Source organism: Hemitrygon akajei, chromosome 11, assembly GCF_048418815.1.
Source record: "Hemitrygon akajei chromosome 11, sHemAka1.3, whole genome shotgun sequence".
In the NCBI taxonomy this organism is placed as follows: domain Eukaryota; kingdom Metazoa; phylum Chordata; class Chondrichthyes; order Myliobatiformes; family Dasyatidae; genus Hemitrygon; species Hemitrygon akajei.
In genome coordinates, this window is record NC_133134.1 from 118,521,158 (window position 1) to 118,665,336 (window position 144,179).

Below are 144,179 nucleotides of genomic sequence, written 5' to 3' on the forward strand. Positions count from 1 at the left end.
ATAAAGTGAAACCATTGGTTGTGAGAACACCAGAAGTAGAATGAGTGTGGTTATCCCCTTTTGTTCAAGAGCCTGATGGCTGAGGGGTGGTAACTGGTGGTGTGAGTCCTGAGTCACCTGTGCCTTCTACTTGAAGCAGCAGTGAGAAGAGAGCATGGCCTGCATGGTGAGGATCGCGATGATGGATGCTGCTTTTATGAAATCAGGTGAGGGGGAAGATGGGTGCGAGGAGAAGGGGTGGGGGGTGATGATGTGAAAAGCAGGAAGGTTATAGGTAGAAGAAGTAAAGGAGTGAAGAACATGGAGTCTTACAGAAGTGGATTGTGGATCATGAGAGACAGAGGAGGAGAGGAACCAGAAGGTAACAATATTCCATATGGGTAGCAACATATGAGCAACTCCTCATATTCTGACCGTGTAGCCACAAACCTGATGGTATGGACATCGATTTATCTAACTTCCAGTAATTCCCTTCCCCATTCCTCATTCAGATTACCCTCTCACTCCTATTCTCTTTCTCCACCCTCATGACCTGCTCACCACCTCTCTGTGGTGCCCCTCCTCCTTCCCTTTATCACATGGCCGTCAGTCCTCTCCTATCAGATTCCTTCTTCTCGTCCCTTTAGCTCTTCCACCTATTGCCTGCCAGCTTCTCACATCCGAGTATCAGAAGGACTGTGAGGAAGAATTGTGCTGTGAATGTTGTGCACTGCACCCTGGGGTCAGAGCTGAGAAGTGTGCAGAACATATATTCTCTACGAGAAGGGAGAAAGGGAACTAAATGCACTTCTTGAATGTTAATGTGGGAGGGAGAAGGATTAATATAGATTTTGTGTCATTTAATTCTGTACGATTTTATATTATGTGATTCACACTCAGTTTATCTGAATCATTCTCTGCCCTTATCTAATTCAGACCTATATACAAATCAAATTACACATTTAAAAACACAGAACTATTTATAGCAGGTCCATTACAGAAAGGTATTTAGTTTCTTGCTTAATGCTGATTGTTCCTCATTAGATGCTGACTGAGGTATTGTGGATTTCTAGCTCTGTTTCTGATTTCTGACATTGCTGCTTAATGCTAAGTGTGCAGGCCACTCCATGGTCAATCCTACAATTCCCAAATGGTTTACCTTCCTGATGAAGGGTATCAGGCTGAAACTGCTTCCCTGTAACTGATCAATTATCTCCTCACTCTCCTGAATAAACCAAAGTGCATCCAGCTGCAGCTCCTTGAGGATTGTGTCAGGGATCTGGAGCAGCAGCTGGATGACCTTCGGCTTTTTCAGGAGAGTGAGGAGATAGTTGATCAGAGTTACAGGGATGTAGTCATCCCTAAGTTGCAGGAGCTGGGTGCCTGTCAGGAGATATGGAAATGTGAATAGGCAGTTAGTGCAGAGCATCCCTGTGGCCACTTCACAATAACCGTTTTGGATACTGTTGTGGGAACAAGCAGGAGATTTTGTGGACGTGAATAGGACATGTGAATGGAATGTTGCATCCAGGTACCAGAGTCAGGGATGTCTCAGGTTGTGTCCACAGTATTTTGGAGGGGGGGGGGAGGACCACATCCAGATGTCTTGGTACATATTGGTACCAATAACATAGGAAGGAGAAGCAAAGGGGTCCTGAAAAGAGAATTTAGAGAGCTAGGTAGAAAGCTGAGAAGCAGGAGCTCCAGGGTAGTAATTTCTGGATTGCTGCCTGTGCCACGTGCCAGTGAGGGTAGAAACAGGAGGATATGGCAGATGAACGCATAGCTGAGCAGCTGGTAAAAAGGACAGGGCTTCAGGTTCCTGGACCATTGGGATCTCCTCCAGGGTAGGTATGATCTGTTCAGAAGAGACCAGTTGTAACTGAACCTGGGGTGGGGGGGGTGGGGAACCAATATTCTCGCAGGCAGGTTTGTAGAGCAGTTGGGGAGTGTTTAAGCTAATCTGGCAGGGGTTTGGGAATCTGAGTGAAGGGACTTAAGATAGGATAGATGGTAAAAGAGCAAAGATAGCATGCAATCAGACTGTCAGAAAGGGGAGGCAGATGATGGAACCAAATTGCAGCCAGGGTGAGAATGAGTGCATTAGGAATGCGGAATCAAAAAGGGAGTACTCCAAGTGTTATATCTCAATGCATGGAGCATAAGAAATAAGGTGGGTGATCTTGTGCACTTTTACAGATTGTCTGGTATCATGTTGTGGCCATCACTGAATCATGACTGAAGGGTGGTTGTAGTTGGGAGCTGAATATCCACGGTTACATGTTGTATTGGAGGGATAGGAAGGTAGGCAGAGGGGGTGGCATGGCTCTGCTGGTAAATAATGGCATCAAATCATTAGAAAGATGTGACATAGGATTGAAAGATGTTGAATCCTTGTGGGTTGAGTTAAGAAACTGCAAGGGTAACAAGACCCTGATGGTAGTTATACACAGGCCGCCCAACAAGAGCTGGGATATGGACTACAGATTACAATGGGAGACAGAAAAGTCATGTCAAAAAGGCAATGTTATGATAGCCACAGGAGACTTTAACATGCAGGTCGATTGGGAAAATTAGGCTGGCAATGGATCTCAATACAGTGATTGTTGAATACCTATGCAATGGGTTTTTAGAGCAGTTTGTCGTTGAGCCTATTGGGGATCAGTTATACTGCATTGGGTGTCATGTAATAAACAGGAGGTGATTAGGGAGCTTAAAAGAACCATTAGGAGGCAGTAATCATAATATGATTGAGTTCAACTTGAAATTTGATGGGGAGAAAGTGAAATCTGCTGTAGCAGTATTTCAGTGGAATAAATGAAATTACAGTGATATGAGAGAGGAGTTGGCCAAAGTAAATTGGAAGGAGATGCTGGCAGAGATGACAGTAGAGCAGCAATGGTGTGAGTTTCTGGGAAAAATGAGGAAACTTCAAGATAGATGTATTCCAAAAATGAAGAAATACTCAAATGGCAAAATAGTACAACCGTGACTGACAAGAGAAGTCAAAGCTAATGTAAAAGCAAAAGAGAGGGCATTCGACAAAGCAATTATTAGTGGGAAGATAGAGGATTGGGAAGCTTTTAAAGCTTTTAACAACCTACAGAGAGCAACTAAAAGAATCATTAGGAAGGAAAAGGCATTGTGATGGACCCCATGCACCCTTCATACAAACTCTTCTCCCTCCTGCCATCTGGCAAACGGTACTGAAGCATAAGTACCAATGGTACCAACATATATATATATATATATATATATATGTATATATACACACACACACACACACACACACACACACACACACACACACACACACACACACACACACACACACACACACACACACACACACACACACACACACACACACACCACTCCTTTTGCAATTTTTGCTCATTTCTTTCTTAATTCCTTGCTTAAATATTGTTTACATTTACATTTACGTCATTTACTATTATATTGTAATTTGCCCTTTACTGTGCCTATTGTCTTGTTTATTAATTATTGTACTGCCTTGCACTGTTTTGTGCACTTTATGTAGTCCCGTGAAGGTCTGAAGTCTTAATGTATTTTTGTGTTGTTTCGTGTTGCACCATGGTCCTGGAGGAATATTGTTTCATTTTTACTGTGTACTGTACCAGCAGTTATGGTTGAAATGACAATAAAAGCGACTTGACTTGACTTGACTTGGTTTGAAATACAATGTTGGAAAATGCATGCTCATGCACTTTGGTAGGAGAAATAAATGTGCAGACTAGTTTCTGAATGAGGGGAAAACCCAAAAATCTGAGATGCAAAGAGACTTGGGAATCCTTGTGCAGAACACCCTAAAGTAGGGTGTTGGTGATTTGGTGGTGAGGAAGGCAAGTGGCATATTAGCATTCATTTGAAGAGGGCTAGAATACACGAGCAGGGATGTGATGCTGAGGCACTGGTGAGGCCTCATCTTGAGTATTGCGACCAGTTTTGGGCTTCTCATCTCAGAAAAGATCTGTTGGCATTGGAGAGGATTCAGACAAGGTTCACAAGGATGATCCCAAGAATGAAAGGGTTATCATACGAGGAACGTTTGATAGCTCTGGGTCTGTACTTGCTGAAATTTAGAAGGATGAAGGGGAACTCAGTGAAACCTTTCAAATGTTGAAAGACTTAGACAGAGTAGTTGTGGAAAGGATATTTCTCATTCTGGGGGAGTCTAGGACAAGAGGGCACAGCCTCAGGGCAGAGGGGCGTCCATTTAAAACAGAGATGCGGAGAAATTTCTTCAGCCAGAGGGTGGTGAATTTGTGGAATTTGTTACCACAGGCAGCTGTGGAGGCAAGGTCATTGGGTGCATTTAAGGCAGAGCTTGATAAGTTTTTAATTGTACACAGCATCAAAGGTTATGGGGAGAAGACTGGGAGTGAGGCAAAGGAGGGAAAAAAAGGATCAGCCATGATTGAATGGTGGAGCAGACTTGATGAGCAAAATGGCCTAATTCTGTTCCTTTGACTTATGGTCTTATGCGAACATCAAATATTTATTCACTTCCATAGATGATGCCTGACCTGCCGAGTTGCTTTTGCATTTGTCTGCGTTGCTTGGGATTTCTAGCATCTGCAGAATCTCCTGTGTATATTCCCAAATAGTTAAAGCTGCTGTGGACAGAAATTTCAGCAAAAAATTATTCAGTAAATGCTCTTGGTATCAAGTACCAAGATACAGTGAAAAGCTTGTTTTGCATACTGTTCAAACAGATCAAAATCTTTACAAAAGTGCATTGATGTAGGACAAGATAAAACAATAACAGAATGCAGAATAAAGTGTAACAGTGACAGAGAAAGTGCAATGCAGGTAAGAAATAAAATGCAAGAGCCTACCAAGGTATATTGTGAAGTCAAGAGTCCACCTTTTTGTACAAGAGGTCTGTTCGAGTGCTGTCCTTGAGCCTGGTGGTACATGCTTTCAGGCTTTTGTATCTTTTGACCAATGGAAGAAGAGAAAAGGGAGCAAGTCCAGGGTAGGTGGGGACTTAGGTAGGTAGTTCCTGTCCGGGGAACGTGCTAAGACGGTAGCGCGATATTGATATGCAGCAGCCTCTCCGGACTCTGGATTGGGGATTACCAAACATTATGTGGTTTTTCTTGTGTAGTCAGTTTTGTGCTCTTTCGTGATATCATTCCGGAGAACGTTGTCTCATTTTTTAACTGCATTGTATTTGTGGTTTATAAATGACAATAAACTGAATCTGAATCTGAGTATGGAGGCTGCATTACCGAGGCAGTGGGAAGTAAAGACAGCATCCATAGAGGTTCTCGTGATGTGCTGAGCTGTGTCTACAACTCTCTGCAGTTACTTACGGTCATGGGAAGAGCAGTTGCTGTACTAGGCTGTGATGTACCTGTATAGGATGCTTTCTATTGTGCTTCAATGAAAACTGCAGAAGGTCAAAGGATACATGCCAAATTTCTTCAGAGTCATGAGGAAGTAGATGTGTTGTGAACTTTCTTGCCCTGAATTAAGAGGAAAAACTGTCAGAAAGAATGCAGAAATTGGACTGCCCTCTGCACAATTCACAGCCTATTTTTAGACCAGAATTATACACACATGGTGCAAACAATCACCAGGTATAGGTGGGAGTCTCCAGTCAACTGCATAAGAAAGAAAACTGATATTATCCAGTATAATATTAAGGGAAATGTAGGTAGAGTGAATAAGAATAGATTATTTCCCTCCTGCAGGGAGAGCAAAACGGGAACCATAGAATTAAGAGATTTCTTTTGATTGGTGTGGGTGTATTGAGGATTTTTTAATTCACCCATAGGAGGGTACAGATCTTCAACTCTCTGACTGAAAAAGAGGTGATGACAGAAATGTCACTGTATTTAGAAATTAATTAGATGTTTCCTTTGCCAACTAGGAGTTTACTGACCTTCCTTCAACTGAGAGTAAAGGATCTGTTTGGGGAGACGTGAGTTTGGCATCTGGATGACATGACCTATCCATTGGAGTTGGTAGTGCTTTATCATGGTGGAAATGTGGTTCATGTTTGGCTCCTCTGTATGCTGGTGTTACTGATCCTCAAAATCTTTTGCAAGGATCTATGGTGGTATTGTTCCAGGGATTTCAGGTGCCTACTGTATGTGGTTCTTGACAAGGTATTTTCACTCACTCAAAAACACTTTATTTTTCACACCATTCTCTGTAAACTCTGTTGTGTGTGAGACTGGTATTCAGTAAGACCCTCTAGCACTGCTCTCCCTCTTTGATCTCTGCTACTCTCTGAGTCTTTGACCAAGTGTACCACCTGTTTAGTGATTAATGTACATTAATTTCTTTACACACTTACCCTCTTAAACTTGCACCTTCTAATTAAGTAAACTGCCCATTCTCCCTACCTTCTATCTCACTGTACTTCACTGGCCAGTTATTTGCCCATTCTGTAAGATATTGTGCCCCAAATTGTAATTCTTTACTGTTCTCAAAATTGACTACCCTACATGCCCAATTTCAGATAATACACAAATTTAGAAATTATGTTTTTATGCCTAAGTCCAAACCATTGATGCAAATTGTGAACCAATCGTCACAGCCCTGAGTCTTGTCGGATACTCAGTACCCACCCTCTACTTTGAATAATGACCCTTTACTTCCACTCTCTTCCTGAAACTAACTTGCAATATTTTCTATTTCTTGTTCATGACTGTATCATTTGACATTATTCTAGGGCCTTTTAGCCAAAGCCTTTTATGAATCTAAATAAATTGCATCCATTACCTTTATAAATAAAATCATTAAGATTGAACAAACAACATTTTTCTTTTGAAATGCTTGCTATTTATCGTATCTTTATTCTCAATATTTGTCTATTTACTCCAGTAATAAAGGTTTCATTACTTTACTTAGCACTGACTCTGAGCTGAAATTAGTTGCCATGGGAGACAGTACTTTCAATTACGTACTTTTAAACATTCATCATCTCTTCTACAGAGATTTGAAATATTTGAAAATTGTCAATAAAGTAGTTGTTTGAAATATGCACTCAGTGGTCACTAGGTACACCTGCTTGTTAATACAAATACCTGATCAACCAATCATGTGGCAGCAACTCAATGTATAAACGCATGCAGATGTTGTCAAGAGGTTCAGTTGTTATTCAGTCCAAACATCAGAATGGGAAAAAAAAATGTTATCTAAGTTACTTTGAACGTGGAATCATTGTTGGTGCCAGATGGTGTGGTTTAAGTATTTCAAAAATTGCTGATCCCTGGGATTTTCATGCACAACTGTCTCCAGAATTTACAGCGAGTGGTGCAAGAAACAGAAAAAACATCCGGTGAACAGCAGTTCCATGTGTGAAAATGCCTTGTTAATGAGAGCAGTTAGAGGAGAATGGCCAAACTGTTTCAAGCTGAAAGGAAGGCAACAATAACTCAAATGACACCGGACAGCAAATTTTTTAGAAAGTGTTGCTTCCTCTCAATTTTATTTGTTTCTGATGGACCTCTTGTAGCTGAAGACAAATATAATTTCAGACTACTTGGTATCATGTAAGTATTAGGAGAAACAAGAAATAGAATTTTAATAAATACAATATGTTTAATTGCCTAACAGTGCTGGCACTTTGCAGTAGATCAACTAAGCTAAAAATGTTTTCTTGATGATTTTTGTTTGTATTCAGTGTCTGAGGTTTCCGGCTTAAGTGTCTAACAATAATCAGCCAGCATTAATGGATTCCAGTTGCCCTGATACAGTTTCTCCATGACCGCAATGTTCTGGTGAAACCTTTCACTGTGCTCATCACTAACAGCACCAAGATTTGCAGGGAAGAACCCTCAATGGGAATACAGAAACTGAATCTTTAGTCACATGCTGCTCTTCATGGCTTTGTATGATTGAAACATGATGTCAACCATTTACATGAAATTTGGTGCTTTGTAGTTGCCATGAAATATTTTAACAACGTCCTTGAATGCCTTCCTTGCAATTTTCTCCGGTCGCAAGAGAAGAACTTTCGAATTGCCTGTCATTGATGACCTGTTTGATTTATGAACCAATAAAAATGCTTTCCTTAATCTTGGCATCAGTAATTCCGAGAAACATCTGTCTCAAATATTGAAACTGTTCACGGAAATTACTGTGCCTAGTGGGAGCCGATTCCATCATTGCAAGCTTGAACCTAATAATCTTGTTTTTGTCTTTGACAAACCCAAGTCTCTGACCAGGTCATTTAACTCAGCTTGTGTTATCAGTGGAGTTTCACTTAACCTAAAGGGTTCAAAATCCGTATCAATACTAGTGTCAGTTTCCAATCCTGTCTTGTTCACCTGCCTCCTCTAGTCTTCATTTCTCAGGTGGCTTCAGTTCTGGAAGACTATTGTCATGCAGCACAGGTCTCATGACTGAAGGGAGATTGGGATATTCAATGGATTTCTTGTTTTTAGCAGAAACCAGATACACTGGTCAGACTGAAGTAGCAGTCTGTCACATGACCCTTCTGCTCTTGCCATATCATCGGGGCAGCAAATAGCATTGACTTCTGAGTTGATCTGTCTCACTCTTGTACTTCTCATCACCATCTGAAATTCCGCCAACAATAGTTGTGTTATTGGCAAATTTATAAATGCTGTTTGAGCTATGCCTAAGAACACAATTGTGTGTATAGAGAGCAGAGCAGTGGGCTAAGCATGCATCCTATGACGCACTAGCGTTACTATTGTCTGGGTGGTCCAGGGGTGAGTGGAGAGGCAGTGAGATTGCATTGGCTGTAGACTGATTTGGTAAATGACAAATTGGAGTGTCCATTCTTAGGCAGGAGTAGATTCTAGCCATGACCAACTTTTCAAAGCACATCTTCACAGTAGATGTGAGAACAATTGGGCAGTAATTGTTGAGGCAGCTCATCCTGCTCTTTATGGGTATTGGTATCAATGTGGCCCTTTTGGAGCAAGTGGGAAGCACTGACTGCAGGACGGAGAGGTTGAAGATGTCCTTGATCACTCCTGTCGCTTGGTTGGCAAAGGTTTTCAGTGCCCTATCAGGTACACCATTGGGGCCTGACTCTTTGTAAAGGTTCTCCCTCTGGAAAGATGTTCAGACAATGGCCTCTGAGACAGAGATCACAGGGTTACGAGATGCTGCAGGGATTCGCACTTGCGTAGTTTTATACTCCCTTTCAAATCGTACGTAAAAGGCTTTGAGTTCATCTGGGAATGAAGCATCACACCCATTCATGATGTTAGGCTTTGCCTCATAGGAAGTAATGGCCTACAAGCCCTGCCAGAGCTGACATGCATCTGATTTGGCCTCTAACTTCAATCGGAATTGTTTTTGTCACTCTTAAAATTGTCTTCTATTTATTGTACCTGGAGTTCTTGTGCAATTCTGGATCACTGGTTTTGAATGCCTCAGATCTAGCCCTCAGCAGACTGTGAAGCTCTTGGTTCATCCACGTTTTTGGTTTGGGTATGTCGTGTATGTTTTTGAAGGCACACACTCATCCACAGTAAATGAGGTCAACAACTTTGGCATATTCGTTCATATTTGAAGGTGAATCCCCGAGCATTGTCAAGCCCACCAATTCAAAGTGTCTTTCACCTCACTTGACCATACTTTTGTGGTCCTCACCATTAGTGCTGCAGTCTTCAGAGTCTGCCTGTACGTCAGAAGTAGAAGTACAACCAGGTGATTGGACTATCCAAAGTGCAGACGTAGGATGATACTTGATAGCGGTGTAATAGTGGTCAAGTGCGTTGGCTCCTTTAGTTCCACAGATGACATGTCGGTAGTAGTTGCTCAGAGCTCTTCAAGCGGGCCTGGTTGAATTCCCAGCAATGATGGGAAGGCAACAGGCTGCGCTGTTTTGAGACAGTTGATTATGGTGTTCAGCTCCTCCGCTGCCTGCTTGACATTGGCCAGGGGTGGAACATACTCTGCTACCAGGATGACTTCCTTAGCAGATAAAATGGACTACACATGACTGCTAGATGTTCCAGGTTGAGATAAAGCTGCCACATCTGTGCACCGCAATGAGTTCATCTTGAAACACAGTCTGCCTCTTCTGCCTTCATAACACCCGGCTGTTCTGTCTTTACAGTGCAAGGTGAAGCACTCGGGCTGCAGCGCTGCATCCAAAATGACAGGGTTGAGCCATGTTTCTGTGCAGCAAAGCACACAGCAGTCCCTGATGTCTTTCTGATATTGCAATCTCACTCTGAGGTCTTTATTTTAATTACCAGAGACTCTACATTCGACAGCAGGATTGTAGGGAGGGGAAGTCTAAGGCCTTTGTGTTTCAATCATAATTCCACACCAGTATGCTGTCCACACTTCCTGCTTCTTAAAGGGATACTGGACTCGCGATTCAAGTCTGCAGTCCCACAGTTCCCAGATTTTGATGATCAGCAGATTTTTTAAACATCTTATAAGAATGCTGCTTACTGAAGTACACATGGCTGTGACTGTAGATTTCAGCTGTAATAGTCCAAAATGTAAATATTTGATGATTCCCTTCGGAGCTGAATGCAAAGAGACTCTACTACCAGGCAGAACCTTGGTGAAATCAGAATACTTTTTGTACACACTTCTGCAAGTCCTTAGCCAGTTGAGGAGAAGAATGGGAATATGGGTAAGGTACCATTTAGACTATAAGACAATAAGACATAGGAGCAGAATTATGCCATTTGGCCCATCAAGCCTGCTCTGACATTCCATCATGGCTGATTTATTATCCCTCTCAGCCCCATTCTCCTGCCTTCTCCCCATACCCTTTGACACCATTACTTTTATAAATGTACCATAGAAAGTATTCTAAGTATTCTGTCTGGATCTAGCACGGCTTGGCAACTGTTTTGCCTGAGACTGCAAAAAATCTTAGAAAGGTAATGACTCAGGAAGGCTGCATCCATCATTGAGGTCCCCCATCAGCCAAGACATGACCTCTTCCCGTTTTTACCATTGAGGAGGAGGTACAAGAGACTGAAAACCCACACTCAACATTTTAGGAACAGCTTCTACCCTCCACCATCAGATTTCTGAATGAACAATGAACCCATGAATTCTACCTCACTATTTATTTTCTCATTTTGCCCTCTTTCTGCACTACTTATTTAATTTGCTCTTGGACTTTGTACTTCATAATCACTGTTCTGATGGTGCAAACCAACAAATGTCACAACATACGCCAATGATATTGAACCTGATTCTGATTCTGAAGCTGCAGAGAGCTGTGGATACTGCTCAGACTAGTACAAACACCAGCCTTCCTTCTCTGAGCTCTGTCTTCATTTATTCCTGCTTCAGTAAAGCAGCCAGCGTAACAAAATACCCCATCAACCCCAAACATTCTCTCATATCTCCTCTTCCATCGAGCAGAAGGTACAAAAGCCTCAAAGTAGGTACCAACAGGCTCAAGGACAGCTTCCATACTTTTGTTATAAGAACACTGGACATTCTCCTAGTATGATAAGATGGTCTATTGACCTTACAATCTACCTTGTTATGGTGTTGCACCTCATGTCACCCTGCATCTCACTTTTTCTGTAACTCTAACACTTTATTCTGGATTCTGTTGCTAGTTTCCCTTGCACCACCTTAATCCACCACTGTAATGAATTGATCTGTATGGATGACATTTAAAACAAAGCTTTTCCCTGTACTTTGGTACAAGTGACAATAACAAACCAGTATATAAATTACAATGAGATAGGCCTCCTCCCTCCCATTATCAAATTGAAGACATATCTTTGATGAGATCGGAATCCCTCTGGAAGGTCCTCCCGAATGCTGAGCACATACGGCATGAAATGCCTGCGTTTCCTGAAGCCACTCACATGCGGGACATATGAGACGCATAGCCATGACAGAAACCTGCAGGAGGTTAAACAAATGAAGATCTTCTTTAAGTTGGTGAGAAGGTGGCCAGTGGGGCAGTGAAGAGAGCATGCAAGGTGTTTGCCTTCATTGGCCAGGTTACAGAGTATAAGAGCATGAAGGCCTTAGTGCACATTTAGTAAAAAGCTGGTTTGGTAACATGTGAACTACTCTGTTCATTTCTGCTGACCACACTATGGCAATACGCTAGAGAGGGCTCGGTGGTGGAACACGTCAGCAGCTTCCGCTTCCTGGGCATCAATATCTCAGAGGATCGACATTGATGCCTTCAGAAAGAAGACATGCCAGCAGCTCTATTTCATTCGGAGTTTGAGGAGATTTGATACATCACCAAAGGTATTTGCAAATTACTTCAGATATACAGTGGGGAGCATTCTGACAGGTTGCATTGCCATCTGGTTTGGAGCTTCCAAAGCACGTGATTAAAGTGGCTGTGGAGAGTTGTGGACAGGCACAAGCATCCCTTGTAAAAGGCAAATTCAAAAGATGATGTCTCAAGAAGGTGGCATTTGTCATTAAAGCCCCTCATCATCAGGGACATGTCCTCTTCTTATTACTACCATTGGGAAAGAGGTATAGGAGCCAGAAGACCCACACTCAATGATTCAAGAACAGCTTCCTTGTCTCCACCAGTAAATTTCAGAGTGGTCCATGAACCCATGAACACCACCTCATTGCTGGTGTTTTTCACTATTTATAGATTTTGTAACGGTGACCTTCCCTTCCTGAGCAAGTGAGAAGGGTTCTGGGGAAACACAGACATGGCAGAGCATTGGGACCAGATGATGTGAATGCCAGTGTCCTGAAGGAGTGTGCTGAGCAGCTGTGTGGAGCTCTCCAGCACGTTTTCAATCTGAGTCTCAGCCAGTGTGGTCCCAGTACCCAAGAAGGGCCAACTAAAAGTCTTGAATGACTGCCATCCAGTGGCCCTGACCTCACACATCATGAAGACCCTAGAGAGGCTGGTCCTAGCTCACCTCTAACTCCTGGTCAGAGCTGCCCTCAATCCTCTGCTGTTTGTTTACCAAGAGAACATTGGAGTTGACGATGCTGTCATCTACCTGCTGAACAGAGCCTACTCCCATTTGGATAAGCAGTGCAACAGTGAGGATCCTGTTTTTGATTTCTCAAGTGCCTTAAGTACCATACAGCCCTCATTGCTGCGGAGAAACTTCCATTCAATGCAGGTTGGCACTTCCATTGTGTCCTGGATAATGGACGACCTGACTGACAGACCACAGTTTGTACAGCTTTCAGAGCTGTGTGTCAAACATGGCTTTTAAAACTGTAAACAGTAGACCTGTGGATGTTCCCTAAACACATTTCACCAACAAGGATCCACCCTAATTCCAGCTTCTGTGCAAAGAGTACCTTACCAGAACTGTTGATATGCTTCCTGACCTTATGTGCTGTGAGGTTATCTCTCCCACGCAGAATTAGGATTTCTATTTTATCATTTAGAGATGGGATCTGTTTGGCAAGATACTTGACGTGTGTGTGAAAGAGAGCAACCTCATGAGTCAATATCTCTTCATGATTGTCTGGCATGTCATTACACTCCATTAGTGTTGGAAGTGTAAGTGTAAGAGTAATGTCACCATTCCATGCTTCAATCTGATAACCTGCTGCTCTTCAACCTGACCTCTCCATTATACCAGCACAAGTCTCCATGATGTAGCATGATGAATCGCCACAGATGTCAAAAGGGCCAAAGAGCTCTGACAAGGCTAAGTACCTGTTGCTCTGGTCATAGAGCATGCCATACATCTTGAAAGTAATCTCTCATTGTCCTTTAGGATTCTCTTTAACTGAGCATATCTTGGAACAGGATTTAGTGGTTAGACTGCTGTTACAAACTTCTGTGCATAAGGAGTATACAGACAACAAAGTTCCATCCTCTTCCTCTTTGCCATGCTGTGAAATATGATTTAAAACCTTGGAGGCCCACAGAGGAGGACCAGGATGTAGAGCTGCAACATGACTTGTCATTGCATTCATCTCACTTTAATGTGGCTTTGCAGCTACGTGTAAGATGTGATGAAGAACAGCATCTGAACCCAATCTTTTGCTCTTTCAGGTAAGCCTTTAATTCTCCAATCGTTTTTAATGCTGTGGCACTTTCACACCGCGTGGTTTATTATGGATGGAGCAATGTTTTGCTGGGTCAACTCTAAGTACAGTTTCATTCTGAGCTGTAGGTTAGGAGACATTGGTCATATGGACTGACACTGGAGTCCTAATGCTTGTGTGCATACAGGAATGAGGTAGATCAGCTGGTGGGGTGGTGTCACAAAAACAACATCAGTATGACCAAGAAATTGATTGTGGACCTCAGGAAGGGGAAGTCAGGAGAACAGTGGAAAGGGGAAGCAGCTTCAAGTTCTTGGGTGTCAACATCTCTGAAGATCTATCCTAATCTCAAAATAGTGATGCAATTAAAAAGAAGGCATGACAGTAGTTATGTTTCATTAGGAGTTTGAGGAGACTTGGATAATTTACCTGATAATTCACATTAGAGGTTTTGAACTTCTAATTATCAGCACTCCCTGTTTAAGCTCTGAAAAGTTGACAGTGCATGAACTGTAGCTGAAGAAACCAGTGCACACAATATTGTAAAATACTTCCAGTATTCTGTGCAGGAGAACTCATTATAAATCAATCAGACTGACTGATGGAAATGGCTCCAATAATCATATGAGTAGAGTTCATTCAGGGATTATTGATGTGCATCTACAAGATATATTATAGGACTGAGTTTTTTTTAAATGGTGCGTACTTTATCATCTGGTTGACTGCTTGACGTGGGGAACCTCTGGCACCACCTAAAGACAAAACCATGTTCTCAATTTAATGTATGATTTTTTTTATATAAAAATATATTTTATTCGTAAATACAAAAGTTATCTTCAAGAATAAACCACGCAATGCCATTTCATTCTTACATTCATAAACAATGTGTCAAGTACTGTTGTTTTATATTTTACCATTAATTTAGTAAAATATAACAGTGCGTGCTATGATCCGCACATGTTATCAGGAATCATTTTGAGAGTCTATTCGCATTATGATTTTTAACCAATCATAACTGCAGAAACAAAGAGCTAATTATTGACCAAAGACAAATAAGCCAGGTGTCCAGGTGCCAGTCCTCATTAGGGGATTAGAGGAGGAGAGGCACAGTAACTTTAAATTCTTTGGTGTTATCATATCAGCAGATTTGTCCTGGGACCACCATGTATATGACATTACAAAGAAAGCATGGCAGTGCCTTAGGATCCACACCACCAGGTTTAGGAACAGTTATTACCCTTCAACCATCGGGCTCCTGAACCACCGTGGACAATTGATTCCACAACCTATTGACTAACTCATGTTCATAGTATTATTTAGATAGTTATCTATTAATCAACTTATTTATTTATTATGTTGTTCTTGCACGGTTTATCTTCTTTTGCATATTGGTTGTTTGTCAGTCTTTGCAATTTTTTCATTGATTCTTTGTTCTACTGTGAATACCTACAAGAAAATGTATCTCAGGTAGTATATGGTGGCATATATGAGCTTAGATAATACATTTCCTTTAAACTTTGAATTGGAATTGGAATTAAAGATTAGCTTTATTTGTCACATGTACATTGAAATATTGAAGATAACGGTGAAATGCTTCATTTTGTGCCAACATCCGATGCAGACCAAGTATCATGCTCGGAGCAGCCAGCTCGTGTTGCCACACTTACAGCAACAACAGAACTCACTAAACTTAACTATACATCTTCGGACTGTGGGAGAAAGCCAGAGAACCCAAAGGAAACACACATGGGTATAGGGAAAATGTACAAATTTCTTATTGACAGCAGCAGAAATTGTACCTTGATTGATGAACACCGGCTTTGTAAAGTGATTGCGCTAAGTGATACGTTACCATATTGGAATTGGTTTATTATTGTCATATGAACTGAAATACAGTGAAAAGTTTTTCTGTATGAAGTTCATACAGATCAGAATCAGAATCAGAAATTTGTTGTTTTTCAGCAGGACAACATTGCAATATAAAATAATAAAAAATAAATAAATTGTAATAAGAATTATATATAAAAATTAAATTAAGTAAGTAGTACCATGATTCAAGACATTTACAAAGATAGGCGTGAAAAAGGGCCCAAAGGATCAGTGGGGACCCGAGTCACCCCAGCCACAATCTATTCCACCTGCTACCATCCAGGAAATGGTACCACAGCATAAAAGCCAGGACCAACAGGCTCCGGGACAGCTTCTTCCACCAGGCCATCAGACTGATGAACTCATGCTGATATAATAGTATTTCTATGTTACATTGACTGTTGTATTTATTATAAATCATTATAAATTACTATGATTGCACATTTAGATGGAGACATAACGCTAAGAATTTTACTCCTCATGTATGTGAAGGATGTAAGAAATAAAGTCAATTCAATTCAATACAAAAAAGAGGGGAAATATAGAACTCCTGTGGATTTAAATGCAGGTAGCAGATCATCTCAATAGGGAACTCCTGGGGAAAATCCAGTACCTGCAGTGGCTAAAATGATGCCAAAGCACTCTCAGAAATCTACTCCAGGTAAAGTCCTCAGGCATCTTTTCTAAACCCTTACCATCTTTATGGCATCCTTCCTGTCACATTTCACTGTATTTGTCAGGGTCCAGGAATGAGTGCCCACTCACCATCTACTTCCACTGGAAAATATTGTCCAACCTCCTTAGTGAGGTTTCAGAAGGAGAACTGCACAGGAAGGGAAGCCACCTCATGCACTCCAATATAGAATTCCTATTAGAACTGTTACAGTGAATCAGGACAGACTGGGATTAGCTCTACTTCAGGTGGAATGAAAAATGAGTAATAAATGATCATGTCCACAGTTTACTTCCCACAAACATCAACTTTCATTGACATCATTGTAGGAAAAGGACAGTCATGTCACTGAATTCTGCTAGTTAAGTGCCACAACTGGGTTATCTCCTCACCTTGAGTTATCCTTCATCAGTAATCACTAGACTGTCACCGAGAGGACTCTCCTCACAGGGCTGAGGCTGTACAGCTTGAACTTTTCCCCATTGACTGAGGCTTCAGGAAGAGAGTGTGACTGGGGAGCACTGTAAGGACGTTAGAAACAGAACCAGGGATCAGACCCTCGTGCCATGCGCTGTCATTAAATTAAGTAGCAGATAACCTTGCACCTCAGCAACACTTCCCTACTTGATCCAAAAATCTATCAATTCTCTGCAATTCAATCCTCTAATATATTTTCTCCTGTCTCAGTACATAAAGGATGCCTGTAACCTTGACTTAGCCTATTCCATTTATCTATGAAGGCTTTTAGAACAAGGCTCAAGGATCAACTTTATTCATTATATATGTGTTAGAAATTTGCTGTGTTGTTTCCATGATATACAACATTCAGCAATTATAAAGAATAAAAATTATATGAAATATAAAGCTAGAGTTTAAAGTACAGGTCTGGAATAAAATTTGCATAAATACATCTATTACATGTATTTATAATGTAAACAACATCATAAAAACTGATTTAAAGTGTTTATGGTGCAGTACAGAGTCAGGGGTAATAAATAGAGGGGGTTGAGGCGCTAACTGGAATGTTTGATGGGATTATCTGCCTGGTGGAAGAATCTTTAGGCGTGGTTTTTGTCTAAATAGCCCTATAGCACCTCCCAAAAGGGAGCTTTTGGAAAAGGCAGTTTGCAGGGATGGTAGTGTGGCAATGATTTATCCTGCCTGCATCTTGGTCCTGGACACCTACGTGTCCTGCAGTGATGGGAGACTGCAGCCAATGACTTTTCCTGCTGACCTAAGGCCAGCATTACTGAGTATCACCATCAACAAACAAGAAACAGCCTACCCCAAATGACTTTAATATTAATGTCAGTCTTGTTGGAAAAAAAGATCTCGGCCCAATTATCTTCAACATGTCCCCTGTAGCACCTGGGGCCCCTAATACAGTCGACCACTGCTATACCACCATTAGGAATGCTGAAGTGAGATGTTAAAGATGTCAGTAAACACTCCAGCCAGCTGATTAGTACAGATCTTCAGTACTCAACTAGGAAAACCATCTGGGCCAGATGCTTTCCATAAGTTCACCCTGTCTCAGAGACAGAAATCACAGCATCATCAGGGGACTGTGGGAGTTTATAAAGGTATCTCCATGTTCTGTTGGACAAAGCAAGCATAACAGGTATTGAGCTCACCTGGGAGTGAAACCTTGTTGTCACATACTGTAGGTTGCTTAGTTTTGCTTTGCAGAGGTCCTGCCACAGCTGTTCAGCATCCTCTGCGATTCCAGTTTGGTCCAGAATAACCACTTTGCATGTGAGATGTCTTCAAGTTTAAATTCAAGTTTATTGTCATCTGACAGTACGTAGATACTGTACAACCAAATGAAACAATGTTCCTCCTGACTATGGTGCACCCACAAAACATATCACACACAGCACATAAAACAAAATATTAACACAGATAAGTTGATACATTGCCCATTCAGAAATCTGATGGTGGAGGGGAAGTTGCGGTTCTAAGATGTTGAGTGTGTGTCTTTGGGCTCCTGTGCCACCTCTGATGGCAGCAACGAAAAGAGGGCATGTTCTGTGTGATGGGAGGCCATAATGATGGATGCCATCTTTTTGAAACATTGCCTTTTGACGATGTCCACAATGCTGGGGAGGCTAGAGCAAAGGGCATATTGTGATAAATGCTTAGGGAGATTGCTCAGGCAAGACAGCAGATGGATTCATCTCATCAATAGGAAATGGTTCAGTGGCAACAGCAGGGACCATCCTGTGCTGAGCAACACAAGACACACAGCCCCAGAATAAGTCGAACAGCAACTCGAAACTGGAGAAGCAGGAGTGCATAGCCCACATGCAAATTTAGTCTTGCTGTATTATGAGTTATAGATTGTTTGCAGACATTTCATGCCAAAGCCTCATTAAGATTCCAGAGCACATGAAACATTTATTATATCAGCACCTGCCTAAATTTCTCATCTTCTGTGCCAGGACTGGGCCATTGTGTTCAGAATTCATTATAAATGAATGTCTGGGAAGTCCCAAGTCTGGACAAGCTCCATGTGAAAGACTGGTTGGTAAATATATTAGTCCCAACAAAATGAAAGGCAGAAAGCAATTTTATCAAACCGTTGACAGGAATCAGCGATATTCCCCAGAGGGGAATCTTTGCCATATGTGAATGCAAATGGATATGCAGGATAAAATCTACAAATCTGTGGGTATAACAAAGCTTGTAGCCTGGTAAACAGTTAACAGAACACCAGGACTACAAAAGATATGGATAGCCTGATATCCCACTGACCTGATCACCCCAACAATATGGTCCTACAGATTTACACTACCCGAATAGAACAAAAGATGGAGATGTCCAGGAAAGATAAGGAAAAGAGAATGTCCAGGGTGGGTGGAGCAAAACCAAAGACCCCACCTAACCCTCTTTCCCATTTACAAAAATCCTGAAAGCATCCCACAGACCTACCTTGTTGACCCTCAGTACCTTTAGACCTTATGGTATGATCCAGTCAACAATAGACCCAGTAAGGTTCCTGCCCAACTATATTTCTGCAACAGCTCTTAGCCAGGCCTGGAGCCTATCATCAAATTAATAGCTTTTATCCTACTGTTATCAAACTCTTGAATAAACCCCTCATTGATGAGATGGACTCTTGGCCTAACAATCTACCTTGTTATGATATTATCTTTTATCGTTTACCTGCACTGCACTTTTCAGTAGATTTTACACTTTATTCTGCATTGTTATTGATTTTTACCTTTTTATAGCTATATGCACTGTGTAATTATTTGATCTGTATAAATAGCACTGTGGTGAACTACATATACCTGTCTGGACTGCTGACTGCTCCTGTGGCTCCTCCCACAGACCCCTGTATAAAGGTGATGGAGGTCTGAGCCCGGCCTCTCAGTCTCCAGGATGTAGTATGGTGGTCACTCACTGCTCGTTCCTTCTTCCAGTCAATAAAAGCCAATACCTCGCTTTTACGTCTCAGAGTGAGTTATTGATGGTGCATCAAGCACGCAAGACATTTTTTCCACAATATTTGTGTGAAGCCACAGTAACACCATTCAGAACCCCAGTGAGTTTGTGTCAATGTGGGCAGCCACTCAACAAGGATGGAATGTGTAGGCTGTCCGTAAGCATAGCAGGTGTGGGTTTGTTCTCAACTACAGAGATCCAGAAGCCTGCCTTTACGGATCTGACATTGGGCTGGATTTTACTTACAGGTCCCAGCCGTGGTCCCTGCACATCAATGCTTATGTGGCTGGTTTCAGATTTCGACTCAGGTTCAGATTTATCAATCACATGTACATCAAAACATACAGTGAAATGGATTATTTGCATTAGCAGCCAACACATCCACAGCTGTGCTGGGGGTTACAAGCAAGTGTCACCAACATAGTATGCCCACCATGCTCGGCAGAACAAGACAGAACACGACGAGTGACAAAACAACAGGAAAACAAGCTTCATTCCTCCTCTGACCCACCCACCCATGCACACACATACTGTCCTCCAACCCCAGGTTGGTCGCCGGCCTCTAGTGGACTCAGACCCACAGACTTACCTTGTTGACCCTCGGTACCTTTATACCTTGTGGTATGATCCAGTCAGCAATGGGCCCCAGTAAGGTTCCTGCCCAACTATATCTCGGCAAAAGTTCTTAGCCAGACCTGGAGCCTATCATCAAGTTAATAGTCTTTAAAGGTTTCTTTAATAAGTATTAACATGGAAATTAATACTTCAAAAATATTTAAAGTTAACTATAATTTATATGTATATTTGCAAATCTCTAAAAATGCTGGATTAAAGTAATTCCCTTCTTTGATCTGTGATGCTTTGCCCTACAAATCTGTATTGAGTTCAGCAGCTTGCCAGGCTCTACACACACACTCTCATCTTCTGTAGCAAATGGAAGCAATTACCGAATCTCTGCAGGCTAAATCTGTCAGTGATTCCTGAACCTTTGTGCCTCACAGTGCCTGAGTAGAACTGCAAGGCCTATTGGTTTCAATTGCTACGTGCCAAGTATTCTTACTGGAAATAACAACATCTGCATGTAGAAATGTTATCCATTGTAAACCTTTGGGAAAGGCAATGATTAAAAGTTTAAATTTTCACCCAGAACCTTCAATTTAAACTACTGGCAAATTTTACACTGTTATACTCCTGACCTTTTCAATTATTAATCTCACCGTCAGCTGTAGAGTACTGCTCTCACAGTCCCTTTCAACATCCATAGAACATAAAACCTTATAACACAGTACACGCCTTTTGGCCTACAAGGTTATGCCGACCTTATAATCTACTCCAAGATCAATCTCTTTTCTCTTACATTACCCTCCATTTTTCTATAATCTATGTCAGTGGTCCCCAACCACCGGGCCGCAAAGCATGTGCTACTGGGCCGCGAGGAAACAATATGAGTCAGCTGCAACTTACCTCATTCCATGTCACGCCCACTGTTGAACTTGAATGCACACGAGGCCATTACTCACTCGAAGTCATTACCCACGCGAAGTCATTACTCACGCGAAGTCATTACCCACGCGAGGTCATTACCCACGCGAAGTCATTACTCACGCGAAGTCATTACCCACACGAGGTCATCAGTCGCCTAAACGCAGTGATACCCTCGCGCCAGGGATCACTGGTTCGCCTCGGGTAACCGGTCGCCTCGCTTGGCCGGCGGGAAGTGCCGTTGCTACTGACCTGGAGCGTGGACAGATGGGTGCCGCCTCTAAACAAGCTTAGCACACTGAATGTTCATGGGGAACCCGGTGCTAAAATATTCGCAGACGACCTAATTCAGGCTCAGGGTTTCGTAAGTAACAGAGTAGCTACCTCGCTGCAATCTACTGAAAATCATCCCTCAAGCCAAACTTTTGTCGGCTGATAGATCCTACCTACCTACAAGGGGGACGGGCACACGTGCCCTGTCACACTCCTCCTCGCTCTCCAGACTGTGACCACTGCAGTCCCAGTACGGGGACCTCCAGCCCTCACCTTGTACTCTCACTGGTGTGTTGCAATCATTTTATATGTTCATACAAGGAGAATATGTGCTGTGTGTTTAATATCCAAACGTTATTTAAAATGTTATGATGCTATTGACTTATAAGTGAGTTATAATTGACTTCTCAATGTTTATGCGAGGAAAATATGCGTTGTGTTTAATATTAAATTTGTTAGATAAACCCTTTTAGAAATGAAATTGAGTGTATTAGCCATTTATAAGTGACTTATAATTGACTTATCACCTATATTCCCATCGTGATTAACACCCACACCGCGCCCACCCGCCCCCACCGCATCGGCTGGTCCGCAAGAATATTGTCAATATTAAACCGGTCCGCGGTGTAAAAAAGTTTGGTGACCCCCTGATCTATGTGCCTATCTTAAATGCCCCGAATGGATCTTCCTCTACTACCGCCCCTAGCAGAGTGTTCCATGCATTCAACGCCCTCTGTGTAAAGAATTTATCTGTGGCACTGCACTCCCCCCCATACTTTTCTCCAATCCCCTTGTATTAGCCATCTCCACTCTGGGAAAAAGTCTCTGTCTATGCCTCTTATTATCTTCTAACCTCTATCAGGTCACCTCTCATTCTGCCTGTGGAACACCACTAAACCCTGATCTCCAGGCAGAATACTCTCCATCTACTACCATTCTTTGCCTTTTGGACAGGAATGTCCAATTGGACAGGAATGGACAGGAGGAGGAGTATAGGAAACTGATACAGGACTTTGTGATATGGTGCAACTCAAACTACCTGCGTCTCAATATCACCAAGACCAAGGAGATGGTGGTGGACTTTAGGAGATCTAGGCCTCATATGGAGCCAGTGATCATTAATGGAGAATGTGTGGAGCAGGTTAAGACCTACAAGTATCTGGGAGTACAGTTAGACGAGAAGCTAGACTGGACTGCCAACACAGATGCCTTGTGCAGGAAGGCACAGAGTCGACTGTACTTCCTAAGAAGGTTGGCGTCATTCAATGTCTGTAGTGAGATGCTGAAGATGTTCTATAGGTCAGTTGTGGAGAGCGTCCTCTTCTTTGTGGTGGCGTGTTGGGGAGGAAGCATTAAGAAGAGGGACGCCTCACGTCTTAATAAGCTGGTAAGGAAGGTGGGCTCTGTCGTGGGCAAAGTACTGGAGAGTTTAACATCGGTAGCTGAGCGAAGGGTGCTGAGTAGGCTACGGTCAATTATGGATAACTCTGAACATCCTCTACATAGCACCATCCAGAGACAGAGAAGCAGTTTCAGCGACAGGTTACTATCGATGCAATGCTCCTCAGACAGGATGAAGAGGTCAATACTCCCCAATGCCATTAGGCTTTACAATTCTACCGCCAGGACTTAGAACTTTTTAAAAGCTATTATTAATGCTTTTTGAGATAGTGATTTAGATGCATATCATATTTTTTTTACTGAGTTAAGTATTGTATGTAATTAGTTTTGCTACAACAAGTGTATGGGACATTGGAAAAAAGTTGAATTTCCCCATCGGGATGAATAAAGTATCTATCTATCTATCTATCTATCTATCTATCTATCTATCTATCTATCTATCTATCTATCTATCTTTTATGGGCAAGCCAATTTTCCATCTCCACAGTCAGGTTTCCCTGGACCCCATGCTTCCTAACTTTTTAAATAAGTCTGCCATGGGAAACTTTATTCAATGCCTTATTTAAACCCATATGCACCATATCCACTACTCCACCCTCATCAATGTGCTTTGTCATATCCTCAAAGAATTCAGTCAGAATTCTTTGAGGCATGACCTGCCCCTCACAAAGCCATGCTGACTACCCCTAATCAGACTATGCTTCTCCAAATACTCATAAATCTTTCCTCTAAGAAACGTCTCCAATAATTTGCCCACCACCAAAGTAAGACTCACATGTCTATAATTCACAGGGTTATCTCCATTCCAAAGGAATAACATTTGGCACCCTCCAGTCATTTGGTACTACTGCTGTGGCCAAAGATAATGCAAAGTTCATTGCCAAAGGCACTGAAGGATCCTATAGAACCTTTTACTACAAAAGACCACTTCAATGTTTCCCTCCATTTTCTATCCTCAGAAATGTGCCTCCAACGTGAAATAATAGTTCAGAGGTTTCTCAGAAATCTCAGATCACATGCTTTGTTAAAGTACAACAGTCTGCCACTACACACTGGCAAAAAAATAAATCTTGCTTTGTTTTTGCTCAGTCCTTTCAAACACACTTCTACCAATGTCTGCACCTTGTGGGCTTGCACTGAGCAGCTCTAATTATAGGAGAATGTGAACAACTACAGTATGACCCTGCTTATTAAAAGGTTCGAAGTTCAAAGTAAGTTTATTAACAAAGTATGTATATATCACCATACTCTAACCTGAGATTCATTTTCTTGCAGGCATTCACAGTAGAACAAAGAAATACAATTGAGTCAATGAGAAACTACACACAAAAACAAGCAATGTGCAAAAGAAGACAAACTGTGCAATTAAAAAATCATAGATAAATAAGAAAATGAATAATACTGAGAAAATGAGTTGTAAAGTCCTTGAAAATGATTCCATGTGTTGTGCAATCGTTCCAGAGTTGAAGTGAGTGAAGTTATCCGTAATGATTTGGAAGCCTGATGGTTGAACTGTTCTTGGTGGTGTGGGTCCTAAGTCTCCTATTTCTCCTTCCCAGTGGAAGCGGCAAAAAGAGAGCACAGCCCCTATATGTTGACGGTCCTTGATGATGGATGCTGCTTTCTTGTGACGGCATTCCTTACAAAGGAGCTCAGTGGTGGGGAGGGCATTGCTAGTGATGGAACAGGCTATATCCAGTACTTTCTGTAGGCTTTTCCATCCTTGACCATTGGTATTCCACACCAGACCATGCAAGCATCAATGCTCAAGAAAAGAAACTCCTACAAAAACCACCCAGACAGCAAAGGAGGATATTAGTGCATTCTGAGCTGATGTAAGGCATGAAATATTATCAATGTCCTCAAAAAGCTATTTCATTCTTTCCCAAACTATTTTCTTGGGGAACAAAGGTTGTTTGTGTATGTGAAATCAACTCTAATTTGAGCAATTCAAATCAATCATTAACCTACTTATAAACAGCTAAGAACGCCGTCATTAGTGACAGATGAAAGAGCTTGTCTCCACACAAGGCTACTGTAGTTTGAATAGACAGGGATTCAAACCGGAGAGTGAATGGGAGCCGATGAGAGCAGTACTTATCTCCTTCTTGGTTCTAAACAATTCCATGTCATCAGCAGCTAAATAGGACCATGAAATACAATTTGTACCAAATATTTAATGCAATAATGTGGCACTTCAGTACTTTAAAGAGAAATTAACTTGAGGTAATTTCCATTAACTTGGAATATGATTTATTACCCCTGGATTGTATGGTGTGTGTGATCTGAGAGAGATCTGTACTGCGTAAAGACATAAAATTACTATAAATTACAAAAATACATAGTACAAAGAAAGGAATAAAAGGACAGTGTTCAGAGGTTCGTGGATCATTCAGAAATTTGATGATGGACGGGAAGTAGCTGTTCTGAATCAATGAGTGTGAGTCTTCAGCCTCCTGTATCTATTCCCTGATGGTAGTAATGAGAAGAGGACATGATCAAAACAGTGAGTGATCTTAGTGACTGATGCTGCCTTCCTGGAGCAACGCCTCTTGAAGATGTCCTCGATGGTGGGGAAGCTTGTGCTGGTGATGGAACTGGCTGAGTTTCCAACTTCCTGGAGTCCCTTGCAATCCTGTGCATCGGAGCCTCCATATTAGACCATGAAGTGGCCCATCAGACTATCCTTCATAGAACATCTGTAAAAATTTGTAAGCAACACACACACGCACACACACACACACACACACTCACACAGAGTCAACATTCACTGATGTGGCTTTGATCAGGGAATTGGGACGAGCTGGGTGGGCAGCATGGTTGGCATGAACTGTCTGAGCTAAAAAGCCTGTATCCATTCTCTATTGCTCTGTGACATTACAACATCCAGAGTGGTGTTGTCACTCCTTGGGCTTGCTGATAGGAATTAGTTACACCCCTGCGGTGACCTTGCAGAAACTCTCTCAGTGTGACCACTCAGAAGGTGAGATGAGAGTGTCAACACCTGTCTCTCAAAGGATCATGAATCTGAGGGAACCATTGAATGAGTTGTCAGTTTAGATTTGCAACAACATCTACACCACCATCTCCATCAGCACAGGTGCACACAAGGCTGGGTGCATAGTCCCCTGCTCTACTTACACTTATGTCTGTGTGGCTAAGCACAGCTCCACTGCCATATTCAAGTTTGCTGTTGACACCACTGTGACAGGCCAAACCAAAGGCAGTGATAAATCAGCATATAGGAGGGAGATTAAAAATCTGGCTGAGTGGTGCCAGAACAACAATCTCTTATTCAACCTCAGCAAGACCAGGGAGCTGATTATTGACTTCAGGAGGAGGAAACCAGAGGTCTGTGAGCCAGTCGTCATTGGAAAACCAGAGGTGGAGAGGGTCAGCAACATTAAGTTCCAAAGTGTTATTATTTTGGAGGATCTGTCTTGGGCCGAGTTCGCAACTGCAATTATGAAGAAAGCATGGCAGTGTCTCTACTTCCTTGGGAGTTTGCAAAGACATCTAAAACTTTGACAAATGTCTATAGACATGTAGTGGAGAGTATATTGACTGGTTGCATCATAGCCTGGTATAGAAACACCAATGCCCTTGAATGGAAAATCCTACAAAATGTAGTGGATTCAGCTCAGTCCATCATGAGCGGAGCCCTTCCCACCTTCGATCACAACTACACAAAATAAAGGAACAATTGTTTTATTTTTGAAAAACTATACATAAAATGTCTAAAAAAACAACACATTGTGCAAAAGAAGACGAAGAGCTTTGTGTGTAACTAGCAATAAAATGCTTTAGGATTTCCTGAGGTCCTGAAATGCTGATCCTCTGTGAATGGAAGAAACAAGAAAATCCCAAAATTGTATAGAATGATCATGCTTTATTCCCCTTAAGAAGTAGTAATTCTCAACCTGCACGTTTCATAAACTGCTATTTGCTGGGCTCACAAGATTAATGAGATTTCTGAGGGAAATGGATCAGTGCTGTTTAATGCATCTTACCATGGTGACCTGAGGGGAAACCAATTACTGGTGTGGTTTTGACTTTGATGCGATCCTACTCTTGCCTGATTGGTTGAGGAAGGTGACTGTCATGCTGAGTCAGGGAGAAGATGAGGTAATTAGTTTGAGAATAATGGCAGTGATAGGGCCGGGGGTCGTCCAGGGAATTTGATTGATTGTGATCAGGCTGGAAATAGGCCAGGATCATCAGTGGCTGTGAATGGACCTTGAGTTTAGGATTGGCCATTATCAGGCAGAGCAAGGGCTAGGGATGAGCCAGGGTCTGCAGATGTTGGAAATCCAAAGCAACACACACAAAATGCTGGAGGAACTCAGTAGGTCAGGCAGCATCTAGGGATGGAAAAGAACAGTCTATGTTTCAAGCTCTTCAAGTCAAGTCAAGTCAAGACACTTTTATTGTCATTTCGACCATAACTGCTGGTACAGTACACAGTAAAAATGAGATAATGTTTATCAGGACCATGGTGTTACATAACACAGTACAAAAACTAGACTGAACTACATAAAAAACAACACAGAAAAAAACTACACTAGACTACAGACCTACCCAGGACTGCATAAAGAGCACAAAACAATGCACGCATTACAATAAGTAATAAACAAGACAATAGGGCAGTTAGCTGGTGTCAGTCCAGGCTCTGTGTATTGAGGAGTCTGATAGCTTGGGGGAAGAAACTGTTACATAGTCTGGTCGTGAAAGCCTGAATGTTTTGGTGCCTCTTCCCGGACAGCAGGAGGGAGAAGAGATTGTATGAGGGGTACATGGGGTCCTTCATAATGCTGTCTCCTTTGCAGATGCAGCGTGTAGAGTAAATGTCCGTAATGGCGGGAAGAGAGACCCCGATGATCTTCTCAGCTGACCTCACTATCCACTGCAGGGTCTTGCAATCCGAGATGGTGCAATTTCCGAACCAGGCAGTGATGCAGCTGCTCAGGATGCTCTCAATACAACCCCAGTAGAATGTGATGAGGATGGGGCGTGGGATATGGACTTTCCTCAGCCTTCACAGAAAGTAGAGATGCTGCTGGGTTTCCTTGTTATGGAGCTGTTGTTGAAGGACCAGGTGAGATTCTCCGCCAGGAAAATACCAAGAAATTTGGTGTTCTTAATAATCTCTACTGAGGAGCCGTCGGTGTTCAGTGGGGAGTGGTCGCTCCGTGCTCTCCTGAAGTCAACTACCATCTCTTTTGTTTTGTTCACATTCAGAGACAGGTTGTTGGCTCTGCACCAGTCTGTTAGCCGCTGCACCTCCTCTCTGTATGCTGACTTGTCGTTCTTGCTGATGAGACCCACTACGGTCGTGTCATCGGCGAACTTGATGATGTGGTTCGAGCTGTGTGTTGCAGCACAGTCATGGGTCAGCAGAGTGAACAGCAGTGGACTGAGCACACAGCCCTGGGGAGCCCCCGTGCTCAGTGTGATGGTGTTGGAGATGCTGCCTCTGATCTGGACTGACTGAGGTCTCCAGAAGGTCTCCCTTCATCATGTGATGGATATTCACTGTCCTAAGTCTCTTCTCATGTTTTGCTAATCTCAGCTTTCAAAACACAGCAGCTGCCACTTGTAAGATCAAGCAGATGTAAGTAAACTTCCAACTAATTTTGCCTTTTTTACTTTCTAGTTGTAAATGGGAGTCAGTCTTCAGTTACTAAAATGTAAATTGAAAGCAATAAACATCTTGAAATTAAAAACACAGCTTTGCAAACAAATTAATCAAATCAAATTAGATCTAGTTTAATTATAAATCAAACCATACATAGATACAGCTGAATTAAACTATGTTCCTCTGGGGCCAAGGTGCAAAACATTCAGAAAAGCAAACAAACATTCGAAGTAGCGAGTACCATAATTCAAGATAGCAAGCAAAGAAAATATTCACACAAAGAAGACATATATATAGTCCAAGACCCTGAGCAATAATGTTCGGCAATCAATAGTATAGTGTCTCAGCAGTGTGCAGACATATGCAATCCAGCCTGTCATTCCACTTCTCGAACATGGGAGGGCAGCACTGATGGGAGAGGCCAGGCTCCAGTCTAGTGCAGACACCACATTGAAAATGCTTCCACATCTGTTCACCTGGTGTGCAACTGTAGGCAAGCCTAAGGCTTGAGGCCTGGTCCTTGCTACAGCCAAGACGATACTGCTCCATGTCATCTGTTCCTCCACCAGACAAGGGTATCATGCCTGCAGCAACTGACATTATTACTGTCCAATAGAGTCTCGTGATTGGAAGTGAAATGTCCAAGACAATCTTCCACTGTTATACTGCACCGACTCTGATGCTTCTGAGTTCCCTCACAGGAAACCCCGTCTCTACAAATGAGAGATACCACCTAGTGGAGTGGTCATCATGGGAGCGGTCGTCATTGGAGAAGTTTGAGGCAGAGTAGGATGGCTTTGGCTCAAGAGGGCTTCAGCAAGAACAGACAGAGTCTAGGTAAGTTGATTGCTTATTTCTTATTCAACTCTAGAGAGAATAGGGGGTATGTCTACAGAGCCAATGTTCGGTTCAGGGTGTCAGATGTGGTATTTCAAGGAGATTCCTAGCCTCCCCGATGGCCACATCTGTGCCAGTTACATTGGGATGCAGCTCCTTAGAGATTGCGTTAGGGAACTTGAGCTGTAGGTCGATGACCTACGGCTTGTTAGGGAAAGTGAGGCAGTCACTACAGGAGCTACCGGGAGGTAGTCACCCCAAGGCTACAGGAGACAGATAAATGGGTGAATGTCAGGAGAGCGAAAAGGGAACGTCAGATAGTAGAGAGCACCCCTGTGGCTGTCCCCTCAACTATACGTACTCCATTTTGAGTACTGTTTGGGGGGGGGGGGTGTTTGATGTACCTGGAGGAAGCAACAGCGGCCGTGCCTCTGGCACTGAGTCTGGTCCTGTGGTTCAGAAGGGTAGGGAACTGAAGAAGAGGGCAGCAGTTATAGGGGACTCTATAGTCAGGGGGACAGATAGACAATTCTGTGGATGCAAAAAGGACACATGGATGGTGGTTTGCCTCCAAAGTGCCGGGGTCTGAGATGTTTCTGGATACGTCCACAATATCCTGAAAAGGGAAGGTGAGCAGCCAAAGTCATGGTACATACTGATACCAGCAACATGGGAAGAAAAAGGCAGGAGGTCCTGAAAAAAGAATATAGGGAGTTAGGAAGGAGGCTGAGAAGCAGGACCTCATGGGTAGTAATCTCGGGATTACTGCCTGTGCCACGCGACTGTGAGGAGAGGAATAGAACGAGGTGGTAGATAAATGCATGGCTGAAGATTTGGAGTGGGGACAGAGATTCAGATTTCTGGATAAATGGGATCTCTTCTGGAGCAGTTGGGACCTGTACAAAAGGGATGGGTTGCACTCCGAGGGGTTCAATATTCTTGTGGGCAGATTGACCAGAGCTGTTGGGAGTGGTTTAAATTAATATGGCGGGGGTGAGAACCAGGATCATAGAGCTGAGGATGAGCCAGCAGGTTAACAAGTAGATAATGGGTGTAACATGAAAGTAAGGAAGGACAAGCCAATGATTGGTTACAAATGCATACAGAGCAAAGAGTTAAGTTGTACCACAGAGGCAAAATTCAAAAAGGCGAAGAATACAGGACTGGAGGTACCGTATTTAAATGTGTGTAGAAATTGGAATAAGGTGGACGAAGTTGTGGTGCAATTAGAGTTTGGTTGGTATTACGTTGTGGGCAACACTGAGACATAATGAAAGAAGGCCATAGTTGGAAGCTTAACAACAAAGGATATTCTTTGTATCAAAAGGACAGATGGGAAGACATAGGCAGAAATACATCTTTAAAAAGAGGTTACAAAGGGTCAGAGAATGTTGAATCTTTGTGGGCGGAGTTAAGAAATTGCAAGGGTAAAAATAAATTATGGGAATCGTATATAGCCTTCCAAATAGCAGCCAACATCTGGCGTTGAGATTGCAAAGGGAGCTGGAATAGGGTAATGACACAATTGTCATGGAGGACTTCAATATGCAAAGGGATTGGGAAAATCAGGTTGGTGTCCGATTGTAAGAGTGGGAATCTGTTGAATGCCTACAAGATGGCTTTTTAGAGCAGCTTGTGCTTGAGCCTACTCAGGGAAAGACTATCTTAGATTGGATGTTGTGTAATAACCCAGATATTATGAGGGAACTTAATGTAAAGGAACCCTTAGGAGGCTAAACACACTGATGAAAGAAGAGCAGTAGATTTAGTGTATATGGATTTCAGCAAGGCATTTGATAAGGTATCCCATGCAAGGCTTATTGAGAAAGTAAGGAGGCATGGAATCCAAGGGGACATTGCTCTGTGGATCCAGAACTGGCTCGCCCACAGAAGGCAAAGAGTGGTTGCAGATGGGTCATATTCTGCATGGAGGCCGGTGACCAGTGGTGTGCCTCAGGGATCTGTTCTGGGACCCTTACTCTTCGTGATTTTTATAAATGACCTGGATGAGGATGTGGAGGGATGGATTAGTAAGTTTGCTGATGACAGAAAGGTTGGAGGTGTTGTGGATAGTGTGGAGGGCTGTCAGAGGTTACAGCGGGACATTGATAAGATGCAAAACTGGGCTGAGAAGTGGCAGATGGAGTTCAACCCAGATAAGTGTGAGGTGGTTCATTTTGGTAGGTCAAATATGATGGCAGAATATAGTATTAACAGTAAGACTCTTGGCAGTGTGGAGGATCAGAGGGATCTTGGGGTCCGAGTCCATAGGACGCTCAAAGCAGCTATGCAGGTTGACGCTGTGGTTAAGAAGGCATATGGTATATTGGCCTTCATTAATTTCGGAGCCAAGAGGAAATGTTGCAGCTATATAGGATCCTGGTCAGACCCCACTTGGAGTACTGTGCTCAGTTGTGGTCGCCTCATTACAGGAAGGATGTGAAAGCCATAGAAAGGGTGCGGAGGAGATTTACAAGGATGTTGCCTGGATTGGGGAGCATGCCTTATCAAAACAGGTTGAGTGAACTGGACCTTTTCTCCTAGGAGTGATGGAGGATGAGAGGTGACCTGAAAGAGGTGTGTAAGATGTTGAGAGTCATTGATCGTGTGGATAATCAGAGGCTTTTTCCCAAGGATGAAATGCTGCCACAAGAGGACACAGGTTTAAGGTGCTGGGGAGTAGGTACAGAGGTGATATCAGGGGTAAGTTTTTTTACTCAGAGAGTGGTGTGTACGTGGAATGGGCTGCTGGCAATGGTGGTAGAGGTGGATATGATAGGGTCTTTTAGGAGACTTTTGGATAGGTATATGGAGCTTAGAAAAATAGAGGGCTGGGGGAAGTCTAGTAATTTCTAAGGTAGGGACATATTTGGCACAACTTTGTGGGCCGAAGGGCCTGTATTGTGCTGGAGGTTTTCTATGTTTCTAGGCAGTGATCATAATATGATTGAATTCATACTGCAATTTGTGAGGGAGAAACATAACCCATATGTATCTATATCACAATGTAATAAGGGAATTGCAGAAGCATGAGAGAGGAGTTTGCCTGGTTGGATTGGAGAAGGATACTAGCAGGAATGACAGCAGAGCAGAGATGGCTGAAGTTTCTGGGAATAGTTCATAAGGTGCAGGATAGATATGTCCCACAGAGGAAGAAGTTCTCAAATGGCAGGGGTAGGTAACTGTGGCTGACAAAGGAAGTTAAGGACTGCATAAAATCCAAGGAAAGAACATATAAGGTAGTTAAAGTAAGAGGGATGTTGGATGATTGGGAAGCTTTCATAATTCCAACACAAGACAACTAAAAAAGTTATGAGAAGGGAAAAGATGAAATATGAGGACAGACTAGCCAATAATATAAAACAGAATATCAAAAGCTTTTTTCAGTTATATAAAGAGTAAAAGGGAGGTGAGAGTTGATATTAGACCACTGGAAATGATGCTGGTAAGGTAGTAATGGGGGACAAAGAAATCGCAGATGAACTTATTGGGTATTTGCATCTGTCTTCACTGTGAAAGACACTAGCAGTGTACCAGATATATGTGAGTGTCAGGGAGCAGGAGTGAGTGCCATTCCTATTACAAAGGAAAAAGTGCTAGGCAAACTCAAAGGTCTTAAGGTGGATAAGTCACCTGGGCCAGATGGACTACATCCCAGAGTCCTGAGAGAGGTTGCTAAAGAGATAATGGATGCATAGGTCATGATCTTTCAAGAATCACTTGATTCTGATATGGTCCCAGAGGACTGGAATATGGTTAATGTTACTCCACCCTTTAAGAAGGGAGGAAGTGAAAAGAAAGGAAATTATAGGCCTTTCCCTAACCACCTTAGTGGTTGGGAAAGTATTGGAGTCTATTATTAAGGATGTGATTTTGAGGTACTTGGAAACTAATGAGAAAATACGTCAAAGTCAGCATGGTTTCTGTAAAGGGAAATCTTGCCTGAAAAATCTGTTAAAATTCTTTAAGGAAGTAACAAGTAGGATGGACAAAGGAGAGGCAGTGGATGTCAATAACTTGGATTTTCAGAAGGCACTTGATAGGTGCTACACATGAGACTGCTTAACAAGATAAAATCTTATGGCATTACAGAAAAGATACTGGCATGGATAGCAGAATGTCTGACAGGTAGGAGGCAATGAGTGGGAATAAGAGGGACCTTTTCTGGTTGGCTGCCAGTGACAGTGTTCCTCAGGGGTCAGTACTGGGACCACTGCTTTTCACATTGCTTCTCAATGACTTGGATAATGGAATTGGTGGCTTTGTGGCAAAATTTGTGGATGATACGAAGATAGATGGATGGGTAGGTGGTACTAAGGAGCAATGCCATTGCAGCAGGACTTAGAAAAATTGGAAGAATTGGTAAAAATGTGGCAGTGTTGGGAAATGTATGATAATGCATTTTGTTAAAAGGAATTATAGTGCAGACTATTATCTAAATATGGAGAAGGTTCAAACATCAGAGGTGCAGAGGAACTTAGGAATCATTGTGCAGGACTCCCAGAATGTTAATTTATAGGTTGAGTCTGTGGTAAAGAAGGCAAATGCAATGTTGGCATTTATTTCAAGGGGAGTAGAATTTAAAGCAAGGAGATAATGCTGAGCCTTTATAAGACACTAGTCAGGCCACACTTGGAGTATTGTCAACAGTTTTGGGCTCTATATCTCAGAAAGGATGTGTTGTCATTGGAGAGAGTCAAGAGGAGGTTCACAGGGACAATTCTGGGAATGAAGAGATTAACATATGAGGAGAGTTTGGCAGCTTTGGGCCTGCACTTGAAACCTACTCAATGTTGAAAGAACTAGGTAAGGTGGATGTGGAGAGGATGTTTCTTATAGTGGGGGTATCCAGAACTAAAGGGCACAGCCTCAAAACTGAAAGGTGACCATTTAGAACAGAGGTAAGGAGGATTTTTTTTTTAGCTAGGGAGTAGTGAATCTGTGGAATGCTCTGCCACAGACTGCAGTGGAGGCCAAGTTGTGGATATACTTAAGGCAGAAGTTGATTGTTTTCTGGTTGGTCAGGGCATCAGAGAATAAGATGTGAAGGCAGATGTATGGGATTTGGGATTAGCCATGGTGGAATGGCAGAGAAGTCTCAATGGGCCAAATGGCCTAATTCTGCTCCTATGCCTTATGGTCTTGACTAACTCCTTCGAAACCCCAGCTGGCCCCTCAACAGCTCAGCTGGCTCTTTCAAGTTCTCTTCATAGCACAGATGCTCTGTCTATGAGAAGTAAGATGTCGCTCACTATACTTGCTTTATTACTGTTCAAGAGTAGAGTATAAGACAATAGGTTATTTAAGACGGCTCTATTCAAGTTGACTCTAAGTTGCTTAGTTTAAAGAAGCTTGCAGACCAGATTGATAATATCACTCAGAATATCAATAACTGATGTGTTTATAGTTGGAAGGTTTTATGTACTCAAGGAATTGTGAACTATGAATATTAGCAAGGTTTGAGTTTCAAAGATGCTTTTAGACCTTTTGTGTTAAAAGGGTATCTGAGGAAATATCATATGTGTGCAGTCACTCAAGTGGTGGAAAAAAGGAATAATTGTAGAGAGCAGTTCAGGCTTATTAGGAATGTGGTAAAGGACAACAAAAAGCATAGATGAAACACAGGGTGAATTAGAATCCATTCCTTTAGTTTTGCTTTCTGTGACAGACGAATTGTTCATCTGCAATTTGTTGGTATGTCTTTAGTTTATAAGAATTTGCTTTGTGTTTTGGAAATGGTTTGTGATCTGCAAATGTTAAGATAGAAAACCTCTGTGAGATTTACGTAAATGTTTTTTTAAGATTGTTGTTTGGATTTATTACTGAAAATAAGTGAATTGTATTTTATCATCACCAACCTTATTAGCTCTGGGGATCTCCCATCCACTGCCACAAACCTCATAGTTCCCACACCCCACACTTCCCGTTTCTACCTCCTACCCAAGATTCACAAACCTGCCTGTCCAGGTAGACCTATTGTCTCAGCTTGCTCCTGCCCCACTGAACTCATTTCTGCATACCTTGACATTGTCTTATCCCCCCTTGTTCAATCTCGTCCCACCTATGTTCATGACACTTCTCATGCTTTGAATTTTTTCAATGATTTTAAGTTCCCTGGCCCCCTCTATCTTATTTTCACCATGGACATCCAGTCCCTATATACCTCCATCCCCCACCGAGATGGTCTCGAAGCTCTTCAGTTTTTTTTGGATTCCAGACCTAACCAAATCCCCTCTACCACCACTCTCCTCTGTCTAGCGGAATTAGTTCTTACTCTCAATAATTTCTCCTTTGGCTCCTCCCACTTCCTCCAAACCAAGGGTGTAGCCATGGGCACCTGTATGGGTCCCAGTTATGCCTGCCTTTTTGTTGGCTTTGTGGAACAGTCCATGTTCCAAGTCCATACGGGTATCCATCCCCCTCTTTTCCTTCGCTACATCGACAACTGCATTGGCGCTGCTTCTTGCACGCGTGCTGAGCTCGTCGACTTCATTAACTTTGCCTCCAACTTTCACCCTGCCCTCAAATTTACCTGGTCCATTTCCGACACCTCCCTCCCCTTTCTTGATCTTTCTGTCTCCATCTCTGGAGACAGCCTATCTACTGATACCTACTATAAGCCTACAGACTCTCACAGCTACCTGGACTATTCCTCTTCCCACCCTGTCTCTTGCAAAAAGGCTATCCCCTTCTCACAATTCCTCCATCTCCACCGCATCTGCTCTCAGGATGAGGCTTTTCTTTCCAGGATGAAGGAGATGTCTTCCTTTTTTAAGCAAAGGGGTTTCCCTTCGTCCACCATCAACTCTGCTCTCAAACGCATCTCTCCCATTTCCCGCACATCTGCCCTCACCCCATCCACCTGCCACCCCACTCGGGATAGGGTTCCCTTTGTCCTTACCTACCACCCCACCAGCCTCCAGGTCCAACATATAATTCTCCGTAACTTCCGCCACCTCCAATGGGATCCCACTACCAAACACATTTTTCCCTCCCCCCCCTTTCTGCTTTTCGCAGGGATCGCTCCCTACGCGACTCCCTTGTCCACTCGTCCTCCCCATCCCTTCCCACTGATCTCCCTCCTGGCACTAATCCTTGTAAATGGAACAAGTGCTACACCTGCCCTTACACTTCCTCCCTCACCACCATTCAGGGCCCCAGACAGTCCTTCCAGGTGAGGCAACACTTCACCTGTGAGTCAGCTGGTGTGGTATACTGTGTTCGGTGCTCCCAGTGTGGCCTTTTATATATTGGCAAAACCCGACGCAGACTGGGAGACCGTTTCGTGGAACACCTACGCTCGGTCCGCCAGAAAAAGCAGGATCTCCCAGTGGCCACACATTTTAATTCCACGTCCCATTCCCATTCTGATATGTCTATCCATGGCCTCCTCTACTGTCAAAATGAATCCAAACTCAGGTTGTAGGAACAACACCTTATATACTGGCTGGGTAGCCTCCAACCTGATGGCATGAACATTGACTTCTCTAACTTCCGTTAATGCCCCTTCTCCCCTTCTTACCCCATCCCTGACATATTTAGCTGTTTGCCTGTTCTCCATCTCCCTCTGCTGCTCCCTCCCCCCTTTCTTTCTCCTGAGGCCTCCCGTCCCATGATCCTTTCCCTTCTCCAGCTTTGTATCACTTTCGCCAATCACCTTTCCAGCTCTTAGCTTCATCCCACCCCCTCCGGTCTACTCCTATCATTTCGCATTTCCCCCTCCCCCCTCTACTTTCAAATCTCTTACTATCTTTCCTTTCGGTTAGTCCTGACGAAGGGTCTCGGCCAGAAACGTCGACATCGCTTCTCCCTATAGATGCTGCCTAGCCTGCTGTGTTCTACCAGCATTTTGTGTGTGGAATTGTATTTTAAACTACTTTGTTTGCTCACGGTATCTTTTCCTTGGTAGGGCATCACTCTAATAGTAGACATTGGCAACTAAACTCACCAAAGAGAATCAACAGGGAAGGAAACTAGGTTTTGAAGATGGGGTAATGACTGTGTAATCTCTCTTTAGTGAGAGTACATGTGGCTACTTACCATATATCCAATAGGGTATAAAGTCTTTGTTTGAATTTAGAATATTGTGGTCAGCAACAGAACACTATGTCAACTCAGACTGGGATTGGCCATCATGCTGCAGAGCAAAGACTAGGGATAAGGCGGAGTCTGTGATCAGCCATTGACAAGCAGAGCAAAGGTTGTTGATGAGCCAGGTTCTGTGATTGGTCATCATCAGGCAAAACATGGTTAGAAATAAACCAAGGCCTGTGATTGGACATTATTAGATAGAGCATAGGCTAAGGGTGAACAAGGGTCTATGATTGGCCAATGTCAGGTGTGTGTAATAATTGTGAGTTATCATCTAACTAATTCCATTAAATCTTTTTTATTTGAGCTTTTGAAATAAGCTGTATATTTTTTACTTGGCAGTTTTTTTCCCTATGCATTAGTTTTAACACAAAAAAAATCAGGTATTAAATTGGCCACTAGAATCTAGCTTCTTGATCTCAAATTATTACATTACCTGAACTTCAGATCTGATCATTTCATTTTAGTTTTTGAATTATCAGAGCAACAGGACAAGAAGCTTTTGGCCCTGTTTAATCAAATTCATATGCTACTCAATCCATGTACTCAAGTGAACAGTTATAAATAAATCATGCAAATCCAATTTGTGCTTTGCACTGCTCAAAGACCGTAGTGGAGTAGACTGTAAGAAAGTCCTGGTAAATAGACATCCAAACAGGTCTTATTGGTGATGGCTGCATTCTAATTCATTAGGGCAACCCAACTTCATCTGTGGAGACAAGACATCAATTTATTAATTCTGAATTTGTGGCAATAATTAACTGAGCGAATATAATCTGTAATTATAATATTACTCAATTAGCCTAGGGATTATACAACATAAAGCACTGGCACAGGAATCTCCTGGAGGCTGGAAAATAATCACTTCAGAGAAGATAGGTTATCTAATGCTCATTTGTAAGATATTGTTGTTTAAAAGTGGGCTGCATTAGGGATTATTCAGGAATTCTGGAATAATGTGAATACAGCAGATATTAAGTCAAATGAGAACTAGTCTTTGATGCATAAAACCCATACACAATTTAACTTCCAACTGATAATCTGAATAAGATCCTCTTGGATTCTCCTGGACTTCCTCACCTGAAGGTTTGCTGTGTGAATAAAGACTTTTATATTTCCAGTTCCAGCTTCCATGTTGGTCAAGTTTGGTCAGTTCCAAAAGCCTGATGACTGAAATTAGCACAAACATCAAACAAGCTATTAATTATAGTTTTTAGTTGTTTGAGAACACATTTATGCCTTCTGAGGCACAGAAGAAAAGTGTAACTGCTGGAGTCGCTATCTCACATCTCTGAAAAGGAGCATTGCTGCAAGAAAGTAGCATCCTTCATCAAGGACCCTGACCATCCAGGCCATACTCCCTTCTCGCTGCTGCTTTTGGGAAGGAGGTAGAGTGGCTTTAGGTCCCACACCACCAGAATCAACAGTTATTACCTATCAACCATCAGTCTCCTGAACCAGCGTGGACAGCTTCACTCATCTCAACTCTGAACTAATTCCACAACCTATGGACTCACTTTCAAGGAATCTACAACTCGTTCTCATTATTATTTATTTACTTATTTATTATTATTTTAAAAATTATTATTATTATTTATCAGCTCAAGCTGGTAAAACCTGAGGTGCAGGCATAGCCAAGAATGCTCATTTCTCAATTGCTAGCAACTTTTAGACTGCTCTAGTGGTGTTTAGAATTATGGATTTCTGAAGATTTACATAGATATTGCTGAGTAGCACTAATTGTTTAATGCTATTATGTAGTGACTTTGGGATAACTATTATTATTGGGACAATGTACACCCTGTTCATGTTCCAAAGTTTTTCAATTTTGTCTTTTAATTCCGCTTATTTCAAGTATTTTTCACTTATTAGGAAACACAAAGCACACTGCAGATGCTGTGGTCAAATCAACAGGTACAAACAAGCTGGATGAACTCAGCAGGTCGGGCAGCATCCGTTGAAATGAGCAGTCAACGTTTCGGGCTGAGAACCTTCATCAAGACTTGCAGTCAACGGATGCTGTCCGGCCTGCTGAGTTCATCCAGCTTGTTTGTATGTGTTGATTTTTCACTTATTGATTTCTGTAAGTTATGTATGTTTGGAATGGCGATATCTATTAAGTTAGTTGTTCTTCCTTGTTCTGTATTATTATATCTGGATTGTCCTATCTGTAATAATGAATTGGTCATAATATATAGTTTGTAGGGCTCTGACTCTAAAACTGGATCAGGCTTGTATTTATAGTAAGGCACGATTTAGTTTATGAGTTTGTATTTTAAAGCAAGATTTTGGTGAATGATGTTTGCCACTTAAATGTGTAAGTAATCAGATTGTGTTAAACTGCTACAGGATCATGTAATGTGTTGGATTGTTTCAGATTTTCCTTGGCATTTCATCTATGTTGGTCTTTTGTTATGTATTTCTTTGATAATTTTCTGTGATAACCACCTGACCCTGTATCGCCACAAGGAACTCCTCTGTTTCTGGGAAGAGGTCTCTAACTCTGAGCCAGGCGTTCGACGCTTCTTTGTCGACATCTAGTCTATTCAGATCATGGGGATGTCTTCCATGGAAGGTCATGCTCTTCCATTAGTTAACTCTTTCTTCAATGGTGATAATTTCTTAGTTTTTCTGGGCCGTGCTCTCATTTAAGTTTATTGGTGTATACTTCTTATTAGAATTGCATATGCTTGCAAGGAGCGCTGATTCCTTTTTTTTTTGATGAAAATATATCCTCGGAAATTTTATCTGGCTGTTGTGTAGATTTTTAATGTCTGCTATTGCTCTTCCCCCTTCTGTCCTAGGTAGTGTTAATCTAATCACATTTGAGTGTGTATAATGTTATCTAAAAGTTGTAATTTCAGTTCTTATTTTTCTTTGTAAATTTTCCAGATTCGTTTCAGACCAGGAATACATTAATATTGATATAGTGAAACTGTTAGTTGCCTTTGTTATATTTTTACTGTTGAACTCAACTCATCATGCAGCATTCACACAGATCAGATTACTCAGTTGGTTGGGCCAGAGGCTGTCTTCCCCTAGATAAGCACGTGCTGGCTGAACCTAAGGATACAATTGTGGGGGTATCGTTCGGGATTGGTTCCATTGGATGCTGTGTGATTGTCCTAAGCATTGAACCAGTGGATTGTGTGTTTAAGTCTATGCTGGTATGAATGCTGCCAGGGTAGAGTGGTGGTGTGCCTCCATGGGGTTACTGGTAACTAAAGCGTGTGTGTTGAGTGGGGCAGATATTTATACCCCGGATGAATTGTTAATTAGATTTTTGAGTACTGTTAAAGCTGTTGGCAAAATTGAGACTGAGACTGTGCATACAACAACTTTTGCCCAGGTGTTTCACCAGTCACAGCTTTATGGGAGAGTGGCAAAGGGAAGCCACCATTGGGGGAAAAAAAACTCATGAAATCTCAGCTAGAGTTTGCTAGAAGACATGTAGGAGACTCTGAAGTCAGCTGGAAGAAGGTTCTATGGTCTGATGAAACCAAAATTGAGCTTTTTGACCATCAGACTAAACGCAATGTGTGGTATAAGCCAAACATAGCACATCATCAAAAACACACCATCCCTACCATGAAGCATGGTGGTGGCTACAACATGCTTTGGGGATGTTTCATTACAGGAGGTCCTGGAAGGCTTGTGAAGGTAGAGGGTAAAATGAATGCAGTAAAATACAGGCAAATCCTGGAGGAAAAGCTGAATCTGAAGAAAACTGTGACTTGGGAGAAGATTTGCTTTCCAGCAAGACAATGACTCCAAATAAAAAGCTAAAGCTACAAAGGAACGGCTTAAAAACAACAAAGCTAATGTCCTGGAGTGGCCAAGTCGGAGTCCAAACATCTATCCAAATGAGAGTTTGTGGCTGGACTTGAAAAGGGCTGTTCACTCACGAACACCATGCAATCTGAGAGAGCTTGAGCAGGTTTAGAATGGAGAAAAAAACTGCAGTGTCCAGATATGCAAAGCTGATGGAGATCTATCCACACAGACTCAAGGCTGTCATTGCTGCCAAAGGTGCATCTATTGAATACTGACTTGAACGGGGTGAATACTTTTGCAATCAATTATTTTGTGGTTTTTATATTATAACTGATTTAAAACATTTGGAGAGATCTGTTTTCATTTTGACTCAAACGAGTCTTTTTCTGTTGATCACTGTCAAAATAAGCCAAATTTATTCCACTGTGATTCAAACATGAAAACTTCCAAGGGGGGGTGAATACTTTTTATAGGCATTGTATATTAAGAACTTCTATTAACCATACACGTGGGACAGAGTGAAATGCCGTTTGGTCATCAATATAGCTACATGAAAGATTTCTGCTTTTCCGCCGGGCTTGATTTAGAAGTACCGAATCTATTATCATTTGTTCTTTACATCCTTTCATACCCCGATGCACCCTTTCTGCTCTTCTGTAAGTATATTGTGGTTATTTAAGTGAGTGGTGATTAGTTGTGAGATGGATGATGTTACAATTTTATATATAGTTTGTAAACAAGTCATAGCATGATATTTTGATGGATCATTTGTGATTTCCCCTTTTGATAAGAGGTATGTTTTAACTTCTGTCAAAAATTCAGGCACTTTTACAGGATTTTTAAGAAAATTGTTAATATGCATTAGTAGGTATGGATGAAGGTAAGTGAATTTTTATATCAATAAATATTTTTATTATTATTAGTTTTATTATTTGCACAGTTTGTCTTCTGTTGCACATTGGTTGTTTGCCTTCATTAGTTTGTAGTTTTCAATTGATTCTATTGTATTCCTTTGTCTACTATGAATGCCTGAAAGAAAATTAGTCTCAGGGAGATTTACAGTATACGTACTTCGATAATACATTTGCTTTGAACTTTGATCAATGAGCCAGGTTCAATCCTGACTTCTGGAATGGTCTTTGAAGATATTTACATGATCTCTCCATTTCCTCCCACATCCCAAACAGTGTGTACATTGGTAAACTACTCAGTCATAGTAACTTAGATTATAAGACCATAAGATACAGAAGCAGAAGTAGGCCATTCAGCCCATTGAATCTGCTCTGCCTTTCAATCATGGGCTGATCCAATTCTTCCAGTCATTTCCATTCCCCTGCCTTCTCCCCATACCTTTTGATACCCTGGCTAATCAAGAACCTATCTATCTCTGCCTTAAATACACCTGATGACTTGGCCTCCACAGCTGCTCGTGGCAACAAATTCCACAGATTTACCACCCTCTGACTGAAGTAATTTCTCTGCATCTCAGTTCTAAATGGACATCCGTCAATCCTGAAGACGTGCCCTCTTGTCTTAGACTCCCCTACCATGGGAAATAGCTTTGCCATATCTAATCTGTTCAGGCCTTTTAACATTCAGAATGTTTCTATGAGATCCCCCCTCATTCTCCTGAACTCCCAGGAATACAGCCCAAGAGCTGCCCAGACCTTCCTCATATGGTAACCCTTTCATTCCTGGAATCATTCTCGTGAACCTTCTCTGAAGCCTCTCCAATGTCAGTATATCCTTTCTAAAATGAGGAGCCCAAAACTGCACACAGTTTTAAGTTCTCCTTCTCAAACTTACCCTGAGTGTATGGCTGAGTGGACTAATCTGGGAAAACTTGAGGGGAATGTTGGCAGATTAAAATGGAATTAGAGTGGCATATGTTTTAGCGGGTACTTGATAGTCGACAAGAACTCGATGTGCCTAGGGTTCTATTTATGAGCTGTATGACCTATGTCTCTAATATTGTTCATGTTCTTTTGAAACAAGCTCCCTTATTACTATGACTTTCTTCTGGTGAACACTCAATGAACTGTAAGTACAAATGTTCTTCAGATACAAAGAAAATTATTTATGAGTCTCATTAGGACAATGTACTTATGCCTGATGATAAAGGAAGTCACCAAATAACTACCTGGTTAATGGCAGGATTCTTAGCCGTATGAGTCCATAGATACCTCAAAGCTGCCAAGTAAGTTGATAGGGCAGCTAAGACATATACAGTATGGTGTGTTGGACCTCATTGGTTGGGAGATTGAGCTTAAGAGCCATGAGGTAATGTGGTAGCTCTATAACTCTGTTAGATCACACTTGGAATTTTGTTTATTATTATAGGAATTATGTGAAACCTTTAGAGAGGATGCAGAGGAATTTTACCAAGATGTTGCCTGGATTAGAGCGTATATCTTTTAAAGAATGGTTGTGCAAACCAGGACTTTTCTCTTTGGAGCAAAGGAGGATGAAAGATGACCTGACAGAGGTGTATAAGATTATGAGAGCATAGATAGAATGGACAGCCAGTGTCTTTTTCCCAGGGTGGCAGTAGCCAATATCAGAAAACATCAGTTTAAGCTGACTGAAGGAAATTTTATGGGAGATGTCAGAGGTCATTCTTTTTAAAACAGAGAGATTGGTGGATACCTGGATATTGGTCAGTTATTTACAAATTCTGAAGTATTATTGGCCTTCAACATGGAGATTCTATTGGCTATTAGTAACTGTATTTTTGTAGTGTGATTGGGGATTGATTATGCAAATAAGGAATTTGTGTATACACATGATCTGGGTGGTGAGTGTCCCTGATGATCAATGCTGCTTTCTTGTGACAGAGCTTCCTGCAGATATGCTCAATGGTGGGCGGGCTTTACCTGTGATGGGCTGGGCCATATCCATTACTTTTTGTAGGCTTTTCCATTCAAATGGACTGGTGTTTTCATACCAGGCCACAATACATCCAGTCACTATACTGTCCCTTACACTTCTATAGATGTTTGTCAAAGTTTTAGATGGCATGCCGAATCTTTACAAACTTCTAAGAAAGTAGAGGTACTGCTGTGCTTTTCTCATAATTGCACACATGCTAGACCCAGGACAGATCCTCTGAAATGTTAACACCAAGAAACGTAAAGTTGCTGACCCTCTCCACCTCTGATCCCCTGATGAGGACTGGCTGATGGACCTCTAGTTTCCTCCTCCTGAAGTCAATAATCATCTCCTTGGTCTTGCCGACATTGAGTGAGAGGGTATTGTTGTGGCATCACTTGCTCACTCGGCCAGATTTTCTGTCTCCCTCCTGTATGTTGATTCGTCACCACATTCGATTCAACCAATGACAGTAGTGTCATCAGCAAACTTAAATATGACATCGGAGCTGTACTTAGACTCACATTTTTAAGAATAAAGCGTGTAGAGCAAGGGGCTAATTGGCGCCTATCCAAGTTGCTTCTCAAGCAGGAGTTGATATGTTCTATCACTATCTTCTCAAAGCACCTTCATTACAGTGGATGGAAGTGCTCCTGGACAATACGCATTGAGGCAGGCTATCACATTCTTCTTAGGCAATGTCAGCTGCTGAAATGAGAGGTTAAAGTTATCTGTGAATGCTCCAGCCAGTTGATCATCACAGGTCTTTAGTATTTGATCAGCTGCCCCATCCGGGCAGAAAAATGCTTTCTGTGAGTTTACCTCCTGGAAGGATGCTCTCACATCGGCCTTTGAGACTGAAATCACAGGGTCATTGGGGGCTGTGGGAGTTCATGGAGGTGCTTCCACATTTTGATGGTCAAAGTGAGCATAAAAAGCATTGAACTCATCTGACAGCGAAGCCTTGTTGTCACCTATGTCACTCGGTTTCACTTTCACTTTCAAGCCCTGTCACAGCTATCGAGCATTCTTCAGTGATTAAAGTTTGCTCTGGAATTGGCGTTTCATGCGTGAGATGGCTTTCTGGAGGTCGTACCTAGACTTCACGTATTCTACTTTGTCGCCGGACCAGAATGCCATTCATCTAACTCTCAGCAGGTTACGGGATTCATTGTTCATCCAGGGCTTCTGGTTGGGGAAGACTGAAAGATTTTTGGGGACATGCTCATCTACGACTGTTTTTCTAAAGTCCATGACAACCATGGTGCATTTATTCATATCCACTGTGTCCTTGAACAAAACCCAGTCCACCGACTTGAAGCAATCTCATAGCTGCCCCTCTGCGTCCAGTGACCACATCTTTGTTGTCCTTGCCTTCTGACCCTTGCTCTTCAGCCTCTGCCTATACGCAGGAGGACAGCCAAGTGATCCGTTTTCCTGAAATGCCGTTTTGGCATGGAAGGGTAGGCATTCCTAATCGTGTGTTGAGTGTGTTGGGACCCCCCTGGTGCTGCAGGTAATATGTTGATGATAATTGGGAAGAGATTTCTTTAAGGAAGACTGACTGAAGTCCCCAACAATGATTTGTTTCTTGTCTGCTGATGATGGCACTCAATACTTCGAGTGCCTGTTTAACATTTGCCTTTGGCAGTTTGTAAACAGCAGTCAGGATCATGGAATAGAACTCTCTTGATAAGCAGAGCAGTCAGCACTTAATCATCAGGTGTTCCAGGTTGGGGGAACAAGAGAATGACAAGATCATTACATCAGAGCAGCACAATGTGTTTTTCATAAAACATAGCCCCTCCTCCACCTTTTGCCTTTTCTTAATCAGCAGACAGTCTGTACTCTGTATCAAGAAGATCTTGAGTCTTACCAAGTATCTGGCTTCTCCAGATGTCTCTATGAAGCAGAGAACCCAGCAATCCTTCATTTCCCTCTGATTCAGCAATCTTGCCTCAATATTGTTCTGCAGAAACTGTACTGTATATTTACTAACAAGATACTGGATCAAGGAAGTTTCATGCCTTGACATTTTAGTCTGGCTTGGTGTCCTTCCTTCCTCCCTCTCCACAGCCATGGAGATGTATTTTAGTCCACTTAAAAGTGCTGTACCTTTCAGAATGTCTGCGTTAAGAGAACAGGAGAGAAGGAAAATTATCCACATTCAGAGGAGGGAGGACAAAAAAATCCACAATAAAATGCCAGATCAAGAATGTGATTGAACAAAAAAAAAATCCGACCAGTTTAAAGTAATCAGCATGGTATATAACACTAATACCACTGGAGGTCCCTACAGTTCTATCAGAACAGTAAACAATATTGCCATTTGGAGATCTCTCCTGCCATTATGGAAGGCATGGTGTGTCTGGATGCCATAAAGTGCAACGTAAACAGCTGCCCCTATAGTCTAATAAATGTATGCTGGAAGGTCCCAGGGCATTGCACCACAAACATAGTCAGAAAGGTGTAATTTCTGATTTTGATGAAGGGCTACTTTATGCTGAAGGACTTTGACCACCTTTTGTTACTTACAGATTTGATCACTGTACTTTTTTTCTCTTCATTCTCCCCAAAGTCAAGAAGTTGCAATAACAGTGAAGAAGAAATACAGGAGGCATTCTCAAGGTGGAGGGGAAACATCTCGTATTACATCTGGGTAGCTCCAACCTGATGGCTTGAACATCAATTCCTCTAACTTACAGTAATTTATCTCCCTCCCCCCCTTTTTATAATTCTCCATTTTGGCTCCCCTCTTGCCCCTTCTCTTCTCCTCACCTGTCCAACACCTCCCTTTGGGGCTCCTCCTTTCCTTTCTCCTTTGGTCCTCTCCAATCAGATTCCTCCTTATTCAGCTCTTCACTTTCTCATTCTATCAACTAAAGCTTCTCACTTAATTCTCATTTTCAATGTGCCAACTTCCTGCTTACCTGGTCTCACCAATCACCTGCCAGCCTGTACTCCTTTCCCTCCCCCTTCTTTCTTATTCTGGAGTCTTCCTTTCCTGACCTGACGAAGGCTCTCAGACTGACGTGTCATCTGCTTCTTCACCTCCATAGATGCTGCCTGATCTGTTGACTTCCTCCAGCATTTTGTATGTGTTACTCTGGATTTTCAGCAACTGCAGATTCTCTTCTGCTTAAAATAAAGGTGGTGTTTATGTTGGTGAAGTTCTGATGAAGCATGAAATGTTAGAAGACATATGACCATAAGACATAGGAGCAGAATTAGGCCATTTTGTCCATCGAGTCTGCTCCACCGTTTAATCATGGCTGCTCCCTTTTTGTTCCCTCTTTGTGGTGTCTGAGAGTACAAATACACTACCACAGGCTCCCCAACATCTAATCTTCCAAATATGTGCTCAATGAGCTCCAGTAAGCTAGTGAAACATAATTTTCCTTTAATGTTGACTCTACTGAAGGATCAAGGATCTACAATTAACTTTATTCACCATATACACTCAGTAGCCATTTTATTAGGTATATCTGCTTGTTAATACAAATATCTAATCAACCAATCATGTGGCAGCAACTCAATGCATAAAAACATGCAGATATGGTTAAGAGTTTCAGTTGTTTTTCAGACTAAACATCAGAATAGAAAATCAAATATAATCTAAGTGACTTTGACCACTGAATGCTTGTTGGTGCCAGATGGGGTGGTTTGAGTATCTCAGAAACTGTTGAGCTTCTGAGACTTTCACACAGTAGGTTACAGAGAATGGTGTAAGAGACAAAAACACCCAGTGAGTGGCAGTTCAGAGGATGAAAATGCCTCGTTCATGAGAGAGTTCAGTGGAGAAGAGCCAGACTGGTTTAAGCTGACAAGGAGGTGACAGTAACCCAAATAAATATGCGTTACAACAGTGGTGCACAGGAGAGAATTCCTGAAAGCATAACACATTGAGCCTTGAAGTGAATGGCCTTCGGCAGCTAAAAGCCATAAACATATTCTGAATGGCCACTTTATTAGGTACAAGAGGTACCTAATTTACATATATTAGGAACTTGATGTGGTGTGTTGGTCCGGGTGCAACATCCAACAAAAAAAAACAACTTTAATTAATTATAAAGAACAAATAATTATATAAAAATTAAAAACAAATACTGTTGGGCTTAAATGAGTTTAGAATATAGGAATAAAATGTGTATAAATAACAATGACCACCATGTATTCACAATGGAAACATCTGTAACACGTTGTAAGGTTTCACTGCTAATGTAATGGCCTCTCTGTAATGTTTCACTGCTAAGGCAATGGTTTCTCTGTAGCAGCAATGTTTGGATTATGACTGGAGATAACGGGGCTTTGGAATGTGTGCTATTCAATGAGAGGTATGTTGTTCTTTCTTGTGGGTCAGGGAGAAGGGATTTTGCAGTCTCTTATTGGCAGGAGAGGAAGAGAGAGGAGGTGAGGGGTGAAAGTTTGGTAGACCGCCAGATGGAGTGGACTAGGAGCAAAGGTCTGAAAGTGAACGACGCTTGGAGGAGGTCGATGGGGGATCGAATGGACGAATCTCTGAGCTCCAATGTGCACATTAGACTCTTTCATTAAAATGGGTCCTTTTTATTTTCTTTACTAACCCTATAGTCGGATTAAGATTTATAAAGTTGTCGTATAATTGGTGTACCGTGTGATATTTTGCGGTTCAGATTTGTAATCGGGCAACACATCACACAACAACCACACAAATGAGATTTCTCAGTTTGGTTGGGCCAGAGGCTGTCTTCCTCTAGACAAACACCTGCTGGCCGAGCCTGAGGGTTACAATTGTGTGGTGTTGTTCGTGATTAATTCCATTGGATGCTGTGTGATTGCCCTGATCATTGAACCGGTAGGTTGTGTGTTTAAGTCTGTGCTGGTATGGATGCTGCTGGGGTGGAGTGGTGGTGTGCCTCTGTGAGGTTACTGGTAATTAATGCATGTGTGTTGAGTGGGGTGGATATTCGTACCCCAGACGAATTGTTAATTCAATTTTTGAGTACTGTTGAAGTTGTTGGCAAAGTTGAGGTTGTAGCGTGGAGGTTTGATAAAATGGCAGGCTCAGACCTTGTTTTAGTTCAGACTAGCGCTGATGTAACAGCGGTGGAACTGCCCGCTTCTATCGGTGCCTCTGGTGAGGCAGGACCATGGCCTGTCCATACCGTCAGGGAGGAGGAGAAGGTAGCAGAGTGGGCTGAGTCAGAAGTCAAACTTCCCGTAACTGCGGGCGGAGTTCAAAGACAGGGTTCTATCATTTCTGAGGAGTGAGGGGACGGAGTGGTCAGATTTGAAATATCTGATTAGTCCTTGTCCCCCAGTGAAGTGTGAGAGTTCTGATTTACCATCAGCCCTTACCTCTCTGGTGAATAAGTGGCCCAGTGCACAGGCAGAGCATCCCCGCCGGAAGCTAAGAATATTCTCCAGAATAACACCCACCCCTGAGGGGGAAGAAGAGTATGAGACTTGGGGGGAGCAGACCTCTCAGTTGTTAGATGAGTGGCAGTGCTCTGATGATGTAAGGCAACAGAGATTGGTTGAAAGTTTGAGTGGGTGGGCTGCTGATGCGGTGAGAGCTGTGAAAACATGCCAACCCTTATTGCCGATTATCTGGGCACAGGGAGCCCACTGGACCTCATGGCGGGATTTCAGAACCTGCATCAGGAGAAGGGGGAGAAGCTTTTGGCTACATTTTTCGGCTAGAGAAGCAGCGAACTTGTTTGTGGCGCCGGTGGGGGTGGGGTGGGGGGGGGGGGGGTGGGAGTCATTCAGGCAGCTGAGGTGCGTAAGTTAAAGATGGACCAGATAGCCAAGGGCACCTAGTCCTGGGACCTGATCACTTGGGGTCCCCAACAGACTCATAAGCCAAGCCCATCTCCCTCCTTTGTTGAACCGATCAGAGAGGTATGGGAGGAGGATAATGTGTCAGAGGTGTGGGAGGGCTGCGTCAGCAGGATACAGTCCTCGGTAGTAGCCCCTTGTGGTGAAGAGACCGGGGCCAGTCCAGCCCAGGGGATGGTAAAGGAGATTGTGACAGAGCTGAGAACTGAGGTGTCCCGGTGTTAACAGCGGATGTGGACTCCCCGTATGATAGGACTGGTAGAGAGGGGGACTGCCTTAGGGGATGGACAATGCAGAGGGCTGTGGATGGCCGGGGTTCCCCAGGAAAGGGGCTGTGGCCGGTATCGTCTGCTATAACTGTGGTGAAGAGGGACACTTCCAGCGGGAATGTGAGCAGTGGAAAGCCCCTCGGAGAGTGAGCACCCGGGTATCTAAGCAGGGAGAGGTGTTGGGAAACATGAGGGAGTGGCCTGGTGTCTCTGGGGAAACACCTTCCCAGCAATATATCAAGGAACCCCAGAAAGCAAAAGACCCTATTCCTGAAGGCTTAGTGGGACCATGCCCCAAATTTCCTGGAGTGCCTGAAGGTGAGGCCCTCTTTGTGGATGCTCTGGAAGTCCACGAGTGGGAATTGGGATTTCCTGCTGGGTTACTGGTGAGGCCCTGGCTGCAGGAGCCCTCCGTTGTACAGGCGAGCAGGATGGCAGTGATTATCAGGAACACTACGAAGAGGGGAGATCTCCTTCAAGCGGCGAATACCCCTGGTGCATCTGTTCCTGGTGACGGTAAATTCTAGTGTCCCTGTAAGACATGCCAAGGAGAAACTTTTGGGAAAAGGGAAAAGTTGACAGCTGAGTCATTCAATTGGGGCCTCCCCAGTGCCCGCATGTTAGAAGAGGAGGTTGGTAGAGAAGATGTTGAAGCTGGAAGGTATCTTTTCCACTGATGTGTGTTGTTCCAAGAGCACTCGTCACACTATTCGGGTGACCGAGGACACCCCACTTAGAGAGAGGTCGCGGAGACTGGTCCCTGGAGACTGGAAGATGTTCAGCAGCATTTGTGTGAGTTAAAGGAAGCTGAGACCACACAGAGTCCCAAAGCCCCTATGTGTCCCCAAGAGTAGCGGCAAGAAAGAAGAACGGGAAGGTATGAATGCATGTGGATTATAAAACACTGAACAGGCACACCGTCCCCGACCAGTATACAGTCCTGAGGATTGTAGATGTGCTGGCCTGTCTGACTGATGTGAAGATTTGAGTGAGGATGACAAAGAGAAGATGGCATTTATATGTCTCCTGGGATTCTTCCAGTTCAAAAGGATGCCTCAAGGCATATCGGGAGCCCCTGCAACCTTCCAGTGAGTCATGGAGAAGACGGTGGGGGATATGAGCTTGCTTGAGGTATTGGTGCAAGCATTGGTGTATCTGGATGACCTCATAGTGTTTGGGAACATGAAGCGAGGCTACTGAAGGTGCTCAGCCCCCTGAATGCTGAAGGGTTAAACCTCTCCCAGACAAATGCCAGTTCTGCAAAATGTCTGTTAACTGTGTTGGGCACATAGTCTCATAGGATGGACTAGCTACAGATCCGGCTAAGATAGAGACTTTGACTTGGCCAAGACCCAAGACTGTGAGCGATCTGCACTCTTTCCTCAGTTTCTGTGGTTACTATTGGAGGCTCATGAAGGGCTACGCAAAAGTGAGTCACCCATTGAATCAGCTTCTGTGCGGTTACCCTCCCTTGGGGAAGAAAGGGAGGAGGAATAAAGGACAGGAGGGTGGAGAGTATCTTAGCCTGTCAGAGCCCTTTGGACCGAGGTGGGATGTAAAATGTGAGGAGGCCTTTCAGTCGCTGAAGGAGCTGCTGACCCAGGTGCCGGTGCTGGTATAGGTACTGCACACGGACGCCAGCCAAGAGGGCTTGGAGGTGTCCTGTGTCAGGATCAGGGTACCGAGTTGAGACTCGTTGTGTTTGTCGGCCAGAGCCTGTTGCCCTCCGAGGAAAACTCCCACACACAAGTTGGAATTTCTGGCATCGAAATGGGTGGTAGTGGTTAAGCTGAATGACTACCTCTGCGGTTCAAATTTGAGACGAGGATGAACAACAACCCCTTAACTTGTATCCTGACTTCGGCGAAACTGGATGCCACAGGCCATCGGTGGTTGGTAGCGTGGACTGCCTATGATTTCAGTCTGAAGTACTGGCCGGGAAGCAGGAAAATTGATGTTAATGCTTTGTTCCGACAGGTGCATGAGCGACTGGACAGGGACGAGGAGTGGGAGAGAGTTCCTGCCCCAGGAGTGAAGACCATGTGTCAGTTTGCCATCACCTTGAATGCAGAGGAAAAGGAGGGGCAGGATCAAACAGTGGATCAAACGGGGGCTTCTGATGGTGCCATTCCACAAGTTTATTGTAACCTGACTGCTCTGAAGACAAATCAGCTGCCAGAATTGAGTTCTGGGGAAGTGGCTGATGCTCAGCAAAATGATCCGGGCATCAGTATCATTTGGTCAGCGGTAGAAAAGAGAGACGTGGCTCAGGTGGAGAAGACAAAATACAAGTCGGTGCCTCCATTACTGAGAGAATGGCCTTGGCTGGAGTTGCGGAACCTGATCTTACACCGGGTCACGTCACTCCCGGACCGACCTTGCCGTTGCCAGCTGGTTCTGCCGGAGAAGCATCGGAGGATTGCGTTGAAGTTACTTCATGATGATTCCAGACATTTGGGGGTGGAAAAGACCTATGGATTGCTCAGAGACCGGTTTTACTGGCCCCAGATGAACTCAGAGGTCGAAGAATACTGCAAGTCATGCATTCACTACATACGGCAGAAGACACCGCCAACTCGAGCAGCTCCCTTGTCCCATTTGCAGAGTATGGGGCCTCTGGACCTGGTGTGTTTGGTTTTTCTGTCCAAAGAACTCGATGCCAGAAACATGGCGAATGTCTTAGTCATCGTGGACCACTACGCCAGATATGCTCAGACTTTTCCTACCAAGGGCCAGAGGGCATTGACAGTGGCAAAAATGTTATGGGAGAAGTATTTTATTTATTGTGGCCTTCCCAGGTGGATACATAGTGACCAGGGACGGGACTTTGAGAGCAGACTCATCCATGAGATACTGGGCATGGTTGAAGCTGAGAAGCCAAGGACCGCACCCTATCACCCACAGGCTGATCCCCAGCCTAAGAGGTTTAATCAGGGCCTTGCTCAGGATTCTGGAAATCAGCAAGAAGAGCAGGTGGAGTCAACATATTGGACATCTGGTTCACAGTTACATCTGTACACAAGATGAAGCTACAGAGTACTGTATTCATCATATTATCTGGTGTCTGGGTATGAGGCAAGGTCACACATTGACCTTTGGTTTGGGACTGATGAGGGTGACTTCCCACCGAAGACTTCTCTGAAATATGTGGCTAACATGAGAAGAGAGCTGAAGAGCGCTTATGAATTAGCTGGGGTCGCGGCTGCCAAGCAGAATCGAGGAAATAAAAGGAGGCATGATCAAAAGGTGAGGTTCTCCCAACTCCTGCTGGGAGACCGGGTCCTCATAAGGAATTTGGGGCTACCTGGAAAACCTAAATGGGCAGTTAAGCCCTATGCGGTGGAGAGTCAAATGCAAATCTACCAGTTTTCCGGGTGAAACCAGAGGATGGGAATGGACCTGTCAAGATTCTCCATCGGAACCACCTGTTTCCCCTGGGACAAGAGGTGAAGGTAGACCCGGAGCCCGACTTGGAGCCTACACCTAGTAAGAGGACACTGCAGAAGCGCAGGGTGACGCAGGGCCCCCAACAGGCGAGGTTAGGCCAGTCCCCACCCCTGAGAGGGATATTGATTTGGAGGATGAGGACATAGAAACATAGAAAATAGGTGCAGGAGTAGGCCATTCAGCCCTTCGAGCCTGCACCGTCATTCAGTATGATCATGACTGATCATCCAATTCAGAACCCTGTACCTGCTTTCTCTCCATACCCCCTGATCCCTTTAGCCACAAGGGCCATATCTAACTTCCTCTTAAATATAGTCAATGAACCGGCCTCAACTGTTTCCTGTGGCAGAGAATTCCACAGATTTACCACTCTCTGTGTGAAGAAGTTTTTCCTCATCTCGGTCCTAAAAGGCTTCCCCTTTATCCTTAAACTGTGTCCCCTCGTTCTGGACTTTCCCAACATCGGAAACAATCTTCCTTCATCTAGCCTGTCCAATCCCTTTAGAATTTTATACGTTTCAATAAGATCCCCCCTCAATCTTCTAAATTCCTGTGAGTATAAGCCTAGTCGATCCAGTCTTTCTTCATATGAAAGTCCTACCATCCCAGGAATCAATCTGGTGAACCTTCTCTGTACTCCCTCTATGGCAAGAATGTCTTTCCTCAGATTAGGGGACCAAAACTGCACACAGTATTCTAGGTGTGGTCTCACCAAGACCTTGTACAACTGCAGTAGAACCTCCCTGCTCCTGTACTCAAATCCTTTTGCTATGAATGCCAACATACCATTTGCCTTTTTCACTGCCTGCTGTACCTGTATGCCCACCTTCAATGACTGGTGTACAATGACACCCAGGTCTCGTTGCATCTCCCCTTTTCCTAATCGGCCACCGTTCAGATAATAATCTGTTTTCCTGTTCTTGCAACCAAAGTGGATAACCTCACATTTATCCACATTAAATTGCATCTGCCATGAATTTGCCCACTCACCTAACCTATCCAAGTCACCCTGCATCCTCCTCACAGCTAACACCGCCATCCAGCTTCGTGTCATCCGCAAACTTGGAGATGCTGCATTTAATTCCCTCGTCTAAATCATTAATATATATTGTAAACAACTGGGGTCCCAGCACTGAGCCTTGCGGTACCCCACTAGTCACTGCCTGCCATTCTGAAAAGGTCCCGTTTACTCCCACTCTTTGCTTCCTATCTGCCAACCAATTCTCTATCCACATCAATACCATACCCCCAATACCGTGTGCTTTAAGTTTGCACACTAATCTCCTGTGTGGGACCTTGTCAAAAGCCTTTTGAAAATCTAAATATACCACATCCACTGGCTCTCCCCTATCCATTCTACTAGATACATCTTCAAAAAATTCTATAAGATTGGTCAGACATGATTTTCCTTTCACAAATCCATGCTGACTTTGTCCGATGATTTCACCTCTTTCCAAATGTGCTGTTATCACATTTTTGATAACTGACTCTAGCATTTTCCCCACCACTGATGTCAGACTAACCGGTCTATAATTCCCCCGTTTCTCTCTCCCTCCTTTTTATAAAAAAAAAGGACATGGATGTGTGGTTAGCCTTTTGCTAACTCCCCATTGACTGAGGAAGAAACTCCCATCCCTCTCCCGCTGAGTGAGGTGAAGTGAGGGGGTTGCTATCTGTGGACTGCCTGGGACCCTGTAAGGGATGAAGCGGGGCTTGGCCATGGGACGGGAGGTGGGAAATGAGTGATAGGTCAGGGGAGACCTCGACAGGAAGACCAGGAGTATCCCCAGTAGTGTCTTAACCTGAAGAGTTAGGTGAGGGGGTAGAGAGGTCTCAGAGAATTAGAACACCACTGGATAGGCTGGTCTATGTAGCACCAGGGGAACTGATTGTGACCCTTACTGTTTTGGGGAGCTATGTCACTGCCTTTTACACCTGGATTGGACTTTGTGTTTTGCAGGAAGGTTGGTGAATTATCTCAACATCATGAGGACATGACTAAATTCCATGTTGTAAGGTTTCACTGCTAATGTAATGGTTTCTGTAATGTTTCACTGCTGAGGTAATGGTTCCTCTGTAGCAGCAATATTTGGGCTATGACTAGAGACAATGGGGACTTTGGAATGTGTGCTATCCAATGGGAGGCGTGTTGTTCCTTCTTGTGGGTCTGGGAGCAGAGATTTTGTAGTCTTTTGTCAGCAAGAGATGAAGAGAGAAGACGCAAGAGAAACAGTTGGTAGACTGCCGGACGGAGTGGACTAGGAGCGAGGGTCTGAAGGTCAGCAACGTTCAGAGGTTGGTGGGGAATGAGTGGAGAAATCTGTAAGCTCCAACGTGCACATTGGACTCTTTCATTAAAATGGGCCCTTTTTTCTTTTTATTTTCTTTACTAACCCTACAGTCAGATTAGGATTTATCAAGTTCAATCGTTTAATTGCATATGGTGTACTGTCTGATATTTTGTGGTTCGGATTTGTAACCAACACCTTCCCAATAAGTACAAGATAGAGAAGTTGATGTTTCCTCTCCAATGTTGTGTTAAGAATATTGCATCATTTATTTATTGCACAACCTGAGCTTGAGCTGTCAGGAAAAGCAGTGAGATTCAGCACCCATCTACTCAGCATCACAGACCAGGTATGCTGAGTGTCAATTGTTTTGTAAGCCAAAATTCTGGACAGATACCACCTCTTATAATGGCAAAGGAAAATAAGCAGTACTCCTTCATATTCAGATAAAAATTCAGTTTACAGTGCCTGTAGAAAGTATTCACCCTTCCCCTTTTAGAAGTTTACAGGTTTTATTGTTTTACACATTGAATCACAGTGAATTTAATTTGGCTTATTTTGACACTGATCAACAGAAAAAGACTTTTTTGTCAAAGTGAAAACAGATCTCTACTTACAAAGTGATCTAAATTAAATCCAAATATAAAACACTAAATATCTGATTGCATAAGTATTCACCCTTTCATGTCAGTATTCAGTTGATGCACCTTTGGCAGCAATTACAGCCTTGAGTCTGTGTGGATAGGTCTCTATCAGCTTTGCACATCTGGACACTGCAATTTTTCCTCATTCTGCTTTACAAAACTACTCAAGCTATGTCAGATTGCATGGGATCATAAGTCAACAACCGTTTTCAAATCCAGCCACAAATTGAGATCTGGATGTTGATTTGGCCACTCCAGGATATTGTTTTTAAGCCATTCCTGTGTAGCTTTGGCTTTATGCTTGGGGGCAATGTCTTGTTGGAAAACAAATCTTTTCCCAAGTCACAGTAAGTCACAGAGCGGGCTGCATCAGGTTTTCCTCCAGGATTTCCCTGTATTTTACTGCATTCATTTTACCCTCTACCTGTACAAGCCTTCTAGCTGCACAAGCTGCCACCATGCTTCACGGTGGGGATGGTGTGTTTTTGATGATGTGTGGTGTTTGGCTTATGCCAAAAATAGCATTTAGTCTGACGGCCAAAAAGCTGACCATAGAACCTTCTTCCATCTGACTTCAGAGTCTCCCACATGCCTTCTGGCAAACTCTAGCCAAGATTTCATGTGAGTATTTTTCAACAGCGGCTTTCCCTTTGCCACACTCCCATAATGCTGAAGCTGATGAAGCACCCAGGCAACAGTCGTTGTATGCGTAGTCTCTCCGATCTCAGCCACTGAAGCTTGTAACTCCTCCAGAGCTGTCATAGGTCTCTTGGTGGCCTCCCTCACTAGTCCTGTTCTTGCATGGTCACTCAGTTTTTGAGGATGGCCTGCTCTAGGCAGGTTTTCAGCTGAGCCATATTCTTTTAATCTCTTGATGATTGACTCAATAGTATTTCAAGGGACATTCAGTGACTTGGAAATTCTCCTGACTTGTGCTTTTCAATAACCTCTTCACAGAGTTGCTTGGAGTGTATTTTTGTCTTCATGGTGTGGTTATTGCCAGGATACTGTCTCACCAGCAGCTGGACCTTCCAGATGTATTTTCACTACTATCATTTGAAACAGCTTCACTGCAGACAGTGATCTCCATTTAACTAATTATGTGGCTACTAAAACCAATTGACTGCACCAGTGATGATTTGGTGTGTCATATTAAAGGGGGTGAATACTTACGCAATTAATTATTTTGCGTTTTATGTCTGTAATTAATTTAGATCACTTTGTAGAGATTTGTCTTCAGTTTGATACAGCAGAGTATTTTTTTTCTGTTGATCAGTGTCAAAAAAAAGCCAAGTTAAATCCACTGTGACTCAATGTTGTAAAACAATTTTAAAAAATGAAAACTTCCGAAGGTGGTGATTCTTTTTATAGCTGGAGTATTTCTGTGCTACATTGATGACTGCATTGGTGCTGCTTCTAGCATCCATGCTGAGCTTGTCAAGTTCATCAACTTTACCTCCAAATTCCACCCTGCCTTCAAATTTGCCAGGTCCATCTCTGACACTTCTCTCCTCTTGCTTCATTTCTGCCTCCATCTATGGAGACAGTGTATCCACTGAAATATTATCTGTCAATGTAAGGGAGGACACAGCCTCAGAATAGAAGGACATCCTTTTAGAACAGAGATGAGGAGGAATTTCTTTTGCCTGACCATGATGAATCTGTGGAATTCATGGTCATAGACAGCTGTAGAAGCCAAGTCATTGGGTATATTTAAAGTGGAGTTGGATATGTTCTTGACTAGTAAGGGCATCATAGGTTACAGGGAGAAGGCAGAAGAATGGGGATTCAAGAGATAAAACATCAGTCATGATCAAATAGTGAGGTACACTTAATGGGCTGAGTGGCCTAATTTGGTTCCTATGTCTGATGGCCTTATGGACTTACTTATCACGTGTACATTGAAACACGAAGTGTAAAATTCATGATTTGCATTAACATCCTACACACCCATGGACGTGCTGGGGTCAGCCGTGCGTGTCGCCACACAGATCCCGGCGCTAACACAGCACGCTCGCCATGCTTGGCCAAACAACGCTGAACATACCAAATGACTAAGCAACAATAGCTAATATGCACACACGTACACAATCCTCTAACTCCAGGACAGGCCATCCTCTTTGACCTCCAGCTCCCCGCAGGATGTGGATTCCCAGATGTTTGGTCTTTGGCCAAACACAATGAAGGAACTCATGAATAACAACATAGTCCGCAGAAATGCATAATATGGTGTGCACACAGCGGCAGTCTAAACAATTTATATTATTAGGTTTTTGGTCATTTTGTGGATTTTACAGTCTAACAAGTGACGAAGCCCATATGTCCGGAAATAATTTTACGGGCATTACTGTGACTGCACACAGCTTTAAAGATCGTTCACAGTCCATAGTTGAATTTCTGAAAATTAATCTTCATATTTATTTCTACTTTATACAAAATTTATCATCATTTCATCACCTGTCAGTCTCCTCCTGTAATGCTCTATGATCTGCCTCACTGTTTATCTTCTCTTCCAAGTGTTGTAGTGTTAGGACATTTCAGAACTGATAATATTTCACTCCAGCCCAAACCATGTAAGCTGATACATTTACATCCAATATATTAATGAAGATCACCAACAAGGGACCAGCATTGATCCCTGAAGTACACCACTGGTCACTGACTTCCATCCAGAAGACCATCCTTCCATTACCACCTTCTGCCTTTGTCTCCATTGCACTTTTTGAGCCAGTTATCCAACTTGCTTTGCACAAACATTCTGAGCCAGTTTGTGGGACTTCATCTTTGAAGTATTGGTGCTGAAATGCACCAGGAGAGTTGGCTGTTCACCCTCCACCTCTGGGATGCCTTGTTGCCACTCCGAAGCATCCTCGACCCTCAAACTACAAAGGCAACAAACCATCCTGGCTGCAAAACTCAGCAGCCACAGATGTCCTTGTCCACCCCACTAAATACTAAATACTCAGTTCCTGATCACTGAGTGATTCCATGGTGCCATGGTCCCTGTTCCAGCTGCTCCCCCCTCAGGATTCATCACCATCTCCAGTACCCAGAACAAATAATCTATCCATGACTGAGAGAGTTTCTCTCTGGCCAGTTCAATTCTGGCCTTCATGCCTTATAGTTTACCAATCCCCTTTTCAAACATCTCATTAATGTTACAGTCTTACCATTTGGCTTTTGTTTCCTGTTGATGTCACACTGAGAGCTTTGACTGATTTTGACAGTCTAGTTAGATTTTTCTCAATCATTCATGCCCAAAAAGTGATGACCCTCCACTTTCCAATACATAAAGAATACAAGAGCAAGGATGTGATGCTGAGGCTTTATAAGGCACTGGTGAGGCCTCACTTTGAATATTGTGAACATTTTTGGGCCCCTCATCTTAGAAAAGATGTGCTGGCATTGGAGAGGGTCCAGAGGAAGTTCACAAGGATGATTCTAGGAATGAAAGGGTTATCATACGAGGAACATTTGATGGCTCTGGGTCTGTACTCGCCAGAATTCAGAAGGATGAGGGGAGATCTCATTGAAACCTTTTGAATGTTGAAAGGCGTAGACAGAGTAGATTTGGAAAGGATGTTTCCCGTGGTGGGAAAGTCTAGGAAAAGAGGGCACAGCCTCAGGATAAAGGGGTGCCCGTTCAAAACAGAGATGTGGAGAAATTTTAGCCAAAGGTGGTGAACTTGTGGAGTTTGTTACCACATGCAGCTGTGGAGGCCAGGTCATTGAGTGTATTTAAGGCAGAGATTGATAGGTTCTTGATTGGACACGGCAAAAAGGTTATGGGGAGAAGGCCAAGAACTGGGGTTGAGGAGGGGAGAAAAGGATCAGCCATGATTGAATGGCAGAGCAGACTTGATGGGCCAGATGGCCTAGTTCTGCTCTTATATCTTATGGTCTTGTGTTTGGCCTCCATACATCACATTTGCTTTCAGTTTGCATTTGGAAGACACTTTTTCGCCCATGTAAGTCTTGAGCATCACTGAGCTCTTCTCTAATGGTATCTTAGAAAACAGTCTGTTGTAGTCAGCTTCTAGAATAGCTGACCCTGTATCCAGCTCCATTCTCAGTTTTACACTGGACACATTTATTGTGATCCAGATGATTTGGTGATCTGCTTCAATTTTTCTATGCACTTCTAGGGATGACAGTGTACCTCTCGCAGACTCTACTTTGTCCAATTCTGTTTTATATTCAGTAACTTCATGCATTTGCTTAGTTTTGTGTTTGAGACTTTTCTCTCAGTTGTACTTTTTGTCTGCCTTGCACACTCTCTCTGTGACCTGGTCTGTGACACTCTCCGCAGACCTTTTCTTTCAACCAACAGTCATTTGCATCATGGGAGGATTTGCCACATCGATAACATCTTTGGCTTTTCGCACCATTCAGGGACACTTTGTGCATTTCACATTCTAACCTTCTTTTCTGTAGTTCTGCTGCATCCTTTGCTGCAGACTCTAATGATTTTGTGATGGTCAATGCCTGTTCTAAGGTTAGGTCTCTTTCTGACAGTAACCTCATTTGAGTGCTTTCACTATACATACCATATACAAACCGAACCCTCAATGCGTCAGAAAGTCCATCTTTAAAGTCACAGTACTGGGAAATTTGTTCAGTTCTGCAATGTATTCAGAAACACTTTCATCTTTCGACTGGTTCCTTTTGTAAAATCTAAATTTCTCAGCTACTACCAGCAGTTTAGGGCCTTTCACTGTGCCTCACAGATTCTTCAGCCTTCTCCTGCTCTTTAAGTGTCGCTGTTTCATCCCATAACTGTTGGTGTAGTTTGTAATTTTTCTCTGAATTTCAGGTTCATACTCATTCACCAATTTGTTGTGTCTGTTCACAACTACATATATATTACATAAAAGCACACACAGGGGAGATGGCTTTAACTGATGTATTCACATTGCAACGAGAGAGGGGACAACAGTGCATGCGCTGACAGCAGATCAATACGTAATGCTAAGGGTGGGGGTGTCATTGCTCTAAAAGAAATAGATCCATACATTACATCAACCTAAATTTATCGATGAAAGCTGCCAAGCAACAAGGATGACACTTTAAACCCAGCAGAAACAGGAATTTATCATCAGTTGTGCTCTTTCCCAGTTTCTTCTGAATTATAGACCAGGAAGGTCAGCACAGAGGAGGCCATTTGGCCCATCAGACCTCGGGTAGGTCTTTGGTGAAACTATTAGACGTACAACATAGAATAGTACAACACAGGAACATGCCCAGCCTGTTGTGCCAAACCAAATAAATTAGTAACATAATGGCCAACTAAACTATCTCTAATGCCTACACAACGTCCATATCTCTCAATTTTCATCATATTCATGTGCCTGTCTAAATGTCTCCTAAAAGTCCCTAATATATCTGCCACTCCACCACACTAGGCAATCTATTCCAGGCACCCAACACTCTCTATGTAAAAAAGAACAAACAAAAAGAATTACCTCTCCCATCTTCTTTAAAATTGCCCTTCCTCACCTTAAATGCATGCCACCTGGTATTAGACATTTCAATCCTGGGAAAAAGATACTATCTGCCAACTCTATCTATGCTTTTCATAATCTTATAAACCTCTTTTAGATTCTCTCCCCAGCCTCTGCTGCTCCAGATAAAACATGACAAGTTTGACCAACCTCTTGTTATAATATATGCCATCTAATTCAGGGAGCAACCTAGTAGACCTCTTCTTTGCCCTCCTCAAAGCCTCAACATCCTTCCCTTTGTGGGCAACTAGAATTGTACACAATACTCCAGATGTGGTCTAACAACCAGGGTTTGATAAATCTGCAACGTAACCTCCTGACTTTTGAACTCAATGCCTCAACTAATAAAAGCAAGCATTCCATGTGCCACCTCAACCACCCTATTAACCTATGTAGCCACATACAGAGAGCTGGACCTGGGCTGTGCTCATTAGCACTGTTAAGTACCTTGCTCTGTCTCAATCAAAGTGCACTGTTTCTTTACATTTGACCAACCGAGGTGTAACACTTCACATTTGGCTGGGTTAAGTTGTATCTGCCCTTTATCCACCAATATTTGCAAATGATTTATATCCCACTGTATTCCTTGCCAGTCATCTATGCTATCCACAATGCCACTAATCTCCATTTCATCTGGAAACTTACTAACCCACCCATCTACACTTTCATCCAGAAATTCAGTTAGATTACTCTCCTCCTTTCACTCCTTACATTTACTGCATCTCCCCTGTCCATCAACATTCTTGACCTACAGATTTCACCTGTTTCATCCCTGATACCATTCTGGAGAACATTACCTGCACTTGACCTTAGATCTCCACATCTTCCCGAAAATGTTGCCTTTGCATCTGAACGCTATGCTCTAACTGAAAATCAAACTTGGGGTTTCAGCAAAACTCACCTGTTTTGCATTCTATCCCATTTTTACTATCCTGCTTAAAGCAGCCTTCATTTTCTCAAGCTTTCGAGCATTTGAGGACAATCACAGAAGTCTCATTGTCCTGCTCACTCTAGAACATTGTACAATTTAGTTCAGGTAGGCTTTCCCACCCTGCATGCTGAAATACAAAGCCTCACCTTTTCCCTATTAAAATTATCTACCAGTGTTGGCTTACTTCCATAATCCATGTCCACGTCCTGCTGAAGTCTGCAGTTTCTGGTTGTTTATTCCACTTCCTATCTCAGGCCATCTGCAGTCACCTTAAATTCAGTTCATGATGAAAACAAATTGTTTTGAGGTCTCAACACTGAACCACAGGAATTATTACTGAACATTTGCCTCCTCTCTGTCAAATGCCTTTCATCCCCAGTCCCTGCTTCCTGCTCTTTATTCAGTTTTATATCTGTGGAAAGACTCTTGTCCTTTAATCCCTTGAGACATAATTTTGCAACCATCTGCTCCATGGTATATTGTAAAACTCCTTTTGATTATCTGCTATTATTTCCTGAATGCTTGATATTAGTCCAAAAACCTTTCTAGCTCTGAACCTGCTGTGGGGTCCACTGTTCCCTCTTTCTGGTTGAGATAGCTTCAACACATCAAGGCTTATGATGGATTTAAACCCTTGTGGTAGGGCTGGCATGTATTGTAGACAGACCCTATATATATTCAGGAACACTTAATTCTGCAGGGATTGGAATTGTTTCTCGTTTGGCTCTGGTTATGAATGTAAAATTCCCAAAATCCAGCATCCTTGGGAAAGCGATGGTGATACTGGCTGAGAAGGCATTCTTGACCATGAGATACTAGAAAATGTATTAAAATCTATTAAAGTACTGCATGGGAACAGATGGTTCAGCTCACAATATCTGTGAGGACCATGTTACCAATCTAACTAATTGTACCTGGCTGTCCCTAGTCCAGATCCCTCCACTCCCTGCCTGTTCATGTGCCCTCACATGTTACTTTTGCATCTGTTTCCACCAACTCCCCTGGCAGCACTACCCAGGCAACCACCACTCTGTGTGAAAAGATTTGCTCCACACATCTTATTTAAATTTCCACCCTCTCACCTTAAAGCGGTGCCCTCTAATATTTGACAATTCCAGCCTGGGAGAAAGATTATGACAACTATACTTACACTCCTCATAATTTTATATACTTCTGTCTGGTTGCCCATCAGAGAGAACAATCCAATTTGTCCAATTGCTTCTCAGCCAGGCAACATCCTCTTCATACCCATTTAAAGAATACTTTACAGTAAATCAGGTGAGTGCAGAGGGAGCAGGAAGAACCCCAGTATCCCCTGCTCTGGCTTCAAACGCCTGGAGATGCAGACCCTGACCTCAGCTCTCACTACAAACCCAGCACACTGTCCAGACCCCAGCCACATTCCAGACTACAGCTTTGGGCACACATCCCACTCCCACTTTAAACCCCCCAGCTCACATAATGAGTGAGCAAAGCTTTCAGGATCTCTGCACAAGTAGAATTTGGATTATCAGAATGTCACTGTGTTGGAGTACTCTGAGCCAGATACACGGAGTTTAGGACGTTCAGAGGTACTAAGCTGTTTGGATTTAGTTGGCTGAACACTACAGGGGTTCATCCCTACACATATGGGTGCAGACTTGCACCTGGGTTTCTTTGCAATGGTTCAATGGCTGGGAGGAAGCACATCAACCTAACACAACACAAAGGCTGGGCACGGAAGTTGCAGTCATTCAATGTGAAAATTATTACCGCAGGGTCGTGAATTCCTGCTTCTACCCAGAATCAGTTCATCAAGAACAAAATAAACAAAATTGAAGCATTCTTGTGGGTATTTTTTCATCATTTAACACTGTAAACATTCTTCAAATGAAGTAGATTACAATGTGATAAAATAGCTGTCTGTGGTGTCTTAATGAGTACACTATGTTGTGATGTAAATAAATGTGTGGATGGAATGGTAAATGAAGGACATTTTTTCCAAAAAAAGGAAGTGAGGTTTCCAGGGATATATTGTGCGTGTATATTTTAATGCTAGGGGTATCATGGGTAAGGGTGATGAATTAGAGCATGGGTCACATATGGAACTATGATGCTGTAGCCATTACTGAAACTTGGTTGAGAGAGGGACACGAATTGGTAATTATCGTGTCAAGTTTTCAAAGATAGAGGAGGAGGTAAAGGAGAGGGTGGAGTTGTATTACTGATCTGGGATAATATCACAGGTGCAGTCAGAGGAGACGTGGAGGGGTTAGACACTGGGTCCATTTGGATGGAACTCATGAATACGAAGGGTGCAGTCACACTGATGGGATTGTATTACAGACCCCACAGTAGCCACCGGGACATTGAGGAGCAGATATGTAATCAGATTAGGGAAATGTGTAAAAATAATAGGGTTGTTGCCATGGGGGGTTTCAACTTCCCTGATATATATCCTGGGACCTTCTTAGTGTAAGGGGTTTAGATGGGGCAGAATTTGTTAAGTGTATCCAAGAAGGTTTCTTGAATCAGTATGTGGACAGTCCAACAAGCTGAGAGGCCATACTGGATCTTATGCTGGGGGAATGAGTTTGGCCAGGTGACTGACCTTTCAGTAGACAACAGTGACCACAACTCTATCTTTCAAGATAGCTATAGATAAAAATAGGATGAATTTAGTCAAGGAGAGAAAGGAAAAGTAAGGAAAGCTTTGGAAGTCAGGATCAAATGAAGCACATAAGGAGTATAAAGAAGCCGGAAAAGAACTAAAGAAGGGAATTAGGAAAGCCAGGGGGTCCTTGGAAAGTAGGATTAAGATGAATCTCAAGGCATTCTATACGTACATCAAAGTAAGAGGATAATTGGGGAGAGGGTGGGACCATTAAAGGATAAAGGGTGTAACATTTGCTTAGATACAGATACTTTGCTTCAGTATTTACCAAGGAAAAGGATATGGAGGACAGAGAGATAAGTGCTGAGTGCAGAAATACATTAGGGCATTTACAGGTCAAGGTGGAGAAAGTGTTGGGCCTCCTAAGGAGTATTAAAGTGGCTAAGTCCCCAGGACCTGATGAGATTTACCTCAGGTTATTGAAGGAGGTAAGAGATGAGATTGCTGGGCCCTTGAACAGTATCTTTTTGTCCTCTTTAGCCACAGGTAAGATCCCGGGGGACTGGCGAGTAGCTGATGTTATACCTCTATTTAAGAAAGAACAAAGGAATATCCTGGGACCTATAGACTGGTGAGTTTCACATCAGCTGTAAGGAAATTGCTGGAGAAAACTCTTAGGATGTATGAGCATTAGGAATGCCATGGCCTAATTAGGAAGAGCCAGGATTTTCTTGTGCATAGCAAGTCCTGTCTTACCAACTTGATTGAGTTTTTTGACAAGGTGAAGAGAGAGATTGATGAGGGAAGGGTTGTGGATGTTATCTATATGGATTTTGGTAAGGCATTTGACAAAGTCCCTCATGGGAGGCTAATCCACAAAATTAAGATGCATGGGATCTGCAGCAAATTTTGCTGTTTGGATTCAGAACTGGTTTACACATGGAGGACAGAAGGCAGTGGTTGAAGGGGCTTATTTGAGCTGGAGGTCTGTAATTAGTTAAGTTATGAAGGGATCTGTGCTGGACCCCTGCTGTTTGTGATGTATATAAATCATCTGGATGAAAATTTAAATGGGTAGGTTAGTAAATTTTTACATGGTACCAAGATTGATGGAGTTGTGGATAGTGGAGAAGACTAGCAAAGAATACAGTATGATATAAATCAGTTGAAAATATTGGTAGATAAATGGAAGATGGAGTTTAACCTAGATAACTGTGAGGTGTTGCACCTCGGTAGGGAAAATGCAAGATCCTTAACAGTTTTGCTGAACAGAGAGATCTCGAGATCCAAGCTCATTGCTCCTTGAAAATGGTTACTCAAGTCAGTAAGATGGTTAAGGAGGCATATGGCTGCTTGATTTTATTAGTTGAGGCACTGAGTTCAAAAGTCAGGAGGTTATGTTGCAACTTTTTTTTGTAATTCACATTATTATTATTATTTATTCTTATTTTACAAAGCAGCACAGCATATCATAGAGCAGATACAGTACAGCATATTTACACAGCCATCCCATGACAGGAAGACATATAAAACTAGGAAACAGAAAAAAACCTTTTAATTCAAGTTTAAATTAACACACAACCAAAATTGATCCCACGCATCTTGCACTTTTCCCTCACTGTTAATTCTGCCCAACATGTGTTCATATGATGAAATCTTAACCATTTCCTCAGTCTATTCTCTCACAGTCAGACATCTGGGTTTTTTCCAGGATTGCAATATAATTCTTGCAGCTGTGATGAGACCCACCTTTAAAATAGTAAATTTGTCATTGTTTACACTGGTCGTCCCACTATTGGAAGAATCTTGAGGCTTTGAGGTGGGTCCAGAAGAGGTTTACCAGGATGCTGCCTGGTTTAGAGGGCATGTGCTATCACAAGAGGCTGGATAATCTTGGGATGTTTTCGCTGGAGTGTCAGAGGCTGAGGAGAAATCTGATAGAGGTTTAGAAGATTATGAGAGGCATAGATAGAGTGGACAGGGAGTATGGGTTTCCCCGGGTTGAAATGTCTAACACTTGAGGGCATGCATTGAAGGTGAGAGGTTCAAAGGGATGTGAGGGGGGGGGGGGTAAGTTTTTTACTGAAAGACTCATGAATGCCTGGAATGTGCTGCTTGGTATGGTGGTAGAGGCAAATAGATCAGAAACTTTTAAGAGATGTTTAGATAGGCATATGGATATATGGAAAATAGAGGGATATGGACATGGTGTAGGTCAGAGGGATTAATGTTCGGGTGTGTCACACCGTGGTTCATCTTTCTACTGTTATGCTGCATGTATTTCATTTTGGCAGCTCTTTATGAGCAGTCTACTCTGTTTTCATGTTTGTTTGGGTTACTGTTGGAGATAAGAGAGAGGAGAAATATGTGGCATCCAATTAGGATGGTCGGATTAAGCGGAGGTTTCTCTGGTGAGGGACACTAAGATGGGGCTTGGAGAGAAGACACTGGGGAGAACCGGTCGTAGCAGATGACCTGGCGGGAGACCTAACACGAGGAAATCTGCAGATGCTGGAAATTCAAGCAACACACGCAAAATGCTGGTGGAACACAGCAGGTCAGGCAGCATCTATAAGGAGAAGCACTGTCGACGTTTCAGGCCGAGACCCTTCGTCAGGACTAACTGAAAGGAAAGATAGTAAGAGATTTGAAAGTAGTTGGGGGAGGGGGAAATGGGAAATGATAGGAGAAGACCGGAGGGGGTGGGATGAAGCTAAGAGCTGGAAAGGTGATTGGCGAAAGTGATACAGAAGCACCAGAGGGAGATGGAGAGCAGGCAGAGTGATGGGCAGAGAGAGAGAAAAAAAACAAACAACTAAATATGTCAGGGATAGGGTAAGAAGGGGAGGAGGGGCATTAACAGAAGTTAGAGAAGTCAATGTTCATGCCATCAGGTTGGAGGCTACCCAGCCGGTATATAAGGTGTTGTTCCTCCAACCTGAGTTTGGATTCATTTTGACAGTAGAGGAGGCCATGGATAGACATATCAGAATGGGAATGGGACATGGAATTAAAATGTGTGGCCACTGGGAGATCCTGCTTTTTCTGGTGGACCGAGCGTAGGTGTTCAGCAAAACGGTCTCCCAGTCTGCGTCGGGTCTCACCAATATATGAAAAGCCACACCGGGAGCACCGGATGCAGTATACCACACCAGCCGACTCACAGGTGAAGTGTCGCCTCACCTGGAAGGACTGTCTGGGGCCCTGAATGGTGGTGAGGGAGGAAGTGTAAGGGCAGGTGTAGCACTTGTTCCGCTTACAAGGATAAGTGCCAGGAGGGAGATCGGTGGGAAGGGATGGGGGGGACGAGTAGACAAGGGAGTCACGTAGGGAGCGATCCCTGCGGAAAGCAGAAAGGTGGGGGAGGGAAAGATGTGCTTGGTAGTGGGATCCCGTTGGAGGTGGCGGAAGTTATGGAGAATTATACGTTGGACCCAGAGGCTGGTGGGGTGGTAGGTGAGGACAAGGGGAACCCTATCCCGAGTGGGGTGGCAGGCAGATGTGCGGGAAATGGGAGAGATGCATTTGAGAGCAGAGTTGATAGTGGAAGAAGGGAAGCCCCTTTGTTTAAAAAAAGGAAGACATTTCCTTCGTCCTGGAATAAAAAGCCTCATTCTGAGAGCAGATGCAGTGGAGATGGAGGAATTGTGAGAAGGGGGATAGCATTTTTGCAAGAGACAGGGTGGGAAGAGGAATAGTCCAGGTAACTGTGGGAGTCTGTAGGCTTATAGTAGATATCAGTAGATAGGCCGTCTCCAGAGATGGAGACAGAAAGATCAAAAAAGGGGAGGGAGGTGTCAGAAATGGACCAGGTAAATTTGAAGGCAGGGTGAAAGTTGGAGGCAAAGTTAATGAAGTCAACGAGCTCAGCATGTGTGCAGGAGGCAGCGCCAATGCAGTTGTCGATGTAGCGAAGGAAAAGAGGGGGACGGATACCCGTATAGACTTGGAACATGGACTGTTCCACAAAGCCAACAAAAAGGCAGGCATAACTGGGACCCATACAGGTGCCCATGGCTACACCCTTGGTTTGGAGGAAGTGGGAGGAGTCAAAGGAGAAATTATTGAGAGTAAGAACTAATTCTGCTAGACGGAGGAGAGTGGTGGTAGAGGCGAATTGGTTAGGTCTGGAATCCAAAAAGAAGTGAAGAGTTTTGAGACCGTCTGGGTGGGGGATGGAGGTATATAGGGATTGGACGTCCATGGTGAAAATAAGATGGTGGGGGCCAGGGAACTTAAAATCATTGAAAAAATTCAAAGTGTGAGAAGAATCACGAACATAGGTGGGGAGGGATTGAACGGGGGGGGGATAAGACAGTGTCAAGGTATGCAGAAATGAGTTCAGTGGGGCAGGAGCAAGCTGAGACAATAGGTCTACCTGGACAGGTAGGTTTGTGGATCTTGGGTAGGAGGTAGAAACTTTCGGTGGGGCAGGAGCAAGCTGAGAATCTCTCACTATCTTTCCTTTCAGTTAGTCCTGACAAAGGGTCTTGGCCTGAAACATCGACTGTGCTTCTCCCTATAGATGCTGCTTGGCCTGCTGTGTTCCACCAGCATTTTGTGTGTGTTGGTGGGAGACCTGTTTGTTTGAGATGCATTGCGAGCGACGTTCGCAAGATGTGTGGGCTTTCACGTTGACCGAGGGCCAACGTGTGAGTGACAGAGAAGTTCAAGATGAGCTCCAACTTGTGCACATTTGACTGTTTAGTTAGAATGGGCCCTTTTCTTTATGTTAGTAACCCTTTAGTTAAGATTCATAAATATAATTCCTTTAATCATATACAATGACCTGTCTGTTATTTCATGGCATTAATTTGCAACAGGGTAGCACATGACAAAGCATCCACACAAACCAGGGTTTGGAGTGGGATCGAGCGCACTTCAGTCTCACAAGTTTGGCAGGGCCAGAGGTTGTCTTCTCTAGACTTAAGCAGCCAAGGAAATCAGGGTGTTTCTGGTGTCTTTGATATGCTTTTTAGCTGTTTCAGCACAGCATTGTGGGCCAAATGGCGTCTTCTGTGTTCTATGTTCTTTGAAAAGTGTACCTAGTGACAGAAAGATCATGGATAACTTGTGTATGTATGGGATTTTCCATTGCTGCAAATTTGTTATCGAGGCACTATCCAAAATAATATTGGAATCTGGCTCAACAATAAAAAAAACATTCTAAAGGTGTTACAAATGCGTGGGACAAGAACTATAATGGAGTTGTCTGATTAAACATTTTTACTTAATCATGTTAGTAATGGTACATACTAGGCAACTTACTGTGTGGGGGCAATGAATCGTGCTCACTGAGATGAAAACATGCCCACTCGAAAGCCTGCACTCAGAAGAGAGTGACTCCCACACGTGAAGGCCCAATTGATTCTCTGCATGATGAATCAGCCATTCACCACATTCCCACAATCAATCTGATGTGGATGTCCCTCTCCTGATAGATGGGGACCGCAAATGAAAGCAATATGTAAGGCATACTGAGCAAAATGATGCAAAGTCTAACCCGCTTGGTAGTGGTCGACTGGCTGGCACACCCTTCTGGACCACTAGAGAGGGGCAGTTTGTCCCTCTGTGCCTTCCTGATTAACTAATGTCAAGGGCAGTGGTCTGTAAATCTCCTTGATGAAACATCCTTCTCCTGATGGCTCATTTGCTGGGTCCCTGGCTTCAACAGCAGAGATTGCCTGGGTCTGCCATTATGTCACTGGTACATATGATCCAAATGTTGTTGGACAATTCATTTGTCTGTCGCTTCAGGTTCTGCTACTTGACTGTGACAATTGTGGATGATAGGTGGTGGTCGGTTTTCTTCCTGCAAAACACGCTGCAGACTTTGTCTCTGGCACCAAATGTCTGCAGCCTGGAGTACGTAACCCGTATTTGTTTTGTGTTACAAGTTCGCTCCTGGATGGCCAGCTGTAGGAGATGTGCTCTCTGTAAACAACTAAATTCTTCTTCTACCTCTGGCCCCGCTGCACCCAGCACTGGGTGAGGCTTCGGCAGGCAGTTCTCCTTAAACTTCAGCTTCCTCTGAACCACTGTGTTGACCCAAAGCATCCGATTAGAAAACCCACTGGTGTTTTTGTAATAGAGAATTCCTTTCAAAGCAGTTGATACAGAACAGCTCCGATGGCATTTTTAAAATTCAATTTCTGTCCAATAAGTTATGCCAATGGCGTCCCCTGACCACATGCATGGGTAAGTGGAACAGGTCTCCCTGGTGTACACCTCTGCTGTAAAGACATCATGCATGTCCACGCTATCCCCAGTGTCACCACGGAATACTGAGTTCATCAGCCATAATTCTGGAATCTGATGTTAGGATAATTCACTTACCAAGATGGTGGCTGACCCTGTATCCAGCTCATATTCCAGAAACTGGTTGTCCACTGTCAGTGTAACCAAGCAAGGAGGCTGGTTTCATTGGCCCATGTCATGGCCTTGGAAAGTAGTGCCCACTTCTTCACTCCAGCTGTCTCCTTGCATGGAGTTGAAAGTTGAATTCTGCTGTTTTCTCATGGCACATTTTTTAGTGAGGCGCACCTTCTGGAGGTGCCTTACTTCTGACAGATGTCAGCGTGCATGACTTTCACCACAGTGAAGGCATATTTGCGGAGGCCTATATGATCTCTGTAGAGACCACAGGCCGTGGGTCAGAATCCATTGGCAAACATTGACAATTTTGGGAGGGGACTCTTGCTCCAGTACTGACTGAATTGGTGGTAACAGGGGTAGCTGAATCTGCGTAAAGCCCTTCTTGACTGCCTCCTAGTGGAGGAAACTGTGTCTCTACTTCCTTAGAAGTTTGTGATGATGCAGCTTGACATCTAAAACTTTGACAAAATTCTATAGATGTGTGATGGAGAGTATATTGACTGGCTGCATCACAGCCTGGTATGAAAACACTAGTGCCTTTGTGATGCACCATCAATAACTCTCGGAGACGGGAGGTGAACGATAGGCTTTTATTAGCAGCGAAAGGGAGCACGGCATCTCGGAGACTGAGGGAGGAGCAGTACCTCCAATCGCCTTTATACAGGGGTCTGTGGAAGGAGCCACAGGAGCAGTCAGTAGAAGGGCGTGTCCAGACAGGTATACATAGTTTACCACACCTTGAATGAAAAATCCTATAAAAAGTAGTGGATCCACTGTGATATGTGGATCTATTTCTTTTAGAGCAATGACTTTCCTTCGAACTACACATTGATCTCTCTCTCTCTCTGCCTCTGTCTCTGTCTCTCTCTCTCTCTCCCCTCCCTCAATCCCCTCTCCCAATGTGAATGCACCAGTTAAAGCCGTCTCCCGCATGCATGTCTTTATTTAATTGATGCGTAGTTGTACAGACACAACAAATTGGCAATGAGTACAAAGTTGAATGTCAGAGAATATCACCAACTGTGCCAACAGTTATGGGAGAGTTAAACAGTATTAAGGCCATCATAGACACTAACAAGGTGGTACTGAGTAACTGCATGCATAGTACAGTTGAAAATGCAACTAGCAAAATTAAAGTGAAAATAACATGGCAATGGCTTCAGTTGGAAAAGCTGATGAATTTGATAGTGCTGATGTAAGCTGGGAATTCTATACCAAAGAGGGTGGAACTGCATGGTAACGCAAACAACATGGAGAAACAAAAGAAAGCCCCCATGCTTTTTAGCTTAATCGGTCCTAGGACATACAGTCTCTCATACAACCTAGTGACCCCTGAAAAGCCAGCAAGCAAGACATTTGACAAATTTTTTAGAGTTTTACAAAATCACTTGAGCCCTAAACTGCTGGTAATAGCTGAAAAATTTAGGACCAGTCAAAAGATGAAAGCATTACTGAATACATTTCAGAACTGCACAAACTTTCCCAGTACTGTGACTTCAGAGATGGACTTTCTGATGCATTAAGGGTCGGGTGCGTGTGTGGCATGCTTAGTCAAAGCACTCAAATGAGGCTACTGACAGAAAGAGACTTAACCTTAGAATAGGCACTGACATTTGCAATATCATCAGAGACTGTAGCAAACGATGCAGCAGAAAAGGAGGTTAGAATGTGAAGTGCACAAAATGTCCCTGAATGGCATAAAAAGCCAAAAATGTTTTCATTGTGGCAAATCCTCCCATGATGCAAATGACTGTTGGTTCAAAGAAAAAGTTTGCAGAAGGTCACATAGAGAGAGTGCGCAAGGCAGACACTAAGCAAATGAATAAAGTGACTAAATGCAAAACAGAATCAGACAACATAGAGTCTGACAAAGGAGAGCCGTCATGCCTAGAACTGTATAGTATTACTCAAGCAGATCACAAAATTATCTAGATCACAAAAGACATGTCTGTTGGAAAACTGAAAATGGAGCTGGATACAGGGAGAGCTTTGTCTATAATTTCAGAGGCTGACTATAACAAACTGTTTTCTAAGATACCATTAGAGAATACCTGAATGATGCTTAAGATCTACACAGGTGAAAAGTGTCTCACAAGGCAAACAGAAAGTGAATGTGACGTATGGAGGCCAAACACAGCAGTTAGAGCTTTATGTGTTGAAAAGTGAAGGGCCTGCATTTCTCAGACATACATTGTTGAGAATAATCCAACTTGGCTGGCATACAAACAATGCTTTCAGTGTGACATTAGCAGGCAACTGTATCCCAAATGGTAGCACTAATCAGACACTGGCACAGCTGCTTATTGCTAATGAGAACGTGTTTGAGAAGGGGATTTGTAAACTCAAAGGCATGAAGTCCAGAATTACAAACATGTAGATTGAATGAGAAAGCAACACCAAGATTCCATAAAGCACTGCCAGTGCCTACACATTACATCTTGAAGTGGATGCCGAACTTCTGAACTTGGAAGCATCTGGAATTCTCTCCAAGGTTGAGTGGAGCAATTGGGTTTTGCCCATTGTCCTGGCGATGAAGAAAGGGACGGCTGGAACCATTAGCATATATTTCAAAGTGAGCATCATTCTGGTGCTGCATACTGTCCAGTATCTCTAGCCATGAATAGAAGACGTCTTTGCATCTTTGGCAGGCAGGGAGAGGTTTTCAAAGATTGGCATGTCACAAGCCTATCCGTAAATGGAGATTGAGGAGTCAAGCAGAAAGTTCCTCACAATCAACACTCACAAGGGACTGTGCCAGTATAATTGTCTCATCTTTGGCATCGCATTAGCTCCAGCATTTTAGCAAAGAGCAATGGATCAAGTGCTCCAAGATATCATAGGAACAGAAAGTTACATTGATGACATCATTGTGATGGGCAAAAAATGATGACGAGCACCTCCAGAAGCTCAGTAAAGTGTTTACCAGGCTGAGTGAGTATGGTCTGTGCACAAAGAGAGAGAAATGTGAGTTTTTCAAGAATGAAATCTCATATTGTGCACATGTCAATGACAAACATGGCTTACGTAAGTCACAAGAGAAGATTGAAGCAGTGCTACAGGCACCTAGACCGGAAAATGTGTCACAACTCAGGCCATACTTGGACCTTGTAAACTAGAAACCACCTGTTTCTGCTACAGTGCTGCATCCATTGAATGAATTGTTGCAGACAGGAGCTAAGTGGGAGTGGTCAGAAAGATGTGAAAGAGCATTCAATGAAACAAAGAGGCTAATAACATCTGATGAACTGCTCACCTATTTTGACCCATCTTTGCCCATCAGACTGACATGCAATGCATCCCCTTATGGCATTGGAGTTGTTTTGTCACACATTATGAAAAATGGATCTGTACATCTGATTGTATTTGCTTCAAGATCACTGATGAGCTCAATACATAACTATGCACAGGTTGAGCAAGAGGCCTTACACTAGTATGGGCATTAAATAAATTCCACGACAACCTCTATGAACAAAAGTTTATGCTAATGACAGATCACCAGCCACTTGTGTCTATTTTCAGTCCTAGGAAGTGAATTCCAATGATGACTGCCACCTGGTTACAATGTTGGGCACTGTTCCCAGGAGCCCACTCTTTTGACACAGAGTTCAAAGGTACCAAATAACACAGCAACACTGATGGCTTGTCATGTCTTCCACTATTGGCAACTAAAAAAGAAAACAATTCATACTGTGACCCAACAGAGGTGTTCCACACAGCACTGGAGGACCATTTACCTATAACAAATGCTGAAGTACAAAGAGAAACAAGGAAACTTTGTCAAAAGACTAAGAAATCACCATGCAAGGATGATCACCTCATGGTAACCCTATGATTCCAAAGTCCTCAGTGAGGCGAGACCAACTGTCGGTACGTTGAAGAATGCAGATATGTGGATCTCATATTGTGGTTCTTTCTAAACTGCGCACCAGAGTGTTAGAGAATCAGAAGGACACTTGGGTACAGTCAAGGTGAAGAGTCTTGCCCAGAGCTATGAGTAGTGGCTGGAAATAGATAAACAGATTGAAGGCTTAGCCAAAACCTGTTTGAGATGCCAAAAATTCAAAATGCTCCCCTACAGGCACAGTTACACATGTGGGAATGGCTGTTGTTACCATGGCAAAGAGTACATATTAACTTTGCTGGGCCATTCATGTTTCTGATTGTTGTGAATGTTCATTCAAAGTGGCTAGAGGTTATACCGATGAAGTCAGCCACCTCAGCAAAGACTCTCTCCGCTCAGAGGACAACCTTCACCAGAACTGGCTTACCAGAACAAATTGCAAGTGACAATGGACCACGATACACGTCAGAAGAATTCCAACTGTTCATGAAGAAAAATGGCATTAGACATTTCAAGTCAGCTCCTCACCCACCCAGGAATGAATGGGTTAGCTCAAAGGTTTATCCAAACCTTCAAGAAATCTATTAAAACTATGTACTATGAGGAAATTTCTCTACAGCACAAGGTGGATAATTTCCTTTCTTTTTTTTTGTATCAGAACTCTGTTCACGTGATGACAAATCAAACACCTACAGTGCTGTTCATGAGTAGACCTCCTGAAACCAGACCTGCGGAGGGAAGTGCAGAATAAATAGTTCAACCAGTTGCCGAATGAATCAGCAAGGAGCTTCGAGATTGGACAGGAAGTCCTAGTGCGTGATTACTGAAAAGACAAGTGGGTACCTGGTAGATAGCTACAAGAATTGGATCACTAATGTACTCAATGGATGTTGGAGATCAGACTTGCAGATGTCATGTAGTCTAGATACTGAATGCTCAACTGAAGTACACACCTGAGTTGAGTGTATCCAACAAGATGGACACATAACAGCCACTGGACCTACCTGTCAGTGATAATCATATCACTGACAGCAACAGGACACCGGAAACTGAGAACGTTGTCCTTAGACAAGACAACTACCAAACTGGATACCACTCCACAGGTACGGAGCTGATATCCTGAAAGTAACAGGGCACCACCCAAAAGACTGAATCTTTAGTATAGTGAAGTTAGTTATGGACTTTCATTGTAAAAGCATGTTTATTTGGAATATGGGTTTATGAAAGGGAAATTGAATGTTTTGTACCTATACAGCTTTATGTTGCATTAATCTAAAGGGGGAGGAGGTGTAATGTATGGATCTATTTCCTTTAGAACAATGATTCCCCTTTTCACTATATATTGATTTGTTGCTTATTCATACATATTGTTCTCCTTCTCTCTCTCATGTTGCAATTTGAATACACCAGTTAAAGCCACCTCCTGGGTGTGTGCCTTATTTAATTTATATGCGACCCACTATTGAGCAAATCTCCATGAAGCGTTGTTACAGGGAAGCAGCATCCATCATCACGGCCCCATCCATCCAGGCTCTCTTCGCACTGTTAGGAGATTCAGGACTTGCACCACAAGGCTCAGGAACAGTTATTAACACTCAACCATCAGGTTCTCGAACCAAAAGGCTAACTCAACCATCAGGTTCTTGGATCAAAGTGGATAACGTTGCTCAAATTCACTTATCCCATCATTGTAATGTTCCCACAACCAAGAACTCACTTTCAAGGACTCTTCATCTCATGTTCTCAATATTTATTGTTTATTTATTTGTTACTATTGTTTCTTTTTTGTACAAACGTTTGTATTTGCAGAGTTTGTTGTCTTTTGCAGATTGGTTGAATGCCCAGGTTGATGCAGTTTTTCATTGATTCTATTATGGTTATTATTCTATAATAGATTTATTGAGTATGCCAACAAGAAAATGAATCTCAGGGTTGCACATGGTGACATATACAGCATGTACTTTGATAATAAATTTACTTTGAACTTTAAGTGTCACATGTACATCAAAACAAGAGTGAAATGTGTCATATGTGTCAACCACCAACAATCTCTGATGATGTCCTGGGGTCAGCTTACAAATGTCACCATGCTTCCAGCGCCAACACAACATAACCACAACTTAGGTCTTCCGAGTCTTGGAGGGCAGCAGAGCACCTGGAGGAAATCCACGTGGTCCCAGGGAGTATGTTCTGACTCCTTAGAGAACCCTGATCAATGACACTTTAAAGCACTACGCTGGCCACTATATTGCCCTTAAAATGTTGTTTGTGGTTAGTTTTGGCAGATAGTGATACTTCCAGTGCTACGTGTCTACTGACTCAAGAGTGGTGACTTACCACACACCATGTCTCTGACATATATGCACTGTGATAATAAAATTTACTTTATACTTTGAATTGAACTCCAAACTCCAATGGCCTGAGCTTTTATAGCATACTAAATGATACTGTCTGCCCTTTTTTCTCAAAGGATTAGTTTTATCTGTCACATGTACATCGAAACCTACAGTGAAATGTGTTGCTTTGTGTCATTAACCAATGCAGTCCAAGGATATGCTAGATGCAGCCCACAAGTGTCAGCATGGTTGTAGCATCAACATAGCATGCTCACAATTTACCAACCCTGACCCATGTGCCTTTGGATTGTGGGAGGAAACTGGAGCACCTGGAGGAAACACATCTGATCAGAGGGAGAACGTATAACCTCCTTACAGATAACAGTGGGAATTGAACCCGGGTACTGGCACAGTATAATGTTATGCTAATCACTATGGTACCACCTTACCCATTGTATCTCAATGCACTGTATAATGCTGTGATTTATATGAACAGTATACAAGACAAGCTTATCTCTTTATCTCAATATTTGTGACAATAATACACCAATATTTAAATCAAATCCAATAACTTTTCTTTCCTCTGAGATCAATCCATCCTAAGTGGAAGTTGATCTGTGCTCAACCATCTCATCCATTCTAATTAGTCATTCTTTCTATGATGTCTCCCATCCCAGTCCCTTCCTACTGAAAACTCCATTGCCAGTAATTTCTTTGAATGCTGTAATGGGTCTATTCAATTGCATAAGTTCAACAGTGATACAGGCAAACAACAAAAAACTGAACACTGCAAAATGGAGAAGTATCCCAGAGAAAGCTTTTGTGTTATAGATATCAATATCTCTCAACTAGAAGCAAAAATATTTTACCACCAAATAAACAATTCTCATCTTATGTTATCAAACCTCCCTGGTCAAGGGGTTCACATGGCTTTTGGTAATCCAAAACTGGCCATTGTAAAAGTGGATAGACAGGGAGGAGAGCCTAGTCCCGTGAGTATTAGGATTCAAATGAACACCAGACGAGATGCTGAGATATAGCTGGCTGAAGCACAGTCTTTTCTGTGTTTATTTCTCATCACGTCATCACAGGAAGAGAGAGTGCAAAGGAGATTTACAAGGATGTAGCCTGGATTGGAGGGCGTACCTTATGAAAATAAGTTGAGTGTTCTTGGCCTTTTCTCCTTGAAGCGACGGAGGGTGAGAGGTGACCTGATAGAGGTGTATAAGATGATGAGGGGCATTTATCGTGTGGGTGGCCAGAGGGTTTTTACCAGGGCTGAAATGGCTAACAAGAGGGGGCATTGTTTTAAGGTGTTTGGGGCCTCATTTATCATCATAAGCGAGTCCTGGGTCGGTGAATGAAGTCCAAAGGTTGATTAGAAATCAAAGACGTCCAGAGGTTGAGGCCCAATGGCCAGAGGCCTGAACTGCGAATATCTGTGAATTCGCTGAGGGAGTCGAAGGACAAATGTCTCGGAATCCCTGATTCCACTGGAGGCTGGAAGCTGAAGATGGCCTGGCCTTAGCTTCATGGACTGCTTATCTACATGGATAGGAAGAGAGCTTGTTTTGCTGCTGTTGCTTTGTTGCTTAGGTATTGTTCAACCAAGCATGGTAGGCGTGCAATGTTGGCGCCAGAATGTGCAGCGACACTTGTGGGCATGCTTGGGTGTGTTGATTGCTATAACAAATGACGCATTTTACTGTATATGTCAATGTACCTGTAATAAATAAATAAATCTGAATCTGAATTGGCCCAGCACTGGAACAATTTCTCTGTGATGCTAACTAACAAGGTGGCTTCATGTTACATGTCTTTATCATCCAGTGACATGTTGTGAATTATTATCCACACTATATGACTTAATAGAGATTGGCCTATCCACTTTATCATTCAGAGTCACATTTTTTAGTCAAACTAAATTAAATTAAAACATCTGAAGCCTTTTAATGGCCTGCAGGCATAAAAAATAGAAAGAAGATTATGTCAGCAGAGTAGGTAGTAGCTGCACTGGAGAAGTGCCATGTGGTTTCAAAAGCTGCTTCTGTAGCAGAATCTTTATTATGCAATTGGCCACATTGTCCTTGCTTCCATTATGTTGTAACCTAATTCTTCTATTGTAAGAAAACCACTGTATCTTTCCTGTTCTGTTATGTTGAAGTGATCTTCCATGTCATTCATCCGAGCCCACATCCTCTCAGCCAACCACCATGAGTAGACTTTCGGATGCTGCTAGATTGAATGATTCGCAAAATTTCCATTGAAGTATTGACTAAGACTGCACTTTTTCTTTGTGCATATAGACTGGCCAACTTTTAAACAATTTCATCCATGTAAGTGCCAGTAAAAGATTGTTTTATCAGGAATTTACTCTTCGTGTCACATGAGTTATTTTGCGTTCCTCTGAGTGAAAGTGGAAGTTACTGACAAATCCACTGCATCAAACAGTTGTTATCACAGTGGAAAAGATGTGATTTTGCCAGTCTTGAGGTGACCCTTTTAACTAATCTGGGTTGCGGAGGAGTAAGGGATCAGTACTAACTGCTGCATCACTGCACTGCCCTTCCTTTTCGCCATTGAAAACAGTCCCAAACAGTTCCAATTTAAATTGGAAATTTGGGAATATTGAAGATTAAATTGTTTTACTCTTTACAATGTGAATTAAAGAACAGACAAAATCACCTTCCTAGCTTAATAATCGCTAACATTGTTGAACCCTGTAAAAGCACATATCCATGTAACACAGGAGATTCTGCAGATGCTGAAAGCCCAGAGTAACTCACAGAAAATGCTAGAGGAACTCAGCAGGTCAGGCAGTGGTATCCATTGAAAGGAATAAACAGGCTACGGTTCGGGCCGAGGCCTTTCATCAGGACTGGAAATATAACAGTACTCTCCTTGTGCAGGACTCCCTAAAGGTTAACTTACAGGTTGAGTCAGTGGTAAGGTAGGGAAATGCTATTTTACATTCACTTCAAGAGGACTAGATTATGAAAGCAATGATTAATGTTGAGGCTTTATATGGCATTAGTCAGACTGCACTTGGTGTAGTGTGAGCAGTTTTAGGCCCTTATCCAAGAAAGGTTGTGTTGGCATTGAAGAGGGTCCAGAGGAGGCTCCCAAGAATGATTCCAGGAATGAAAGGGCTAACATATGAGGCGTGTTTGATGGCTCTGGGTTGGTGCTTGCTGAAGGTTAGTAGAATGAGGATAAGCTTATTGAAATCTATCAAATATTGAAAGGCCAAGATAGAGTAGATGTGGGGTATTTCCGATAGTGTGGATGTCTAGGGCCAGAGGGTACAGCCTTACAAGAGAGGGACAACCATTTAGAACAGAGATGATGAGGAGTTTCTCTCACCAGAGGGTAATAAATCTGTGGAATACATGGCCACAGGTGGCTGTGGAGGTCAAGTCATTGGGTATATTTAAAGCAGAGGTTGATAGGTTCTTGATTCGTCAGGGTGTCAAAGGTTACAGAGACAAGGCAGGAAAATGGGGTTGAGAGAGATAATACATCAGCCATGATAGAATGACAGAGCAAACTCAATGGGCCATATCACCTAATTCTGCTCCTATGGCATATTCTATCTACATCTATAATACCATGATAAATATCATCATTGAACTATTAAAAGAAATATAGATTTGATAGTTAGTTTTGGGGATCTTTTTGGAGTTATGACATTATGGATCAGTAAATATTAATTAGCGATTAACTGAAATTAAAAGCAACCTTCAGGAAATAAAACCTGCACAGAATTTAATTTCCAATTTATACTTTAAAGCTCCTGAAACCAAACATTGGATGTGAGACATTATGATTCTGCCCTACTTAAACTACCAGGGAAGACAATAAATAAATGTTTTTACTATTAGCACACAGTTTTATTATTATTATTAGATCTGTTTTAGTTATAGAATCATAGACTCATAGAACACTACCACATACAAACAGGCTCTCTGGCTCATCTATTCCTTACTGAACCATTAATCTGCCTAGTCCCATTGACATGCACCCAGACCATAACCTTTCAAACACCTCCCATTCATGTACCTATCCAAATTACTCCAACATTTTGAAGTAGATTCTGCTGGCAGCTGGTTCCATACTTTCACCACACTTTGACTGGTGAAATTTCCCCTCATGTTTCCCTTAAACATTTCACCTTTCACATTTAATCCATGACCTCTAATTGTAGACTCAGACAAACTCAGTGGAGAAAGCCTGTTTGCATTTACCCTATCTATACTCCTCATAATTCTGTATACCTCTATCAAATCTCCCCTTGATTTTCTATGTTCTATTGAATAATGTCCTAACCTATTCAACCTTTCATAGTCCTAACCTAACCCCACTCTTCAAGAAGAGAGAGAGACAGAAGGAAGGAAACTATAGGCCAGTTAGTCTGACCTCAGTGGTTGGGAAGATGTTGGGATCGATTATCGAGGATGAGGACTCAAGGTACTTGGAGGTACATGATAAAGTAGACCATAGTCAGGATGGATTCCTCAGGGAAAAATCTTGCCTGACAAATCTGCTGGAATTCTTCGAAGAAATAACAAGCAAGATAGACAAAGGAGAATCAGTTGCTGTTGTGTACTGGGATTTTCAGAAGGCCTTTGACAAGATGCTACATATGAGGCTGCTTAACAAGCTACGAGCCCATGGTATCACAGGAAAGATTCCAGCATGGATAAAGCAGTAGCTGACTGGCAGGAGGCAAAGAGTGGGAATAAAGAATGCCTTTTCTGGGTGGCTGCTGGTGACTAATGGTGCACCACAGTGGTCTGTGTTGGCCCTAAATCTTCTTGCAATATATGTCAGTGATTTGGATGGTGGAATTGATGGCTTCATTGCAAAGTTTGCAGATGATGGGTGGAGGGGCAGGTAGTTTTGAGGAAGTAGAGAGGCTACAGAGGACTTAGATTTGGAGAATGGGCAAAGAAATAGTAGATGGAATACAGTGTTGGGTAGTGTATGGTCATGCACTTTGGTAGAAGAAATGAAAGGGTTGATGATTTTTTAAATGGAGAGAAAATATGAATACCCGATACACAAAGGGTCTTGGGAGTCTTTGTGCATGATTCCCTAAAGGTTATAAATTTTTAAAAGCATTATCCTCCAATCCTCTGGTACCTCACCTGTTGCTAAGGATGTTTCAAATATCTCTGCTAGGACCCCTGCAATTTCTGCACTGGCTTTCCTCAAGGTCTGAGGGAACACCTTGTCAGGCCCTGTGGATTTAAACCTTAGTTTGCCTCAAGACAGCTAACACCTCCTCTTCTGTAATCTGTATAGGGCCCATGACCTTACTGCTGCTTTGCCTCACATCTGTAGACTCTGTTCCATGTCCTGAATAAATTCAAATGCAAAAAATCCTTTTACGATCTCCTCTATCGTCTCCAAGCATAGATTACTGCTGTGATCTTCCAGAGCACCAGTTTTGATCCTTGCTTACCTTTTGCACGTAATTTATCTGTAGAAGCCCTTGGGATTCTTCTCCACCTTGTCTGCTAGAGCAAACTCATGCCTTCTTTTAGCCCTCCTGATTTATTTCTTAAGAGTTCTCTTGCATTCCTTACACTCCTCAAGTCCCACATTTGAACCTTCCTACCTATTTCTGCTCTGCAGTCCTTCTTTTTCTCTAAAACTAAGGTTCCCTTCTTCTAGCCCTCCTGATTTGACACTTAATCTTCTGGTTCATTGTATATTCAAAAGGAGTATCTTGTTGGTGTACTCAGAAGCTTTTGAAACAAACATCAGAATATTCACACGGGTTCAACTAGCTGGGATTTGCTACCATTGCAAATATGTACTTCCGAAATTTTACCTGACTATAACTCAACCTGAGAGGAAAAAGCCTGCTTGAATTTACCTTATCTTCACGTCATGATTCTGTATACCTAATATCACGTAACATCATTTTGTATATTCAAAATGTTAAAATTACATCATTGCTGATAAGAAAATAGCATGATTTAAATAAATGAGCCCATTTATCCCCTCCTATATGTCAATTCAGTACTATCTTTGATTCGGCCAGCAGTAGTGTTGTCATCAAACTAAAGTAGTCTAGTTTGAACCTGCTGAATATTGGGTCAATTTCCAGACGTTAAGAAGGATGTTTGAACTTGGTGAGGGTGCAGTGGAGATTACGAAGGAATTAGAGGTGTGGGCCTTCTATTCTGTGCCGATAATTGACCCAGATGTAGGAAAGATAAAACTCTTACCACACACACTATTTATATTCTCTAAAAATATACCAAATGATGCTGTTGCTGAGTGAAATGGTGATTGTTTTTCTTGGAGCAGAGGTGATTAAGTGGATATTTGTACAAATGTTGAAGATTTTAAAGGATTTTGTGTGATTGAATGACACTGGGGGGACAAAAAGATTGATAATTGGAGATCTCAAATATAAGACAAATTGAACCAAAAAAATCACTTTGTAGAATTAATATGTGCAATTTGGAATGATCAGACTGATAAAGTGATGGAAAAAGATGCAAAGAATACTTTATATTTATTTGAAAAGGATCACTGTGATGGAGTGGAAATGGGCAGTCTGATCTCTCAGTTATCCAGAACAGGCACAACAGAGAAAGTTACAGTGCCTATAAGAGATATTCACCCCCCCCCCCCCCAGAAGTTTTCATGTTTTATTGTTTTACAACATTGAATTACAGTGGATTTAATTTGCTGAAGGGTCTCGGCCCGAAACGTCGACTGTACTTTTCTCCATAGATGCTGCCTGGCCTGCTGAGTTCCTCCAGCATGTTGTGTGTGTTGCTCGGAATTTCCAGCATCTGCAGATTTCTTGTGTTTGGGATTTAATTTGGCTTTTTGACATGATCTACAGAAAAATACTTTTGTTCCAAAGTGAAAACTGATCTCTACAAAGTGATCTAAATGATTTACAAATATAAAACACAAAATAATTAATTGCATGAGTACTCACACCATTCAATTCAATATTTAGTAGATGCACCTTTGGCAGCAATTACAGCCATGAGTCTGTGTGGATAGGTCTCTAACAGCTTTGCACATCTGGACACTGCAATATCGCTCCTTTCTTCTTAACAAAACTCCAAGTCCAGCCACAAATTCTCAATTGGATTGAGGTCTGGACTCTGACTTGGCCACTTCAGGGCATTAACTTTGTTGTTTTAAGCTATTCCTGCAAAGCTTTGGCTTCAGGCTTGTGGTCATTGTCTTGCTGGAAAAGAAATCTTCTCCCAAGTCGCGGTTCTCTTGCAGACTGCGTCAGTTTTTCCTCCAGGATTTCCCTGTATTTTACTGCATTCATTTTACCTTCTACCTTCATAAGCCTTCCAGGGTCTGCTGCAGTGAAACATCCCAAACCATGATGCAGCCACCACCATGCTTCACAGTAGGGAAGGTATGCTTTTGATGAAGTGTGCTGTTTGGCTTATGCCAAACATAGTGTTTATTCTGATGGCCAAAAAAAACCCTAATTTTGGCATCATCAGACCATAGAACCTTCTTCCAGCTGACTTCAGAATCTCCCACATGCCTTCTGGGAAACTCTAATGGAGATTTTATGAGAGTTTTTTTTTCAACACTGGCTTTTGCTTTGCCACCATCACATAGAGCTGTGACTGGTGAAGCACCCGGGCAACAGTTGTTCCATGTGCAGTCTTTCTCATCTCAGCCACTGAGGCTTTTAACTCCTCCAGAGTTGTCATACGTCTCTAGGTGGCCTCCCTCACTAGGCCCCTTCTTGCACAGTCGCTCAATTTTTCTGGATGGCCTGCTCTAGGCAGATTTACAGCTGTGGCATATTCTTTCCATTTCATAATGATTGATTTAACTGTTCTCCAAGGGATATGCAGTGCCTTGGAAATGTTTTTGTATCCGTCTCCTGACATGCGCTTTTCAAAATCCTTTTTGTGGAGTTGCTTGGAGTGTTCTTTTGTCTTCATGGTGTACTTTTTACCAGGATACTGACTCACCAGCAGTTGGACTTTCCAGATGCAGGTATATTTTTACTACCATCAATTGAAGTACTTTCACTGGACTCCAAAAACAAATCTCCATTTAACTAATTATGTGACTTCTAAAACCAATTGTCTGCACCATTAATAATTTGGTGCTTCATATTAAAGGGGGGGGGGGGGGGTAAATATTTATGCAATCAATTATTTGTGTTTTATATTTGTAATTAATTTAGATCACTTTGTAGAGATCTGTTTTTACTTTGACACAAAATAGTATTTTCCTGTTTGTGCCAAGAAAGCCAAATTAAATTACCGTTAATCAATGTTGTAAAACAAGAAAACATGAAAACTTCCAAGGAGGGTGAACACTTTTTATAGGCACTGTACCTCCTTCAGGTTATCAAAGTTTCACATGTGTGTCTGTAAGCAAAATAGAAGCAGAAACTATCAAAGTTTCCCTCATGGAGTTTGTCATTTGTATATAGGTACTGGAAAAAGGCCTGCAATATCATGAAGGATCCCACCCATCCTGCACATGGACTGTTTGTCCCACTCCTGCAGAAGAAACTATGCAGCATCACATCAGGATCACTGCAGTTACTTCCTCCAAGCCATCAAGCTGATCAACACCTCCACAAGTTAATCGGCCCTACTACCACTACATACACATCACCTAGCGTTACTTTACGTACATGCAATCAGTCCATGTATTTCACAGTTAGTTGTACATTGTTTTATGGGATTGCTCCTATATTTTTTTATATATTTTATTTGTTATTGTGTTCTTCATGCTTATAGGTTTTTTATTGCTGCATCGGATCTGAAGTAACAATCATTTCCTTCTCTTTTGCACTTGTGGACTGAAGAATGACAATGAACAATCTTGATTCTTGGCCCATTTCTCTGTGTTGAGAATGACGAATGATTCAGATCTAGTTGAAGTCAATTACCTCTTTGAGTTGAGCAATATGAATAAGGCACAGATACGTAAAATGGACTAGCTTATACAAAGCCTAAAGAATGGCATTTTCCCCTTTCTGCACACCTCCCTCCTACCTTCCACTAGCAGATGTGCAGAGCAAATTGTCACAGAAGGAAGGTTTGAGGATGAACAATACCTTTTGGAAAGTATCTGTGCCAGTATTTGCAGGATAGGATGTTGGAATGTTTCTCAGTAAGTGCACCGGTCACTAATGTCAGCAGGTTCTGGTGCTTCTCTCTTGGATAACTTGAACTGAGCTCTCAGACAAAAGTCACTGGAATCTGCCACCAACACATGATCAGTACAATGTGTGGCAAGAAGGACAAATCATTCTGCTCTCTGCTTTTGTGTTTTAGGGAGAATATCGGAATATTTGTAAGATTTTCACATCATCACAGCACTGTTTCAAATTGCTTCAATAAGGTTCCTTTGAGTCTACCTGGTTCATCTCAGTGAAATAACTGGTTCATTCTCACTGTTCCCTCCATAGGAATCCTGTGCTACCACATACAGCATGCATGTACAATTCACAAATTGATTACCTCTGTTAAATTATGCATTTACTTAGAGTTTACTCTGGGCATCACGTCAAAGCAAAAACTATCTTATAAACAATGACCAACATTCTTCTGACGAACCCTACCTCATCTTCAGACAGGGCACATCACAGTAATTGAGACTTAACTCTGAGTTTAACAATTTCAGGTAAACTCCCATTTCTACTACAGATGTGCTGTATCTTTGTTTTAATTCATGGTGTTTCAGTTTGTCTCTGTAAAATTTTTCTCCAACTGTCAGCATTTAAAGTAATTGTTACTTTGATAGCAGCTCCCTATCATAACCTTCTCTCTGTTCTCTCTACCCTCTCCATCCCTGCAGTTTGTCTTCCCACATTCCCAGTTCTATGAAGTGTCCATGTCCCAAATGATAACTCTGTTTCTCTTCCTGCAGATGCTGCCTGACCTGATGTATCTTTCCTGCACTCAGAATCAGGTTTATTACTGACATATCTTATGAAATTTGTTGTTTTGTGGCCACAGTACATTGCAACACACAAAAATTTGATACAAGTTACAATTAAAACTAAAATAAATATTAATGCAAAAGAGGAATAGTGTTAACAAGCAGTAGCAAATCAAGGCAACTGGACTTGCTGTGTTGTCTAGAAGACATTTCATCACTCATCTGAGAGGCTTCTTCAGTTCTTGTGGGTAGTTTTCCAGCTTATAAACTCTGTGAGTTGTTTAAAGGTACAGCAATCACATGAAGGTTGTTAAGAATTGTGGAGGTAATGAGAAGGTCATTAGTGTTTTGAAAGAGGTGTTAAAGAAGCCATCTTTGTCAAACTGGAAAACCCATCCCTGAACAGAGGAGGTGGGGTATGACACCACCACTGTTCATAAATCTGATGGTAAAGGGGAAGAAGCTATTCCTAAAATACTGTGTGTAGTCTTCAAGCTCTTATATCTCCTCCCTGATGGTAATAATGAAAAGAAGGCATCCCCTGTGTGATGTGGATCCTTAATGATAGATGCCACTCCTTAGAACCATAGAACCATAGAACATTACAGAACAGAAACAGGCCTTTTGTCCCTTCTTGGCTAAGCCGAACTTTTTCTCTGCCTAGTCCCACTGACCGTTACCCAGCCCATATCCCTCCATACTCCTCACATCCATGTAGCTGTCCAAGTTTTTCATAAATGTTAAAAGTGAGCCTGCATTCACCACTTCAACTGGCAGCTCATTCCACACTCCCACTACTCTCTGTGTGAAGAAGCTCCCTCTAATGTTCCCTTTAAACTTCTCTCTTTTCACCCTTAACCCATGTCCTCTTGTTTTTTTTTCTCCCCTAGTCTCAGTGGAAAAAGCCTGCTTGCATTCACTCTATCTATACCCATCATAATTTTATACACCTCTATCAAATCTTCCCTCATTCTTCTACACTCCAGGGAATAAAGTCCTAACCTATTCAGCCTTTCTCTGTAACTCAGTTTCTCAAGTCCTGGCAACAACCTTGTAAACCTTCTCTGCACTCTTTCAAACTTATTAATATCCAACCTGTTATTAGGTGACCAAAACTGCACGCAATACTCCAAAATTCGGCCTTATCAGTGTCTTACACAACCTCACCATAACATTCCAACTCTTGTACTCAATACTTTGATTTATAACGGCCAATGTGTCAAAAGCTCTCTTTACGACCCTATCTACCTGTGACACCACATTTAGGGAATTATGTATCTGTATTCCCAGATCCCTCTGTTCTACTGCACTCCTCAGTGTCCTACCATTTACCTTGTATGTTCTACCTTGGTTTGTCTTTCCGAAGTGCAACACCTCACACTTGTCTGCATTAAACTCCATCTGCTATTTGTTAGCCCATTTTTCCAGCTGGTCCAAATCCCTCTGCAAGTTTTGAAAACCTTCCTCACTGTCCACTGCACCTCCAATCTTTGTATCATCAGCAAATTTGCTGATCCAATTTACCACATTATCATCCAGATCATTGATATAGATGACAAATAACAATGGACCCAGCACTGATCCCTGTGGCGCACCACTAGTCACTGGCCTCCACTCAGAGAAGCAATCCTCCTCTACCACTCTCTGACTTCTCCCATTGAGCCAATGTCTAACCCAATTTACTACCTCACCATGTACACCTAGCGACTGGATCTTCCTAACTAACCTCCCATGTGGCTTCAACTTAAGAAGATGTCCTCAATGCTGGGGCAGCTAAAATGAAATACATATGCTTAGAGAGTTTGCTAATACAGGACACTAGATGGGTTATTTTAAAAATGCTGAAATTATTTTTGTTAAAGTGTGTTATATTTTCACTGCCTTTTCATGACTTCCGACTTGGGACTAACAATGACACAAACAATATCTGCTGTCCAGTTCCTTTGCTTGTGACATTTTACGCTTATGAACACTGATCTTCTTTCCAAGAGTATTTTACCACTAGGATTATGGGAAAGGCCCAGAAGAGTTTTGCTCAGCTTGGCCCAGCAACAGCAATGCCCATAATAACTCGTAACTCAACGTGCAATTACAAGTGAGTGATTAACCTTATCCAGAGTATTGAGGAGAACTGCCTGAATTGCCTTGAAATGGGATCATGGCATTCACCTAAGAATGAAGAAAGGACCTTCCTAACAGCTCACAAAGACATGAGGAACTGCAGATGCTGGAATCTGGTGCAAAATTTAAAAACAAAACTGCTGGAGGAATTCAGCAGTTCAGGCTACATCTGTAGAGGGAAGTCGGCTCTTCACCTTTTGAGTCAAGACCTTTCATCTGGTCTTCATCCAGATGAGATTGAACTTTTCACTATGTGCGTACTTTACATATTAAAACTTTGAATGCTTACTTCTGTGCCATTATTTTATGATGTTGAACATCAGTGGAAGTTTACAATCAAAATCCAAATTTTCTAGCTGGAGGACTGTTATCAAAAGTCAACTCCTCTGAAGATTTTCTAAATTTACCACTAAAACAATTGTGTTAATTGTCCTTTTACAATACTGATCATGTATTTTAATTATGGATAACCTTATTTCCCATCAAAATCTCACAGAGATTATTTACACTGATCACAAATGTTTGGGATTTTTGTGGTTTTATACATGACCATACTTGATGACTGTGATTGTAGAGTAGAACAAGATCACTGATAGTCGATCCTATAATGGATTTCTAATAGACAGGTTATTTTGGCAGATAGGATGATGGTTGTAACTCGACCCTATCGCTGTGTATAAAACATGAGTTGCATAGGTATGGTGAATACTCAGGTCTATTTACGCCCCCACCCCCAGTGAAAGAGAACCAATAACTAGAGGACATAGGTTTAAGCTGAGAGTTGACGAGAATGGGAACATCTTCACCTGACGGTGAGCAGTATATGGAATGAAGTGCTAGAGGAAGTGGCTGAGGCAGGTGTCATAACAAGATTTAAAAGATATTTGGATAGGTAAATGGATACAAACGGTCTAGATGGATGTGGGTGAAATGCAGACAGATGGAGATCGCATAGACTGGCATCTTAGTCAGTATGCATGAGTTGGGCCAAAGGGCCTGTTTCCGTGCTGTGTGACTCAATGTGCTTAAGATGCTAGAAAGGACATCACTCCCTGCATGAATTGGTCTAAGTTGAATAATGATTTGCAAAACACAACTACTGTTAACCATGAGTATAAGTTGCTGAATTAAAGAAATCGTTTATTTAGTTTATTTTAGATTTAAGTTATTATTGTCACATACAGTGATACAGTGAGCAGATTCCCTTACATACTATTCACACAGATCTGATCATTACACAGTGCATTGAGGCAGAAGAAGGTAAAACAATAACAATGCAGAATAAAGTGTAAAAACTACAGAGAAAGTGCAGTGCAGGTAAACAATTAAGTGCAAGATCATACCGAGGTAGATTGTCAGGTCAAGAAAACGTCTTATCTTACAGAAGCCTGATAACGGAAGGTTAGAAGCTGTCTTAAAGCCTTGTGGTACATGCTTTCAGCCTTTGGTATTTTCTGCCCAATAGGAAGCAAAAAAGTGAGAATTTCTGGGAAGGGAGGGGTCTCTTTGATTATGCTGGCTGTCTGATGGAGGTAATGAGAAGTATTGACAGAGGCTATAGAAGGGAGACTTGTTTCTGTGATGTCCCAAGCTGTGATCATAACTCTGCAATTTCTTGTGGTCATGCACAGCGGATATTTTCTGTGGTACATTGATTAAAAATTGGTAAAGGTTGACAAGGCCATGCCGTATTTCTTTATCCTGATGATGAAGTAGAGGTATTGGTGGGCTTCCTTGACCTTGATGTCTACATGGTTGGACCTTATGATGTTCACACCTAGGGACTTGAAACTCTCAATCCTCTCAACCTCAACACCATTGACGTTGACAGGAGCATGTGCACCACTTCACCTTCCTGAAGTCAATGACCAGCACTTTTCTTTGGATGATGTGGAGTGAAAGGTGCATTATTTTATTTGCAAACGTCTAATGCAGAAAGGCAAGTGACTTACAAGATAAGAAACAATAAAATAATTTAAGTAAGGGAGATGGGGCCTCAGGTTAAGAGTATGGTTGGAAGCTGAAGCTCAAAAGGAATTATAGTGTTGTTGATAGCGCTTGGGTCTAATAGGACCAGTAATGCTTCTATAAGCAGCTTGCTTATGTGGAGGTGAGTCCACCTTTGGGAGAGTCATTGCAATCAATGGAACAAGCAGGAAAGATCTGCATGAATTTGCAATGACGTAGCCCATAGGTGACGACTGCAGACAAGGAGCTGCTGCTCAATCCCTTTCATCACAGCGTACAGGCAAATGGACATTTCCAGTGTGATGTTTGATTTCTCATGAGCTGCTGCGGGAACCTAAAACATAGAACAGTGTAGCAAAGGTTCTGACCCTGTGACCCCACAATCAGCTGAACTAATTCTATCTGTCTACACAATGTCAATACTTCCCACTTCCTGCACAACCGTGTGCCTGTCTAGTAGCCTCTTGAATGCCTCTGTCTTATTTTCCTCTGCCACCACCCCTTTCAAAGTCAATTTATTATCGAAGGATGTATATGTCACTACATACTACCTTGAGATTCATCTTCTTGCAAGCAGCGCATTTCAGATCTTCTGATTTTAAACTGGGAGATTCAGATGCTGAAGCTGTACCAGGTTAACTGAGAGTGTTAATGTGTACCTGTCTACAGAAATGAATAAGAAAAATAATAAAATGTTGTATGTACATGTGTGCAATTTTAGATCCTGAATATCACAATATAATTTGGATTTTTTTTGCCTAGACCTTAAGACCATTGGACATAGGACCAGAAATAGGCCACTCAGTCCTCTGAGTCAGCTCTGCCATTCCATTATGGCTGATTTACCATCTCTCTCAATCTCTTCTTCTGCTTGCTCCCCGTAACTTTTGACATCCTTACTAATCAAGAACCTATCAAACTGCACTTTAAATACGCCCAATTACTTGGCTTCCACAGATGTCTGGCGGCAATGAGTTACACAGGTTTACCATCCTCTGACTAATGAAGTTCATCCTCATCTCTGTTCTTCTATTCTGAGACTGTGCTTTCTGGTCCTAGACTCCTCCACTGTAGAAAGTAATTTCATCTTCATTTTATCTAGCCCTTCCAATATTCGATAGGTTGCAATGAGATCCCCACCCCCCACCATGCTTCTAAACTCCAATGAGTACAGGCCCAGAGCCACCAGATGCTCTTCATATGCTAACTTTTTCATTCTTGGGATCAATCTAATGAATCTCCTCTGGATCTTCTCTAATGGCAGTACATAATTTCTTAGATCAGGAGCTCAAAACTGCTCACAATACTCCAAGTGTGACCTGACAAATATCTTGTCAGGTCTCAGCTTTTACTTTAATTCTATTTTCTTGAGTGATCTTCCTACTATGTGTATTTGACTCTTCAGTAGCCTGTGAGCTGAAGTGAGGACATAGCTACTGGGACATTGGGTAGGTGCAGCTGACCTCTGGCACTGGCCCTGGATTTTGTGGATTAACTAGGAACCAGCACATCTTTGGAAATGGCAGGATACACCCTTAGCCCCTCTGGAAGAAATTGTATAATTAAGAGCATATGCTAAAAGTGAGCTCGGGGAAACAGACTACGGCATCAGCACATTTATTTCATATTTTGAAGAAACATTTAATTCTCAATTGTACAGTACCTGGGAAACTTACCAGCATTTTATTTAACTGATTGATGTGAATAAGGTCTCTGTGATTAAAACTTCCTCCTGGCTTCCCTCTTGACAAACATATGCATAGGTAGGCTAGGTTTGGTTTGTGACCTACAAGAAAGAATTTAATGTAAAACCCATGTAATCTAACCCCCATCACCCAGGCCATGATCTTTTCTCACTGCTGCCATTGGGCAGGAGGTACAAGAGCCTTGGGTCTATCATCACCTGGTTCAGGAACAACTACTTCTCTTCGACTATCAGACTCCTGAATCAGGGTGGATAACTTCACCATCCTCAACACTGAACTGAATGTACACCTATGGATTCACTTCTAAAGACTCTACAACTCGTATTCTCAGGATTATTTATTCAAATTATTTATTTATTAACATGATTTGTCCTTTTTTGCACATTGGATGTTTGTCAGTCTTTGTTATTTATAGTTTTTCATATATTCTATTGTATTTCTTCTTATTCCAAATAGAAAATGAATCTCAAGATAGTATATGTTAACATGTATGTACTTTGATAATAAATAAATTTACTTTATTTAACGCCATCTTTTCTGATGCTTATAAACACAGTAAATGCAGGCAGGCATCATGATCTGCAGTCCCTTGTATGAGTTCATTTATGCATCTGAGGCTTGCCAATGGTATTGGCTGCTTGCCATGAAGCAGGCCTTCACTGCAGAACTATCAGCATTGTCATCAGGAATTGAATTCAATTGACCATGGTGACAAAGAGACGAAGAAATACTTGTCTTACATACCATTCATACAGATCAAATCATTACACAATGCATCGGGGCAGAACAAGGTAAATCAAAAGCAGGAGGAGTCAAAGTTCAAAGTCCTTTTACTATTAAACTATATATATCAAGTTGAAGTTCCAATTCAAGCTTATTGTCATCTGCATTCATATATACAACCAAACGAAACAATGTTCCTCTGGATCACAGTGCGCCCACACAGCATGTAAACCAAAATATTATACTATAAATACATTAATAAAATATAATTCTAAATGCTTGTAGTAAAGTGCAGCATGGGTAAACAGTAAACAGGTCGCTGTCCTTGTAGAAAGACCTCAGTGGTGCTAGTGTATTCATTAGTCTCACAGCCTGCGGGAAGAAGCCATCTCCCAGTCTGGCAGTCCTAGTCCTGATGTTTCTGTACCTTCTTCTGGACAGTAGTGAGTCAAAGAGATTGTCGGATGGGCGGTAGGGATCCTTCAACAATTCTTCAGTCCTTCATCAACAGTACTCCCAGTCAAAATCACCAACTGGAGGGGCAGGAGACCCCAGTAATCCCCTCGATAGCCTTTACTGTCCTCTATATGACGATAAATACACTGTCACCACATACTATCCTGAGATTCATTTACAGTCAGTATGGGTTTGATTTTTTTTGAGGTGTTAATAAGAAAACTGCTGAGGGCTAGTGGTAAATACTGTTCACATGGGCTTCACTACAGCTTTAGTCAAGCTAATCTAGAAAGTTAATGTGGTAAATATGGCTTACGTGGTGAAGGCTTTAGATGAGCTAATCCAGAAAGTTAAAACACAAGCGACCCTAGACATATTGGCAAACTGGATGCAAAATTGCTTTGCTGATGGGACATAAATAAACTGCAATGGCTGTAGAGATGTTGCAGTACAGATAAACAACAGGGTGCAGGATTTAAATATTGTTGATTGTGAGGTCAATAGTACTTCTTATCACACTGGGGAACCATTATAACAGTCTTATACCAGTGGGGTCGAAGCTTTCCTTGAGTCTGATGCTATGAGCTTTCAAGCTTTTGTATCTTCTGCCCGATGAGAGGGGGAGAAGAGAAAATGCCCGAGGTGGCTGGGGTTTTTGATTATGCTGGCTTTTTCTCAGTCTGTCAAGAGCTCAGTTTTCACTCTATTAGGTTCAGATGGTAGATCATCACAAGTACCTGCAGTCCATTCAGTGAAGAGCTGCTCCCTGCACCTTCTTAGCAGATTATGTATGTACTAGAGAGTGTATGGAGAATCAGGTTTATTAGCATTGACATATGTCATGAAATCTGTTGTTCTACAGCAACAGCCTTGTGCAAAGTCATAAATTACTAAAGGTTACCAAAATAATAAATAGTGCAAAAGGGATGTAAAAAAGTTGAGTGCGTGAGTTTATGGAACATTCAGAAATCCGATGGTGGAGGAGAAGAAGGTGTTTCTAAAACATCAGTGTTGATTTATATGTTCCTACAGTATACCTCCTCCCTGATGGTAGTAAAGAGAAGTGGACATGTCCCAGGTGGTGAGAGTCCTGAATGATGGGTGCTGCTTTACTTAAGGCATTATATCCTGAAGATGGCAGGGAGGGTTATGCCCGTAATGATGCCGGCTGAGTCTCTAATCTTCAGTGGCCCTTTGTGATCCTGTGTATTGGAAGCTCCATTCCAAGTTGTGATGCAACCAATCAGAATGCTGTCTGCTGGATATCTGTAGAAAATTGGAAGACTTCTTGGTGACATACCAAATCTTTTCAAATACCTAATGAAGCATAGCCGTTGGCCTGCCTGCTTCATAATTGCATCAAAACGTTTGACCCAGGAAAAATTTTCTGAGATGTTGACACCCAGAAACTTGAACTTGAAGCTGCTCACTCTTTCCACAGCTGACCCCCTCCCCACCCACTGATGACTGGTGTGTGTTTTCCTAACTTCCCCTTCCTGAAGTCCACAATCACTTCCTTGGTCTTACTGATGCTGAGTGAGAATTATTGTGACACTACTCAGACAGCTCATTTAATGTTAACTAATTAACCTACCAACCTGAATACCTTTGGGATGTTCAAGGATACCCAGGTTAAACCCATATGGTCAGTGGGAGATTGTGCAAGTTGAGGATTAGGATAGAGCTGGATCAGTGTAACTATGAGGCAGCAGTTCTGCTGGCTATGAAACAGTGCCACCTACTACCTAGCTACCTTTCCAGCACGGAAACAAGGGAGGCCAGCACTGCTTGTGTATGGTCTCGAACTGAATCATTGATAGGTCCTTTCCATCTACAGATTCTGCTTGACCGGTTGAATTCCTCCAGTAGACTGCTTGTTGTTCCAGGGATGTGTTGCGATAGTGTCAGAAGTTTCATTTCTCCTCTGGCTCTCTCATTGAGCTGAAAATTATTTCCAATCACTTCAGGCCAATCAGTATATTGCAAGGTTTAGGGTCAAAAATGAAGGGTCATCCTTACTTATTCCATACATATATAAGTATTAGGAAATTACTGTGGTATGTAGGCATTGCATGCAACAAAAATGACAATATTCAATGATTATGCAGAACGTACTGTAGAATTATATAATAATAAAGTTAGAAGTACAGATGTGGAATAAAGTATGTATACATACATAAATACCACCATGCATTTACAATATAAACTGCATTATTAAATGTGGTTTAAAATGTTAATGGTGAAGTGCAGTGACTGAGGTAATAGATAGAGGGAGGGAGGGTAACTGGAATGGTTGATCATATTAACTGCCTGGGATTATCATGGTCCATGAAATTGGGCAAGCATATCAGGTCATTAAAACATCTTAGAGGTATGACTGTGTCCAAGGAAAATCAAATATACATGCCAAATTCTGACTTGTTTCTTCTTCTCAGCCTTTGAGAATGGTTTCCACTCCAATTCTACAAGTTCTGAAATGGTTTCTGAGGCCAGTGCAGGATCCACATAATCTTGGCTGGTTCTGATAGGGAATGTTTAGTGGGATGAATGACTGGGTAGTTTGGAGGAGGGTGGAATTGGTAAGCAAACTTTCACCTTATTACTGATCAGCATCCATGCACTCCCAAAGAAGTCTTGAGGTTCTCAGCACCAACCTGGATAGTCTTCCATTCTGATTTGTCAGTCACCAGGGAATCCTACTAATTCCTGAGGATGTTTATTTGTCGAAGGGAGATTTTAGAGACCTTTCGCTCATTGTGTTCTGTATCCCAATTAGAACAGAGCATTTGCATTGGGACTCCAGGTTTGGAGATGCAATGAGTGTAGCCTGCCCACTCCACTGGGGCTGGCCAAGTGTTATGAGAAGCTCAGTGTTAGCACAGAAGACAACACTGATATTAGTGCAGTTATGATTTTGTTAAGTTGGCATTGGAGGCATCTCCCTAGTACCCCTAAGTGCCTGCTCCCATTTCCCTGAAAGAAATAGGAGGACAGACACCACTGCTACCTTGGAAATAAAGGCAGAAAAACTTTGTGTTGCATTTCAGATCTTCATCTTTGAGCCCTCTTGCTCAGGGCACCAAAACCTGTGCTGAAACACTGGATTCATTGCTGAAATTTATCACAGATCCCTGGTTCTACTGAGATGCCATGGTACCCTGCACAAGAGCTGGGATGTCATATTTCAGCTATACAAAGCAATGAAGATAACCAAGTGCAGCAGCTGGAAGTAGAAACAGTTTGGAGATACTAAGGATAAAGATGTAGACATAGGAGGTGGAGAAGGGCTTCCTCACTCACCTAACCCTATCCCTAATGCATGAGTCACTGGAAAGGATTTACTGTAAGAGAATGCATCCTGGTTCTCAACGGCTGAAGTCACAGGTACAGACACAAAAGAGGACAAGAAGGATCTGTGGTGATTTTAAGGTCACTATCAACCCAATACTGAAAGTAGGTCAATACCTTCTGCCCAGGATAGAGGATATCTTTGCAAAACTTTCTGGATAAAAACACTTCAGCAAAGTGAACCTAGCTGAAGCCTACTTACAAATGAAAGAGTCCAAAGTGTTTCCCACCATAAACACTCACAAAGGGCTTTATCACTATAAAGGCTTTTTTGGAGAAGCTTCTGCATCTGTACTCTGTCAGAAACCTGTGGACCTGTGACCGCAAGGCTGCCCAGGTGCTCAGTTTTGCCTGGATGACATCATTGTTACTGGTGAAGATGACAAGGAACATCTCCAAAATGTCAAGACTGTGTTAAAATGATTAGAAGATTATGGGCTTAGAGCACGTCACAAGTGTGAACTCTTTAAACCAAGCATTACTCGCCGTGGTCACACCATTCACGCACAAGAATTACAAAAGTGTGCCTAGAAAATACAAAATTGGTGGATGCCCCAAGAACAAAGGACATGCCATAGTTGTGGTCCTTTTGTGTGATTTGTCAATTACTATAACAGGTTCCTGCCAAACTTGGCTACTGTGCTCCAGTCTTGAACTGATTACTACAGATTGGGAAGAAATGGCAATGGAAAAAGCACTGTGATGTGGCTTTTCAAAAGACAAAGGGAATGGTGATGTCAGAAACTCTTCTCACCCATTTGATAAACATCATCCAGTGAAGCTTGCCTGTGATGCCTTGCCTTATGCTACAGGAGCTGTTGTGTCTCAGGTTATGAGTGATGGAAGTGAACGCTGCCAGCCTTTGCATCACATTCCCTTACCGCTGCAGAGAAAAATTAGGCACGGATTGACAGAGAGGCCTTGAGTCTGGTTCAGGGTGTAAAACATTTTAACCAGTACTTGTATGGGAGGGAGTTTTCTCTTGTAACTGATCATCAACCACTCATGTCCATTTTCAATCCACATAACCACACACTCCTCTAACAGCAGCAGCATGAATGCAGAGAAGAGCTCTGTTTTTCAGAGGACACGGTTAAAAGATCAAATTAAAGAGGATAATTAACGTGGAAATGCCGATGGATTGTCCTGTTTGTCCTTGACAAAGGAAGTACTTGAAATATTTACAAAAGAGGACACTCCTCTTGATGTATTTTCTCTAATGTAAATCAAAAATCTCCCCATTACAGCAGAGATGATCCAAAGAGAAACCAGAAAAGACCCCACACTGTCTCATGTTTACATTGCAACCAAAAATGGCTGGAAAGTGCAGCAGAAATTCCAATTTCCTCATTTTTGCCAAACTGAACTTGCCCTTGACAAAGGTTGTCTTGTGTAGGGACTGAGAGTTGTACCATCCGAGCTGAAAGCTAAAATGTTGGCGGAACTCCATGACAGTCAACTAATGAAAGCTTTGGCTTGAACCTTTGTCTGGTGGCTTGGGATCGAGCAGCTTGCCATGCAGTATTTGGAATTCTAACACATCCAGCAGATGCTAAGAGTAGTGCCTCTTCATCCCAGGGAATGGCCTGCATTGACCTGGCAGTTCATTCACATGGACTTTGCTGGACCATTCATGGGCATAAATTTCTTGATAGTAGTAGATGCAGCTATAAAGTGCCAGAAGCGTTCCCAATAACTTGCACCATAGCCTCGTACACGGTTGATGTGTTGAGAAGACTCTTCTCAGGGATTGGTGTTCTAGAACATAATCTGCATCATAGCACCCAGCTACAAATGGTTTGACAGAAAGTTCTGGCCAGAGTCTAAAGAATAAACTGCGAGTTATGTCCGCAGAGCACACCACTGAATCAGAAGCTCATCAACTTCCCCCTTGCATATCACAATGCAGCACATTCCACAACCAACAGTTCACCAGTTATGCTGTTCCTGGGTCATCCCTTGCATTCACACTTGGATCTTTTCAAACCCAATGCAGGACAAACAGCTGAGGTAGATTGAGGGCTCCTCAATTAAGGAGGTTTGTTGCTTCATTGCTGGACAAACAATCCTAGCGAGGAACTACAGAGGCGATCAAACTTGGGTACTTGGAAAGATTAACGACAGATTGGGCCACTCTCCTACACAGTAGAAACTGGACCTGAAGTCATCTGGAGCTAACATATGAATCACTGGAGGAGAGCAGAGTTAATTGTAAGAGAAGAAAGGTGTCGAGAACCACTTCCTGCAGTCCCAGAGTCAACTACTACAACCACCACGGAGGAGGCCCCGGAACCTCAGATTGCTTCACAGCCACAAGTCTCACCTGTCAAGCAGAGTGACACCCCACTCCCCACCCCTTGTCAGGAAAGGCAAGAAAGAGGAAGAAATATGTGCATGTAAGTTGAGATGTATTCTATAATGAGTTGGAGTCTATAGCTAAGCAGGGAGAAGTGCTGTGTATTTAATATTCATAATAGTCAAAATAATATTGTAAATATATTATTTGATTAAGCATTCTTTGTTATTTACATAATTCATTATGGGTTATATGTAAAAGTATGAGAATAGCATACATCTTTAATCCACCATGTCATATGTGCACACCCTACTAAAGGGAAAACTGAGCATACACACTATCCCAGGCTCCCATTCTTTCCTTTCTAATTTTTGTAATTACAAAACATAACGCCTCCCGGATGCTTACCATGCATCGACACATACATATAAAGAGATAAGTCAAATTATGATAACGAAGTAGGGAGAGTTCTGTAAGAGGGAATGATAAAATGCCAATGCATGATAAAAAGGAGAACATTTTTTCCAGGAAATTTAAAATGTCTTGCTGAGAAACGTGTAGCCCCTCCAGTCAATAAATATTGCATATAGGATATATGATATATTTAGAATGCCTGAATTATTGTGACTATATGGATCAGAGTAATGTGGTAGTGTGCTCATGATTGCTGGAATTGGGATAAGTTACTTAATACAACTCAGCGCTTTAGCAGTTTTCTTGGTGTAATGATTTGTGGCTGAAAACATCTGGTGCATTACAGTAAAAACATAAAATGATCCTTTCAGTGGAAATTAGATTCAGATCTATGCACTAAAGGGATTTTTTCAGGGACTCTTCATCTGTGTACTGACCACAGGATGCACATTAAAAGACTGAGTTATGCTGTTTGTCCTCAATGTAATCACAACAATGATCATAGTTCAGTATCTCAACATTCTTTCCCCCCTTCCCCTTTATGGTGGTGGCAACTTTGATCTAGATTTTTGCCAAGTTCTTCTAATTTCCTGTCAGTGGAAAAGCACAAATACACATGTTACCATGTTCTGAGAACACGCACAATTCCTGGTGCTCATTTTGAAGCGGAAACCAAAACTGTTGACATGTATGGGAAAACAGAGCTAAGTCTTTTGATCTTTCTCACAACTCTTGTGGCAACCAACTTTTCCTGATCTAGAGAAGCTAGATCATTTTAAAGAAGTGGTAAAAAATGGGAATACTCAGCAGATTAGGGAGCACGTAACCTATTATCTCACCTTCTGTTAAGATGGTGGCATGCTCAGATGCAATGGCTTCTATAGCATCAACCAAAGGTGTTATTGTCTTTTCTTAAACATGTTTTTTATGATCACAAGGTCCTGTTGGACATTAAGAAGTTAAAGTCCTGCAGGTCTTGCTCTTTGCTGGAGAAACTGTTGAAGCTAGACTTGGTGCGGAACATGATGCTGCGACAGAGGCATTGGTGCACAAAGGAGGTGTGCAATCTAACAGCAAGTGATAATCTTTTCCGGTAATCATAAGAAAACGTGAATATCGGTGGTGTGCGATGTTACAGTCCAATTCAGTGGTTTATTGGTGAATAGCAGGGGCAGACAGAAGGGGAGTTGTGTGGCCTTGGTCGTGGCAAAGACAAGGCCTCAAACTACAGCGTCACCTGTTTCTAGCTACTCTGGAGAAGGTGGTGGAGTCGGGCGCTCCACTGCAATGCCGGAAGTGGTGTGACGCAGCATCCATGCTGGAGTCAGAGCTGCCCCCGGGTTTTCGCACGGCAGAAAACAAGCTGTGATGATTCAACTGCAGACTGCTGGTACATCGATGAACTCAGGGACTTGGACTATATATTTCCTTGTGACTGTATTTCATTGCTTCCTTATATATGCTTATTACATTATATTTGCTTTCATTAATAAGAATAATGGGGTGCTCCCTCTCTCACTCCGAATCCTGGTTTCAGACATAATGCATGCTGACATTACTCTTTCATCTGTAATATTAAACCCTGAGGGGATAAGGAGTGGAGGAGAGTGAAGTTACAGAGCAGAGAGTGACTGTGGATTCTCTCAGGACTACGTGATCAGCAGCAGTCATTTTACTGAGTGTTGTTGAGCTATATTTCTCAACTCACAGTCGTCTGGACCTTTACCAAGGGCTGGCCGAAGCAGGAGTTGTGCATGAATGTAAATTACTAGGTGATGCACCATCAATAACTCTTGGAGACGGGAGGCAAATGATAGGCTTTTATTAGCTGCAAGAAACCACCACACAACATCCTGGAGACTGAGGGGGAAGCAGTGCCTCCAACCGCCTTTATCCAGGGGTCTGTGGGAGGAGCCACAGGAGCAGTCAGCAGGGGGTCTGTGGGAGGAGCCACAGGAGCAGTCAGCAGGGGTCTGTGGGAGGAGCCACAGGAGCAGTCAGCAGGGGTCTGTGGGAGGAGTCAGCAGGGGTCTGTGGGAGGAGTCAGCAGGGGTCTGTGGGAGGAGCCACAGGAGCAGTCAGCAGGGGTCTGTGGGAGGAGTCAGCAGGGGTCTGTGGGAGGAGTCACAGGAGCAGTCAGCAGGGGTCTGTGGGAGGAGCCACAGGAGCAGTCAGCAGGGGTCTGTGGGAGGAGTCAGCAGGGGTCTGTGGGAGGAGTCACAGGAGCAGTCAGCAGGGGTCTGTGGGAGGAGTCAGCAGGGGTCTGTGGGAGGAGTCAGCAGGGGTCTGTGGGAGGAGCCACAGGAGCAGTCAGCAGGGGTCTGTGGGAGGAGTCAGCAGGGGTCTGTGGGAGGAGTCACAGGAGCAGTCAGCAGGGGTCTGTGGGAGGAGCCACAGGAGCAGTCAGCAGGGGTCTGTGGGAGGAGTCAGCAGGGGTCTGTGGGAGGAGTCACAGGAGCAGTCAGCAGGGGTCTGTGGGAGGAGTCAGCAGGGGTCTGTGGGAGGAGTCAGCAGGAGCAGTCAGCAGGGGTCTGTGGGAGGAGCCACAGGAGCAGTCAGCAGGGGTCTGTGGGAGGAGTCAGCAGGGGTCTGTGGGAGGAGCCACAGGAGCAGTCAGCAGGGGTCTGTGGGAGGAGCCACAGGAGCAGTCAGCAGGGGTCTGTGGGAGGAGCCACAGGAGCAGTCAGCGGGGCGGGGGGGGGGGGGGGGCATGTCCAGACAGGTATATGTAGTTCACCACACTAGGAAACATTTCCAGCTACAGAAACAGCATCCCAGAGGGATAGATTGAGACTGGGCTGGTCTCACTGGAAATTCCTGTCAGGCTGTCACTCAAGTGAAGTATGATATTTTCCCGAGGGTTGTGTATTGGTGGGTCCTCAGGAAGCTGTAGAGGCCGATCTGGGATCCACATGTTTTGCTCTGGGCTGGATTGCCCCTTGTCTGTAAACTCTCCCTTGGCCCATACCACCATGGGCGACCTTACCTGGAGTTAAACTCTAGACAGTATCGCTTTTGGGATCCCAGGAACTCCCAAACCTCTCTATCATGACAAGGTGATGATCCTCAGAGAAGTTGTCAAGCAAAGGATCAGTCTTTTTATCCAATTTTGCCATTGTGTTTAAAATATATTGGGAGATGACGACAACGAGATAGTAAATTGAAGTCTAATTCATCTAACCTTGTTTTCCAAGGGGTGGGACTTTTCCCGGAGGTGTAATCCATATCAATACAGCAAAACTTGCCCATATTATGTGCAATTTTTCACACTGAAAAAGCTTTATCTCTTCCTATTTCCAGCTGTAATTACACTCAAGACCAACACATAGAGGCTAGCGCAGCACCTTACAGTACAAGATACGTAGGTTCAATCCCCACTGCTGCCTGAAAGGAGTTTGTACGTTCTCCCCGTGACCATATGTGTTTCCTCTGGGTGCTCTGCTTTCCTCCCACAATCCAAAAATGTACCGGTTGGTAGTCTAATTGGTGATCGTAAACTGACCCATGATAAGGCTAGGATTAAATTCATGTGGTGTGGCTCAAAGGGCAGGAAGGGTCTACTCTACGCTGTATCTCAATCAATCAATCAATAAACGACAAGCTAGGTCGTATTTATCTGGAGGGATTCTTGGACAACATAGTGGGTTCCATTAATCCACTCTCTGGGGAAATCTTGGTGTTCCCAGACAGTCTGCCTCCAAGTATGAACCAAACAGAGACACTTAGTATCTGAAGTCATCTAGGATTAGGCATTCCAGGCCAACATTAACAGGAGGCTGCAGAAGAAGTCTAATGTAAATTCAAGGTTCAAAGTTCAAAGATATCTTTCATCAAAGTATCTATACCATACATAACCTTGAGAAAGAAGCACAATAGTATCCACAAAAGACACATACTACAAAAACTGGCAAACACCCAATATGGACAAATTGTGCAAATACTCAATAAAAAATAAACAAATAATACACAGAACATGAGCTGCAGATTCCCCGAAAGTGAGTCCACAGCTGTGGGGTCACTTCAACAACATCCTCACTAAGATAGGTGCCTACTCATTTGGGAAAAGAGGTAAGTTTTTAGCTGCATTTTCAACAAGGCAGAAAAATAATGATGGTAGGAATTTCCAATGTAGGACCTGAAGCAAAGCAAGTATTACCTGAACAACACCACTTCAATCCTGGAGTTAAATGAGAAGATTTTTATGTACAAGTTGACAATGACTGGGAGGGGTGGGGGTTGAAATTTCTTGAAATGGTGGCAAAATTGTGTGAATGGGGAAACTTAATGCAAACTTGGAATGGAGTAATACACAAGGCTGTGGGGAAGCAGAATGGTAGTAAACATCGAAACACAGAAAATAGCAGCGGTCAGGAATTTGACTCTTTAGGTCTCTCTGCCACTCAATACTACACCAGCCAATCCTCTATATCAGTACTATTGTTATATGGGGACTATTTGGATAGCCAATGCAAAGAGATGCTGAACATTATTTGGAGTATTGTGTGAAGTTCTAGACACTTACCCACAATAAAGATATCAAAAAGATTGAATGAATACAGGGAGAAATTAAAAGGATGCTCCCAGGACTTGGGAGAAATGTTGAATAGGTTAGGATATAATTTCCTGCATAGGAGAATGAGAGGAGATTTGATAGAGTTATAAAAAATTATGAGGTGAATAGATAGGGTAAATGTAAGTAGACATTTTTCACTGAGGTTAAGTGAGACTAGAGGTCATATTGGTTAAGGCTGAAAGGTAAAGTGTTTAAGGGGAACATGAGGGGGATCTTTTTCACTCGGAGAGTGGGGAGAATGTGGAATGAACTACCAGCATAAATGGTTGATGTAGGTTTGATTTCAGCTTTTAAGAGAAGTTTGAATAAATACATGGGTGACCGGGATACGAAGACCTATGATCCCAGTGCAAGTGATGGGACTAAGCAAGATAATAGCTCACAATGGACTAGGTAGGCAGATACATCCATTTCTGTGCTGTAGTGCTCTATGACTCTATGACTTCTGAATCTGAAGATATGGGCATGGAGGTGAACGATTTCCATTTATGTCTGTGCTGTGGGATTCTCAGTCCCAGGACGAAACAGTGATCGCCAATATTTTGTCTTATGTCACACTGTTCAGTTACCATTTAATTCATTGGTCATTCTCTTCCAGCAATGGTTCACTTGAACAGGTTCGGCTCCTCAGTCCATAGAATTCAATTTGTTTCATTTACTTTGTGCACCCTCAGTGGTTTATATGTCCCATCTTGTTTTTGATAAGGTGCTGGCCAAAATTACTTCACAGCCACATCCCTCTCCTTTATAAGTATCTCCTACTGTGTTTTTACAACATGCATTTCAAAAGAGTTTCCACCTTCAAGCATCAGATCTACCCAAGTATACAGACGTGTTCAAACGGTCCAGCATTTCCTGACTTACTGCCTGTTACAGTTCTGAAGCTGTGTCATTGGCCTGAAAAATATTATCTGTGTCCTTCTCTCTCTACTGTTTTTATTTCACACCTCATTCTGCTTCCCTGCCACTAGATGGGGCTATCCCCACTGATCTCAGCTGTGGGAGCAACGTCGGACTTATAGAAACAAATGATCTACCTGAGGAACTCAAAGGGTCGGGCAGCATCTGCTGATGGAAAGGAACTGTCAATGTTTCGAGTCAAGACCTTCCATCAAGTTTTTTGGTGTTTCAGGTCGAAATCTTACATGCCCTTTGCGTACTGGATTGTGAGAAGTGGCAATCTGAAGTAGAGACACTTACAGCAGCATAGGGAACGAATGGTTAAAGAAGATGACTCCCTTGCACAAAAACAAGAGTTTTTATCAAGGGCAAGGACAAGAGTTCATGATAGTCATTTATAGGTAGTAGTATCTGCTCATTAATCTTCATTTTAATATATGGACAAACCCAAGATGAAAACATTCTTCTCAGGCTTCCAGCCGGGTGCAGATACTGATTATAATCAATGTTTCAATGACAAACACTACCATCTTTGTCAGAGTTTGTCATCGAAACATCAGTTATAGTGGATACTTGTTCTGGCTGGAAGCCTGAAAAGAGTTTATTTGTCGTGTACGTCGGGAGAGCACCTGATCCTTTTTCAAACCTGAGTTGCTTCCTTTCCAGTCCTGATGAAGGGTCTCAGACCAAAAGGCCACCTGTTTGTTCCCCTCCACAGTTGCTGCCAGACTTGCTGAGTTGCAGCATTTTGTGCCAATTGCCCAAGCTGCTTTACCTTCTGCTGCTAGAAACAAAATACCAATTCTTTGAGGTGAATTATATCTAGCTACGTGTACTCAAGGGGGATTTAGTCAAAATAATAATAATCCTCAGAGCAAAAAGTAAACAAGCTGGAATTCAGAAACAAGATCAAGAGTGCTAGAAACATCCATAAGGTCAGGCAACATCCGTAGGGAGAGAAACAGAGTCATCACTTAGGGCACGGACATTTGTTTGGAACTGGGAATGGTGGGAGACAAACTACCTGGAGGGCAAGGGTGGAGAAGACACAGAAAAGGATTGTGATGAGATGCTGTTATCAAGGCAACAATTGCTTTAAATATTGACAGTTGAAACAAAATGGTACTGAGATAAGCTGAAATGCCATGCATTGAAACGATGATACAGCCACAGAAAAGGGAGTTTACCTCAAATTGATCAGCTCAGTGCAAGTCTCAAGACCATGATGTGCCCAGTCAGAAGAGAGGTGGCGTTGTGTTGGTTTTTAAGGTACTCTTTACATTAGTATGATGCCCAGAGTAACTTTAAGTAAATGCATAATTGAACAGAACTAATGGATTCAGAATTTTATATGTATTATCTATGAGATAACGTAATATTCCTATGGAAGGTGAGGGAGAGAAATGAACTGTGAATTTAAGACACAATGAAAACCCAGCTCTCAAAGGAACTTTATTGAAATTATTTGAAACAGGGCTCTAAAGATGAGAAAAACAATTCAGTTGATGATATTCTTTGAAAAACACAAAGGAAGAGAGCAGGTGAGAATCATCTGAGAGGTCAAATCAAATCGTTCAAGAGGGAAGCAGCAGAACCTGCTGACATTACAGTAAATGGTGCATTTACTGAGAAACATTGATCATCCTATCCTGCAAATATTGGCACAGATCCTTTCCAAAAAGTGTTGTTCAACCTCAAAACTTCCTTCCGTGATAAGCTGCTCTGCACATCTGTTGGTGGGGTTGGGGGAGGGGTGCAGAAAGTGCTATTCTCTCAGCTTTGTACAAACTTGTCCGTTTATGTATCTGAATCCTAGACTTATTCATGTTGCTAAACTCAAAGAAGTTACTTACATCTAAATCATTCGTCATTCTCAACGCGTAGAATTGTGTCAAGATTCAAGATTGTTTATTGTCATTCTTCAGTACACGAGTGTAAAAGAGAACAAGCTGGTTGTTACTCCAGATCTGATGTAGCATAAATGCACACTAAGTATAAAGAACATAACACAATGAACATATTATATATATATATAAAAACCATTTTTCTGTTAGTCCCACTGACCTCTTGGGGGAGTAACTGGTTTTGAGTCTAGTGGTCCTGACGTGGATGCAATATAGCCTCCTCCCTGATGGGAGTGGGACATACAGTCCAACCACAGGTGGGATATTTTATGATATTGCTGGACCTTTTTCAGGCACAGACATACAAATGACACCATTGAGCAAATGTCAATAGTTTCTCTTTCTCTTTTCCATTGTCACACATTCAATTCAAAGCAATTCAATTCAAGGTTAATTATCATTCAACCATACGTGAATACTCATGAATACAGCCAAATGAAACAGCGTTACTCTGAGGTCAAGGAGCAAAACACAGCACCAACAGTCACACACAGCATAAAGCACACACAAGATAGTAAGTACAAATGGTATCACAATCATGCAATGAAAGAGACCGAAATTCACGCTATCACGCTATCAATCCACAGTCGACACAATAGCTCCGTCTCCAGCCAAGTGAACACAGGGTGGGGGGGGGGGGGGGTGGTCAGCACCAAGTCCAGTCTGGATGCTGAGCCAATCCGCCTGAGATGACATCCCCCCCCCCCCTCAGGAAACACCGCAGCCTGAGGCCCAGTCCTTGCACATACATGTCAACAAACCCATTTAGAATAGCAGTAAAAAGCAACCACACAAATATACATGCATATAGTCTAGGCCCATCAGCCCACCGAAATCTTTGGTCGACCACAATAGAGCCCATCTCCTGCCCAGTAAACACTGAGGGGGGAGCACCGACTCCCGCCTGCACGCTGCGCCACACCGCCCACATTGGAGCGCATCGGCCTCGACAAGCCCCGCTCCCCGGGCAACATGGCAGCATGTGGAACTTTAATGTTCTAGTGGAGTTTATTTGTTCCATTGTGTCTGTTCCGCATAATTGAAAGATATATCTGCCCAGTTCCACTTAATTATAATGTTCTTTTTCAAATAAATATCCAATTTTCTTTACATTTTCTTCAATCACCCTGCCTGGCAAATTATTCCAAATCACACATTTCTCTCTGCAATTAATTTTTTTTTTATTCAGTTATTACCTATTTTAGATATGTGGTCTCCAGTCACTGGCCTTCTTTCCTGAGGAAACTGTTCCTTTTTATTTGATCTCTCCAAATCTTTTAATGTATGCATCATTTCTACAAATCTTAACTTCTCTGCTCCAAGGAGAACAATCCCACCCTTTCTCATGACCAGCATCTTTTGAATCTTTTCAGAGAATCTAAAAGGTGTAGTCTCAGTTTTATCTTTTCTCAGTCTAGGTCAATTATTCTCACACAGCAGAAATCCCTCACCTTAAATGCATTTCCAATCTTCCCTGCATCCTCACTGAGTCCAAACATCTTTCTTAAGGCCTGGAACTATACTTAGTATTCAGGAAGGTCTAGCCTGATGCTTAAAAGGTTTTTTATCCTCTACTTTAGTTTTGTTCTCTTATGCCCCTGTTTATAAACCAGAAGCCCCTAAGTTTTTAACAGCAAACTTATCAACAGGTCCAAGCATCTCCATAGATTTATGAAAGAGCACACATAGGTTTTGCTGTTCTTGTAGCATTCTTAATACTCCACCTTTTTGTTTAGCATGACTGTTGTCTGATTTTCCATATTTTAGTGGAAATTAAAGAACAAGATGGATTCTCAAAAGCCTTTGATGCTTATGGAATCCAAATTCCAATTTAAGTACTGGAATCATATACATCAGGAAAGTGTCTGTGGATGTCAGAGGTCAATCTTTCCAGCTTCGTGGAGTAACTGAAAGTGTTCCTCATACAGTGTCCTGGGCCCAAACATATTCAGCTACTTCAACAATGATCTTCCTTCCACCATAATTCAGAAATGGTCATGTTTGCAAATGATGTCACATCATTCAATTCTATTCACAATTCCACAACAAAGTCAATGTCTGGCTGCAGCATAGCCTAATCAATATCAAGGCCTTGGTTGATACATGCCTAATAACATTAGTTCAAAACTCTAAGTACCGTAGATGTCGGATTATAAGCCGCTACTTTTTTCCCACATTTTGAACAGCTTTGAACACTGCGGCCTTTACTACGGTGCGGCTAATGCATGATTTTTTTTCATGCCGCCAAAAACATTTTGCCTCGTAACAGTAGACCAATAAAATTGATGAGTAGTTCACAGAGGTCCAATGAAATTGTACGATAAATCAAGTGCACTTTCACAATTAAATTATTGTAAATCAGTCATTTGTACTCAACCTCATCAACATGGAAAACACTCGAAGAAAAGCATTGTGCTGCCTTTATGGCAGTTATTTAGTTTATAATATTTTCGCTTAGTAATTCATTTGTTAGTATTTTCTAGTTAAAGTTAGAAGTGTTTTAAGTATATTTGTTTTCTGTACTACATCCCGGGATGCTATGACGTCACATCCGGTTTCGCCGCGTCTTGTGGGAAATACCGGTTTGCGATAAACGGGAAGGTGGGGGGCGAGCGGCATTAGACCCGAGCGAACGCTGCTTTTAAGTTAAAGGCGATCAATAACTTTTCCTGGTAGGCTGCAGTATATATATATTTTTACCAGTCGTTAGGAGATATTGGAATGTTGTTCAGTAAAAAAGTATACCCAACGTAATTTGTGTGTTACCGATACGTATGTATATTTAAAAGTAGTCGCGTTACAGGCACGGTTCGAAAAAAAGCATTTGCAATATGTATTTGTTTATGTTACCATATGGATTTAATTAAAAGTTAAAAAATCCTCACGTGTAATATCTTTCTGTGTAAATATCTCATATTACAACGTGGGACACCTGCGGCCGAAAATCCGGTGCGGCCTAAAATCCGGTGCGGCTTGTACAAGTACAAAATTGATTTTCTTTCTAAAATTAGAGCCAGCAGCTTTTAATCAGGTGCGCTCTGTAGTGCGAAATCTACGGTAAATTTACTAACAAAATACTTATGTGTCACCATATACTACCACAAGCTTTTCTTCCAGGCATTCAGGGTGGAAAGGGAAATACAATAGTATCAATGAGCAGCAATACACAAAGATTAACAAACAACCAATGTGCAAAAAGACAACAAACTGTGCAAACAAAAAAAAGAAAATAAATAATATTGAGAACATTAATTGTTGAGTGCTTGAAAGTGATTATGGTTTGTGGAATCAATTCAGAGTTGAGAAGAGTGACATTCGTGGCAATCTCTCGAGGTCGAGAATGATGGTCTTCGTTCTGTTGATCTATTTATGGGCTTTCAAGTGGCTTATGAGTCCAATCTTGAAAGTTCTTCGGCATTCAGGACAGGTAGTTCCAGATGGCAGATCGGGCTTCGTTTGTTGCTGCCTCTCTTTCCATTTTCTTCTCTTTTCTTCTAATTCTAATTGGCTTTGAAAGTTGCTGTTCCTTCTCGGATGATGGCTTGCCAGAGATTCCTGTCCTTGGCATTGGTTTCCCAATTGTTGATGTCAATGTTACATTTCTTCATGTTGGCTTTTAAGATGTCTTTGAATCTCTTCTGTTGTCCGCCTCTTTTACGTTTGCCTTCTTTAAGCTGGGAGTAGAAGATTTGTTTTGTTCGTCTTTCATCTGAACAACGTGACTGCTCCATCTTAGTTGGTTCTTGATATAGGCTTCAATGCTCGTTGTTTTTGCTCATTTAGCATGTTGACGTTGGTTCTTCTATCTTCCCAGCTGATATTTAAGATGTTTCGAAGACAGCATTGATGGAGCTTTTCAAGTGCCTTCAGATGTCGTTGGGATATTGTCCAGGTTTCTGTTGCACACAGGAGCATTGGGATTACCACTGCTTTGTACACTAACATTTTGATGTCTGTTCGGATGTCATGATCATGAAAGACTCTCAGTTGGAGACATCCAAAAGCTGTTCCAGCACATTTAAGACAATGTTGGATCTCGTCATTAAGGTCAACATTAGAGGAGAGGTGACTTCCAAGGTATGGAAAGTGGTCAACGTTTTCCAGAGTTATTTTGCCAAGTTGAATTGATAGTTCTATCTGATTTGCCTCAGTTGGTGATGGTTGGTAGATGATCTGAGTCTCTTGGAATTGATGGTAAGTCCAAGTTTTGTGTATGCATGGTTGAAGGCAGTCAGAATCTGTTGTAGGTATTTTTTTTTGAAAGAGCTGCAACACTGTTGTTATCAGCGTAGTGGAACTCGATGAGGGAGTTCGTGGATGTCTTGTTTTTGGACTTGTTCAAGGTGGAAATTGAAAAAGGGTAATAACTGCTCCTGAACCTGGTGGTGAAGGACTGACGACTCCTGTACCACATATAAGTGCCATTCAATGACTATCTCCAACCAGAGGAGGTCTAACCACCTTCTCTTGAATTTCCCTCACATAGTCCCCCACCATGAACATCCCAACATTGACCAGCTCAGGTTGGCCAGCTATGTAAAAAATCAGAGGTTGGATCTCCTGCAGTGAGTACCTTACTTCTTTACCCGCCATGGTCAGTTCAGTATCTGCAAGGCTCAAGTCAGGGCCATGAAGGAATATTTCCACCTGCCCAGATGAGAGAAGCATCAATAAGTTGCAAGCAACTTGACAACTACGCTCCTCCGAAGAACGCTATATGAGGTTATTATTACCCTCAGCAATAAGGCTCTATAATGAGTCAACTTTACCAGGGAAGTGATGACCCCTCCTCTTTAGACTGTTCATGGTAACTTACTTTTTTTTATTTATTCTTCTTACTTCTCTTCTAATATTGTATATTTGTGGGCTTGTAATGGTACTGTGACACTGTAATTTCCCTTGGGATCAATAAAGTATGTATCTATCTATCCAGGATATTTAGTTGACTAACTTGACTGAAAGCCCATCAGCCACCCTGACTATTCATCCAGTCCACTGTGGCTTCAGTGTGTGTCATCGACAAAATGTACTGGAATTACTCATCCAATTGACTCAGCATGTTTACCGCCAAGAGTGTATTAGAATACCACTAACCATTGGCTCCAACCAGCTTACACAGAGTCTTAATCCTTCAACATCCTAGAATTGACATTCCAAAACTGCTGTGAAGATTGAAGAGGATTTTGGCCCTGTAGCAGCTGAAGCAGGTATCTCACCACTAACTCTTCAAGGACAACCATGAATAGGTAATAAAAGCTGGCCTTGCCAATGACTCCCTGAATCCACGAATGAATTAAGACAAAATTGGGAGGAGATCAATTAGACAGTTTGCAAAGAGTGTCATTATGGTGGCTCAGTGAATTAAATGTGTAAAAACTGAGGCACGGTTTGATAGTTGTACAAATTCTGAAGTTTATTCCCATGATAGGGAAAAGATTAGGTTGGACTGATCAAGGAGCCTCAGGACTCACACCACTAGTTTCAGGAACATTTATTACTCCTCAATCATCAGACTTTGGTACCAGAGGGAATAGCTCCACTTAACTTCACTCACCTCAACGCCTGAGCTGTTCCACAACCTTGGACGGACCTGCTGTCAAGGACACTTCATCCCAAGTTCTTGATGTTTATTTATTCACTATTATTATATTGCTTGGGTTTTTTTTTTCTTTCCCTGTATTTGCTGTGAATGCCTACAAGAAAATAAATCTCAGGGTTGTAAATGGTGACATACATGTGCTGTGCAAAGGTCCTAAGCACCCCAGCTATACATAGCTAATAATACAGTCCTGTCCAAAAGTCTTAGGCACCCTCGATTTTGTATATGGTTGAGGATGGTATGGCCTCCACAGAGCCTGATCTCAACATCATCGAGGCTGTCCAGGTTTACCTGGAGAGACAGAAGCAAGGAAGATAGCCAAGGTCTGCAGAAGAACAGTGGTATGTTCTCCAAGGTGCTCGGAACACCCTAGCAGTCGATTTTCTTATAAAACTACACATCAGTGTACCTAAGCGAATTGATGCAGTTTTAAAGACAAATGGTGATCACACCAAATATTGATTTGATTTAGTTATTTTTTACTGTTTACTGCTCATTATAGTAATATTTTTGAAAAGTAGAAACTTTTCATATCATTATTTCTGAAAACATCTTCGCTTTACAGAATATTTTTACACATACCTATGATTTTTGCACAGTACTGTATGAACTTTGATAATAAATTTATGTTGAACATTGAACCTTGATGAAAGTGAGTGGAGCTTCCACTTGATGCTTTTGTGACTCAATAATGGACTGGTGAAGAACAGAAATCCTCTATCTGCACACTCTCCAGAATGCATTGGTGCTTGCTGTTTGCCACAGTGGTGTTTCCATCACTATACCTCTCCTTTCTCTTTTCTCCTTTGTTTGAACTCCTGCTTCACTCTCTCTATTAAACTCATCCTCTTCACAAACCTCACTGTTTTGCTCTCTCCACTTTGACCTTTGACTCTCAATGTGACACCACTTCTCAGGGAGCTGTTGGAATCCGTAGCTCCAATTCATGTCAATGTGACCCTTCCTCCTGCATATCCTTGGCTGTAGATGCATACCAAATCTAATGAATGTCTGACAATCTCATGGAAATGTTCAGAAGAGAAGGATGGATGACAGAAATCAGAGATTGGGAGAAATTGTCAATAAATTGCATACTACATCTAGGAAACCGGATGTCCATGAGTCAATCTTCATTGATTGAAGTGAGGAGGAGCTGGGTGATCGAAGGAGATGAGGGTCAGTAACTTTAAATTCCTTGGCATTATCATTTCAAAGAGTCTGTCCTGGGACTAGCACACAAGTGTCATTTCAAAGAAGACACAGCAGCACCTCTACTTTCTTAGAAGTTTGTGCAGATATGGCATGTCATCCAAAACATCGAAACACTTCCATAGATTCACAGTGGAGAGTATCCTCAGTGGTTGTATCACAGCCTGGTATGGAAACACCAATACCCATGACTGGAAAAGCCAACAAAATTAGTGGGTACAGCCCAGTCCATCACAAGAAAAGTCCTTCCCACTATTGAGCATATCCATAAGGAGCACTGCCAAAATAAAGCATTTGTCATCAAAGACCCTCTCTTTCCAGTCCATGCTCCATTCTCACTGCTGCAATTGAGAAGATGATACACAAGCCCTAGGTCCTACACCACCAGATTGAGGAACAGTTATTATTCTACAAGCATCAGGCTCGTGAACCAACATGGATGACTTCACTTACCTCAACATTGAACTAATCACACAACCTATGGACTCACTTTCAAGGACTCTACAAGTCATTCTCAATATTTATTTATTTATCTATTTGTTTATTTATGTATCTCTCTATTTATTATTATTATTTTGTATTTACACAGTTCATTTTCTTTTGCACATTTGTGCGTGGTTTTTCATTGATCCTATTATATTTCTTTGTATCTACTCTGAACGCCCTTAAGAAAACAATTCACAGAGTAGTATGTGGTGAGATATATACACTTTGATAATCGATTTACTTTAAATTTTGAACAAACAATGTGTGGTGAAGAGAGAAGGGACCTGAGAAACTAACAGTGTGTCAAAAGATTAGACTCCTGGCAGGGGTATTTACTGGATAGGAAGTAATTATCACCTCTATACACAGTGTAATGAAAGATCACATATGTTAGAACACATTATACAGGCTGTTATAACACTCCTGTTGTGAAATAGATGACATAGCTTCACTGGTGATTAGCTCTGAAAATAATTTTTCACACATGAACATGGAATTATGCTCCAAATCAGAAATAAATGAAATACATACTGACATGTTTCATAAAAAATGACCCAGGAATTAAACACACTCTCTATGTGACCTAACAATGATTTTATCTATTAAAAATAATGTTATTTTAAAGGACTTACCGCTTCAGAGATGCCTTCTCTGAAGAAGTGAAATGCATCTTGCTTAATATGGTGCAATTATTCTCTACTTACAACAGCATTTGTTCTCAATAATTTTCTAGGACATGTGGTAGGAATGTAATTATTTCGCAAATTGTCATGAAATTGCAGCCATACCCATAGGAAGAACAGGTCTCTGTACCTACGTTACACGGGGCTGGGTAACTGTACTGGAAGATGTAGAGAAGACAGTTATTCACCAGCTATTTCTAACGTATCTTTATGTATTTAGCTGAATCCTGATATGTTACTTTCATAGGACTGTGGACTTCCCCGCTTAGCAACCTTTATAAAGGTCAGTGATAGGTGTGTGAAAATCCTGACAAGGGACTTTTAATAAATGATGTAAGACAAAAATTGTCTATTTGGTGATGAAATATCTTTAATTGAAACTGAGAGATGATTACATATATAATTTTTCTGTATTCAGTATATATCCCATTGAGTTCTGTCCTTCTAGGTACCTCTCCAAGGTCTTTGTAAATGATGCTATTACACCTGCCATTGCTTTTGGCAGCACATTCGCTCTACTTACTGCCCTCTGTGTGAAAGAAGTTATCCCTCAGGGCCTTTTTAAATCTTTCCCCTCTCACCCTAAGTCAACGCCTCTTGGTTTTGGACTCCCCTACCATGGGAACAGACCACTACCGTCCAGCTTATCTACACCTCAGGCCTTCTAGTCCAGGCAACATCCACTTAAACAAAATAATTTTTACTCCAGATCCAATTCAATGTAAAAATATAAATAAGTAGATAGATTGATTGTACGTCACACTGTATACTAGGTGACTGACAGGGATTAAAGTAGTGGCAGAGTTAGTGGGTAAAGGAGTTGATCAGCCTTTCTGTTTGAGGAAAGTAAATGTTTTTGAGTTCTGTGGCCTTGGCATAGATACTACATAGCCTCCTCCCTAATGGGGGTGAGACAAACAGCTGATTAGCAGAGTGTGTGGGATTGTTCATGATGTTACTGTCTCTTTTCTGGCACCTTTCCATATGTATGTCCTTGATGGAGGGCAGGCTGGTACCGGTGACGTGTTGGCCTTCCTGTCTACTGTAGTGCAGTTTCCATACCAAGCAGTGACACATCTTCTCAGGACGCTCTCTACTGTAGAATGACAGGAGTGTGGATGTGCCAACACCAGCTCACTGCAGCCTGCTTAGAAAGTTGGTGAGCTTTCTTGACTGTGTAATATGCGTTCTGGGACCATGAAAGATGTGCCCTCCCAGGAGTTTAAAACTGCTCGCAGTTTCCACGGCGCTGCCACCAATGTAAATGGGGGGATGGGAGTGGTGAGAGTTCTCCTGCAGTCAACAAGCATCTCCTTTGTCTTGTTGACATTAAGGAAGAGGTTATTTACTCTTTCATCTCCTCACTAGACTGCCTCATTGTTGTTGCTGATGAGCCCCAACACTGCCTTGTTATCGGTGAACTTGACAATGTGATTGTTCAGCTGGCAGCTATGAGTGAGTAACGCGTACAGCAATGGGCTCAGCTCACAGCCCTGGGGGACACCTGTGTTGGGGAGGGAGGAGCAGGTGTACATCCTGACTCTCTGAGGTCTGCTCATCGGAAAGTCCAACACTCAGTTGCAAAGTGGTGTATCTAGACTGAATACACCACTTTGTTCACTAACATCTGTGGGAAATTGCAGCATAATATCACAGCGCCTATACCAGTGATCTGACTGATGAAGGCCAGCATATTAAACATTTTTTCACCTCCCTGTCTACGTGTGACACCACTTTCATTTATATAGCTCATTGGAAGACAACATCTAAGTAAGTCATCCACTTTCAGATGTTGTTTATGTCCATTTTGTTTCAATACACTTTCATGTCGTGACCCAGAATGCTGAAAATAATAAAGAGTATTAACCAGGCATGTGAACAATGTGGTCAAAATGAAATCTGCTTTCAGACAGGGTTTCTTGCCACCTGGGGTCAAGATAAACGGCTGTTGTGGACATTGTGGATTTCCAAATGTTGCGACGACCATGAATTGCACAAGTAAAAATCATGGACAAGGAAGTCCATCTATTCCTGGTGGGATTCCTGATCCCTGGAGTCAGAGGGCAGGTTACTTCCAATCCTGCATCTCCTATTCCTTTATAAAAAAATATGCAGGGACAGAAAGGAAAAGACTCTGGGAAATTTGTTGTTGATCATTTAAAGCAGTAGAAACCAATTCCTATCCTCGTCTAAAAAAACTGAGCATAGAAAGGAAAAGGCCCTGGGAAACTTGTACTCACCTTTCAGACAATTAAAACCACTGAAGGACATCACACTCACATGGATGTGGGGCTAACTGCTGACGGTTACTAACAGTTAGTCCAAACTTGGACAACAGACTGTAGATGCCTTTCAACAAAATATATACAGTAAGTGAATATTTCATTGAAAGTGGTGTGACATGGTGGTGAAAAATGTTTAGCATACTGTGTAAGTTACCCAGCATGCACTGTTACTAGAATGACTCAATAAAAAACATTTAATTGTATTGCTCCGTTGTAGCTCTTGCTCTGCGCATACAGTACATAACATTAACCAGTGACCTTACCTGCCAGACCAGCTAAAAACTTGCTAAAAACCCTGACTGTAAGTCGGGGTTACTTCCAAGATGAAATCACTACTAATTTGCTATCAGATTGCTGGGATCGTGAGTGCAATTTGTTAGTTCATAAGATTCTTTTCTGTTGGTTTTATATGTTGTCTTGGTGATACTCATATTTATTTTGCAGAATATTAACTTGTTGAGTAACTGCAATTCAGGGAACAGTGTATGCCGAGAGATATGCCAGGATGAGAAACTGTGATTATTAATTCAGAGATATAGTGTTGAGAGCTAATCATTCTTGCACACAGTTACTGATTAAACTAATCATAAACACTTTCAAAGGAGTACTTGGTTTTGATTCCTTATTCCCTCTTAATCACATCCTTGTTGCAAAGTAACAATTCTGAGAAATACTTCTCTCCTTTCTGTTTTGCAAACTGCTTGGCAAAAGCTGACCTCAGGCAATTGCTTTAAATGCTCAGAGATTTCCAGGGTGTGATGACACTGAAGAACAATAGGGGGCAGCATGGTGGAGCTGTGGTTAGCATAACGTTATTACAGCACCAGTGTCCCGTCTTCAATCCTGCAATTGTCTGTAACAAATTTATACATTCACCCTGTGGGTTTCCTCTGGGTGATCCGGTTACCTCTGTTACGTTCCCCAGTAACCGGGTAATCTTCCAGCAAAGATAGATGGGTCCACCGAAGCCTGATGCTACTATTTTCAAACGTTTTTATTTATAAAGGGGCACAAACGTATGGTTAATACGAAATATTCAGATCATATACGTCGTCACAACTCAATCTAAAGCACAGGTATAGTAATAATCAATCAGAAATAAGCTCTATCGTTGTCTAGGGGTAATGTAGATATATATTGTTTACTGGATATTTAAAAGTCTTTTTGCGGTCACTGCAGTTCCACCCGCTGCCGTCATTGTGGTGTCGCGTTGGTGCACTTTTGTTAGACAGAGAGAGAGAGGAAAATTGAATGAAACAGTTACCCGACAGGTTTTCCAACCTGTAGGAGTTCGTCGGAAGTCTCGTTGGGGAATGGACTCTCATCTGTGGCCTCCCCTGTAACTAAGCCGTTCTTCCGTTGTGGGGTCACCAATCCCAGGCAAGGAAAAGACGCACACGAACCCCACCACCGGCTGTCACAGGATTTCTAGCGTGTCTCCTGGTCCGTCTCTGGCCCCGCCTCGGCAGCCCACCTTTTATCTGGACTGGCAGGGTTGTAGATGTCCACCAGGGTGCGTCGCTGGAGTACCACCTCCAGCAGTCTCCTTTTTATCATGGCTGGCAGATTTGTAAATGTCAATCAAGGTAGGGTGAGGCCATCCCCACACCACATTGCCCAAGGGTGTCCATGTCCCTGATATCTGGCACGTACTATAGAGTTGCAATTCACACAGGTGCCTCTAAGAACAATGGTCAACTCCGTGGCATTGTCTCTCATTTCCTGGGTCCAAGACCCGAATTAATAGCGATCTTGCAATTCTCTTGAAGGAGGGGGCTGAGGACATGACACCTCCCACATTCCAAAATTGTATGGGTAGGTAGGTTACTTACCAAGTCAACAAATTTCATGACACATGCCGGTGATAATAAACCTGATTCTGATTCTGACGTGGGTGTAATTGGGTGGTATGGACTCATCGGGCCAGAAAGGCCTGTTACTGTGCTGTAAATCTATCAAAATTAATGGGAATATAACATTTCATATATTCTTGTGCAGTGGTGAAGAAATCATTCATCTTTTTATGCCTATACTGGTTTGTTGATATGGTTATTCACGTGACCTCCCTCCATATGTTTCACTGTATCCTTAATTATAATTAGAATGTATTTTTTTTTAATCAAACCTGCTTTCACTTCCCTTTTGGGTCGTGTGTTCATAACAGACTTGCTGCAAAGGGAAATCCAGTATCGACACAGCTTCATCTGCCAGTTATACAAGATCTTTCTGTCACATTGTACACTTTCAAAGTAAATTTATTATCGAAGTACTTACTGTACACATATGTCACCATGTACTATCCTGAGATTCATTTACTTGCAGGCATTCCCAGCAGAACAGGGAACTACAATAGAATAAATGAGAAAAAACACACAAAGACCGACGAACACCCAATGTGCAAAAGAAGACAAATTGTAAATAGTTTCCAGGGAACTTCAATCCTCCAGTGCATCAAACATTCCTAGATCTGATACACTTTAAAAATGTTATTCAATATTTTCCCTCAGACCACCATCTGTTATTATCTCCCTGACATTTAGTTCCCAAATCTGAGTCAAGGTCTCACAATATTCTGCCTGTGCCCAGCAACAGGCCCTCATGCTCCCAACAATATTTGCTCCAGTTTGCTCAAACAACAAAACTGTGGGCAAGTTAGTTAAGGTTGTGCTACTGACACATGAACTAGAGGAGCAGGATACACTAGAGGGAAACAAGGACAATTGGGATTACAGCAGCAGTAAGATGAAGAAATCTTTGAACATGTAACATCAGTCAATAAATTCACAGCTGAACATTTAGCTCAGAAATATTTTCCGGCCTTGTAGCCAAATTGCTTCATTTTCTTCATAAATAAAAGTCAGTCATGTTAGTCATACTGTTTTAGAACATCACATTTAACATGGTGTAATTACAAGAAACACATTGGTTATCAAACATTTTATCCACCTTCTGAACAGACAATGAACTCATGAAGAATACCTCACTATTTTTGCTCTCTTTTTGCACTACTTACTATATATATATATATATATATATATATATACGTGTGTGTGTGTGTGTGTGTGTGTGTGTGTGTGTGTGTGTGTGTGTGTGTGTGTGTGTGTGAGTGTGTGTGTGTGTGTGTATGTATATTCCCTCAGTTTTAAATGGCTGCCATCTTGTCCCCTTGCTCAAGACTCTCCCACACATTGGAGCACATAGGGAAAAACCCAAAAGGGAATGTTGGCAATTAAAAGCCGCAAAGATTTCTGCTTCGAATGCAGAATTATTCCCTTCTAATGTAATAAGGCAATAGGAGCATAATTAGGCCATTTGGCCCATCGAGTCTACTCCACCTTTTCATCATGGTTGATCCAATTTTCCTCAGGCCCAATCTCCAGCCTTCTCCCTGTATCCCTCTGTGCCCTGTCCAGTCAAGAGCCTATTAACCTCTGCCTTAAAGGTACATAAAGTCTTGGCCTCCACAGCTGCCTATGGCAAAGATTCACCACTCTCAGACTAAAGAAATTCCTCCTCATCTCCATTCTAAAAGGATGCCCTTCTGTTCTGAGGCTCTGGTTTTAGAACCTCTCACCATAGTAAACATCCTCTTCACATCCACTTTATCAAGGCATGATTACTCCCAAGACCCTTTGTGCCTCAGTTTTTTTTTTGTATTTCTTCTGCATTTAGAAAATAGTCAACCCCTTAATTTCTTTTACCAATGTGCATGACCATACACTTCCTGACACTATATTTCATTTGTCATTTCTTTGCTCATTCTCCTAATCTTCCTCAGTCCTTCTGCAACATCTCTACTTTCTCAAAACTATCTGCTCCTCCACCTACCTTCATATCATCTGCAAACTTTGCAACAAAGCCATCAATTCCATCATCAAAATTGTTGACATATAGTGTAAAAAGACTCAGTCCCAACACAGACCCTCGTGGATCATCACTAGTTACTGGTAGCCAACCAGAAAAGGCTCTCTTTATTCCCATTCTTTGATTCCTGCCAGCCAGCCTCTGCTTTATCCATGTTAGAGTCTTTCCTGTAATACTATGGGCTCGTAGCTTGTTAAACAGCCTCATGTACGGCATTTTTCAAAATCCTTCTGAGAATTCCAGAACACGACATCAACTGATTCTCCTTTATCATTCCTGCTTGTTATTTCTTCAAAGATTTCCAACAGATTACTCTGGCAAGATTTTCCATTGAGGAAACTAAGCTGATTATGGCTTATTTTATCATCTGCCTCCAAGTACCTTGAAACCTCATCCTTAATAATCGACTCCAACATCTTTCCAACTACTGGGGTCAGACTAACAGGCCTATAATATCCTTTCTTCTGCCTCTATCCCTTCTTGAAGAGTGGAGTGACATTTGCAATTTTCCAGTCTTCAGGAACCATTCCAGAATCCAAAGATACATAAAAGATGAATCACAAATGTGATGCACTATCAATTACTCCAAAAGACTGGAAGTAGAGTAAATACTGAAAGTCTTTTATTAATGGATCCACATCCATGCTGCACGACTCTCCTGGACAGTGGGAGGAGCAGTGACACAATCGCCTTTATACAGGGGTCTGTGGGAGGAGTCACAGGAGCAGTCAGCAGGGGGCGTGTCCAGGCAAGTCCAGACAGATATACATGGTTTAACACATTCACCCCTCCTTTTTAAAAAGAGAGTCCCGCGGGGTGAGGTGACTGACAATATTTAAGACAAGTATATTTACAGGTCAAGTCTATCAGGCAGCCGAGTCCATCGCTGTGATCTACATAGCACCAGTGATGATTGCCCTGGCGATGGTGGTTGTGCTGGCTCTGGCCTGACTTGAGGTGCCAGCACATTAGGCATTGGTAATCCCTGCTGTGTGTGCATCACACCCAGTATGGGAGTGTCATGAGGCGTCTGTATAGGGCTTGGAGTGCGTGGTGTCTCGTGGGTATATACATCGGTGGATACGGGGTTCATAGTCACCATGGAGTGTTCAGGGTAGGGGTCTGGTGCTCCTGCGGATGGAGACCATGTCCTCACGCCCAACAGGTAAGAGCATGTAGGCATACTGGGGGTTCACATGAAGCATGTGAATCCTCTCGACCATCAGGGAGTATTTATTGCTCCTCACATGTTTCCGGAGCAGCACTGGCCCTGGGGACGTCAGCCAAGCCGGTAGGGTGGTTGACTTCCGGGGAAAAGAAAAAAGTCGCTCATGAGGGGTGGCATTGGTGGATGTGCATAACAGGGAGCGGATGGAGTGGAGCGCCTCGGGAAGGACCTCCTGCCAGTGAAAGACCAGCGGTCACTTTGACCTAAGGGCTAAGAGTGTGGCCTTCCACATAGTGGCATTCTCCCTCTCCACCTGTCCATTTCCCCAGGGATTATAGCTCGTGGTCCTACTAGTAGCAATACCCCTAGCCAGCAGGTACTGGCGTAGCTCGTCACTCATAAACGAGGACCCTCTGTCACTGTGGATATAGCATGGATATCCAAACAGAGTGAGGAGCTTGCGCAGGGCTTTTATGACTGACGTGGTAGTGGTATGGGGGCAAGGGATGGTGAAGGGGAACCGCGAGTACTCATAGATCATGTTGAGAAAGTACACATTGCAGTCGGTGGAGGGAAGGGGGCCCTTAAAGTCAACACTCAGTCGCTCAAAGGGGCGGGTGGCCTTGATTAGTTTTGTCTTTTTGGGTCTGTAAAAGTGCAGTTTGCACTCTGCGCAGACTGGCAGTCCCTGATCATCGTCCTGATTTCCTCAAGGGAGTATTGGAGTATAAAAGTATAAATTTTGCTGTGTAACCAAAACTATGTAGTCAGTTTTGAAACTTGCTATTTGCTATACATGTACCCAATTTAGTAGGAGAATGAAATCCTAAGAATGTAGAAGACAATGGTGTGTTAATGAGAGGTAGCTAAGAGATGTAGATTAGAACATGATTAAGTCAATGGGTAGAAACAATAGTGGCAGGATGTACGTGTGATAGGCAACTATAGACCGATTGCATATGTTAATGCAACCGGACCAGGAGATTGCTATAAAGAATGCTGTGTCCGTGGATCGGTGGGCAATCAGCGACTGTCTCAGCTTTGATTTGCAAATTAAAGTTTAACCCTTCTTGAAGAATCTTCTGCGTCTCCTGGTCATTTGTGGGGCACGAGAAACCACGACAGGAATAAGGCAGGTTCCGGGCTTTCACGAAATGGAAAAGCCGGGTGACCCCCGGGTGGCAAAGATCTGCATGGAGGGCGTATAGCTGGTCGATCTGCGCGCTGGCACACGTTTCCCGGGATAGGGCATCGGGGGGCTCATTGAGCCTTCCAGGCCGGTACAGGATATCATAGTTGTAGGTGAAGAGTTTGATTCTCCACCTCAAAATGTTATCATTTTCGATTTTGCTCCACTGTTGGTTGCTAAACATGAACGCAACTGAGCGCTGGTTGGTCAGCAGGGTGAACTTTTTGCCAGCGAGATAATGCCTCCAGTGCCTAATAGCTTCCACTATGGCCTGGGCTTCTTTCTCCACCGCGGAGTGCTGAATTTCAGGACCTTGAAGGGTATGAGAGAAGAATGCTACTGGCCTGCCTGCCTGATTGAGGGTAGCAGCCAGCGCGAAGTTGGAGGCTTCACTCTATACTTGGAAGGAAATGGTCTCGTCCACTGCATGCATCGTTGCTTTGGCAATGTCCCCTTTAATGCGGTTGAAGACCGCACAGGCCTCGGCAGAGAGGGGAAAAGTGGTGGACTTGACCAGGGGGCGGACCTTGTCTGCATAGTTAGGGGCCCATTGGGTGTAATAGGAAAAGAAGCCCAGGCACCGTTTGAGGGCTCTGAGGGTGTTGGGAAGAGGGAGTTCCAACAGCGGGCGCATAACGATCGGGGTTAGGACCAATGACTCCGTTCTCCACAACACACCCAAGGATAGCAAGTCGGGTGGTTCCAAACACACACTTGTCCTTGTTATAGGTAAGATGAAAAGCTCTGGCTGCTTGGAAAATTTTTTGGAGGTTGTTGTCGTGATCCTGCCAGTCATAACCGCAGATGGTGATGTTATCCAGATATGGGAATGTGGCCTTCAGTTGGCACTGGTCCACCATCCGGTCCATTTCCTGCTGGAAGACACAGACGCCATTCCTGACACCAAAGGGGATGTGCAGGAAGTGATAGAGCCTGCTGCCTGCCTTGAAGGTGGTGTAGGGGTTGTCCTCCGGGTGGATGGAGAGCTGATGGTAAGCAGATTTTAGGTCTATGGTCGAGTACACCTTGTACTGAGCTATCTGATTGACCATATCCGTGATTCGGGGTAGGGGGTACACGTCAAGCTGCGTGAACTTATTGATGGTCTGGCTATAGTCCACGACCATCCTATTTTTCTCCCCGTTCCAAACAACGACCACCTGGGTCCGCCAAGGACTTGTGCTTGGCTCAATGATCCCCTCCCTGAGCAGCCGCTGCACCTCCGACTTAATGAAGACCCTGTCCCCCGTGCTGTACCTCCTGCTTTTAGTCGCCACCGGTTTACAGTCGGGGGTCAGGTTGGCGAACAGCGGTGGGGGAGGAATCTTGAGGGTGGAGAGGCCGCAAGTGGTGTCTGTAGTGCGGCTGTTGGCATGGTGCTGGGTGGGATGTGAGGGTTGGTGTGTGTGTGTGGTTAGTAGTGGGGTATATGACAAAGCCTCACAAAACTGAGGATTTCTGACAGTGATTGGTGGGAGGGGCCCGTCATACTCCATTGTCACACTTTTCAGGTGGCTCTGGAAGTCGAGCCCCAATAGCACAGGCGCACACAGTTGAGGCATGACCAGTAATGTAAAGTCTTGACATTCTTTGCCCTGCAACACTAGTGTCGCTACACAACCCCCCCCCCCCCCCGGATGTCTGTTGTATATGACCCAGAAGCCATGGCAACCCTTTGGCTTACCAGCCGTGTCACGAGTCCGCAATACCGCATGGTGTCCGGGTGGATAAAATTCTCCATGTTGCCTGTGTGAAACAGGCAGCTTGTCCTGTGCCCCTCCACCAGGATGTCCATCATTGACCTTGTGAGCTGGTGTGGAGCGTTTTGGTCGAGGGTTACGGAGGCCAGAGTTGAATCGCTGTCTTGGTCCGGCGCGGTGGGGTGCCCGGTAAGCACCCGTGGGTCGTAGGCGGTGCGAGGTGGCACCGACCAAGATGGCCGCCTCCATGTCTCGCACAGGCAAGGTGGTGATGGCCAAGATGGCGACCCCATGTCTTGAACGCAGCGCTGCTCAATCCTGCTCGCAGTTTGAACCTACAGGCCTTGGCAAAGTGGCCCTTCTTTCCGCAGCTGGAGCAGGTATCTTCTCAGGCCAAACAGCATTTCTGGGGGTGCTTCTCGAGTCCGTGGAAGTAACACTTGGTGGACCCACGACTGGCAGCAGCCGTGGTCGATTCGCTGGCGGGTTGCGAGGTCTGCGGCATCCACGAGGCCATCGGAAGATCGCGTGCTTGGAGAGTGTCAGAGTTGTGCAGAACGGTTTCCAGTGTGTCAGCCAGCTCAATCGCTGACTGTAAGGTAAGATCAGTGTGTTCCAACAGCCGCTGGTGCACGTAGACTGACCTGATCCCTGTGACAAAGGCATCTCTTACTCGGAGCTCTGCATGCTGTTCAGCTGTCAGCCCTCGGCAATCGCAGGCCCACACGAGTGTCTGTAGGGCCCGGACAAACTCAGCGCTCGACTCTCCTGCCCGCTGCTGCTGCGTCGCTGAGCGATGTCGTGCACAGACGATATTGTCTTCTGAGGGCGCTCATCGCGCCGTCGTAACTTGGCTGGTCTCTAATCATTGAGTAGATCCGTGGACTGACCATGGAGAGGAGAACTCCTCGCTTCGCGGCAGACTCAGTCACTTCAATCTCCTCCAGGTATGATTTGAATCAGGCTAGCCAGAGTTCAAAAGTGTTGCCGGCCTCAGGTGTTTGCGGGTCGAGGTCCAACTTGTCGGGTCTCAGGATATGTTCCATGCCTTAAAATTGTTGTTAATAAAATTGAAACACTATCAATTACTCTAAAAGACTGGAAGTAGAGTAAATACTGAAAGGCTTTTATTAACAAAAAAAATGGATCCACGTCCATGCTGCACGACTCTCCTGGATAGTGGGAGGAGCAGTGACTTTATTCAGGGGTTTGTGGGGGGAGCCACAGAAGCAGTCAGCAGGGGGACGTGTCCAGGCATGTCCTGACAGATATACATGGTTTACCCCGTAATGCCTCCATGATCTCTGTAGCTATGACAGAGCCTGGGCTGTGCACCATCCAGTCCAGGTGACTTACCTTCAGACCCTTCTGTTTTGCAAGAACCTTCTCTCTGGTTATGGTAACTTCACACACTTCATGCCCTCTGACACCTGGAACTTCCACCATACTGCTAGTGTCTTTCACAGAAAAGACTGATGCAAAATACTTATTCAGTTTGTCCGCCATTTCGTTGTCCCCCAAGACTACCTGTCTAGCATCGTTTTCCAGCAGCCTGATATCCACTCTCACCTCTCTTTTGCACTTTATGTATCTGAAGAAACTTTTGGTATCCTTTTTAATATTACTGGCTAATTTACTTTTTTCTTCTTAGTGAGTTTTTAGGTGTCTTCTGTTGGTTTTTAAAAGGTTTGGAATTCTCTAACTTCCCACTAATTTTTGCTTTATTACATGCCCTCTCTTTAGATTTTATGTTGGCTTTGACTAATCTTTTTTGCCACAGTTGTATCAACTTGCCTTTAGAATACTTCTTAATCTTTGGGATGCATATATATCCTGTGCCTTCCGAATTGCTTCCAGAAATTCCAGCAGTTGCTGCTCTGCCATCATCTCTGCCAGTGTCCTTTCCAATCAATTCTGGCCAACTCCTCTCTCATGCTTCTGTAATTCCTTTTACTCCACTGGAATACTGATATATCTGATTTCTGCTTCCCCTTCTCAAAATTCAGAGTGAATTTGAGCATATTATCAAACACAAGGAAATCTGCAGATGCTGGAAATTCAAACAACACACACAAAATGCTGGTGGAACACAGCAGGCCAGGCAGCATCTATAAGGAGAAGCACTGTTGACGTTTCGGGCCAAGACCCTTCGTTAGGACTCCTGACGAAGGGTCTCGGCCCAAAACGTCGACAGTGCTTCTCCTTATAGACGCTGCCTGGACTGCTGTGTTCCACCAGCATTTTGTGTTTGTTGAGCATATTATGATCACTTATTCCTAAGCTCTCTAATCAATTCTGGTTCATTATACAACACCCAGTTCCAGAAAAGGTGATCCCCTAGTGGGCTCACCCACGAGCTGCTCTAAAAAGGCATCTTGTAGGCACTCCCCCTCCCGGAATTCAGCACCAACCTGATTTTTCCAGTCTACCTTCGTATTGAAGTCCCCCATGACCTGCTCTTTTGGCGTGCATTTTCTATCTCCCATTGTAGTGTAGGCCACATCCTTACTACTGTTTAGGGATCTGTATATAATTCCCTTCAGAGTCTTTTTACCCTTGCATTTCCTTAGCTCTATCCACAATGATTCAACACCTTCTGACCCTATGTCATCTCCTTCTAACAAATTGATTTCATTTTTTACCAACCGAGCAATGCTGCCCACTCTGCCTTACTGCCTGTCCTTGCAAAACAATTGTATCCTTGGACATTAAGCTCCCAGCTAAATTCAGCTTTCAGCCATGATTCAGTGATGCCTATAACATCATTCCTGCCAATCTACAACTGTGCTACAAGTTCATTACCTTATTCCATATACTACATACATTCAAATATAACGTCCTCAGTCCTGTGTTCGCCCTTTCCAAATTTCTCCACCTTCTACTTTGCGACTCTTCCTGTTAACTGTAATTTCACCCTATCAACAGCCTCTCCTCGTGACCCATTGCCTCTGTTTGTAAACCAGCTACCTCATCTTCAGCACTATTATCTGCCTTTCCTACGATACTTCTTGCATTGAAATATAATGGAGAAGTAAATCAAATACAGTTATCTAGTTGCAAGTGAGGTGAAGAGCACCTTACAAAAGATCAATGGTCAAGTGTAGCAATCAAAATGTTGATGCCCAAAACAACTCATAGTTTCAGTTATACTTTGTTTTCCAGATATTTCTGTTCTTTTTAATATATTTTTTTGCTCAGCATAACAAAACTTTCAATTTCCAGATACATTTACATTTCTTCCCCTCACAGATATCAGCTATCAGAATGCTTCCATCAAAGTATAGGCATCACCACAGCATCCTATACAAACACCCTTATTAGTAGAGCAGACAGATTTACATCTACATACTGCAGAAAAGGTTGCCATGTTTTATGAAAACTTTGTTATTGAGTGTACCACACATGTCAAAAAGTCCAAAGGAATGGACTTTTTGGTTTTGATATTTTAATCATTGCAAATGATATTTTGTAATATGATCTGGGAAAACCCTGTAACAGCCACAATGAAGGCAGGAAACAGAGTCAGAAATGAATGATTCAGCCCTCTGCTTCTCCACATTGTCTCAGATAAGGAGTCAGACAGCAGGAGGATAGTGATGAGAAACTGCTCCTGTAGAAACCCCACGCATTGGATGAGAATGTGCCATTGTTGAACAAAGGAAGGTACCAGTGGTGCCAATCAGTAAAGACTGGGTACAGCTTTACCCCGGTTGTTGATTGGTCCAGAGCCCACCTAGCTTGTTCCTTGCTAAATGACAAGGATTCCTGCCATTGCTCTTTGCAAAGAGTTGATCCAGAGGGTACTTTATTGATTCAGGGCCTCTACAAATAAGACAGAAAAAGACAGAAAATTTGACCAATGGAATGAAAAGAAAACTTTAAAAATACAGTGGATTCTGGTTAATTGGCACAAATTGGGGCCAGTATATTTTGGCCCAATTAAACGGCTGCCCCAATTACCTGAAGTTTCATGGAAATAGTTAAAAAGGTATAAAAAAGACAAAGACAAACTGAGTAAAAAATTAGGTACTTAAATGAAATATAGAACAAATTAGAGCACTACCAATAGTACTACAGTACTACAAAGCTGTTGTTATCGACAGAGGAATTCACATAGTGTATGCAATGAACAAAGTCATTGCAGACTGCTAGTGCAATAATGAACTGTGTTCATACAAAGCTTTCGACGATTGCTTCCTCCAAATCTTCATTTTCATTGTAACACTCAAAAGGATTGTTGATACCTGTAAATCCTTTGTAGATCTTGCTGAAGTAGTGAAACCATTTCAATTTCACTCACGTCCATTTCTGGCATCTTTAAGCCTGAATGCTTGAAACCACAGTGAGGAAAATAGTTCTGAATTGTCTTACCGCTTACTCCTCACCAACTGTCAGTGATAAAAGTTATTGCTTTTTGAACACAAACGCATGCAACTGACCCTATTTGCTCAAAGCACAGTGTAGTATTTAACTGCCATACAAGTGCGCGCAACTAATGCTAGTTGGAACAACAGTGGGGCAACAGTCTCCTGCTCCAATTAAGTAGCATAGTGTTCTAAACAAGCAAAGGGAATCACAGTAATTTTCTCAATTCTTTTTTGTTCCTTAAGAGCTGTCCCAAATAAGCAGCTGTCCCAATTAACTGGAATCTGCTCTATCTTCAGAATGCTGCAGCTTCCGTCAGTCAGAGTTCACCATGGATGTTGCACCCTAGCTGTCTAGATACTCAAGCCAGAGCAGTATGATATGAAGAGCAAGCTGTTGCTCATGTAGCAAGCTCCCCCTCCCCACACATCTGATGAACCCAAAGGAACAGCAGAGACTGATACAGTTTGGTACCCGCAGCATCGCAGGAGTTGCCAGTCAACATTGAACTCAATGTAGGACTGCCTTATGGACTCCAGCTCTGGATTTTTCCCCTCGGTGTTTACTCCCATTGAGTGGGTGTAGCTGCACGGCTGCGGAGGTTTGAGATCAGAGATTTCCTTCTCCTAGATGAACTTCCAATCGTGGCTGGTGAGCCCCATCTGCCCAAAGTGACTGGTTTTAAGGCACCAGTAACCCACCTTTTCCCATTCTCCCATCATTAGAAAAGGCTCTGCAGGGCTTAGTAGCTAAGCTGCACATGAAGACCAGGAGCTGGACTTGATTGTCAGCAGCTACTTGAGGCACGTGCCGTTGGGGGCATTTAATAGGTAGTGGGAGCTTGTCTCCATTACCTCCGACAGCTATAACAACCTTAAGAAACCATCTTCAGAATACTTCAAATGAAAGAAAAAAATGATAACATCTACTTCATGACATGTAAAACAGTAGCAAGAGCATGTGTCTCTCAGCTCCTGAGACATCCCAGCCCATACATCTGTATGTGTATGCATCTGCGATGGACTGGTCTGTATACCATCTGATACAGCCCACTTTGCTACAGGAAATGCTCTCCCACCATTCAGCGCATCTACAAGGAGCACTACCACAAGAAAGCAATGTCCATCATCAGAAGCCTCCCACCATCCAGGCCATGCACTCTTCTCACTGCCATTGGGAAGGAGCTACAAGACCATTAGGTCCTACACCATCAGGCTCAGGAACAGTTATTACCCTTCAACCACCAGGCTCCTGAAGTGACGTGGACAACTTCACTCACATCAAGACTGATTTCACAACTTACATTCTCATTTTTATTTTCAGTATTTTTTTGTATTTGCAGAACTTACCTTCTTTTACACATTGCTTGTTTGTCAGTCTTTGTGTATTTTTTTTATTGATTCTATGGTATTTCCTTGTTCTACTGTGAACACCTGCAATAAATTCACTTTGAACTTTAAACTGCTGTTGAATACAATTTACCTCAGGCCAGTACATCCTTTACACAGGGGCAATGGAGGAGAATCCAAATACAGGACACTGGAACGTCGACTCAGTTGGGCAGGCTGGCATAGACCTGAACATAGAGCAGGAAACCAGAAGGATTTTGACAAGGAGATGGGATTCACAGGGACTCCCCAGAAACTAGAGTGGGACTTAGATCTAATGGTTCTAATCGGAACAGGGAACAAAGTATCACACAAGAATTGACCAACGAACTGGCAACCTGTGATAGAGTCGTCTTTGTATTTATTTCCCAGTCTCTGATGAAAGCCAGGTGTACGATTATTGGGTAACTAGCAGCAAATGACTGAAATTGGGGCATGATCAGGGAGAAAGAAGTGTTAAAGGGGAACGGCCAACCGAAACCATGACACATCCCTGTGCCAGCTCCTTATAGCTCTCACAATCTTCCTTTAAAAGTACACCTAGTGATCTAACCTCACTACCTTCCTGGGTAGAGGATCCCATAGTCCATCAAAAGAAATTCCTGTGCACCTCAGTTATAAATGACTACCCCTTTCTCTTTCCACTGTGACCCTTTGTTTGATGTTCTCACATTCGTGGGAATACCTTGTCATTTACCATGTCTGCCCCTTGGGATGTTTATGTTTCAATATGATCAGGACCTTTATAACTTCATGGATCATTCAATCACCTTTACAAACACAGAACTGTGAAACTGATTACATAAAATACTTTAGATCTCATTTGAGAGCTGGATTTTGTCTGGGACACTGAACAGAATTCACAGCTCCTCCTTGGACAGTGCTAAAGACATATTGAAGATGGAGGATGCAGCTTCTAACATTCACCATAGAGGTAATGTTCAGGACATGCATTTCCAGCTTAAGATGTTGTTTTACCCAATGTTGGAAACCACTGTCTTTTTTAATAATACTTTTTATAAGATTTGTACTTTTTAATAAACTCATGTAGTTTTCACACTCTGGCAGTAAGCAGTACAGCAGTGAAACTAACAGTTTATCACTGTTCTCATCTTGTTTTAATTATGTAGCCTATTAACTAATAGAACACTAAGGATCGGAAATCAAAGAGAGATCCAACAATTTGGCTGCCAAACATGGAACAATTGAAGGAAAAACTGGACTAACAAAGGAAGTAATGCAGTTGGGAGGTTGAACATTCCTCTGCTCCTTAATTGTCCGAGATTGTCTTCAGTACATCGGTTAAAGGAAGGTTAAGAGTGAATGGAATATGTATTTTATTTGTGATGGAGTTATTGTGGTTATATAACCTGTAGAGAACTGGTATAAATGATCAGACACCCAGAGTCTGATACTAATTTCACAATGGAGTTGGGTGAGTTGTTGAACAAGATGTTGAGAGAATTTTTAAGGTATCAGATAGATGTTTGTTTGGTTATTACTTGATATTATAGTCACAACAGAGTTGTGAGTTTTGTGAGATTTTTTAACATTTAAAAGCGAACAGTACTCCTTAAAATCAAAACTAATACAATAACCAAAGCTTTGAATCAGAACAGTGGGTCCCTCAAATTCTCAGCTGAGAGAGAAAAGAAAATTGAAGTCATAATCAGTTAAGTGATGCATATAAACTTGATACAATTGGTAAAGAAATACGCAAGAAATGTGCTATTGATGCTAAGTCTAGTGAGGACTAGCTTATATGTGATGTTGAAGCAATATGCCAGAAGATCAAAAAGATGTGGTCAGGAACTGAAAAAAAAAACAGCTTGGATGCTAGCAACCTCAATGGAGCTGTCAAGGCACAAGAATATTGAGTTGCAAGTTCATATTGGTACTTTAAAACACAAATACACTGATTTAGAAAAAATGCCTGCTGAAAAAGCAGCAGAAAAACAGATCTTTGTATTAATGGCAAAGTTTGTCCATAGTCAAGAGCTCTGTTCAGAGTTGTAAAGTGAAATGAGGCAAATCTGCACGGCATCGAGAAGTCCTTCACTGGACGATTTGGCCAACCCAGTGAGTGGTGTTAGTAGTGATGTTAATTATGTTGAAGGGCAGCCAGCACTGATTAGTCCCTCTGCAACTCCAAGGAATTGCAAAGTGATGATGACTGTAATGAGGTAATTGGCCTGGCAGCCATGGCAAGACTTGCCCCAGTAAAAACTAAGAGAGTGAAAATGCACAAGACTGATGATGGAGATTATGAAAGGAAACAGGAGGTTTGTCATCAACCGCCAGATCTGGAAAAAAATTGACAAATGATCTAGGGAAATTCCAATTCCTAAAAAAGGAAGCTTAAAGACTTGGGCTGAACTCCAACTAATTAAAAATACATACAAATTATATCCATATCGTTGCATTCAAATTATAGCTACCATGTTAACAACTCAGCAAATAAACCAGTTGACACGGCAAGTTAAAGATAATTAAGGGGAGGAACAAACAGGGTTTGCCAGCTAGTTAGGAAGCAATTAAGGCATGGTTGGAGGGACAAGCCCAAAACCAGGTTGATTGGAAGGAAGTGAACAATTGTAAACAAAAGCCATCAGAGAATGATTCTGAAGATGAAAACTGCTCTGAGACAGCTTAGCTCAGTTACTCGGGAGTCCCAGGAATAAAGAAGGATAATATCGAAGAAGCTATATATGGTCCTCTTAAGTCAAATTTCAAGGATGGTTTGAAACCAGATGTTGCAAAAACGGTGAAGTTAACAAGGGCAAATTGGAGTGAAACTGCTGTTTCCTACAGTGAACAGATACAAACTACCAAACAAGTGGAGTGTAATATTGATATCTGAATGAGATTGGCAGAGACAGGTCAATGGTCTCCATCTGCTAAGCAACAGAACAAGTGGAATCGGATATGCAAATTATGTAGTAGAAGAGGACATTGTGCTAGATCTTGTTGGCATAAGGAATCAGCTTCAGCAGAAGTACAACAACAACCTCAACAGCAAGGGAAGGAAACATTGATTGGACGGCTCAACTTCAGGCTACAAGTGCAGATGTAATGGAGATGTAGTCAAAGTTGCAAAAATGACTAGGTCCAGTCCTGCAGCCTTCATCTGTAGTGGTAGAGAAAAAACTGGACAGCTTAACTACACTGTTGCCAATGGATTTGGAAGACCATGACTGTGTAAGAAGAATAGCATGGCAAGAAGATGTAAATTAGCATTAAGAAGAGTCCTCGTTGAACCTACATCTGGTTCTGTACACTGACAGAGGAGTTCAAATGGTTGTTTGGGTTGTTGTTACAGAAATGAAGTGAGAACCTCAGGAATCATGGCTCCTGGTACCTCGGCACAACAGGCAGAACATAAACCTTTAATTGAGACATGTAACCGAACACAAGGAAATTCAATTAATATCTATAGGGATTCGTCATCTGCTTTCAGAGTCATTCAGGACTTTGGAAATTAATGGAGACAGAGGATTTTTTACAGCCATGGGAAACTCAATCAAGAATGGTGAACTAGTTCAAGAACTTATGGAAGTTATGCAGCTACCATCAGAAGCTGCAGTACTAAAATGTAAAGGTTCCTCAAAAATGACCACAAAGAGAAGCCACAGAAATGCATTTGGAGACAAAACTGCAAAAATGGCAGCAAAAGAAGGAATATAGAAAATAGCAGAAATGAAGGAAGACCAGATAACTGAAATCGTAAAAACACTGTGTCACAGACAAGCATGCATAATAGTCAAGAAATACAAGATCAGTGCTTGAATGAAGAAAGTGGTACTGGATGGAAAATGGTGGGTTATTAAACGATGATGGAGTATGGAGATATGATACTAGCCATAGGCCGGTAATACCAGCTGAGCTGCTTCCTTGCCTGGCACAGCAGATACACTCATTAGGACACATTGGAGTACAATAGGTGGTTGACAGATTCTCCCAGTTCAGGAGGCAAGCTTGACAAACAGTTGGGAAATGCATGACATGTCAGAAAACAAACCCCTGATCAACAGAGAAGCTACCTCAACTAAGTATGCCTGCTCCACGTGGTCTACTTTTACATTTCCAAGTGGATTATATTACTTTAAAAAGTACCAAAGATATTCAGATGAGTTAGTAATAGTGGACAAGTTTGCAGAATGTGTGGAAGCCATTCCAGTAAGAAAAGCTACTGTCTCACACACAGCCTAAACTCCGATTAACTCTGATTCCTATACTGGGTTTTTCATCCACACTGACTCCGACCAAGGAACACATTTCACTGGAAAAGTTTGTCAGGTTATGTCGTACTGATGAATAGTCTTTTCTTTGCCCACATCATCCAAAGTCATCAGGATAAGTTGAAAGAATGAATGACATCAAGCAAAGGCTGAGTAAGCATCACGAGGAAGGTCTACCATGGCCTACAGCTCTTCCTTTGGTTTTATGCAGCAATAGGGCAACCCCAACCAAGACAACAAAATTGTGTCTATTTGAAGTGGTGATGGGGTGACCTATGTATCTGGAGCTCTTGATCTCAGAGAGGCTGATGTGCATGTTATGTCAGATAGTTTGGTTGATTATTGTGTAAAGCTATCACAAGCTGTTCAGTCTGCTTCTCAACAGGTTTCTGCTGCTTGGAGTGGTCCATCAGAAGACAACACACCTTGATTCCTAGTGTAACTCTCGTTTCAGCTAGTGGCTTAATATAGGGAATGATAGCCCCCTGGCCCAGCCGAACTTAAGAAATCTCGTTTGGGTAGATGCTGCACGATGTGTCCCCTGTAACATATCAGTACCACAAAATAACTAACAATACACAGTATGTGATTAAATGATTAAGCTTTATATTGTAATTCTTAATTTGACTATATGGTTAGTAAAGAAAACAAAAAAAAGATAAATGGCCCATTCTCATGAAACAGTCTAATGCGCAACATTGGAGCTCACTGATAAGGCCATTCGTTCACCATCGACCTCCTCTGATCGTCACTGACCTTTGGACCCTCACTCCAAGTCCACTCCATCCGAGGTCTACCAGCTCTTTCCATTTGCGTCTTCTCTCCTCATCTCTCCCCGGCAAAAGACCGAATTCCCGGCTCCCAGACACACAAGGAAGAACAACATCCTGCTCATTGGTTAGCATGCCTCGTTATCTCTAGTCATAACCTAAACTTTGCTGCTATAGAGAAACCATTACCTCGACAGTGACTCATCAAGAAAAGCCGTTACATTAGCAGTGAAACCTTACAGCGTGTTGCACTAGTAAGTTGGTTCTGGTCAAGAAACTGCACAAGGAGCCCTTGGGAGCTCGGTGGGAACGTCCTTACCAAGTACTATCAACAACCAATTCAGCAGTTAAGGTAGAATGAAAAAGCAAGTGGATAAGCACCAGCCACTGCTATTGAGCTAAAGTGACTCCAGATCAAGACCAGGACTGTGGAAGACTTCAAACACAAATATAATTATTGGGCATTTTTATTGGACATTATTATTATAATATACAATTTTGTGTTTGTTTAAAAGCAATTACTTTGAATTTTCAGATAGGATTCTGCCAGGGTCCCTTATAGAATCAAAAGGGGAAACTGTTGGAAACCAGTGCATTTTTAATAGTACTTTTTATAAGATTTGTACTTTTCAACAAACTTATGTATTTTTCACACTCACTGGCAGAAAGCAGTACAGTAGGTAAACAAATAACTTTTCACGTTTCTCATCTTTCATTGGCTAAGTATTAGCACATTGCCCATGTGAGGTAATTGCTTAAATTATGTGGCCTATAAACTAATTAATTCCTCACTAAGGAACTTCTTTATCATTTCTATTAAAAAGAGATAGATTTTTCAGAAGTGTCATTTTTATTCCTTTTGTCGTTCAATTCTTAGTATTGTTTCTCATCTCTTAGAATTAAGACTACTCGTCATTCTTGATGCCTGGAAGAACATTCAGAATCAGAAATTAAACAACCATGTTGTTACTTGGAATTCTTCAGGTCTGACTGGAGTGTAAAGCAGTTTGAATTGTTGCTTTGAAAAGGATAGTTGAGGGAGAAAAATATTGTTGTGTAATGGGGAAGAAGTTAACGAATGGGAGTAAATGGTCTACTCTTGCAGAGAGATAGACGTGGCCAATAGCTGTGGCCTCTTCTTAAGCAATAATCATCCCTTTATTCTCTTATTCTATAACTTATTCATCTTTCGCACATAATTAAGGTTACAATGCCAAAACAAGAAGTAAAATTGTAGAGGGAAAGATTTTTCTAATTCATTGGAAACATAAATTGGGAACATATGTTCTCAGGGAAATGTACGGAAGAAATATGGCAAATGTTTAGGGGATACTTGTGTGAAGTTCTGCAGGGAAAGGATGGTAGAGTACAGGAACTGTGGTGTACAAAAGGAACTGTGGTATAAATCTAGCCAAGAAGAAAAAAAGAGCTTACAAAAGGTCCAAAAAACTAGGTAATCATAAAGATCTAGAAGATCATTAGGCTTGCAGGAAGGAGCTTAAGAAAAAAATTAGGAGAACCAGAAGGGACCATGCTAAGGCCTTGGTGGACAGGATTAACAAAAACCCCAAGGCATTCTACAAGTATGTGAAGAGCAAAAGGATAAAACATGAGAAAATAGGATCAATAACATGTGACAGTGGAACAGTGTGTATGGAACTGAAGGAGATAGCAAAGGTACTTAATGAGTACTTTGCTTCAGTATTCACTACGGAAAAGGATATTGGTGATTGTAGGGATGACTTACAGTGGACTGAAAAGCTTGAGCATGTAGATATTAAGAAAGAGGATGTGCTAGAGTTTCTGGAAAGCATCAAGCTGGATAAGTCACCGGGACTGGACGAGTGTACCCCAGGCTACTGTGGGAGGCAAGGGAGGAAATTGCTGAGCTTCTGGCAATGATCTTTGCATCATCAATGGCAACGGGAGCAGTTCCAGAGGATCAGAGGGTTGCGAATGTTGCTCCATTATTCAAGAAAGTCAGTAAACATAGACCAGGAAATGGTAGACCAGTGAGTCAGTGGTTGGTAAGTTGATGGAAAAGATCCTGAGAGGCAAGATTTATGAACATTTGGACAAGCATAATATGGTTAGGAATAGTCAGCATGGTTTTGTGAAGAGCAGGTCATACCTTACGAGCCTGATTGAATTTTTGAGGATGTGACTAAACACATTGATGAAGGTAGAGCAGTAGATATAGTGTATGATTTCAGCAAGGCATTTGACAAGGGACCTCATGCAAGGCTTATTGAGAAAGTAAGGAGACATGGGATCCAAGCAGACATTGTTTTGTGGATTCAGAACTGGCTTGCCTACAGAAGGCAAAGAGTGGTTGTAGACAGGTCATATTCTGCATGGAGGCCAGTGACCAGTGGTGTGCCTCAGGGATCTGTTCTGGGACCCCTACTCTTTGAGATTTTTATTAATGACCTGAATGAAGAAGTGGAGGGATGGTTTAGTAAACTTGCTGATGACACAAAGGTTGGAGGTGTTGTGGATAGTGTGGGTGGCTGACAGAAGTTACAGCGGGACATTGATAAGATGCAAAACTGGGCTGAGAAGTGGCAGATGGAGTTCAACCCAGATAAGTGTGAGGTGGTCCATTTTGGTAGGTCAAATAAGATGACAGAATATAGTACTAATGGTAAGACTCATAGCAGTGTGGAGGATCAGAGTGATCTTGGGGTCCAAGTCCATAGGACACTCAAAGCTGCTGCACAGATTGACTCTGTGGTTAAGAAAGCGTACAGTGGATTGACCTTCATCAATTGTGGGATTGAGTTTAGTAGCTGAGAGGTAAGATAGGACCCTAGTCAGACCCCACTTGGAGTACTATGCTCAGTTCTGGTCACCTCACTATAGGAAGGATGTAAAAACCATAGAAAGGGTGCAGAAGAGTTTTACAAGGTTGTTGCCTGGACTGGGGAGCATGCGTTATGAGAACAGGTTGAGTAAACTCGGTCTTTCTTCCTTGGCGTGGCAGAGGATGAGAGGTGACCTGATAGAGGTGTATAAGATGAAGTGAGGCATTGATCATGTGGGTAGTCAGAAACTTTTTACCAGGGCTTAAATGGCTAGCACAAGAGCGTACAGTTTTAATGTGCTTGGAAGTAGGCACAGAGGAGATGTCAGGGGTAAGTCTTTTACTCAGAGAGTGGAGAGTGCGTAGAATGGGCTGCCGCCGATATTGGTGGAGGCGGATATGATAGGGTCTTTTAAGCAACTTCTGGACGTACACGGAGTTCAGATAAATAGAGGGCTATGGGTAATCTAGGTAATTTCTAAGGTAAGTACACATTCGGCACAGCTTTATGGGCCAAAAGGCCTGTACAGTGTTGTAAGTTTTCTATGCTTCTATGTTTCTATGTTTTGATTAAGGAGGTTTGTCTAGACTCTGAACACTCTGACAAGCTTCTGCAGATAAGACAATAAGACATAAGGGCAGAATTAGGCAATCTGGCCCATCGAGTCTGTTCTTCCATTCAATCATGGCTGGTTTATTTTTCCTCTCAACCCCATTCTCCTGTCTTTTCCCCTTTACCTCCCTTACTAACTAGGAACCTATCTACCTCTGCTTTAATGACTTGACCTCCATGACCATCTGTTGCAATAAATTCCTCAGATTCACCACCCTATGGCTCGAGAAGTTTCTCCTCATCTTAGTTCTAAAGGGATATCCTTCCATTCTGAGACTGTGCCCTCTGGTCCTAGACTGCCCCTTTATTGAAGAGATCCTCTCCACGACCACTGCATCTAGGCCTTTCACTGTTGAGTATGTGTCAATGAGATGCCCCAGATCAACAGATTTGCTGTTGAAAATATCCTGTCTGGTTTCATCATGGTCTAGTTGGCAAATTTGAATGCACAAAATATGTAAGAAGCTGCAGGGAGCCATGCACTCTGCTCAATGCATCAGCGGTGAATCCCTCTCCACTATAGGTAGTATCTACACAAGGTGTTATTTCAAGATGGCATGGCCCACCATAGGGCCATGCCATCTTCTCACAGCTATTATCAGGAAGAAGATACAGAAGCCTGAAGTCCCACATCACCAGATTCAAGAACAGCTACTTCCCTTCAAATATTTGATTCTTGAACCAACAGACACAACCCTAAAAAGTACAGTTTAGCAATATTAAAACCACTTTGATAATGATGCACTAAAATGGACATTTTTATTCTGATTGTGTTCTTTCTTGAAAAATGTGTGTATAGTGTGTACAAATTCAGTTTGTATTTTTCTTGTGAATGTTTCTTACCTGATGCTGCTGCTACAAGTGAAGTTTTTCACTGACCCTGTGCACTCGTACTTGCGCCTATGACAATTAACCTTGACCTTGACTTTGATTCCTGGCCCAGTAAGCAATGCTCCTGATGCTCCATTTACCGCCTTTTCCAGCATTGCAAAATATCTAATATTCATCAAGATTGCCAGTTTTAATCAGTTGTGAGGCTATTTAGTCAATTTTACTGAAAACTACTTCTTCTTAGCCATTTGGAAATCAATACTTTCCTCTATATTACTCCATATAAACTATTCAGTGAAATGAAATGTTAACAGAAAGTGATACAAGGTGGCAAAAGAGGACGTTGAGCTTTATGGTTCACAGTGGTCTCAAAGCATGAGGGATAAAAATTGTTGAAGTGGTTGAAAAAGCCAGCTGGTTTGTGGATGAAGAACAGACATTTCTCTCCCTGTGTCTGATCTGGTCAAAAGATCTTTTATGTGGTTGGCAATTAATGTCTCTGGAAGCAGCTGCACCCAGCTGTACCAACAAGGCATGACAATGTATCAGGCCTTGAAATTATTCCTGAATTGACAGAAAAAAAAATCAGAGTGAATTGACCTTGTTCAGTTTTTGAGAATCTTGGCAGCACTGATGAGGCCAGCATTATCACCCACCCTTAATTACCTTTGGACTGAGTCAGAGCCAACTACATTGGCTGGTCTGGATTCACACATACAGTAGGACATACCAGGTAAGGGTAACTGATATCCTTCCCCAAAGGACTTCAGTGGGATGAGGATTGTAACGAGGAAATTTTGAAAGCTGATAGACAATGATGGGTGTAGAGAAGATAAACCATGATTAAGATTGAGACAGTGTTGTGTCTGAAGGAATAGGAAAAGTTAGACATTGGAGAGATAGCAGATGCTGGAAATCTGAAACAACCTACAAAGGTACTGGAAAAACTTAACCGGTCAGATAGCATCTACTTCCCTCCATAGATGATGCCTGGCCTGCTAACTCTGAACATCCTCTACATAGCACCATCCAGAGACAGAGAAGCAGTTTCAGCGACAGGTTACTATCGATGCAATGCTCCTCAGACAGGATGAAGAGGTCAATACTCCCCAATGCCATTAGGCTTTACAATTCTACCGCCAGGACTTAAGAACTTTTTAAAAGCTATTATTAATGCTTTTTGAGATAGTGATTTAGATGCATATCATATTCTTTACTGAGTTAAGTATTGTATGTAATTAATTTTGCAATTAATTACAATTAATACAAGTGTATGGGACATTGGAAAAAAGTTGAATTTCCCCATGGGGATGAATAAAGTATCTATCTATCTATCTATCTATCTATCTATCTATCTATCTATCTATCTATCTATCTATCTATCTATCTAAGTTCCTCAAATACATTGCGCAAGAGAAGTTACGACCATTTCCCTAAGCACAGAAGGTTAAGGGGAGATTCAGCAGTGATGTTCCAATTGGATGACGTAATTACGAAGATTAGATGGGAGCCTGTTTTCACTGCCAGAATGTTCTGAAATAACCAGGGGAGACAGAACAAAATGACTGAAAGAAAAGTAAATGAATTAGGGGATTTATTTCATAACAAATCGCATTGTATCAAAATGTTTCCATGGAAAGCCAGTGGAAGCAGATTGAACTACAATTTTCAAAAGAGGATTGGATGTTTACTAAAAGAGGAAACATTTTCAGGGAAGTTGGGCAAGAGTTAGATTGGAATTAATTGGCAGATCTTCCTGAGCAGCAAAATTCAATGTGAATGCACTGTTCACTCACTCTGCAGCAGAAGGCATTCCTAGGCTTATTCACACTCTACAAACGACAGTGCTGGTGAAACTGGACAAAAGCAAAGAGGATAATTTTGGATTCATAACATAATACAAATATTTAGATCTTTAAGTATTTTGGAAAGGTTTAACCACATCACCCTTCTGTTGTGTATTTAATATTTTAATAATATTTGAATAATCGTGTGTGTGTGTATATAGGTTGATTAAGCATTCTTGCCCACTTAAACAATTAATTACAGGCTATATGCAAAAGTAAGTTAATTACATATGTCATCACACAACCATGTGATAAGTAGGTGCCTCACCTTCAATAAATATGTAGTTAGACTCACCTTTTGGACTCTTATGACTTCAATGCCTGCAATGAAGCCATACAAAAGCAAATTAAGAAAGAAACTGGATGATGCCACAACTGTCCCCATGCCAACACCATGAACTGTTGCCCAACAGAGGACAAACAGATATCGGTGCCAACCTCTGGGCCTCTGGGCCTCTGGTTGGGAAGTATATTGGACCAAGGAAGGACCATGCTCCTCAGAGGAATC

At 42.4% G+C, this 144,179-nt stretch overlaps 1 long non-coding RNA gene across 1 annotated transcript; it reads right to left on the minus strand.

Moving 5' to 3' along the window:
- Nucleotides 1-37,986: 37,986 nt before the first annotated feature.
- On the minus strand, nucleotides 37,987-116,596 carry LOC140735179 (uncharacterized). Its single transcript, XR_012100711.1, has 3 exons — nucleotides 116,560-116,596; nucleotides 38,709-38,798; nucleotides 37,987-38,337 (listed from the first exon to the last, which is right to left on the minus strand). It is a non-coding gene; the product is annotated as an uncharacterized lncRNA (long non-coding RNA).
- Between the last annotated feature and the right edge of the window lie 27,583 nt (nucleotides 116,597-144,179).